Source organism: Passer domesticus, chromosome Z (genome assembly GCF_036417665.1).
Source record: "Passer domesticus isolate bPasDom1 chromosome Z, bPasDom1.hap1, whole genome shotgun sequence".
Classification (NCBI taxonomy): domain Eukaryota; kingdom Metazoa; phylum Chordata; class Aves; order Passeriformes; family Passeridae; genus Passer; species Passer domesticus.
Window position 1 is genome coordinate 47,158,970 of NC_087512.1, and position 142,041 is coordinate 47,301,010.

The 142,041-nt window shown below is 41.2% G+C and overlaps 4 protein-coding genes and 1 long non-coding RNA gene across 9 annotated transcripts in view; 2 read left to right on the top strand and 3 right to left on the bottom strand.

Annotated features, from left to right (window-relative positions):
* LOC135291422 (uncharacterized) overlaps positions 1 to 7,357 on the bottom strand; it is a 22,726-nt gene extending 15,369 nt beyond the window's left edge. The window contains exons 1-4 of the long non-coding RNA XR_010354220.1: positions 7,238 to 7,357; positions 5,110 to 5,172; positions 3,300 to 3,430; positions 2,648 to 2,751 (exon numbers count right to left, since the gene is read on the bottom strand). This is a non-coding gene — a long non-coding RNA (uncharacterized LOC135291422). The remainder of the gene's footprint in view (positions 1 to 2,647; positions 2,752 to 3,299; positions 3,431 to 5,109; positions 5,173 to 7,237) is intronic.
* Positions 7,358 to 61,765: 54,408 nt separating this feature from the next.
* On the top strand, positions 61,766 to 96,096 carry GNE (glucosamine (UDP-N-acetyl)-2-epimerase/N-acetylmannosamine kinase). 3 transcript variants are annotated; one of them, XM_064403736.1, is made up of 12 exons: positions 61,766 to 61,955; positions 74,660 to 74,868; positions 77,251 to 77,702; positions 78,554 to 78,706; positions 79,157 to 79,369; positions 79,633 to 79,720; positions 86,559 to 86,769; positions 89,165 to 89,294; positions 91,053 to 91,274; positions 92,187 to 92,369; positions 92,954 to 93,070; positions 93,759 to 96,096. In XM_064403736.1, the coding sequence occupies exons 1-12, from the start codon at positions 61,905 to 61,907 to the stop codon at positions 93,992 to 93,994; spliced, it is 2,265 nt and encodes a 754-aa protein (XP_064259806.1). In that variant the 5' UTR covers positions 61,766 to 61,904; the 3' UTR covers positions 93,995 to 96,096. The 3 variants fall into 3 exon arrangements, with proteins under 3 accessions (XP_064259806.1, XP_064259808.1, XP_064259807.1); XM_064403738.1 differs by lacking the exon at positions 61,766 to 61,955 and adding an exon at positions 70,694 to 70,771; XM_064403737.1 differs by lacking the exon at positions 61,766 to 61,955 and adding an exon at positions 70,953 to 70,972.
* Positions 96,097 to 99,757: 3,661 nt separating this feature from the next.
* CLTA (clathrin light chain A) lies at positions 99,758 to 114,124 on the bottom strand. 3 transcript variants are annotated; one of them, XM_064403741.1, is made up of 7 exons: positions 113,853 to 114,124; positions 107,400 to 107,437; positions 105,410 to 105,527; positions 103,941 to 104,052; positions 102,455 to 102,508; positions 101,248 to 101,283; positions 99,758 to 100,201 (listed from the first exon to the last, which is right to left on the bottom strand). In XM_064403741.1, the coding sequence occupies exons 1-7, from the start codon at positions 114,058 to 114,060 to the stop codon at positions 100,030 to 100,032; spliced, it is 738 nt and encodes a 245-aa protein (XP_064259811.1). In that variant the 5' UTR covers positions 114,061 to 114,124; the 3' UTR covers positions 99,758 to 100,029. The 3 variants fall into 3 exon arrangements, with proteins under 3 accessions (XP_064259811.1, XP_064259812.1, XP_064259813.1); XM_064403742.1 differs by lacking the exon at positions 101,248 to 101,283; XM_064403743.1 differs by lacking the exons at positions 101,248 to 101,283; positions 102,455 to 102,508 and having other exon boundaries at positions 113,853 to 114,123.
* Positions 114,125 to 126,523: 12,399 nt separating this feature from the next.
* Positions 126,524 to 135,826, top strand: NANS (N-acetylneuraminate synthase). The gene is made up of 6 exons (XM_064403740.1): positions 126,524 to 126,714; positions 128,066 to 128,281; positions 131,355 to 131,454; positions 131,706 to 131,860; positions 132,741 to 133,007; positions 134,084 to 135,826. Exons 1-6 carry the CDS (start codon positions 126,583 to 126,585, stop codon positions 134,291 to 134,293), a joined length of 1,080 nt encoding a protein of 359 aa, XP_064259810.1. The 5' UTR covers positions 126,524 to 126,582; the 3' UTR covers positions 134,294 to 135,826.
* A 551-nt stretch (positions 135,827 to 136,377) lies between these two features.
* TRIM14 (tripartite motif containing 14) overlaps positions 136,378 to 142,041 on the bottom strand; it is a 9,412-nt gene continuing 3,748 nt past the window's right edge. The window contains exons 3-6 of the mRNA XM_064403739.1: positions 140,937 to 141,170; positions 139,743 to 139,905; positions 138,613 to 138,705; positions 136,378 to 137,530 (exon numbers count right to left, since the gene is read on the bottom strand). Of these exons, the coding sequence (XP_064259809.1) occupies positions 136,995 to 137,530; positions 138,613 to 138,705; positions 139,743 to 139,905; positions 140,937 to 141,170 (1,026 nt within the window). The 3' untranslated portion in view covers positions 136,378 to 136,994. The remainder of the gene's footprint in view (positions 137,531 to 138,612; positions 138,706 to 139,742; positions 139,906 to 140,936; positions 141,171 to 142,041) is intronic.

A 142,041-nucleotide genomic window follows, 5' to 3' on the forward strand; every position in this document is an offset into this window, starting at 1 on the left:
GCAGCCTGCAAAAATAGGCAGTCCTCGGCTACACTGCCCTAGGAACAAGGGCATATGGCAAGGACATAAGGTCCCATTTGCCATTGGGCCCTACTCTGCTGCCTGCCACCTCAAGTAGAATTAGCCTGGAATGCTGTACCATCTCCCAACATTTAATCAAGATTCTAAACACGTATGGTTTTATTTGCTGGTGAATATGCCTCAGGTGTGTTTTCTAGCTTTGATCTTCTCTTGGACTGAGATGGAGAACAAGAGCCAAACTTCAGCAGAAGTCAAGACTGACATTATGAATAAGACATTGGCAAGAAAGAAAAGAGATTTTTTTCTTCCTTCATTCCCTGCTCTTCATTTCATCTACTCTGATAACTCATCAGTTATTACTAGCAGCATGTATTTATATTTTCTCTTTTGGAGGGAAGTAAAAAATACCTAAGTTAAAGGTTCCTTATAGATTTGGTGGCTCATCACACGAACACTGTATATTTGCTTTCATTACTGTCCAATAAATATTTTATGCTTTTCTGACCTAGCAAGCAGTTTTCCAGAGCACACAGTAGGCAATGCTAGTCAATTTTGTAAAGCTGTGAAACATCTGGTATGGCTGTAACATGTTGGCAGTGCTATCAATGCTACTCAGCTCTCAATGAGAATTTTTTTTCCCCATGTGCCAAACTGAAGTTGCTGTGAGCTTTGGGAAGACTGAAGCTTTCCCTAGCAGATCATGAAATGAGTCATCAAGCCTGAATGAATCTTTGTATTACATGGATCACATGTTTAGTAGTCTCACTGAATACATTTTCACATCCAGGAAGAAAAAAGCAAGGATAACATTTTGATGATTCTGCTTGCCACAGCCATGATTTTGCTTGGATTCAGCCTCACCTGAAGTAGTCCTCCCCTCTCCCTGAATAGATCCCATTCCTCCCTGGCAGAAAGAATACATATAAATTAATCTCTGTCTGCGGCACTTAGCCCCTTGCAATCTTATGATCCCTGTGCTTCACACAGCCAGACCCCACACACAAGTCGCACTGTAGTTTCTCACTTGCATTCCAAGTGTCTGCATCAAATGAGATCTAAGGATGTGGGCAGCAACATCCAGCCACAGAACAGGAGAAAATACAAGACTTTGCAAAGCATTTAGAGCCTTCTTGGTTTCCTGTGACAGTGCCACTGTTTGGTGTCAAAATAAAAAGACCTTTTTCCAGGCCTCTTGAGAGCTTACCTAATCTTTCCAACAACTCAAAGCCTGGAAACATAAAAGAATCACAGGCTTTCAGCAACATGAGGAGCCAGAAGACAGCAGCCTTCTCATCTTCAATAGAATGCCACACTTTAGAAGAATTTGCAAAGCAAAAGCTTTGAGAAGGCTAGCTCTGTAAAGAGCAGCAGCAGATTCATTAAGTCTTTGGCCCTTTCCAGTTCACCACCAAGCAGATCTTGGGCAGAGAGAGCACGTATGAGAAGGACAGTTTATTTAAGCACCACCTCTGCTAATACTTGATGTTTTCAAGCCCAGTAATGTCTGCTGCTACAAATAAGTGCTGCTACAACTCAGTGCTGAATAGCAAAGGCTTAAAAAGGAGTAAAAGCTTGGGGACAAATATCATCACTGTCTTGTTCATTGCAAACTGGTAGGGAAAAGTCTACCTTATGAATCCAGTGAGCTGTTTCTTCCTTATATTGCCCTGTCTCTGTCACTAGTAACATGCAGGTGTTTTCAGCACTGCTGGACTAGCCAAGACAGACAGGAGATGAAAAGAGTACCATGTGTCTCTTACTGTCTAATCAGTAAGACAAAAGTTAGGAACAGCACATGTCACCTGATTCCAACTGCCCTTACCTCCTTGATTTTCTGTGACCTGTGACTTTTACTTGTTTCTATTATTTTGTCAGACAAATGATTTAATTTCTCCCACTCTGGAAGTGGGGCTGGGATGGGAGAATATGACTTCCTTAAGGAAAGGTGATAGGTCAGACCTAGATTTAAAAGTCTGCTCTGCGTCCACCTACTTCTTGTGCTTTAGTAAGGTCACTGCCCTTAAATCGCGTAGCACCCAGCCTCTCAGCCAGACTCCTGACAAAGGAGAAAACATCCCAAATAACAAGCATCAAGCATTTTATCCCACTCTTCCAGAGCCTTAGCTATTTCCCAGGCCAGAAAAATTAATCTGCAGTAGAGATCATTGCCCAGCATTCTGCTCTGCTTTACTGCCAATTTCCACCCAGGCAGTTTCCATTAACACTGGTGCTCACTGCCCATCCAGCAAACTTGGACACAAGCAGGCCAGCCTCCACTGTCAAACATGTAGCCAGGCTCTCCTCTGCTATGTCTGAGCCTGTTTAGACCAGTATCTGGCCGATTGCAGTCATAATCTATGTACCCCCAAGTCACTCGACAGCCACCACACAGAAAATTACAGACTAAAACCGCATTTAGGCACAAATCCTTGGGCTTTTCCCAAATGCTTCTCACCTACTTCTTATCTGGCCCAAGTGTAAATTGGAAAACAGGCACTGAGACTATCCCAGTCGTGTTATAAAGCTCTTTCTATTACATAGAGATGCTTTTGGTGTTTCTAATATTTATTAGCTGTCCCCAGAGCACTACCTTTATGCACAGCACCCCAGACAAAGCTATACTTACTGCCATTTCTCAAAGGATTCTGTAGGCTTACTTTAATTCTCTCCTCTAGCTTTAGACCTATTAACACACAGTTTCAGCCTTCACACCTGTGTGTTAGCATGTTCCTATGGAGTCAAAGCAAAAGAGGAAAATAGATGTTAAACCATCAATACCCAGTGGTTAACTTAACTTGAATTCAGATGTAAGAAATTACATTTTAGGCTGAAAAAAATGGATCCATGGGCTTTTCCTAAATACATCACATAATTTTCTAGCTTAAGAAAATCGCATTAACTCTTATTTTAAAAGTGTAGAAGACTGCTAACATGAACCGGTTGTGAATTAATTTGCCAAGGCCAGGGAGCAAATATAAAGTTAGGTCTGCAAGTATGAAGTTTAGTACAAGTCTGTGTGGAATTTGTGGACAAATCTCCTGCAACACAAAGCCCTTTTACAAATTTGAGCTGGACTCACACTCTTCTTTATATTTTAAAACAGAATTTCCCAAAGCATTTTCTTAAACTATAGTTTGTATTTAATCTTGAAAGGTACCTCTTTATTCCTGAAAAAAAAAATTCTTTTAAATAGATGCCATGGACAATTCAGTCTGAATTTGTAACTCCCATTTTATTTACCAAAAAAGTAAAATGCTTTGGAAATGTGAGACACTTACCCAAATTTGTCTCACCCAGCAATTTTGTTTCCATTTCCTCATCATTTTACTCAGCTGGAGCTTGCCATTTTCTTCTGTAGGGATAAAAGTTCACCCTGCTTCCTGCAGCTACCTGTATTGACTGTTGTTTGCTAGCAGGCAGAAAAACAGAAGGACAGTCTGAAAAATAGGTTCTCCCTCATCAGTCTAACCCCATAAGGCTTAGCACTGTTTACTTCCACAAAGGAATTAAGTGTTTCTAACAACTGCATAAATAACAGAAAGGTGCAAGATAAGAGCCACATCCTCTGCATTTTTAGTCTTCCAGGAATAATTCAGCAGGAAGGAGATATTCCCCCTGTCATTTCTAGCAAGAAAAGGGGGCTCATTGGCAGAGCTTGGTGCAGATTTGGAGCAAACCCCAGCTCAACCCTCAAACCACAAGGCTTTAGAGTTGATGAGGGCAGTCCTCATGCTTTCTGAAACCTCAGAAAGGGATAATGGCTCTTCAGAGTTAGTAAAGGAGAAGGATCTGCCTCTCCTTTGGGTAGTGGGTACAATAAATGAGTTAAATGTACAGTAAGAGGATTTCATGGAAGATTAGCTGTAAAAACAAAGTCACATGTTTGTCTTAAGGAAAGAAGTACCTGAAGGGGTAAATATTTGTCTTTTTGTGTCTCTCTTCCTCTGTCTAGATTTTTATCTTACATAAATGAGCACTATATACACAAAATACTTAGTGAATAATGTTTATAAACAACCTCTGAAGATATAGGGGAGGTAGAAATGCCAAGATCAGTCTTCAGGTCAGCCAGCATCACAGGTGCAAGCCTCTGCTCCTGGTGGTGTACAGCTTGACCAGCATCTGCGTATGAAAACTGCAGTTCTCTGCCAGGTCACCTCAGAATGACACGTGGCATCAGAGAATCAAACCAGGATTTGAACTGGCTGGATTGTCTCCATTTTCCCATCCCTAGTCTGGGCCTCAGTGGAGGTGTCTGACATAAAGGCATACCTAGTAAATGACCAATAGGGTGTGAAGCAGTAGAAATAACCAGTAAGATAGGCTTTCTTCTCTGGTAACCTTCCTTACCTATCTTTAAAAAGGGTGATTTGACTACCTTCAGTGCAGCTGCAGGAGCATGAAATACCATTAATCTTTTCATGACTGATTTTCTTTATTCTCACAGCTGTTTTGATATTATAGAACAAATAATGAGATTCTTTAAGAGGGGCTTTCAGAACACAGCACTAAAAAGAGTAAGAATTTGTTCTTGTGTCAATGGAAAGCAGGGTAAAAAGGCATTTCTTGTAGCATATTACTTTGAATGTATTGAGTTTGGTTTATCCAAAATAAAACCCTATTCAAATGTTGCTTTAATTTCTTGAAATTATATTTTTCCCAAGTGGTTATAAAGAGAATCATGGCATTATATAAACCTGCATGAAATGCAGAGATTCAAAAATCCCTCCCACCAGAAAGCAGATTATTCTAAACTTTTCTCATCTTCTATAAATAGCTAATTCTTTACAGTGTTTTTTGCCTATAAATCTGAAAGAACATCTATAAACATTAGACCCTATTCTCAGCCAGGTGACATTTGTCAATTCATTGAATGTAGTGCAATAACATGACAGCTGCAGAAGTTTACTAAATTGTCTATGTACAAAGTGGTAAGTACCTTATTATCTGCTCTCCTTATTGAGGCATCATCAGGACCTCTCTCTGGTAAGAAGTAATTCATCAAGATCTAAGCCATCAATACAAAAAACACAGTACAAATGCCTAGGTGCTGAAGACCACCCATCCAAATGTTTCTTAGAGCTTTACCTAAATGTTTTACACAGCAGCAGTCACTCCCCATGAAATATGCCTCAAGAGTTTACATGTTCTCTGCAAAAAAAAAATTCTTATTTAGGCAATTCTTCCTGGTAATTACTTCCAGCAATTATGTAAATACATAGGGACACGGATATAAAAAGAATCACATGTGATGTCAGCTTCCCATATATTTAGAGTTTCACTTTTCTTCTCAAGAAAGGAGAGGTAAATAAGTAGTCCAGCAAAAACTACCAAGGGATCATTAAGTATAACATATCAAATATAATGAACACAGCACAACACAGCTGAGGCAGCTGTATGTTTGAAAATACAAGCCATCCAAATGGAAAACAACATGGCTATATAAATTCTCTTTAACTACCTTTACTTCTGTTTTTCTCAGTTATATCAAGTCACGGCTTGGAGCTTTAACAAAAAAAAAAGGTTTAATCAGCCTGTTTCTGATGTAGGGAGTAGGTTGAAGTAATGATAGCAGACTGGAAAGATGTCTTCTGTTGCCTAGCATTGTTGTGCCAAATATAGATACCATGTGTTACATTCCAGCCCAAGTGATCCCAAGCATCTTCTTTCTTCCATAAAGTCCCTTTTACTTTGGAGAGGCAACACCTAAACACACAGCCAACTGAGAGAGAATAGAATTTCAATTCCATTGCATATAGTGAATAACTGCCTACCTAAATCATTCTTCTCTGAAAGAAGTCTGTTGAGAAAAGGAAGTGTACACAGTGTTGGAAAGTTAAAAAAAAATTAATTGTTTTTGTCTTTCAAAAGAAAAAATCCTACATTTATTTTTAAAAGCCAGAAACAAAATGTCACTTCATTTTTCACTCAAATATAAAATAAATAACAGCTTGGTAATAAGCTCTCAGAGGATGAAAACATTTTCACTGAAATGGTTACTAGCATAGGGAGTGAAATTTTTATTTAACTGATAATGTAGGAACAGTATGCTCCTGGAAAGTTCAAAGAATATACCAGTCAACAAGAGGTGGTAGTTTGTTTCTGAACTCATAAAGAAGCATTCGCACATATGAACAAGCTTGGAAAGATACTGGAGGCTGTCTGTCCCTCAGTAACTGCTCCCTGATTTTGAATAACTGCAGGTCCATATTCATGTTCCCATAAGTCTGTATGGAATCTTCAAAGAGTAAAATGCTTTTGTTATTCAAAATAGAGTGCAATAGAACATGAAGAAGCATTATTTTTAATTTAGTAGTTCACAAGACAGTTTTTACAGATGTCTTTAATACTTTTCAGTGCAAAAGATATTTTGGGGTGCATTTAAAAAACTGATATCTCTGTCTTTCCTTGGATTGTATTTAACTGACAAAGCCCAGACACTGAGCCTGATTTTGACGAGAAATAATACAAATTAACAGGAGAAGGCTTGGGTAGGCTTAATACAATACTTGTAAACATCTACAAAATTTACAGAGATTCTCATTTTTGATGGAACAAAGTTCAAATCAACTCCCTGGTAACTTCTGGGGTGGAAGATAAGAGGGAGAGAAGGCAAAACCAAAACTGAGATCCCCTTAAAACTGAAAACACATTAAAACAAACAAAAAGCTTTTTTGTTTTTAAAATGCTTACAAAATGCTCATTTGATGCACAAATCCAATTTCAGAATCCTCCCAAACTATTCCAAAATGGACCTGATTCTTCCACCCCCATCTGATCTACAATTAGTCAATCACAGGATCAGGAAACTTTACATGTTTTTAGCTACCTTGTAACACAGACATCTCTCTGGCTTGTTACACAGATATCTCTCTGGCTTGTTACACTTGAAATTTAGGGTGAAATTTGTCTCTAAAAAAAAATACTGAGTTTTAGCTCCCAGGCAGGACAAATTGATAAAACTTTTCATGTCAATCCATTGATTTTTTTCCCCACAAGAGCTGATGCTTACCTTCTACCTCTGTCATATGCAGCAGAACAGAGAAGTCAAAATATCCCAAACATGCTCACATCCTTTCCATTATTAGCTTTTGGTGCAACAATATAGGCAGGTACAGAACAAACGCAGCCCTGCTACTCCAGACTTATCCAAATGCAGGCAAAGAGATCAGAGGATTTACAATTGCTTTATTAAGAACTAATCACATCATCTTACCTGGAAGGAGGCAATAGCTGATAAAATTCCTGCATCACAGGAATCATTTTCTTGAGTCAGGTACATGGGATACTTTGGTTACCATAACACTCCAGCATTGTTCCTGTGCTTCTATCTGACTGTACAGGGCATTAGCCTGGGCTCCAGGAGGTTGCAGGGCAGTTCTGTCCTGCTGGTGACCTCACAGAGGTCACTTACTCTGTGTTGCTATTTTGCCACAGTGATAAGGCAATAAAAGAGTCCCATTTTTTTGTAAATTTTATTTAGATTTAGAGGCATGGAGTTCTATTCAGCATATAGGGATTATTCTCATTCATACAACAGGCTTGGCTTCTGAAGTGGTAAACAAGCTTCACAGCCAAGGTAAAGATATTTCCTGCTCTCTTTTGGTCTCCTTCTGGTGTGTTTTATGTTGTAATTGTAAAAAATGTAAAATAAGCCTACAAGGTACTATTTTTTAAGTTTAATCATAATTATTACAAGACAAGTTAGATTATACCTGGACAAAGGACACAAAATCATTTCTTCTTGCTAGCAGGATGAAACTTGAAAATTCTAGTTCTGTAGTTAAAAGATGGAACTTATTTCAGGATGAGATAAGAATTAGCAGCATCTAGAGCATTAATAGGGCACACACTCCTATTTCTTTCATGCACATATCTTCAAGGCAGCTGGCATTTCCTGAGATATTTTAAGAGATCATGAAAGCACATTGTTTTTCTTACTGTGACAGCAAAGCACTGTTCACAGGCTTTATTTGATCTGGAAGCAGGGGCAGAAAAAACACAATTCAATCTCTAAGCCTAGAATTACTTTTAAAGGTGGAGGACCCAACAAGTCCCCAGTCCCCAAGTGTCCAGCAAGTGACATGATCCTCTGGTCACGCTGCTTCTGTGGGAGTTTGGGTATCACATTAGGGTTTACATCAATTTCTGGTGCTGGCTATTCTCCGACCAGTGGCTTAACCCTATGCAGCAATCAATCTATCAAAGGGCAATAAGAACAAAAGAAGGGTTGTACAACAGAACCAGATTTATGAAAAGCTCTACCATGTATAACACCAGGAAAAACAATAATGCCAGTCTGCAGCAGTCAAAAATAAGCTGTGGTGACTATTGTCTCAACGACAATAAAAAACAATGTAATCAATGAGACAGAAATCCCTTCTCTGAAAAGCCATAAACACTACAGTTAGTCCTATCAGTAGGAAAATAGTTTGTTTACTCAGGAAAACCTGTTGAGATTCATAACAGGTGAAAGTCTGTAATAATAACAGATAACCTGTTGTATTTCAGAACATGTTCCAAAAAAAGATATGTGCCTTCTCTAAACAGTAATTCTTTCTGTATGGTGTATGTGGTAGAGGCACCAATCATGTTAATGCAGCTTATTCATGTGGTTTCCTAGCATGATAAATAGGCTGGGATTGCAGTATGAAATCCAATTTCTTGGCTAGAGAGGTGAGCTCTTTCATAGAGGAGCACAGCAGCAATATGAAAATATGTACCTGCTTAATCTCCACTCAAATCATCACCAGTATCTCAGCATACCCTTGATCTTCCGTGCTGGAATGCTGGGATGAGTGCCAGGTGCCTGAGCCAGGGACTTTGGCAAAAGCAATGTGAATATGACCAACATTCCAAGGCATCAAGGCTAAATCCTGAACATGTTGCTTGCAAAGTAATCCCACTGATAGAGGGAGTCTGCTTATACAGAAGAAGCACTTCTTTCTCTTTTTATAGATATTTCTGCAATTTTGTCTTGACATCCAAAAAGCAGAGGACAGTCTTTTGTCTTCATTCAGAGACTGAAATCCTTTCATGATGTTGAGCTACCATTACAATAACAATGGCATGATATAAAAATACATGTACTTTTTTTTCCAGTGGAGAATATCTCTTGAGCACTCCAGGATATTAAATGGCATACCAAATCTTGCTGAACTAAGAATTGCTCTGACTTCTTTGGAAAAATCTGTTTTCTTCTGGAATCTTATACCTCTGTTCCAACCATGGATTCAACCCCATAGATATTTCAAGTATCTCCTGGGACACCATAGGTATATTTTTTTCCTACAGCTACTAACGAAAGGAACAGAACCAGCAAACACAAAGAATTTTCTCCCCAAATTGTCAGTTCTCTCTCAGTTTGAGGCCTCTGCCTCACATCACACTCTATCTACAGGTGGTTATTTCCAGTTCTTAGACACATAATGCAAATAATTTTGTAGGGACAAGACTCTACTTGCTGTTCAGGTTTGGGGATTGGGTTTTTTTGTTCCCTTAGGAGATATCCATGCTATATTCTGGCTCTTATCCTTCCTCCTTAGCAGCAAATTTGCGCTCTGTGACAAGAGGTGGCTTGAGATGAGCAGACACCCCTGGAGACTGAAAGCTTTCACATCTCCCAGGCTATACTGCACCTTACTGCCTGGAGCTCCTGGCAGTGAGTCTGACATATGGTGTAACCACCATTTGAGGGAGAAGGAATCACACTGTCAGTAAGAGAAAAGCCAGCTGGCTGGCTAGCAATGGAGTCATGGACATTGGACCTCAGCAAAAAAGCTGTCCTGCTGTTAAAACACTGAAATTTAAGGGGAAATGTTCTTTCTGCATCATGTAAAATTTAACTCTTTAATTTATTGATAGCTCTTGAGAGTGATCTGTCTTGAAGACATTCTGGATAGTCACTGAATAGAAGAAAGACACAAGACATAGTACTGATCTGTTCACATTTCACTCTTAACTGTTGGATTTCCTTACTTTATGATTCAATTCTGCTGTTTGTATTATTCAAATAGATTTGATGGATTACTTTGACAAGCCTATCATTGGAACATATTATTGCTGATTACCTTCGCTGTTTTACATCAGAACCCTCCATGTTCTACAATGAAAGGTTTGAGTGGTACAACTCTATACCAACATCTTCCTCAAACAAAACAGAAAAGCAGGTGAAGTAGGAGAGAAAGTAATGTCCCACATTTATGCTCAAAGTATGGACTGTAGTTCAGACCCTTCCAGCCTCATCTGACCTTGCATTCTCCCACAGGAAAACAGACTGAGCAGAAAGCTAAAGATCTAATGTTTTATGGGAAGCACAGGAATATAATAAAGAAAGTAAACAACACCTGCTGCAATCAATGGGAGCTTCTCCAACTACTTCAGTGAGGTCTGGAAAGGGTTAGGCCAAGAGGACAAAGAGTAGAAACTGAGGCACAGAAAGTTCTACCCAAATAAAAGGAAGACAGAATAAGGAAGAACTTCATTACAGTGCAGGTGGTTGCCCAGAGAGGGATTGTCCAGAGAGGTTGTGGAGTCTCCCTCACTGGAGATATTCAAGGACTGTCTGGATGAAATCCTGTGCCATGTGCTTACCCAGGGAGATTGGACCAGATGACCCACTGTGGTCCCTTCCAACCTGACCCATTCTGTAGTTCAGTTAACTCAAACTGAAAGATCTGCTATATTCCCTCTGGCACCAGGGAAGAAACACACAGTCTGCTGCTTCCTAAACCCTCATTTTCTGCACTACATGGGCTTACTATGTTTACACTTTTGTTGTCTCAGAAATGTCAAGCTCATCAAGAATTTGTAAAGCTTCATCACCTGGATGTGTGTGATCACATGGGAAACTCAGCTCACCCAGCTTCTAGACAACACAACAGCAAGAACAAAATACAGCTCAAAAGCCAGCCAGCCTCACATTACTAATATTGACATCTACACTGGTTGGGCTTGATGATCTGAAAAGTCTTTTACAACTAGTAGATTCTGTGATTCCGTGATAGAAACTTAAAGCCTCTACACTTACATTTGAATCCTGTCATTAAACAGGTCAGTGTCTGTGTGAGGGTCTGAAGGGCACCACTGGGCCTGTCTGATGTTGCCTGGCTCCCCAGGGCTCCTCCTGCCTGCCCATGAGTACTGATGGTGTTGTTCCCATCAGGACCCAGCCCTACAGCCCCTGAGGGCTGTAGGGCTGGGTCCTGATGGGAACAACACCATGCCCAAACAATCTGCACAGGTAGGCAGAATGACTGTCTCCTTGCTCTACCAGTCTGGCACTTGTGACACCTGAATTCTGTGCTGACCCAGCTCCTGGGCAGCCTGTGACATGCCCCTGCATGGAGGAAAATGGAGGAAAACAGCCTGGCCACCTAATCTCCTCTCCAAAATGTTCCAAATTTTCTGTCAGGAAAAGACAGGCATTAATTATTACCAGCTCTCTCCTCTGGAACAGACAGAACAAACTGCTCTTATCTTGCAACTGTGAGTCACCCCTTTGGATGGTGGCAAAGGGAAGATGGGGTGATGATGTAATTCCTAACTCTTTCAGGTTCCCCATCTGCCAAGGAGGAAAAAGCAGACTGTACTGCCAGGCAAAGCTTACAGACCATTTGTTCAGGAAGGTATCACGAGGGCAATGGGCACAGATCTGGGGCTGAGCAGCCAAGAAAGTAGAAGACAGATGAACATTGAGAGAGCAGACAGACCTAGAGCTCTCCCATGATGTACTGGGGATACAACAGCAATCTCTGCCTGCTTAAGGTAAGGCACTCAAATATCATCCCAACTCTTCTTTCTCACCAGTTTCTTCAACACCAGAAAGGACATAAATAAATCAGGCGCACATTCTTCCCTGAAAATCCTTTCAAGGGGTATCTTCTCTTCCAGACACAGAGAAGAAAAAATATAATTGTAAAAAGGTGAGCTTTTACTGTTTTCATAAGCTGTGTTTAAAGGCCTAAGTCCCTTGAACATCCCACTCCCATTACTGGCAGCTGAAGGCCAGTATCTGTCAAGTATATCATGATGTTCCCAGCATGTTTTTCTAGATATGCACTTTTGTAGACCTGTGAGATGAGAAGACAGTCTGTCCAAGGAATTCAGGGATTTCTTTGAAGTTCTTGCCATTCCTGCTCCAGTGCCCTAACTTAACTAACCTCTTTGGCTAGGAACATGATAGTGAAATCAGAAGAACAAAAGAAATCACTCTTCCCAGCAACTTGGATTTCTCTTCCAAAATAATAAATCTGTACTTGCAACAGAACCCTCATAGTTTACACATTCAATAGATAACTGAAGTAAATAATTATTTGAACTTTTAAAAGTAATTTATTTAAATAGTCCATCTATTCAAAGAGCCCATCTGTTATTTAAATTATCTACAACCATTTGTTATTTTAAAAAATTGAACATATGTGGCTTTAATTTTTGTTTGGGATATAATCAACCCTCCCAACCTTGTCAAGAGTATTTTAAATAAAACTTTTTGTAAATACAGATTTTAATGAAGTATGACTGGCTGTCTGTATAATTCTTTTAATAATCAGAGACAGGGTTATGTGTTACAACTTCAGAAAAGCTAGACAAAAATTGGTCTAAATTACTCTTCAAAGCAGCCCTGAAATATCTTCAAAATCTGCTAAGCATATCTGAGTTCATTTCAGGAAGATGCCAAGGTAGTCTGTGTAGTGAAAAGAATAATGAAACTGACAGATCAAAATACAAGATGGAGAAAAAATTGTGCCTGAATGCTGTCTTTGTCCTGAGCCCAACATCACTAATCAGAATAATAGGCCATTAATTGGAAACCCTTTTCCCTCACCCACATTTCAGAGCCAGACATGGGAAGCAGACAGTGCTCCTCTGGGAAATAGCACTGTAGGAGACACAATGGTACCTAGTTTTATACTTCTGCCTTGTTTCCCAGGCAAAATGTCCTGGAGCTTCACAAGCCAGGTGGTCAGCTCTTTCCACACCATGTCACCAGGCCATGCTCTGAAGTGCTTTTTGCTGCTGTATTTCACATGGGGATTTCCAGTCCTATCACTTCTGTCCAGACTTAGGAACACATTATCCTGTACAGCTTGCTGTGTCCTACCAACTTGTTTTATGGTGCTGGCACTTCCACTTATCTTTCTTTCTACCTGACTCTGCTCACATTGAAAGAGACTCTCAGATCCAAATGCTGTCACGCATCCATGAGTCCAAGTGGTGGATCTGCATTCAAGACTCAGAAGACATTTTACTATGGTACACAGTGCTCTTAACCCTTCCCAAGCTGTAAATGCTGGTATCTGCAGCTTTATTCTCATTCTTATCTCCTTGTACTGTTCTAGTTTTTATTACAATAGGCTTGAGGAATCCAAGTGACTCCCCTCTCCCCTTGCACATTGGGAAAATTCCTGGCAATATATTTTATGGGATCAGGGGATCAGTTAACCAAAGAAGGTTGTGTGAACCTCTCAATACATGAGTCACCTACAGAGCTTGAGTTTTCTGCTTACTTCTAGAGGGTTGAAACCCTCTGATTGTTGCTGCCCTTCTGCTACTATTGCACTTCCCCAGCCATATCAAACCATAGAGTACTCTGTTGTGCAGCAAGTCAGCCTCTCAGTGGAGTTTCAAAGCTGAGAGGTCTAGGTACATTTTAGAACTTTGGGTAGTAGGTACACAGCTCTACCAAAAGGCTATGCTTCACTATGCTACTGCTGGGACACCATTACCTAAATATATTGTACAGTCTACAGTGCATAGGAGTAATACTATACCATAAAATGTCGATCTTCAGACACTTTAGGTACCTTTAAGTCACTCATATGGGCCCAGGAGACCTGACAAAGGACTAAGGGCGACAATCATCTTTCTAGATCTTCAAGGACACACGTTCCCTAAAGCACCACTAGATGCTTGTTTTGAAGGGACAGAACCCTATACAAACAGACTCAGAGCTGTGTTTCTTCAATGACATGCGATTCAAGTCCCAGTCTTGAGTGCTAGAATCAAAATTAGACAAGAATGCCCTACTGTGATGAAATCCTGTATTGTCTAGTTTCTATTATTAATCCACGAGAACCCCCATGTGAGCCCCTCCTGAACAAACCTTCCTGGTAATCCTACTGTCTGTTTGCAGCTGCTTTTGTGTGAGAGTGGCTGCAGTAGCTCCCAGTTCCTGAATATTCTCTGCTGATCCACCAAGCCTTCTTGGTGCTTGGCTATTCAAGCTCTATTCAAATACCATCATACTTTATGCCACTTGACTTGCCTCGTTTTTTTCTGACATACATTCAGTCTGTTTTTCATCCCCTTCATTTTCTTCATTGTCAGGTTAAGTGTGACTTTTGACCACACTGGTTACAGGCATCGCAAATAATCCCTGTATTTTCTATTCTGAATGTCTCACACAACTTTGTTCAGAAAGGCTGTGCTATAATCAACTGAACAATGCCACTACCTCTGTGTCCTGTTCTGTGCAGTAGCAAAAAGCAGGTGACTATGTAAGAATAGAAGAATAGACCAGGCCCTGTAAATTACTGCCCTTCAGTAGTTCTCTAGTTTCCAACAGTTCATAGACCAGACAAATCATAAAATACAGCCAATGATTACTAAATAACCCTCTAAAGATTTGTCTTCCTTAATCTGCCCAATACCCTTCTTGAAACCACATACATTTCCTGCATTCTTGACATCCTACAGAACGGATGTCCACACCCAACTGCAAGCTAAATGGAGAACCATCTGCTTCATTTGTCTTAGAGCTGCTAGCGAATACTTTCATATCATTACCCTGGATTCTGCGCTAGAAAAGACAGTGAGCAGTCAACTCCTATTCATCTTCTGTAGGCAACCATTTATTGCTTTCCCCTAGTTTCATCTAATATTTCAACAAAATCTTAGTACAATTTTCATTTAGTTAGGTCATTGCAGTTTCTGGGGTTTTACTATTTTTCCCCACTTCTTGTCACTGTCTGTGAAGTACACTTGAAGTAGAATGCATAGAATCAGAGCAAAAATGTAAAGTTAATACCATAGAATAGTTATCAACAACCCAAACCATGCTAACACACAGATATGATCTTCAGCATTAAATGCTGCATATGCAAAGAGGAACAGAAAATATTAGAAATTTTCTTTCTGCACAGCTGTTCCAGGCTGTGGATGGACAGTCTGAATTCTGATTCTCTGAAATCCTAATCCCCTGTGACCAATGTCATCTATAGTTAGTATTAAAACTGGGGCCAGACCTCATCTACTGCTGGAAAAGGGCATGCCTGAAATATGGTGTGCCTGTATCCCTAAGTTTCTTGCGAAGCACTAGCAAAGATGAATGAGTTTCTAGCTGTCACATAACAGACGATGTTAGCGAAACAAAGAAAATGAAAGCTGTTGAGGAATTTTCTGAAGTAGGCAGAGGGCATCAGGCTTTGAAAGCAAAGTGTCTTCAGTTCCTCAACAATTTGCCTCAAAGGGACTTGTTTAACATGGGGCAGCCAGAATACTTGAACTATTTTCCTATGTTCTTTTCCCTACATATGAACTGCATTTCATAAGAAAAGTGAAAGACTGCAGTGGTCACTCTCTAAGCTTTTGAACTCATGTATAGGATTTAAGTTCCAGCTCCCACCAATATACCAGACTAGTAATTTAAATACACTGCTTAGTAGGTTACTTAAATGACATTTGCACTGAAAAGACACCATTACATCCTCATTACAACCTTATTCTTCAAGTTATTAATAGTTAGCAAAGAGGCAGAGCATGTAGTTATGGAAAACCTTTCAAAGCTGAGGAAATAATGTCACTTTTCAGTAATAAAATTAATAGAATTATAAAATTAGACTTGTGCATTATTCAGGTTATTCCTAATATAACTTGGTCATTTTTAGCCACCTGTAAAAAGAGAGGGCTGAAGCTTAATTGGAAAGCTTTCTCCTTCTATTTTTCTCTTTGTGTATTTGCAGTGTGTGCAAATGTGCTCTACTAAACAGAGATTAAACCTACTTTTAGTCATGGCAAAATACAAAAGTATGAAATTACTACTTGCTTTATATTTTATGCCACACTAGAAAATTCCCTTCTCAGGACCATAAGGAAGGGAGTGAGAAGAAAACAATTCTTCAATTGCTTGAATAATTGAGCAAGTTGAGAAACTCAAGTGGAGAGAAATCTGCCCATCCAAGAACAGAAATATTTATTATTAAGTGGGAAAAACAGCACAAGAAATTACACCCAGAGAAAAGAGCTTGGAGAGGGGGAAAGAAGCCCAGTGAAATGATATATGCAATCCCAAACAAGCACTGACTGCTCAGAGTAACGCTCAGCAGCTCAAGAGGTGTTTCCCAGTTACTTACAGGAGTGATGGTGGAAGAAGACCTGCACAAACCAAATGTTTTAATCACTGTAGCACTCACATGTTTTTGACTCAGCCCTTAAGGTCTTCTACCCATCTGGAGGCCACCAAAGTAACACAGAAATTTATCTGACTCCTTTTGTTTCTCAGATTTGGAGAAACAGGTTCAGATATACAGAAAGAAAAATGCTCACCTGATGCAGTGTCACAAAGCCAGAGTGGTGATTTGAGCTAGCAGGTACATTGAGGAAGACACATGAGCCTAGCAGCTGCTAACATGCTGGGATCTCGTGTGAAGCTGTCGAAGTGCTCACAAAACATCTGGCATCACAAAACATCCTGGCATCTTTAAAGACTGAATAAACAAATTATGGTCAGCACACTTTTTTCACTGTGCCTCACAGGATCAAGCAATTACTCCTCCTTTAAAGAAGAGAATTTTCTACAGTGCATAGATCCCAAACAGTTTCTACACTGACAGAAGCTTGTGTTAAAAAATAGAAATTGAGCCACCCTTTCTTCCCTTTTGCAATTCCTTAATCTTTTCAGAAAAATTCAACCCACTAAAAGAAACAACTAAGGTACACTTACATGGCAGATGTCCTGATTCCTTAAGCAGACAAGAATTCACCCAGCTGTCTATCTGAGATTATTTCAGCCATGGGCAAATCCAATATAAAAAATTTCTACAGGTTTCTTGAAAATAACTAGCTTTTTGGGGACTTGAAAATTAGAGCTCCCATTGCTGTAAAACCAGAGGCATAATTCTAGGAATTTTTTTGTTCTGTGAGTCAACGCACCAACCTGTGTTGGTTTGCCAGCCAGACAGGACAACAGGAGCTTCCACTATCCCTGGAGAACAGAAAAGATCATTCTTGCTCTCAGTAAAAACAATAAATCACACTGGCATAGAAGGTTAGATGTCTCTCATGTTAAAGACCTAGAAGGGAAGGAAAGATGTGCGACTAATTGGAAAATGGCAATCAGAAGCCTGAGCTCACTGATACATTCTGCAATCTCTTGCTATCAAGTGGTTTAGCTGCCTGCATAAAAAACCAGCTCTGCCATGGTACAGGCTTTTTACTTGGGCCTGATGGGTAGAAGCTGGATGAAAAGGGCTGTGACAAGCCTCATATGGTATTTCCAGCTACACAGCCTTCACCCCTTGGCTTGGGAGCTACACTGATCCTTGCCTCAGCTGCTTGGCAGGTGTGCTTGTGCCCTGACCATTTATCTGGCTGGCCTGACCATGTAATCTGGCTAGACTTGAGACCTACCTAACCACTGTGAATTTGTCTGCCCAGCGACGGGTTCTTGTTAGAGTCTAGCTACTCTCTCCTTCTTCAGGTGCTCCCTGTCAGGGAGATCCCTGTCTGCACTGTGCTCACCCTTAGCTCCTGGATTTCCTTTCCTTGTGAAATCATCCCCCTCTTAATGCTCTTTTGACAATAAGAGAGCAAGAGGCATCATGAAAATTTCCCCTTTTCACTTAATTTATAATTTCATTTCACCAATGAAAAGAAAGGTCTTTTGAAAGGTGGAAATGTGTCTCATATCCTCCTCACATCAGTCTCTCTGTTTTTTTTCAATATTTGCCTGAAGCATATTAGTCTTTTTATGTTTACATAGTAGAAAATTTATTCACTTGAAAAACCTTAATGTCCATAGAAATACAGAATAAAATGGGGAAAACAACACTGCTTTTATGATGTTTACAGATGAAATCACAAGTTGGGTGTAAGTAGGGTTCATTGCTCTAAGGATTCCGTGAGTCCAAAAAGTTGACATATGTTTATTTAAAGGAAGAATAGTTAGGTATTTTCCTGAGACTAAATGCAAAAACTCCATCACGTCCATGGACTTTCCTGAGAAAAAAATAGCAGGAAGTTCTCAAGACAAAAAATCAGATATTTGGTCACCTTTGCTCAGCTTTGTACATGATTAGAGACAGGCTGCTCATCTATGGGGGGCCTTCATCTATGGTAGCAGTGATAACACCTATGTTCCTATATTATTATACTTAGATTTGCAACTGAGAAATTGAATTGGTCTGCAGAGAGAAGACACATCTAGTTGAACTAAATGAATTACAGTCAAAAGAAGAACAAAACAAAACAATTTTTTGTGCTAAATCAGTATTGCAGTGGAACAATTGTGATCAGTTTTAACAGCTTGAAGACACATCAGCAGACAGCAACCACAGCTTAGCAACTGTGATCAAAATGCTTGTCTTTGAGCTTCCCCCTGAGGATAAAAAAGTATGTAAATAAGACCAAGTTATTAGTCATGGCTAAATTACATAAACTGTTATTAGACTACCCCATTGTCCCTTCTAGGAAGAGAGTAATTCCTGTTAAACTGAAAAACCTGTAGAAGTAGTAGGAACACAATGGAAGGCAGAATATCACTCTATCACCAGTTCTCTTTGTCACTGGCAAACTGAATTGGCCCTTGCTATCCTGATATAAGCCTGAGGCTCCAATACCACTGCTCCCTGCAGTCTGAGCATCTAATATAGACCTGCAATTAAGAGCAATATGAAGATTCAAAAGAATAATAGTTTAGCCTCCAACTGTCATGTAGTGTCCCTTTTTCACAACTGAGTTTCATTTCTAATGTATCTCAGTCACACTCACAAAAGCTCATGGAAAAACACAGTGGTCACATAATTATTTGCAGTACTCCCATTTGGGTTCATCATAACTCTCCTTAGCAGCAGGTGGAGCATTATGACAGGTCACCCTACTAGGAATTCCTGAGTGGGTGCTGGTCCTGGACAAGGTCCCAGCTGGGGGACTAAAACTGCAGACAGTTTGCAGAGCATTCACTGAAGTCTCCCAGCAGCAAGAGTTGCTCCCCAACACTGAGTCCAGCTCTATTCTGCTAAGCAACATTTCTCTTTCTGGCCCTGCTTCAAGGTCACTTGAAAGTCAAGCTGGGCAACAGATCCCATGGTGGCACCTCCTGCTTTGCCTTGTCCGTGTCCCCAAGATCTGCTCCACCTTACTGAGTCCAAACAATATTAAAAAGAATACAACATCCAGCCTGGATTAGTTCCCTGGAGAAAGCAGACAAAAAACAAGATTAAGTGTTTTGAGACAGGTAGCAAGACTAAAAAGCACAGTTTAAAAGTCTAAGAGTTTAATACATCTTATCCTCTTGGATTCATCTTCAAAAAAATAAGTATGGTAGTAAACTAAATCACAGTGGCAACTTCTATGTCACTGAAGGACAAAGGAGAAAATTGTCCACAGTTCTCCCAAACTGAATTAGTTATTAGTTAATAACTAACACTTGCTGCTTATTGCATAAAAGTGTTAGGAAATCCTCTCTGCTATAGGCTCAGGGATGACACTGTGTCATAGAGAACAACTTTCTAATGGATGGCTCTTTTTTAGTTACCATGCAGGACAAAGGAGCAGAACAGCAATTTCCATATGAAAACCAATTGTATTCACTTGCACTCACTAGCTGAATGACTTCACTTTCTAAACTGATCTTTTAGAAAGTAGCATGGGTATATGTGTGAGTGTGCTTGAGTGTGCGTATACCAATACACACCTAATGGAAAAGCTGCGAGAACACAGGATTCAGTAGGTGGCTGCACACATGCTCAGCTAACTTATCAGCACACGTAAATTTTCAGAGGAAAGCTCTTTCTTTTACATACCCCCACTGCATTGCTAACAATGCAAATGTTGTGGGTTAGAGCCCCATGTGGGCCATTCACTTAAGAGTTCAACTCAATGTTCTTTGTGGGTCCCTTTGAACTCAAAATATTAGTGGGATATAACATTACTTTCTTACAAGAAAACAATTTTATTGGTAAAAGCTGTTCTCATGAGAACTTCTTACTGCTCTGCTGAAGGCACGGCCATCCAGGTGTAGCCATCACTGGTGTTGCAGCTGCAATGAGCTGGCTGAATTTATCCTGCAGCCAAGGGACTGTGCAGCACAACATATTTGCTCAGGTTAGCTGTATCACTACCTCCACAACATGCAGTGGGCCTCTGGACCAATACATCCCGCCCCTTGCCTCAGATACAGACCTCCTTTCTCAAAGATTTCCTGAATTATGGATTATGTTAGCAATCTGCTCAGCTAGTAGTTTCCTGACAGGCTCAGACCTGTGTCACAGCACCTCACACACCCCCAGTGCAGCACTGGGCCTTGCCGCAGGTTCCCATGCAGCAGCTCCTCAGCCTGGCATGTGGTCACTCATTCCTGAAGGCCAGGGCCAAATGGGCAGACACAGCCTGTTCCAGATCACTAACTCATCAGACACAATGCCTTTTGTGGGGTTCCAAACATACCACTAATCTCTATCTTCAGCTCTCCAGGTTCATCTGCCTTCCTACCCTGACACACTTCCCTACTCCCAGTCCATGACAGATGGTTACAAAATTAAATTGCAACATTATGTTCCTTGCTCTAATCAAGCCTACCTGTCCAATATCAAATAAAGTCACATCACTGGATCTTTTGCTTATTAGAAATATCTTCATTTTTAGCCTCTATAGAGACATCAATGTCACTCAGTTGTCCTGCTTTAAAACCCCTGAAAATATCTTGATTTCTAATCTCAGATGAAGGCAAACCCATTTTCTGGGGTTATTTTCTCTTCACAGAATACGACAATCTAAGATATTCTTGGTGACCCTTTCTTCCTTTCTTCCTTTGTTTGAAAGGGCTGGAGCAATCAGTGGAATAGATCTATCTGATGCTAAGACTGACCCATATTCATCCAGTTTGCCTCTGACCTCACCCATCCCCAGACAATTTTCCCTCTGTTAGCCCTTCACTACAGGTTCCAACACAGCACTGCCATATGGCAGTGGACCCTGCAGCATTATCAAGCAATGACACTTGGAAGCATTTTCCTGCCTACTATATTCTCCAAGTTTCTTTCTAGTGGGACCTGGGAATCTAAACAGGAGCTAAACTCCTACATATACTCCTCAGTGCTCCTAGGACTTTTTCTCACTGGCCGTGTTCTCTCTTCAGTCAGCAGCCTGGAGAAACATGTGCTTTGCTAAACAAAAGCAGAAACAATACAACTAAAGAATCTGACTCCAGATACCAAGGGATTGTCTTTGCCAAATCAGGATTCTGAGGCACCTGCAAGTGGCCTTGACTACAGCAGTGATGGAAGTCTTTCTATAAGGTCTTATAACACACTTTCTTTTTTAATTATTAAACTATTTTATTGTGATTGTGATTGTGATCAAAACCCAACAGAAACAAAATCCCTAAATGATTCAGAGTGGGAAGACAACCCAAACAAAACAAAACAAACCTAAACCCAAAATACCCTATCACATAAACAAAAACAACACACACACACACATACACAGAAAGGACTAATTCTGTGTGCTGCAGCTGCACCATGGTAGAGCTTTTACTAGACTTGGGGAAGGATTTTCTAATGGCAATAACAATGACAGCCAAACACTGCCTGCCTGATAAAGGATGATTCCTATTAGAAAAGGTAGAAAGAGAACATTAAACAAACAGCTGTCAGCACTGCTCTAAAAAGAATCAATTCTGCCTTGGAAAGCTACAGGCTAAATCAGCTCTTGTCAGAACTTATAGACCAAATATCAGTCATCCCATCCACATGCCTTTTGACATCATAAGGTAGACCAGGAGCTGCATTTCACACTGGGATGGCTGCCTGACAAAATCTTAGTGTTTGTAAGCATGTTCTGTGTATGCACACGCAGGAACCAAATGCTTTCACAGCAGACCAGCCCAGCCAATAAAGCTCTGATGCAGCCTCATCTTGTGGCACTGTGGGACTACAGCTTGATTTGCATGGCCAGCATCAAGCCAGACCCTCTCAGGCTTCCCTTCACAGTGCTTGCCTTACCTATGTGTCGAACTCAGAGGGCAGAGCACATGGTTGTGATATCTCCACTGTCAGCCCCATTCCCCATCTCTTATCAACCCATGCCTGTAGTCCTCCTCTTCACAACATCCTCTGTCTGCATCCCCCAAGGGTTCTGCTGTCCTACCAATATGGTTTTCCCTACACTAGATCATTATGTTCGTGATTAAACCACACAAACCTAAGAAAAAGTAAAAAAAATTAGCATCTGGTAAAGCAGAAAAATTTCTGTTACAACTGAATTGAGTGATATAAACTGCAGGCAGACCTCTTTAAGTTGAGGTGAAGTAAGCCTGACTGTAACTTACTACCAAAGGCTAGTAGCAATGGCAATATCAGGTTACAGGACTACACAGTAAAGGAGTACAATATAATAGCTCAATACACCTCTTCAATCAGAAGGTCATCTCTTCCAGGATCTTGTCCCAGGATCTCATCTCTTAAGATGGCCAGAAATGGGTATCTGCAGAGCAGTTCAAAACCAAAGGAAATAAGAAGCCATCCTTTTCCAGAATATTCTTTCCATCTTCTAAATTGTATGTGCCTGGGCTTCCAGCAAGAAAATCTACATTTTATACCCAGTAATAAAATCTACATGTCCTAAGGCTGCTGGCAAGAACTTCCTCTTTCAGTGGAGAGAAGATAATAGCTAAGGAGCGGTCTCAAATTTGGGACTTATATTTCTTTTAGGAGCAGAAAATAATAACAGCTGTGTCACTTTCCTGTGTCAGGGAGCTCATCAAAAGAGGACCTATTTGTAGTTCTTCTACCACTTTTTCTTTGTTTTTATATATATATGTATGTGTGTGTGTGTGTATATATACCTAGACAGTGCCAGGAACAACACAGGCTCTTTGCTGGATTTAACCCATGTGCAATTTGAGGGCAGAGTGCTCCCAACAGGCAGCAACACCTCAGCAGAGAAGACAAGCAGAAATAGCCAAGGCCTATATTTCACTGTCAATCTGCAGGTGTTTGAGACAGAATAACCAAAGTCTTTGAAGATCCCAAGCTGCTGAAGTCCCAATCTCCTCCTCTTTTTTCAAAGCACATTCTATGCTTCAAAATTTGCTTTCAGAAGGAATTGCTCTGTGTGACTCAAATCACAAATGACCTGAATGTCTCTCATTTTGTAACTTTGTTCTCAGGCAACAAATTATGTCCTGGGAGGAACACAACTTTTAGTTCTTATAAAAGCAGCTTGATACAGTCCATGAATGAAGTGGTTTATATCCAAAGGAGTTTTATATATCAACCCAAGTATCAAAAATCACAACCATAGCAGGATCTTAATGTCCTCAATATAAAAATACAATAAGGTGTGGTGGTTGTCATGGTGACTTTCTATCACACTGGGCACTTACAGCAACTTGAGAATAATGATTCAGAAGTTTAAATGTAAGGTGCTGTTTCAGAGGAAGATATTGTTATAAACCACTTTTTCTTTGTGTTAAATAAATTCCTTTTTTTCAGATTGTCTATTCTGATTTACTATTGTGGCTTAAAGTAATAGAATGAATGCACTCGAATCCCAATCCCTTTTATTTTGTAAAGAAGAAAATCCCCTCTTTATGTTTCCTGCCAACAGATCTCATCTTCCTGAGTCTATGAGTTTTCACAAAGTTTGCCTTGTGAAAAGACTTCAGGGACCTCTTGTATTTCTTGCCCACAACATAAAAATGTATTACAAAGTTCAGTTGAAGAATACTAAAGCATAACAAATAATAGTTCTTTTTTGAAAGAATTGTCATGATTTTTTGAGTTGGAAAAGTAGGAGGGACCTGGGGACAATCTATTCTTTCCCTTCAGAAAAAAGACAGGGATTCATGTACAGTGGTGTTAGGAATCAATCATACCAGTTTCAACTGTACTATAAGGATGAGCTTAGAACTAATCCAGATTTCTGTAATGATGCATCTCCTTGAAAAACTCACTGTTGTGATGTCCTCTAAACAATTTCACTGAAGATGTGTGTATTTCTGTGTTACCAGACTCTCTAAGGTGTTCTTTGTTCCCTGACTGGACACTGCAGGATGACCAAAGCTAATGTTGCAGGAGAAGCTCCTGCCAAATACAAGTTTGTACAGCTATGGCTGTAACAGCTGCATGTTTCTCTGACATTCACCAGCATGGGTGAGGCTGCTATCAAGAACACAAATGCAGCATAGAAATCTCTCACTGAATGTCGGATTTATGATCATTATTTGCAAGCTTTTGAGAAACATATTTCGTGTAGGTAGCTCGGGATACAGCTGCAGTGGAAGATGCAGGTTGAACTCTGGGTGGGAGACTGAGGCAAGAGGCCAGGAATTGCCAACCCTTGGCACAACAAATGGCACAGGGACCTGGGGCACCAGCCAGGAAATCGTACACTGAGGCACTGCAGGAGCTGAGGACTCAGTAGGAAGATGGCAGGCTTTCACATACACAGACTGTGAGGTATAAAAGCTCAGGGTTTCCTTTGTTCAGGTCCCTCCTTGGAGGCACCAGTTTGAGCTGTGATTATTTTGCTGCACAAGAATTTCCTTCACATGTAAATTTCAGAATCCAGAGGTCTGAGACTCCGCTGTGGGAAATGCAGGGTCAATCCAGTAAGGAAACCGTGTCCAGCTGTATGAGTGTATATCAGCCACCTATCATGTCACTGGAGCCACCAATTGCTCAACAGTTCAACGAGTGCCAGAGTGGTCAGTGGACGGTCAGACAGGGAGGTTTCCTTAAAAAAGCCAGTGGTAATCTGATGCTCTATGTCCCAACAGTTCTGTATAAAAAGGTAGCCTCTCCTGTGGTGTGGAGCAATGAGTGGGAAAAGGAAAGCCTCACCTTGTGCTGTTTCACCCAGTGCTGGGTGACCAGGGCAGAGATGAAATAAAAGATGAGGTTGAGTCCTTCACAGAGTTGTTACTCTGTTCCTGAAGACATCTTCAATACCCATGTCCTTTCCTGGCAGGGATGAACTCAGGGACATACAACAGGTTGTCAGCATGTGTGGGAGCAGCTGTTTCCCAAAATATCCTCAAACTGAAACATTCACACTTAAGTTGCCTTGGCACTTGACTTGTCAAGATGCGCTCATCGAGGGAGATTATTCAGGCTCCTCACAGGAAGGGGGAAATAAACCCCAGTTGCAAAGGGGAAGCTAAGGGAATCACCATCCCACAAACAAATATCTCACAGCAGCAAGAGTCAGATGGAAGGAAATGAGGCCGCCACACAGTTTCCATAGTGTTTTGAGATCTGGCTCAGACAACTGACTGTTTTACCAATAGTCAAGTCACAAACTGGTGTCAGGATTACAATTACTTGGGAAGTGATTTGCCAGGTCCAGCATTTTGCTCTGGCTAGTGCCTGGAGAAGTGTGGACAGAAGCCTGCCAGGAGCCAGCCTCAGTCAGATATCACAAGACCAGCACTGCAAAAAAAAAGCTCCCAATTCAGTAGGAATTACACAGTGGCCAGTACTACAGAATCACCAAGGCTGGAAGAAATCTTGAAGACTGTCCAATCATCAGCCTAGCACTACCATTATCATCCCAAGCCTTATTCAGATGCCAGAAGTGTCACATCCAGATGCCACTTGAACACTTACAGAGAAAGTAGCACCACCACCTCCCTGGGCAATCTATTCCAACACCTAACCACCTTTTCCGTGAAAAAAAAAAAAATCTAGTATCTAATCTGAACCTCCTCTGGTGCCACTTAAAACCATTTCCTCTTGCCCTTTCACTTGAGACTTGGCAGAAGAGACAGACACCCTTGCTGCAACCTCTTTTCAGATAGTTGTAGAGAGCAATAAAGTCTCCCCTCAGCCTCTTTCAGGCTTAACACTCTCAGATCCCTCAGCCACTCTTCATTAAATATTGAGGGTGGCCTGGGTTAATGTCTGGACAACTACTTCAGCTTTGTGTCCCAGCCTATACCAGCTTAATATGTTTATGAAATCACAGCCAATATCTCAATGTTTTATCTCATACAACAAAAGTCTGTACAAGAAAGACAGGGAAAAAAGACAGAATTAGAGTGTCTACAATAGCTAGATTTTAGAAGGTCAATTCACTTCCACAAATTCAAGTGCCAATTTCAGACAACTCTAAGTTCAAAGCTGTGTGAGGAAGCACAAATCTGATCAAGGCTATCACAAAGGCAGTGAATGTCCCCTAAACAATTACATAGATCATCACCAAGATTCCCAATCTGCTGCGTTCAGCTAATTTAAACTCTACCTTCACAAGTAAAGTGACAGCAAGGGATCATACAACAAAGATTTTGATAAACTCTTCATTTGACTTCATAAATTTTGATAACTCTTTATTCATGTAAACTATACGCAGCAGTTCTAACCATGCACCCTTAACCTCTACTAATAAGTTTACCCTAGTTCATAAACGAGTTTCAACAGACTGGTTTTTTTGCTTTTTCAGATAGTCTATACTAAAGACAGAGATTTTTTTTCTTCTCAAAGTCCATTTTGTATGGCAATTTTCATGAAACAACTTAATTCAGCTGTATCATTGTGCTCCTGAGAATCCCTTGCTTGCTGGGAATTTGCTCTTTAATGCAGGTAGTTTGACTGAAATAGTTGTTTCTGACTTTCCTGTGGGTTTAAAATATCTGTGAGGAGTGGCTTCATTACACTGCACTTAGACAGGAAGAATACATGAGGAGAAAAAAAAATCTTTAATTAGACCACAGTACTGCAGAAAAGGGAAGGTTTTTGGGATCTTCCCTTCCTAAGCCCTTCTTCACATTACGACAGTCATTTCAGGAGACGGAACATGATCGAGACAAGAAAGGGAGAGACAGAGAGGGGCAAGGGGTGTGGTAAGAAGGGAAAGAGAATGGAAAGATGAGGGGCCAAAGCATCTGTGATAGGCTGACAGAGGAAGACAGAAACACTGGTTAGGAAGAGTGAAAAAGTGAAGAGAGAGAGACAGGCTGCAAAGGAAGAGAAAGACTGACAGCAGACAGAGATCCAGGCTAGAGAGAGGGTGAGACAGAAAATTAATACACTGAAGCAAATACTTTGGTGTTCCCTTTTTATCAAGTAATATAATCTCTGTAATTTGCCCACATTCCTTCAAAAATGCTGAGAGTTTATTTATTATTCTAATTATTTCTCTATACCTCAGCAATTTTCTACAACACATTTTGTGTAAACCTATTAAAGTTCAACTTATTTTTTCCATAAATACTCCTGATCAGCCTACAAACTCCATTTGTGGAGATTTATTTTTACTCCTATATGTAATGATCTATTTTTAGATCTCTTTCTTTTCAGAGATCAAGCATGCGTATCATCTGAAATTCTCATAAACTCTATTCACTATTTCAGTCACCCAAGAAAAAACTCAAATATTCCTATTGGGCCTTCAGGACTGATCAAAGAGGACTGTGAATATCTACAGTGAATCAAGATTAGGTACAGAAAATTCAGGAGCACATGCCAAAATAATGAGGTTTTCATTATCACTTCACAGACAATTCATAAACTAGAGTGGGAGGAGGGAATGAGTTTACTTTATTATATAGATTGTGCACTATAAATAGTTAGTTACTCATATCGGGAAAACACAGTTCTGGCAGGGAGAAATGACAGGCAGATATTAAAGAGCGTTAGAAGGAATATCAGCTCCCTCTATGGAGCATAGCCAATAATTCAGAGTAAATATTATAGTGGATGAAATTTATTTTCTTTCTCTGTTTGCAAATTGCTTCATACAGCTTATAGATTATTACAGTTAAAGGCATGTTCTGCCCATCTAGCCTAATCATAGTAATGGTTTTTAGGCCTGAGATTTTTCTTCTTTTTCATTTTTCCACAGTAAACAGAGATATTGAGGAATTTGGTTGTGGTCTGGCTTTTTTTCAAAATATAATCTTAGGATATTTTTTTAACTATTTTAGGCTGCAAAACCTAAATATTTGAGAAATATTTTAATCTGCCAGGGTGACTAGCCTGAAGCATGTCAGGAGTGACCACAGACCTTTGAGGCAAGAGTCAAGAGATATCTTTGTAAACAGACGTGCCAGCTTAGTGAGGAGTGCTTTAAAGCAGCTGGGGCTAGGAGGGTTAACCTGAAGGGAGGAGGGGGCACAAGGGACTGACAAATGGGTGGGGGGCAGCATGACAGGGGAGCTCTCTGACTTTTCCACTGTAAAAGCAGTGTGACTTGCAGCGTTATCACAAATGCTTTTACACTAATGCATGAAGCATGAAGCAAGGGGAATTAGAAGTCTGTGAACATAGCATGGTGCTAATAATGCCAATGTTGTCGGTTTGATCCCTGTACAGGCCTGTCACTAAAGAGTTGGACTTGATTCTTGTGGGTCCCTTCCAGCTGAGAATATTCAATGATTCTGTGAAATCAGCAAGTGTGATATTGTAGTAGGTGTCTGCTATCACTTATCAGGAAAAGGAGACCTTATTTAGGCAGTTCAAGAAAGTTTCACCATCAAAGATTCTTGATACCAATGGATGACTTTAACCTCCTTGATGTGGGCTTAAACAGCAATACAGCTGGTGGTAAAAAACCACAATATATACAGGATGTGCTGAAGACAATTTCTGATGCATGTGGCTGATGATCTGATGGTGAAAAAATGCCCTGTTCAACCTTAAACTTCCAAACAAGGTTAAACAAGCTACAGGTAATGAGTTTGAGGGCAATCTTAGGCTGCAGCATACAAGGTCCTAAGAGAAATGAACAAGATAAAGAGCAGAATCACAATCCTGGACATCAGAAAAACAAAATTTGTGCTATTCAGAGACCTACTTGGAAGAATCCCAAAGGAAGTTGCCCTGGAGGTTAAAGGAGCCTGGGAGAACTGTTTGAGATTTGCTTCCAGGAAGGCCTTTGGCCAAAAGTACCTCCCAGCATCTCAGCCCTTTCTCTTCCTCCTTCTGGTATTCACTCAGAATGGGTAAGGATGGAAGGGACCACAGTGAGTCATCTGGTCCAACCTCCCTGCTCAAGGCTCAAGCAGGGTCATCGTAAAGGACATTGCACAGGATTTCATCCAAACAGTTCTTGAATATTTCCAGTGAGGGAGGCTCCACAACCCCTCTGGGAAGCCTAGTTCCAGTCACCTGCACAACTCCTTGCTCATGTTCAAGTGGATCAGTTTCTGCCTGCTGCCTCTTATGCTATTGCTTGGCACCACTCAGAAGAGCCTGGCTCCACCCTCATGGCACCCTCCCTTCAGATACTGATAGACATTGAGGAGATCCTCTCTCAGTCATCTTTCCTGGAGGCTGAACAGGCCCAGCTCCCTCAGCCTTTCCATCACAAGAGAGATGCTCCAGTCACTTAATCATCTTTGTTACCGTCTGCTGGGCCCACTCCAGGAATTTCATGTCCTCTTGTACTGAGGAGCCCAAAACTGGACACAGACTGAAGATGAACATTTATTGTGCTTAAGATCTGTCTAATGACTCTGTGGCTCTGTGTAGAAATACAGATGAACAAATATAATTTTCCTTATCATTTAAGTGAAAACAAGAACAAAGAAACAAGTTTCCCTGTTGCTTCTGTACACCAATAAGTGATAAACTATTTCTTGTTCCTTGTAATATAAAACCAGAAGAAAATGTCATCTCGCCCCTAAAGACCATTTATGCCCGAGGCAGGAAACAGCCTGGGAATCAGCAACAAAATATTTGTAGATAGCAGGTTTCAGCAGCTGAGGTATCAGTATACCACCAGCTTCAACAGTGTTAAAAGCATTCATTTCAGCTTCCTCTCAAGCAGCGAGAAACTCATCTCTGAGGATGACTAGGAACAAGAGAAATTGTGACCAAAGAAGATACATATGCAACATGATTATGCAGGGGTGGGAATAGAAAAGCCAAAGACTCTGGAGTTGAATTTGAGGGGAACAAGATGGGATTATGCAAGTATGTAAATGACAGAAAGACAATGTGGGCTTGCCACTAGATGGAGCAGAGATTATGGTACAAAAGAAAAACGGCAAGGTACACAAAGCCTCTCTTGCCTCAGCTTTTCCTGGTAAAACCAGCACTCAGGAATCCTCAGATTTCTGAGACCAGAAAGAAAATTTGAGCAGGGAAGACTCTAGGAAACAGACAAACTGGACATGCAGCAGTCTGTGAGACCTGACAGCTTGCACCCACAAATTCTGAGGGAAGCTGGAGATATTGAAAGACCACACTTTGTTGTCTCTGGAGGGCAGATGGGACAATTTCTGAGGATTGGCAGAGAAAAAATGTTAATCCTATCTTCAAGAAGGGAGAGAAGAATGAGTTAGAGAAACCCAGGCCAGACCAGTTCACCTCAGTCCATGGAAGGTGATGGAAACCATCTCTAGACACATGAAGGATGAAAAGGTAATTAGGAGTAGTCTGACTTAGAAAGCAGACTAGCAAGTTTACTTATAACTGACTTACAAGGTGGAAGTCAATTTTAACTAATTTGGTAGGCTTCTCTAACAAATTGCATAGCTTGGTGGATGAGGGGAGCATAGTAAATATTGTTTATCTTGTCTTAGGCTGGCTTTTGACACAGTCTCCCACAACATTCTAAAAGAGAAACTAGAGAAAAAGCAACCAGGATAAATAAGTGGGTACTGAAGAAGATTAAACTCTGGTCAAAGAGCTGGCCCAGAGGGTTGTGGACAAAGGCTATCTGGATGCTGATCACCAGTCATGTATCCTGTGAGGGATGTAAAATTGCTGGGCCAATACTGTTCAATGACTTCATTACTACTCTAGATTTAGGTAGACTGCACCTGCATGAAATTTGCAGAGCAGACAAAAGTATGAGAAGTAGCTAATACATCAGATGGCTTTGCTGCCATTCAGAAGGACACAGAGAAACCAGAGAAACTGGAGAGCAAAAAACTCATGAAGCTCAACAGAGGAAAATGTGAGATTCTGCATCAGACATGAGTAACCCTGGGCACCTGAGCATGTGGAAGCAGGTGATTCTTCCAGCCCTACTTAGCACTGGTGATGCCACACCTGGACTACTATATCCTTCTCTGGACTACACAGTATGAGACAGCCATGGACATACTAGAAAGAGTCAAAAAAGGTCCACTAAGGCAATTTAGGAACTGGGTCATGTGTCATGTGAGGGAAGTCTGAACAAGCTGTGACTGTTTACCCTGGAGAAGACAAGGTTTGAGGATCCTATCACTGTGAATAAATACCTCATAGGGGACTAGAGATGACAGACCAAAGCTCTATTCAGTGATGCTGATGGGACAAAAAAACAACAGACACAATTTAAAACACATTATATTTTACTGAAAACAAGAGCATAATTTTTAGCTGTGAGGTGGCTCAGCCACTGGGACAGGTTGTCCAGAAAAGTTTGGAGCTTCAGGCCCAAACTGAAGCTCTTCAAAATCTCACTGGACACAGTCCTGGAAAACCTGCTTCAATTGACGTTGCTTAGGCAGAGGTGTTGGAGTGGAAGTGGTGTGTGACAGCACAACAGTTCCTTGAACAGGTGTAGACTAGAGAAAGTGCACAGCCAGCTTAGACTGTAATTTTGTAGAAAAGTGTTCTCCTTCTTGGACGTAACAATTTTCTCAAAATGAAAAGGGATAAAATCTACTGATGATCAGACAATTTGGGGTTAAATACTTGCCTGCTAATGCAAGGATAAGTTGGTCTGTACAGAGCATAGTGTAACTCCTGTCCTCCTCAAGGTTTGCCAAAATGTTCTGGGCAGCTCTGTGGTACATTGCTACAAATTGTCACCATTTCAATCTTTTGCTTCGTGCTGGGGATTATAAACTGTGCACAGGCAGTTTAGAGGAGTCACTTCCTTTGCACACACCCTGTTGCTCAGATCTGACCCTTCATCTTCCAGAGATGTTTTGTTCTCATATAGCCTACAGCAGGCACTTGATTCCACAGTTCCCAGGGGACCAAAGAAATTTGTTTCTCACAGTGTTTCTTCAATAGCTGAGAGAGATGACAAGGAGCTGAAGGAGTTTGGAGAGCTTGTGAGTGTCATGTTACTGCATCCTGTATTTAATGTACCTGCAAATTCACCAAGGGCAGGAAGGCAGGAAGACAAAGATGGAATTCACCTGGGAAATGTTTTCCGAATTTATTTAATGGCCACCTGGTGTCACTGCTACTCCACCAGAGATGATTGCCCGCACAGTAGCCAGAATCGGTAATTCCAGCCTGGAAATTCAGCCGTGCTGATGTTGTCACTGTCAAAGAGAACAAGAAACTGGCTGTTCAGGGACTTCTGCACCTGCTGAAAGCAGATACTGCGGCATATCTGTACACAAAACACAGTCCCCACACAGTGATAAGGCCAGAAACATTTTTTAGAAAAGCATCTATTTTTTATAATATTTTTACCATCAGATTAAAATAACATGCCTCTAGACAGCCAATAGAATAAATTATTCAAGCATCAGACCATTTCCTACAAAACAAGCATTTTGTTATAGGTTATTGCAAGCTACTGTGGTTCTGTTATATTTTAGAAACTTTGTTACATCTTTTCTCCTGCTCAGTGGAATAAGCTTCCTTTATTTAATCAAGCAGTCCTTGCTCTTCTCTTACTAAGCCCTCTTTGTTTTCTCACCCAATGTATCCCCCTTTTTTATTTGTTAATGGTTGTAAAGCCATTACAGTCTGTGGATGCATTAGCATTACTTGCTTTACGTTTTGATTGATAAGCCACTGAATATAATGAAAGATACATGGCAAACACAGCATAATCACCAAAAGAGCTATGGGTCCCATTATTCCTATGGCAACTACACGTTTAACCTAAGGTCTAAAATTAAAACTTCCCAGCCAAGAAAACAAGCCAAAAGGATCCCATCTCTGTTTTTTCTGCTGTTCTCCAGACAGTTCCATCAGTTTCTGGATACTTTTGTGAATTAATTCAGATTGATCACTCAGGTTCACACAGCACATTCCCTCTAAGCCCATCTGTGTCCTTGGGCTAACAATAATAAGTATTACTGCTCTGTTTTCCAGTGTTTCATGATGTACAGAATCAACATCTGTTAACAATCCTGTTAAAGCATTACTAGTAGCTTTACTCTCCTTTGCAAGCCAACAACATATTTTATTAATTGTGTTCAAGGCATGCCAACAGAGCCAACTAAAGAACTAAAAAATCTTTTTTGTAGGATTCCAGAATTTGGCCTCAGAGTAGAGTCAGGGCTAAATGACTCAGCGTCACGTTTATTTCACCTATGTTGTAGTGTCCAATTAGATTTTCAAGACTGGGATAAAACATGGTTAAATGACCGAAAGAACATGGACATCCCATTGCTTTTCCTGGAATGCCTTTCCATGCTCTGTCACCACATAATAGAAATATGTTATCTGGCAGACTTATTGCATTGATTTTTGTCGTGACATGTGAGGGAGCAGTAAGACTACACCAGGCAGAGGCATTATGGTAAATGCCAGTGCCATTTATATCACCTTCTGTGTTGTCCGTGTTTGGACTGCTAGCATAATTGAGATAAAAACATAAAGGAGCTTTTATAGAGCCTACTGCATCCAGCTCTTGAGGCTGCAGGGAGAGGGCAGGAAAGTTACTTGCTCTTCTCATGCCTCCATCAGTATTTCCCATATACCATTCCACAGACTGGTCAGCATTAGACTGCTATGATCCCAAATATCATGATGATCTACACTTACCTGGAGTTGTACAGTCATGCGGAACTGTTTGATTGTATACTTTGTTCCATTTGTCCTCCAACATGATGCTAAAGCATCATGGGAAAACCTTTATTCACTTACTGTTTTGTTATCAAATCTGGAAACATGTAAGAAATTTAAAACAAATGTTGCTTTGTTCAATTGTTCCCGAGGTGTTATACCAAGGGGATCCCCCCTTTTGTCTTTAAGAAGCATATTCTTTAAAAAGGCATATGTTTGTTCCACAACAGCTTGACCTGTTGAGGAATGAAGTATACCAGTTAAGTGATGTACACAGCAACCATGAAAAAAGGTTTTCACTGGTTGTGAAGCATATGCTGCACCATTATCAGTTTGTGCTACTTTAAGGACTTTTAAAGTAGCACTAGTTTGCCACATGTGCTAATGACATCTCTTGCCTTTTTCTCTTTATGAGTGGCGGCAACAAAAATTTGGAATATGTGTTAACTGATACATGCACATATTTTAAGGTGCTAAAAGAGGAAATATGTGTAAACATCCATCTGTCAAATTTCATTGGCACCTAATTTTTTTGGACTTGTACTTATTGTAGTAGGTAAAGGTGATAAGCTAAACAATCTGGGCAAGAATGAACAATTTGTTTAGCTTGAAAAAAACTAAAATTGTTTACCTAAAATTCTGGCATTCTGGTGATAAAAGTCATGTGACAGCTTTGCTGTAATTTGATTTGGAACTGTTGCCATCATCATCAGAGCATCAGCAGCCGCATTGCCTTTCACCAGAGATCCAGGCAATGATGTGTGAGAGCTGGGATGCATAACATAAAAACAGTGAGATCAGCATCAAACAAAATCAAAGTAGATAACAATATAAAAACATTTATGTTGTGTACTTATTTTAGAAAGGAATGTTCTATTCGGTTTAAAATATCAACTACAGATAAGGAATTTGATATTAAGTGGAAGGGCTCATATTTGAACAATCTAAAGGCCTCTACAGCAGTTGCTAATTCGACAAGCTGTTTTAATCCTGGCTGAAAAATCACAGAGTTTCCCCAATTCCCTGCTGAATCTTTCCTGGCAACAGCTGCTTTCTGGGTTTTCTCAGAACCATCAATGAAAACTGTCTTTACATCAGGCAGTGGCTGTGACAATCTTAAAAAACAAGGCTGTAAAGAAAGATCTTTTAAAGATTGCAGAATTTTATTTTTAGATAAAGAATTAACAATGTTTCCCAAGAATTCTGTCAGGGCTGTCTGTAAAGATAATGATTCTTGGAACATATCCTGAAAAATGCTGGCAAAGGAACGTGAATGTGAAAAGGATCTTCCCCACTTAGGGTCTGGTATAATTTTCATCCTGTGGAAACAAGACTAACAATCATGTCAAGCAATGTAGTTACTGTTTTTGAAAATGTGTGAGGTTAAAATACCCACTCTTATTATGCACAATTGTTGTGTATACACCACTGTGCTATTAGTGCTTATAGTTGGAATTCAGCCTGGATAAGAAAAAGCCTGAGTGCTAACTCTGCTTGTCACCTGGATACAAAAAAGGTCTGAATTTCATTCAGAGTCGCAATTCTTCACGAGCTTCTGCATCCAGCTTGTGAGGAGAGGAGATATTAAATCCGTGCCTCCCTTAAGTAAATTAAACAAGGCTGACAGTTCCTCAGTGGAGATACCAAGGGTAAGGGGCTGAACCAATCAATAGTTCTTAATAATTTTTGCAAAACATTTAATGTTTTAATAGAGCTCCACAGCACAATGAACTGAGGAACAATTTTCCATTCAAATAATAAATACCCTAGGTATTTCCATGGTGGGACAGTTTGAACCTTGTCTGCTGCAATACAAAGACCATATTTATCAAGAGAAAAACACAAAGGGGCAAAACAATTCTGCAGTGCTACAGGGTCATCTGCTGCTAGCAGTACATCATCCATACCACGATACAGCAAAACCTTTCAAAAGTGCTGTTGCACCAGTTGTAAAGCACTTGCTACCACAAACTGACATATTATAGGATAAACTGACATATTATAGGACTGTTTTTCTTTCCTTATGCTAACACAATCCAGTGACACCTTTGCACACATTCACTGTTTTTCAAGGATGGTAATGAAAAAGCAAACGAGGTGCAGCATCAGGGTGTAATGCAATTGTGAGGAAAAAATCTTTTAGGACAATGATTAACAATTCCCATGTTTTAGGAATCATTGCTGGATTAGGAATTCCAGGTTGCTGAGCACCCATCAGGGCTATTAGTGCACCGATAGCCATATGTTTTAAGAGTCTTCATTTGCCAGTCTTTTTTTGGGATCACAAATATTGGGGTGTTCCACAGGCTTGTAGAAGCAACTATATTTTCCAGATCAAATCATTCTTTAACCAGTTTTTGTGCGTGTTGCAGCTGTTCCCCTTTGAGGGGCCACTGATGCACCCACAGAGGGGTTAGTGCTCCATGTGAGTTTAAGTCTCAGCTGCACAACAGAGGCTTCTTTTAAAAATCTGTTGTCAGTGTCTGTCCCCACAGTTTAGCTGTGCTTGTTTCCCTTCTGGCCCATATACCATGAGTTCTTTAGCTGACTGCTGTGGCATCTGCTGACCTCCGATGCCTCTGACGATCGCTGATGGAGTTGACAAGGGCCAGGTAGGCGGCCATTCACAGTCACTGATGATGGTTTTGTCAGCTCTGGTATCTATTAGTCCTGTAGAAGACTTCCCATCTACAGCACAGGTTAGAAAAGGTTGTTGCGCTGAAATAAGTTTAGGCCAGTAAACATGAGGAGTGCCTGCACGCCAAAAACATCCAGTGCCTCTGTCAGCATTGACAGATGGTATCAATTCTGTATCTGGCAATACAGGAAATGGGATGAGTTGAGCAATGCATGATCTTGCTGGAATAGTACAAGGTGGGTTAGGAGTCCAAGCCATGGTTTTTATTTCACCCCAGAATCAGAGTCGATGATTCCTGGTAAAATAAAATAAAAAAAAAAAAATCACTTTTAGATGATGGTGATCTCCCAAGTAACAATGCATGACATTTAAAAGGAAGGGGTCCATTTAAACCTGTAGGTATAAAGTTGTAAGAGAACCAATGTCTCATTTATTGTGGTTTTGGTGGAAACTGCCAAGTCCAAGCCGGCAACTGCCTGGGGTTCATCTGATATAGCTTGAGCTGTGGGGAATAGCTGTGGCTGGGTCTTTTTTAGTTGAGGACCTCAGGTTCCCAAGCCCCTTGTCAAGTTTCCCTGCTTTGGCAGGGATCTTCCATCTTGGTCAAATTTAGAATGGCACTGGCTATACCAGTGGTAGCTTTTATTGCATCTGGGGCATGGCCTGCTAGGCTTTTTATTCCTTTGCTCATTCTTCAGGCACTGCTTTCTTACATGACCTTCCTCTCCACAGTCAAAGCATTTAATTGTTGCTCAAGCCACTTGTAGCTGTTGAGCCAAAGCAGTTGCCAACAAATCTGCTCTGTATTGTTCTGCACCCATATGTGCACACGTTTTGACTAAGTCAGTTATAGTAATATCAGGTTTGTTTCTGTTTGGATCAATTGCCTTTTGACAGCCAGTATTAACATTTTCATAGGCTAAAGATTTCAATAAAGCTTCTGCTGTAGCTGGTAACTTAACTTGCCTGTTCACAGCTGTTTGCAAATGATCAATAAAGGTGTTGTAAGGCTCTCAGAGTCCTTGCCTTGTGGCGAAAAAGCCAGGCTCAGTCTTATAAACATCCAACACTCTTCTCAGAGCTTTCAAAACCAGCCCCCTCACTTGGTTAAATGTTTCAGGGGGCATTCTTAATTGATCCTTTATAGATGCCTGAGCTTCCATCCCTGCCAGATGATCCCTTGTTACTTCAGCATTACGAGTTTTAATATTTGCCAGTGCCTGTTCTTGACATACATCTTGCTATTCAGACCACACACAATTGAATACTGTCCTGGTGTCATAACCAATTTAAATAAAGTTTTCCAATCAGCAGGTAACAATATACAGCTTTCTACAATAGATTCTGTAAGTTCCATCATACGGGAAGATTGCAAACCTATTTCACTCAAAGAGTTTTTTAACTCCTTAGCCATATCATAAGAAATTTCTTCATGACCAGGACGCTTGTTGTGATAAGTTACAGGCATAGCAGTGAGCAGTTCCACATCCCCTTGACCGATCATTTGTTTTTAGCTAGTATCTAAAAAGTTTTGGCTCAGAGGGCAGCAAAGCTTCATTATCAGTCACATAGGGCAGAGGCTTTAATTGCTGTTTTAGCAGCTTCGTGTCACTAGATGGTGCTGCAGCCATAGCTTCCATTGGCTGTGGTTTTACAGTAGCTGTAAATTGTAGTCTTTAATTTATGGCATCGCCGTCCGGTTCCTCCTCATTAATTCCCTCCTTCATTTGCAAAACTCATGACACGAAAATGGTGGTGTTGACTCAGAAAAAGTATCTGCCAACAGAACTACTGTGGGCCAATCAATTTCACCCAAATCATGAAAAGATTGTAGTGCAAAATAAAGAATTTGCCGTGTAATAAATTCATCAATATTAACCTCATGGTTCTCTGACTGATGAGTCTTTAAAGGATCACCCACTTGCTTCCAATTTTCATGGTTATACAATTCCTTTACTTCATACTACAGACAGCTAGCCTTCACCCACATAAGCTTTCTTGAATTCCATAACCTTGCTCCCTTGTGATACAAAATAAACATTCTGTATGAAGGGTTTCTATTTGAAAGGGTATCTAATAATGAAGGTTTACTTATATTATTCCCCACCCTATATATATAATTTTTTATATGTATATCAGAGAGAGAGAGAGAGAAAGTTTTGTTTGTTTTCTTGCTTGTTTGGGGTTTTTTGTTAATCTATAAAATTTAATTTTTCCTCAACTGCTCACAGGGCTGACCTGCAATTGTTCCTTAGCCCACAAGAACAAGGAGTCCTCAACAATCCCCTAAATCCTCCCTTCAGTTCAGTTGGGAATACACCAGAGGTCCAGAATAGTCTCAGAGAATTCAGATCCCTGTTAAGTAAACACCATTTTGTGGCATATCAGCACACAAAACACGGTCCCCAGACAGTGATAAGGCCAGAAATATTTATTGTAAAGTATACACTTTTTATAATATTTTTACCATCACATTAAAATAACATGCCTCTAGACAGCCAATAGAATAAAATATTCAAGCATCAGACCATTGCTTTCAGAGGTGTTTTGTTTTAGTTTACTGCAAATTACTGAGGTTCTATCTGTTACATTTTTGAAACTTTGTTACATCTTTCCCCCGGCTTCTTTTATTTAATCAAGCAGTCTTTGTTCTTCTTTTACTAAGCCTCCTTTGTTTTCTCACCCTACAAGATAAAAGTGCTGTGACAGCTTGATGAGAAGTGAAGGTGAATTGGAAAGGAATAAGCCCTTCCAAGGAAAGAGATCTCCTTATGAAATAGGAATGGGCTAGAGGGGTTTCCAGAGAGTGCTGGATTTCAAGGTGGAGTAAATGTTAACCCTAGTTTAGAGAATGGGGTTTTCAAGCAGGTCATCAGCAGATAAGCTGGAAAGCCAGACACACGGATTAGGAGACTGTAGCCTTGCTGTCAGCACTGCTCAGTGCCGTGTGTGTGCGAGCACCTCCCGCACAGGCTGTGCTGTCTCTCACCCAGACAGGCTGCAGCCATGCCCTCACTCAGGCTGGCCTCTTCCTCACAGGGACACAGGCTGCGTCTCCTCAAGCCAGATCTAGCCACTGTAGCAGCCTGTCTAGGCCATAGAGCAGAATTTCCAACTTGCTGCCCACAATCTTGGCATTTCAAGTGACTCTTGCTGAAGGCCTCACAAGGTGCATCTGACACTGTAAATCCACCATTCCTTGCCCATGACCTACCATCTTCTTTCAATATATCTTTCTTTAACTGTAAAACATCGCCTCATGTCGAGTATGATAACAAGGGTTCCCAGAACCCTTCCATATTCATGGGAATGAATGAGTTGCAACATTCTAGAGATGCCTATCACTCAGATGAGAGCAACGCTCTGACAAATTAAGTATAATGGTATGCAGGGCAGCATCCTTGCAATCATAACTGCTATTTGTACCAAGGAGATCCCAAAATGGCATTCAGTTAGAGTGAGATGGTAGAATTTGTGTCTGTGGTGAATGATCACAAGCCTGAACACAAGCTGTTTCTGGACTCTGTTATGTGAGAAGCTAAAGGTGGCTGGCACTGGTATGTAGAGTGGATTCTCTTTTCCTGACAACAGTTTAGTTCCACAGCTGTAAACCTTATTTTGTAGACCAAAGGCCATGGGAGATCAGAGGTGACTACTGTACTAAATAACAAAGCATAAGGAGGCAGAAGAACCCAAAATATAAGACTGACATTCTTGATGGAACACATAGATCCAAATTGTCACCTAACAGGATCCAGTCTTGCTTCAGTTTTACAAGTTTGGATCAGCTCAGCCTTTCACTCCAGAGTTTTATTTACCCACAGCCTCTGTCAGTAGATGTTTGCCTTGTATAACTGAAGTACCTTGCTAAAGCCTAGAGCTTTGACAAGTACTTCCATTAGAAGTAGAAGGGATGTGGAGAGGAAGGTAACTCAATTTCCAAAGGAGACACAAAGAATGCATAAAATAAGAAATGGGAGTGTTAGGCAAAACCACTCACATCAGCCAGCTCTTAAACCATATCTCTCTGTTTCTTCTTGGTTCACCTCCCCCACCCTTTACACCTCTCAAGTCAGGACACCATGCACAGTTCCACCTTTCCCACAGCCTGGGCTGTGGGTGAGAATGTGTCCCTGTCTAGAATGGATGACACTTTTGTTCCAGTTTTCTGACTCCATCAGGGAGTGTGGCTGTCAGAAGGGTGGTGACCAGAAATGCCTGAAGCCCAGTCTAGCCATTACGTGGTTTGTTAAAGGCCATGGTCCAAGTAATGTCCAGGGCAGATCTTCAGGATGCTGGGAGGATGAAGGTCTCCTGTCCAGACCCTTTTTTTCATCCACCTCCTCTACAACAGCAGGAAACCGAAAGAAGGGGATAATTCTGAACTGGCCTGAGCTGTCTGGTTTCTGTACCCGCTTTGTCTCGGCACACTGTTTTGTTGCACTTCCCCAGAGCTGGTGAAAGGTGAACCTGCCTGCTTCTCTTGGCTGCAGAAATGAGGATTACTTGCTTGCTCTTTCTGGTTGCAAGCCAAATGAGACATCCTTAGACTCGGAATGTCAAGGGAGGATTCCAACTCACAGGAATTGAGTGAGTCTTACTTTTCCTTCACTGTCTGAAGCGCCTTACACCTCTCCCAGTGTTCCATAAGCTGCTCTGTCACACTCATGAGTCTCTTCTCTACATTCTAAAAGTCATCAACAGACATTTCCTGTGGCTCCCCACCCTAGCTCCCTAATCCTGGTGTTGTTTAATGCTTTCAAATACCTAACATTTGAAAGGAACAGAAACCTTTCCCCACCACAGAACTAAGACATATACACAAACAGTCCCCTAAAACAACAACATTCATCTGTCTGCAAGTGGTTTCACAAATAATGTGAATTTTTAAGAAAATCTCGAGTCTAATTGGGAGAAAACTCTGTTTTCTCAAAAAAAAAAAAAGTAAATAAAACAGACAAGATTTGTCACAGCTGACAGTGAAGAGAAAGTTTCTGAGACATCAGAATTAGGTGGGCTCAAGATTCTTTGAAAGGCTGAGGTGGAAGGAACTACAAGTTGTCAGCTGGGCAGGAAGTCAGCTTTCCCAAAACAAATAGAAAGTTTCATTATTATCAAAACCAAAAAATATCTTGACTCATAGCAACAAACCAAAAAGGACAAAAGCAAATTTGCAATCAAACTGTCCCATTTTGCTAGAATTAACCTTCAAAATATTTTAAGTTCAGTTTATGCACATTTCAACAACCTTCTTAAAGCAAGGAGCAAAGAAATCTCTGAAAATGCTCTCTCTTCCTCTAGTTTACAATACAGAGGTTTGCTGACAGCAACTCCCCAGAAGTCTAGCATTGCTCAGATCGAAACCACGGCAAACTGATGAATCCCCTCAACTTTCAAGGTCTTTGGCACTGAACAAGGTCCTTCTATCCCTCATCTGTCCCCATGACGTGGGTTTGTGTATGGGCCCATGATGATAGTGTGGCCAAAATGAGCACCACTCCCTCTAAACCACACCCCAACAACATCAGAAAACCAGAGCAGCATTCAGGCACTTATGCAATTTCTCCATGCTTGCTAAACTGAAGTAGGTTTAGATCCCCTCTGACCACCACACCCCCAATGCCTTTCACCCGTAGAGAAGCATTGTGTGAGCAGTAACCCCCATCTCCGGTGGCACCAGCAAGGTTAAAAAAGACTGACACTGGGTTCAGAGAGTGGCACAGCAAGAAACTCTCTTATTGTCTAGTCATCACTGTTTTTTCCTTTCTCCTTGTGTAGGAACATTCAGATAGTACACAGGCTTCCACAGGTCTGCTTCCCTACAGTCACTCTCTTATTTTCATTAGATTAGAAGGGGTTGATGGTATTGATAAAGCCTAATATTTACACTGGGCTCTCGTAGACCAGTTGAACCAGTTTAATTACAATGACAGCGCAGTGCATGTGATACTGCCATACTCTCTGCACACACCTCATGCTTTTATCTTTGTTAAGGCATGCACAAATATTTGAGACATTTTCTGCAATATTGAGTACAATTTCATGCTACCTCTGGCCTAAAAAACCACCCCCAAATTTCAGTCACATTTCTCAAGCAAATCTATAATAGCAAACAGAATTGTCTGCTGAGTAGGAGAAATAAACTACAGGAAGCAAAGAAGTAAAAAAATATCACTGAAAATAAGACAAAGAAAAATAAAATCATTACCTAATTTTGAACATATCTTCTATTTTAAATATCAGTATTTCATGGCACCAGTTTATAAAAAAAGTTTAGGTGACAAAGGAGAACAGATGCTCTGAAAGAATCCCATACTCTGTGCAAAAAGAGGAATAAGATTAAATTCAATGAAAGTTCAGAGATTTCACACTCTCAAGACCCCTCAAAAGACTTCAGGTGGTACCTACTGAGTAGGTTGAAATTGTAATGTGACAAGATAACTGTCCATCAAAAGGAGAAATGAGCCTTGTCTGTTTTTCTCACTGGTCCATCTGGATAAAAGCAGGTGTTCTGCCTACAAAGGTTAGCTTTTCTCTGGGCCTGCTCCAGACAACCAAATATTTTCCTTTGCAACTTCTGCCTTGATTAGGTATATGAGAAATAAGATGCTTTTCTTGGAAAAAAAAGGAGGAAAATGAATGCTTTTTGGCCCATACACAGCCAACTCAGTTTGTGTACCTGAAAATTATTTATGCATAAGAAGGTGTGGGCTATCAGCCACCATTCCCTGCTATTCACCGAAGAACATCAACAGCAGGTTCCCAATCAATCCCCTTGCACAGCCTGAAGTCTGATGCCCATGATGTGACGTTATCTCTACTGGGTTTAATTTGATCTTCAACCTTTGGACTTTTGTAATCACTTGAAGAAGCCTGCAAGCTCTAGCTTCAATATACAGGTGGCAAACATCAGAAAAAGCTCTCCTAGGTCCATGTGTGACTATCCAGGACTCATGGTTGTCAGGATCACCCTCAAAGATTATCCCAGTGTCACTTGAGAAGTACTACCCAGGCTCTACAAGCTTGACAGACCCATCATGTTTGCATCACTGCCATCATTGTCTAGCCTACCTGCTTTCAGCTGAAGAAGATAACCAATGGCAGCCTAATTTTCTACAGGAATTGTAAATATTATGCTGTGTGCTACTGCACAATATTGTGAACGGACTTTGGCAAAAAAAAAGAAAATATTAGATGCTGTGGACACAGCATAGAAAGAAGTAAAGAAAGAAAAATCAAGCCTTCCTTGAATGCTTCTCTCCTTACTCAAAGGACTTAGCCTTTCAGGGCTTAAAAATTAATTCTGTGCTAAGTATGTCTTGCAACATGAGACAGTTGTTGCAACCTTGCTGTTATTCTAAGAGCTGTATGATGAAGTGTTCCACTGGGCCTTCTTTTCTAGGAAACCAAATGAATTTTCAGGGTACACTGCTATACTGACTCAGAGCTACAACAAAAAGAAAACCCATGGGAATTGCCTGACGTTTCATATTTCATATTTATATATTCATCTCAAATAGAGATAAAATACATATTTTAGAAACCCAATTTATGTTTTTAGTTTCTATGAATTCTAAGCGCTTTTCTACAACACTTACTCACTTACTCTTATTTCTTCAACTGAATTTGAATATTAAATAAAACTGAGTCACATGAAAAAACACAGCTTTTAGGATCAATTTTTATTTATATTTGGGGTTTCTTTTCAACTAAGTTTTATTGAAACTACTCAAATTTAGTGGATCATTTTACCTCCCTAAAAATTTTATTTCTCAGAAGGTATTACTCCAATGGAAATTTTCTATGAAGTTCTGCTCTGTGGTCTATCAGTAGAAAAAAAGGCCACCAACAAAGGTATCTCACTTCCTACATAGTGAACATGGTGACATTTCACTGGAAACCTAGGCCACCAGACATACCAATTTGACTTAGGAACATAACACATTACTTGAGGTGCATGTGATTATAGTGGCTGCACATCCCAGTTATTATTGTTATAACATCCAGTAAAATGATGACATATTTCTGTTACAAGCTTTCAAAAAAACACACTGCAGCACTGGAGACATTAAAAACTCACATTTATGTTTCACTGGACTTGTCTGCAAATTTCTCACACACACAGGTTGCAAAACATTTTGGAGGGAATCCCACTTATCTTCCTGAGAATGGCCTGTTCCCACTCCCTCTAAACTGAGTTTAGGATGAATGAGGTTGTCACTGAAGAATGTAGTAGGAATGGAAGACTGAAGTAAATATCAAAGAGCCTAATCCTTCTCCTATAACATCACAAGTCTCTGTCTACCATCCCTACTATATCTGCAACAACATAGTAACGGGGGATGATAACAGAGGAATTGCAGGAATGAGACTCAAATTAGAGGAATGGATTCCTCCCTCAGATGGGGTGAAAATTAGCAATAGAAAGTTGACGCTGTTCTCCAATTCCCCTGCAGATTAATAACAAGGTCAATTCAGCTTTTTCTTTGGTGCTGGGACTGGGTCAGGGTTTGGTTGGTTTTTACCACAACCAAACAGGAATGTCTCCATGTATAAAAAAATGTATAAAATGCTCCATGTATAAAAAGGAGTGCTCCATGCAGTGTTGCTTGATTTGTGATTTATACAACCAACCTCTGAGGCACATCTCCTTCTGAGCAGATAACTCAGGCCATTCCAGGAGACTGATGTGGAGCCTCAAACACATTTGATACAATTTGAAGACGGAGGATTCAATTAACTATACTGGCAAGTACTGTGGTTTTGCCTTGAGTCCCAGCTAGTCCAGTCATATTATCTGTCTTCCTCCTTATTAATAAAAAAATTAAGATTCTGGTCTTCAGAGTAGCAGAGAAAATCTTGAAGAACACGGGCATACAAAAGACTCAAACACAAAAAAAAGACAGTAAGAAGGCAAAATATATTGATTTATGGTTTTAAGTAAATGTCAATAGCTTTTCAATGTAAAAAACTGGAAATACTTTTCAAAGAAAAGAATTTAACACTACTTCTCAAAACAACCGATGCTTTCTGAACTCTTGGAGATTAGAGATACACAGTTTTGCCCAATTTCTTTAGTAGGAACTGAAAGTTATCTTCCACCAGGAAACTCTGTAAGCTGACTCTTAGTTTATTGATAAAGGTTTCTAGGCCAAATTTTGTGATACCCTTTGAACAGAACATGATAATAAAGCACAGTTTAAATGCCCTTTTTGGAGTGTTTGAAAAGTTTTCCCTCTTCTGAATGACAGACTACAACAGACCCATTCACAAACTCTGAACAATACAGTATTTTGTGGCACATGCTTTCTGGGTTAATACCTCTAGTGAAAGTTCTTGGAGCATCTGACACACAAACAAAACACTAAAGGATCACAAACTACACTGACACTCTCGAGTTAAAATACCCCAGAATGTAAAAAAACTCTCAAGATAAGATTCCTATTAGACTTGAAGAAATGGGAATTTGGGAGAATGCTGATACTGATACAGTGCTTCAGGTTATAAAGGTGTGCTGTTTAGCCAGCACTTGCAGGACTGGCTTCTGACATTGTCACAAGACTGTGCATCTCCTGCAGAATTTCCACTGCAGGAGCAAGAAGCACTTCTTGAAGGAATACCAAGGTGCTTTCTGCACTTTTTCTTAGACACAGAAATAAGAGTGGAGATTCTTTGTGTCTTTGGCACTGCCTCCTTCGTCCTGCTACTCATTCCTTCAATCCATCAGACCATTCCCCCTCTGGAGCAATTACAATGAGCCAAGCCATTGTGGTTCACCTAGAAATAAAAAGCCCAGTGTTGTACACATCTATTTTCCCTCAACAATGCCTGGTTGCTAAATATGAAACTGTAAGAGTGCTTAGTCAGGATTTGACTACAGGAAGAGGAAAGTCCCATGGGTGTATCCTTGCCCTGTAATAATGTATAATTTTTCCAGAGAGTCTCAACCACTGGAATTTTCTCTGACCTCCCACTGTCTCACTTGGTAGCTTAGTGTCTTGAACAGCAAATCATATGAAATAACTGCATAGATTTGTTTGGGTTGATTACACATTATTCTTTTCATTGTTGAGAGACAGCTTTTTATATCATATCACCATCCCTGAATTTACAGAGACTAGAACATAGTTCAACAAGACACACTTAGATTTGCCATGTCAGGCAGGATTTTAGCAGCTGTTCCCAGAAGGACCTTGTGAATGTTTTCCTGAAGCCCCATCTGAAAAGTCAAATGAAACAAAAATGTCTGACTTATTTTTTCCCTTCCTGAGAAAGGAAAAAAAAAGATTGTTTGTACAAATGCAAATCTATATGTTCTACAAGAAAGAAGTTTTTGTTTTTTCTCCAAGATGTTAAAAAAAAAAAATCCATTTTCAGGACTCATTGCTTTAGTTCAGCTGACTATTTAACTAACAAAAAAGTTCAGCTGACTATTTAACTAACAAAAAAGGAGAGCCATGCTGTGCTTTTGACTGTGCTTTGTCCCAGAAGAAAACTCTTAATGGAAATTGGCTGCTAGCAAGACAGAAATTTTTCTTTGGTCCATGAGGTGTCAGTCAACATAAAATAGAAACATCTACCAGCTTGGCTGGTATATCAAAATAAAAATCTCTGTTGAGTTTTGAGGATGAGTAATCAGTTCACTATGAAGTACTCCATTTCTAGTGAAGTTCACCAATCCCAGGTCAGCTGTGGTGGGTTGTATACAAGTCTGCAAGCTAGAAGTAAATTTCTTGCTCTGGAATCAGGATTCCAACCTGCTAATTCCCAGAAATACTATGGGAACCTCAAAGGACCTGTAGTGACTACAGTGAGAATACAAGTTTGAAAAGACAGTCTGAATAAAAAATGTCATTAAATGGCAAATCAACCATACAGGAATAGAAGAAATAGGTGGAAAGAGAAAATACATGCACTGGAGCTTTAATGATGTAGCTTCAGCCAGCTCTGAATACCTCACCAAGATGTAATTCAGCCAACATGGCAAACAAGAAACATTCAACGTTTCTGTCTTTAGACACGACATGCCAACCAGAATGTTCCGCAGGCAGAGCCAGCCTGCTGATGCATATGACCCTTATCTCTACTCTACTTGGCATGAGAGAGGAGCTGCTGTCCTCCTAAGCACACGTACAGGATGTGAGAGGGAACTGCTGCCTGCAGGCTGGCACAGCTGCGGTTCTGCTGAGTGCATAACACAGGCCTGGCACTGCCTCATCTCTCTGTGCAGACAGGAAGGAGATGACAAAGAGCCAGGTTCTGGTCCAGAAATTACAGTTAAACTTTAACACAAATATTTGCACAGAAATAATGACCTATAAAGATCAGATAAGTCTGTCTTGCATAGAAAATTTTCATGAGTGACTTGAGAAAAACCTTTTAGTTGGCTTGTTTAAAACAGATGGTGCTCTCAGAACTACTGCAACATGTTTATTTTTAACTAAAGGAGTTCAATAATTGACTGCTCTAAAGCGAAGGATAGCAGAGTGGAAAGATTCCCACAGTCACAGTAGCCTCAATAGCTGAACACTGCTCAGGCAGGAATGAATGTGCAAAACATAGCATTTTGGAACCCTATCACACTCTTTCTAAACAACCAACGGTTGTCCATATGGCCTCCTGCCAACGTCCATATGTTATTTCATTCTCTTCTCTCCACCTCACATCTGTCGTATCCCTATGATAATAGCACTAATACTGAATATGATTGCTGTCCGAGGTAGGAACGGGCCCTGAATTTCCTGTCAGTAGCCTGCCCCACAGGACACCATCATCATCATCTTCAGAAAGATGAGACTAGTAAAATCCAGACTGGAAAACAAGTATAGCTCTACACTTAGAAGTGAGATCAACTAATCAATACAAAAAAATGTAGTGATAAAGGAACACCTGAAAACACCAAGAAAAACAAATTTTTGGAGGAGAAAACCATTTTTTGCCTTGATGTATTAGAGTTTTAGCATGTGCTAAGACTGCATATGTCTCCACAGGCTTAGATGGAGATTTTTGTATGAAGCATTCTGCTTTCTTAGACAGACGAGTGGCAGATCCTGTTTGCAAATCTAAGTTCCTTATGAGTGCTGAATTTATCACTTACATACACAGCTCCATCACTGCTTTGCTCATTAACTGTACTGGAAACAGAAGAAAGGTACTGAAGAAAGAATACCTAGCCCATACGTTCCAAGACACATTGTTTCACACTGAAGTGCCCTCCAAGCCTTGAAGTAGTATCACTGAAGTTTTCCTGTTAAGCATTGCTTGCAGCTGGAGTTGGAACAAAATCTTGGACTGGCAGATGAAAGGAGCAGTGGTAAAGTGTTTGAGTTAGTCATCTCTCAGTATGCAAGCCCCATAACAAGCTGCTTGTCTCAGCATACTAAGCTATGAGTCTCACTATTCTGTCAGTGAACAGTTGTACACCTGAAGTACATGACGGGTATACACCAGCGATCCAAAGTCCAGCACACGGATTCCAATTTTGTCTTGAAGGCTAGCATTTGCTTCACTCGGGACTGGAATGTGTGGGCAGGAAATGAGGATTAGTCACCCAGGGATGCAAACAGAATACGGTCACAGAAATGCCAATTCCTGTCAGATTGACTTTTAGCTTTTAAAATTATTTTGAGTCTTTTTAGGTCTTACCTTCAGAGAAAATTTCTCAAATCCCAGGCCCAAGAACTATAAATTCATGTAGACACTCTTGAAGTCCAAATTCAGATCGAGTACCAGGGACTGGCATTTAGACCTCTAGCACAGACAACACCATACTTCTTGGCACCTCTCCTCCTCACCTAACCCAACCCAAATTTCTCAAATGTGAAAGACTCAGCTTGATTCAGGTAAAACTGACTACAGCCTCCCTTGCTACCTGGCTTTCTGTCCATAACCTGTCCTCTGATCTTCTGAGGAGGCCATGCTTACTTAGGTGTGTCATGATATCCTTGTTGGTTTCAAATGCTGTCCTCATCACAGGGAGACCCAGTACCTGCGGTGAACTCTTCCAAGATGACTGCATTGGCCTGCACTGATCTGTGCTCAACCATGTCAAGAAAGATGTACCCAATTTAAAGGGTTTTTGGCTTTCTCTACGTAAAGTCATTTCTTCCTGGTCCCTTCACTGCTATTGTAGATGAATTCTGGACTCTTGTCTACAGCACTCCTCAGTGATGTATTAGAGTTTTAGCATGTGCTAAGACTGCATATGTCTCCACAGGCTTAGATGGAGATTTTTGTATGAAGCATTCTGCTTTCTTAGACAGACGAGTGGCAGATCCTGTTTGCAAATCTAAGTTCCTTATGAGTGCTGAATTTATCACTTACATACACAGCTCCAAAATAGCTTTGCCTTGACTTCTTACACCCTAGCACAATTTACTTGGTAAGACCTGAATAAATCACACCATGAAGCTTCAGAGAGACACCTCAATGACCAGCACAAGTACCTCCCCTGCTGATTTGCACCAGTTGTAGTCCACAAAATCAGTTGTTTTGACTAGTTCAGAATATTTCATTCTGACAGGGAAGTCCCCACCTTAAGTTATCAAACAGCATTTCTCAGAGCAATCTTTTCTGCAAAAGGCCATGGTAAAGTGTCCATGGCCTTCCTCACTGTCTTTAAGCTTAGCTGATTAGAAATCACTGAAGGACTCCCTTGCTCTTGCAAATGTAGGCATGCAGACTCCCAAGATACAGCACAGGTTTTGATAGTCTGCTTAGGTCATAGGGTCCTCACAACCTCAGGAAATTTACTTTCCAAAAAAGAACAAAGCACAAATGAACTGAATGAGAGCAGTGGAAGCTGGAGAGAGAGGAGAGTCCAAATTACTTTATTTTTATTGTCTTACTCACTAAAAAGACAATGGAAGATTTTGATGCCATGTTTTTCAGATTTTCTTACTTTGATCTGCTCCCTCCTGAATGTTTGAGGCACGCTCTGTAAGCTATTTTTGACTTGTTCTTATCTGTATTTTCAAGAAGGCAAAGACTGGTCTACGCCAGGTATAATATACCACAGATTTTAGCTAAATACTGGCAATGTTGAGTTGTTTAGTTGTATATATGCCATTCTCACATATATATTAGAGCTTTCCTTCCCTGACAGCAGACTTTTACCATACAGCTTATTCTTTGCTGCTTCTTCACTGAGAGAACTGGGTGCTCTTGAGTTCTGTGGCTTAAACAGAGACCTAGGAAAAGCCAGTCACACGCTGGAAGCAAAAGCACAAATAGACATTTTTATTCCAAGCCATTAGACTGGCTGCAGAACACTCTGCAACAGTTTGCTAAGAGAGTACTCCTGTGGGACTCCATGCTCCAGAGGGTGGAGTTGTGGCTTGGAGTGAGAACTGTACCACTTTGTTAAAACAACTATGTGACCTAAAGGGAACAAGGAATCAGAAAACATGCTGTTCACCATGCTCTGCCTCCTGCTGTGCCATCATTGGCACCCCTGGAAGTCCTCTGACACAAAAGAAGAGGCAAGAGCCCACACAGGTGGTGCCAAGTCTCAAAGTCTGGTCAGGCATCCTGCAGGTTTGCTAATACTTTCCCTACCTTCAGCCAGGGATGAAGTCAAGAATGATTGCACTCTTAGTTTCTTAATGGCCTCAGAAATGATGTTTCGGGACATCACTTCTGTTCCAGGAAAAAACTGGACACCACACTGTCAGCTTCTCAAAAACACTGAGGTCCAAATATGAATGGAGAAAAGTGTTGGTTGAGTTAGATCCATACTGGAGGGAAAGGGAGTTCTGAATCTTATCCCCTTCCAATGCATATTCAAAATTTCCAGTGATGTCTTCATACATTTTAAGTGCCAAAGTACCTTTAAAAAGTTGACCTTCCTCAATTAAAATCCAGTAAGCCCTGCCTGCCAAAAATGGCTTTCAAATTAGGCTGAGAAGAATCCAGCTAGGCCTTTTACAATTTTCAGGACCTCTGACTTTATTGTACATAACTTCCTCAAACAAAATCTCTTTCAGCCTGCAAATTTGCAATCTACTTTCTCGGAGCTGATTTATTTTCCTGATTTATGAGGAATTTCAGTTTGGCATTTTGGGGGTAATTGATATAGAACAATCAGAACAGAACATTTTCAAAAACCTTTCAGATACCAGCAAGCCAATATACAGACAATTGCAACACATATGAAGCACTAAAACTTTCAATAGGTTTAATGCTAGGAATTCTCTAAACTTGTGCACTCTACACATGCTTTCTTGTGCTTTCTAGAAGCATGTGTGACATTTATGAAGATGGACAACCTGAAGCACTGGGAAAAGATTCTGCTTTGAAGGCTTAGATGGGAATTTACCTTAAGACTCTCTGTGCAGAGGGTCTGTACAGGAGTGAATGTCACTGCAGAATTTGTGAAAGAGATATCACTTGTACGCTAAAACTTTGTTTCCTAAACTCTCCCTCTATAGTAGGTTGCTGGCCTCACTCAAACAAAGTAATCTGCTAGGATCCTCACTTAGAGTAAAAACCCAGTTAAGACAAAATATAAGCTACAATGTCTTCCAGAGCCTTCCTGTCTCTCTTTTGCTCTTAGAGTAAAAGGATAAAAGTGTATGGCACATTGTCTCACAGAACTGCACTGATGCCAAAGCACTTTGCTGGTACATAGAGCATCTCATAATTTGGATGAGCAAAGTGCTGATGTAAGTAGGGATCTCCCTTATTCATCAGGTAAACGAAAAAAAACTAGCCTCAGTATGTAAGCAGGGTTCGTATTTTCTTTGCAGCAGACTTCCAGCTGAACAGCTCATTACAAATACATTTGGCAAGAACAAAAAGTCCTGCGCTGTCCTCTGTTCATCTCAAAGTATGAACTCACCTTCATGGCTGCTCTCACACAGTACAATCTCTGTTGCTCCCCTTGCATTTAGCAAGAATAGTATCTTGCAAGAAGATGTCTCTCTCTTTCTGCCTTCCAAGGAAAACTTGCTTAATAAATACTCCTTCGAGTGTGGGTCTATATATTCCCTTCTGTGTGATGCCCACAAATATTTCTACTTTATTCTTTATATAGAGGAAATCTGCATAATTTACAGCTTGTTTTCCTACCCTGGATTTTCAATGATCTGTTGCAGTTGTGAATCCAGCACATTTCAGACAATCCAGCATATTTCAGATCCTCATTTAAACACATGTCAGAATTTGGCCTTTTGGTTTTGGGACAATAAAAATGGTCACATAAGCAAGGATGTCCTGTCAACATAGTTTGCACCAGGAAAAAAAGGCAAATCAAACAGAGATCTATATTTCTTCAAGAGAAGAACCCAGTAAAATGGTATCTGAAGTAACTTTCTGTGATAATTTATCTTACAGTCAGAAACAGGCAGGATAAGATGGCAGGTGATCTGGGATGGAAAACTAGCATGCCTGTTGGCAGCAGCAGTACAATCCTGAAAATTTTCTGTCATTGGTAAAAGGGTTTTTTCTTGCTACCCAAATGCCAGCTGGACTCTAAGCCTAGATTCTCAGCTGAAGGACAGCAGTGACCAACCCTGATTTCAACTCTTCTGTCAAAATCTCCTGATGCAGACGTGTCTAAAAGCATGAAGTCCCAAATCCCAAGCACTTGGCTCAGGGCCACCCAGACTGTATTCTCCACCTCTGAAGTATCAAGCAGCAAGGTTCAGATCTGTAAGGGTACTCAGACTCCCAGACCCTTGCTACCTTGATAAGTGTCCCTTGCCACTACAAATCTAAGCACATATCTGGTCTGACAAGGATACAAAACAGTAAAATCAAAAACTGACCCAAAAAAAATCAACTGTAAAAGTTCATTCCTGGTGGAAAAAAATACAGGAATGTCTGTAATGCATCATTTCACACACCAAACAAGCCAACACCTTTAAGACAAATATGCTCTTCCTCTTCAACAGGATCCACATCCTGCTCCTGCCCATCCAAAATACAACATTGAAGGGAACGTGTTTGCTCTGTGTACAAGTTACTGCCAAGTCACTAAGGAGTAACTCAGGCATCTGATGTAATTTAGAGACCTTTAAGCAACCCCTAGTTATCAGTACACAACCTGTAGGAACTTTTACATGTTCAATATTTTATGACGTCTATCACAGAACCTTAGAATGGCTGAGGTTGGAAGCAATCTCTGGAGTTCATCTGGTCCAACCACCCTACTGAAACAAGACCTGCTGGTTGCCAGGACTATTCCCAGATGACCTCTGAAGATCCCCAAAGCTGGAGAATCCACCACCTTGATCACTCACACAGTAAAAAAGTCTTACCTGATGTTACAGAAAAAATCAAGAATTTGAGTTTGTGCCCCTAATCTGTCACTGGGCATCATCAAAAAGAGTCTAGCTCCTTTTTCTTTTTGCTCTTCTTTCAGATTTTGGAACATACTGATGAGATTTCACTCTGAGCCTTCTCTGAGAAAGTGTACCAGCTCTCTTGGACTTTCTTCACATGAAAGATGCTCCAGGCCCTTAATCATCGTTGGTGCCCTTCTGAACTCTCCCAGCAGCTCCATATCTCTGCTGTACTGGGAAGCCCAGAGCTCACCACAGCATTCCAGGTGTGGCCTTACCAGTACTGAAGAGAAATATCACTCTCTCAGCTTGCTGGTAACACTCTTCCTAATGTAGCTCAGAGTACTGTTCAACTGCATTGGCACAAGGACATGTTGATGGCTCTTGTTCAACTTGCTGCCCACCAGGACTTTAGGTCCTTTTCCACAAAGCTGTTTTGGCCAATTGACCTCCAACAAGTACCAGTGCATCTATCTGTTCCTCCCCAGATGCAGGACTTTGCACTTGCCTTGACTGAACTGTATGATGTCAAAGTCCCACTAAAGAGCAGAACAAATCTCTGGTGTATGAGCCACTCCTCCCAGTTTGGTGTCATCAGTGAACTTGCTGTGGGTGCACTCTGTTCCATCATCCAGATCATTAACGAAGGTGTTTAAAGAGTGTTGGGCTCAGTATCGACCCCTGGGGTACACTACTGGCCTCAAACTTCATGCCATTGAACACTACCCTCTGGGCCCAGCCATTCAACCAGTTTGCAATCGACCATACCATCTGCTCATCAAACCCATGTGACAGCAGCTTATCCATTAATTTTATGGGAGTATCCAAAGCCTTACTGAAGTCAAGGTAGGCAGTACCTACTGCTATTCCCTCGTATATCAAATGAGTAATTTCATCATTGAAGGTTATTGACTTCATTAAGCAGGACTTCCTCTTTGTATACCCAGGCTGAATAATCCAAATCACCTTCTTTCTAGGAATCAACAGTTTCCAGAAAGTTGTTTCACTATCATGTCAGGCGACGGAGAACCACAGAAAGGGCTGAAAGGGACACTAAGTATAATCTATTTCCAACCTCCTTGCCATGGGCAGGGACAATTTCCACTACACAGACTGGTCAAAGCCTGATCCACACTGGCGTGGAACATGGCCAGGGATTGGGCATCAACAGCTTCTTTGGGCAACCTGTTCCAGTGCCTCACCACTCTGAATTTGTTCCTAACATGTAATCTAAACCTACTCTCTAACAATTTGAAGCCATTCTCTGTTGTCCTGTCATTACATGCCCTTGTAAAAAGTCCCTTTCTGTCTTTCTTGTAGGCTCCCTTCAGGTGCCGTAAGGGCACAGTTAGGTCATCCCAAAGCCTTCTCTTTTCCAGGCTGAACAATCCCAGTTTTCTCAGCCTTTCCTTATAGAAGAGGTTTTCCCTCCCCCTAGTCATCTTGGGGGTCTCCTCTGGACTCACTCCTACAGTTCCATGTCCTCCCTGTGCTGGGACCCCAGAGGTGGGTGCAGGGTTCCAGGTGGGCTCTCAGCAGAGCAGAGCAGAGGGGCAGAATCCCCTCCCTCCCCTGCTGCCCAAGCTGCTTTGGATGCAGCCCAGGACACGTTTGGCTTTCTGGGCTGGGAATGCCCATGGCTGGGTCATGTCCAGCCTCTCACCCACCAGCACCCCAAGTCCTTCTCTCAGCGCTGCTCTCCATCTGTTCATCCCCAGCCTGTGCTGTTAGTGGGGACTGCCCTGACCCAGGTGCAGCACCTTGAACTTGGTCTTGTTAAACCTGATGAGATTCCTATGGGCCCACTTCTTGACCTTGTCCAGGCTCCTCTGGATGATATCCCATACTTTTAGGACTGTCAACAGCACCACTCAGCTTGATGTCATCAGAGGGTGCACTCTATCCCTCCTACTAATGAGTCAGGACAGGGGTAACTGACCTGTAGTTGCCTGCATAAGGTTTCTTGTCCTCCTTGCAGACATGAAAGACAGGAGTGAAAGACAGGAACCTCCCCCAATCACTATGATCAGTCTAAGATAATTCAGAGTGGCCTCACAATTATATCTGCCAGCTCCTTCTGCACTCATGGGTACACACCATCAGGGCCCATGGCCCTAGGTATTAATTTAGTTAAGAATTCCCTAATTTGAATCTCTTCCAACAAAAAGAGCACTAAATCCTCTTCCCTTCAGACTTTCCCCCAATCTCACTGACATTTAAACAAATTAATTCCTACAGTGCTTGACAAGCAAGCAGTCATATTGTGGCCAAACCACTCCTTGTAAACCATGCCATTGTTTACTGATACAGACCAAGGCAGGTAAGGTACAGAGGTGTTTTCTAAGTGTTGGCAATGCAAGAATGGTGTCTTCAGTCTCCTGTGTCAAATTCTGAGCTCCATGATTTGTTATTTGCACCCAAGTGAAACAGTTTTTATTGTTTCCAAATGCGGGAGGTTGAACAAATGCACTAGCATCAATAACACAATTAAACAGCAATAGGAAAATAGAAAAGGTTGTTTCTTATGTATGCCCATGTTTACTCAGCATGACTTTCCAGATGGGGCTAGGACAAGGCTTGTTGCTGAGATGACCATTCTTTAGAGACGGGGTCCATGTATGGACATGGATCACTGTTATTTCTGATGGGAGTGTGTTTTTTCTCTTGTCTATCTGCTACCAACCAAAAACCTCTATATTTTGATCCTTAGCTGTCCTCTCTTGCTCAGATAATTTAAGCTGTGGAAGAAAATCTTATGATTCCCCTGCTCTGACCAAAGACAAAGAGTGAGCAGTTGTCAGGGTTATACCAGAACAGCTGGTTAAATCTCCCCAGATCAGCTTTCAAGCATATGATGACACATCTCAGAGTGGGAACAGAAGCACTCAGTGCCTCTCACTGCTCTGTCAGGGAAGACATGCCAGGCAGCTCTGAGAACACCAGCCAGAGCTCTCTCGTGCTTCGACACCTGACAACAGTGCATCCTTCATAAACAGCCAGCTCTGTGAAGAACCAGGGTTTATTGGAAAGTGCTGAATCTCAGCTGGTGCCCCAGTACATCTCATCACAGCCCTGAGGTAGAAGGCAGGTAAAGATATTTTCCCAACATTTGGTTAAGGGCAGAGGCTGTCTAAGGACCATCCAAAGACAGATATGTTCTGTCCAAAATAAGCAAGTGCTCTTTTCAGTCAAAAGTCAGATCTGACCTGGCCTAACAGTCTCCATAGATCTGTTTCCTTAATTAGATCTCATGACTCCTGCATAATGGTCACAGGCCTCCTTAAAAAATTCTAAGATACACATGACTTTCCTGGAGATAATCACTCACCTTCCTCAAAATATTTTTGCTCTCTTTCCCTTATGGAGCACCAAAACAAGCATCAATCTAAGTAACCAAAGGATCTGAAATCTTCACAGGTAAAAACCTGTAAGTAAAATGTCACCTTCTTTAAATACAGGACACCAGACAGGCCTTTCTTGTTTTCTAGGTAAACACTCCATACCATCTTCAATGAATCCTTCCTTCAGCCTGCTTCTATATATACTTAGCTATATAAATCTAGTGCTTCCAGACTCCTGCTTCAATAAAATGTAGCAGGGATTGCAGTTTATTTGCCTGAACAGTCAGCAGATGATCACCATACAAATACTTCACTGTACTCCATCTGTGGAGGATCCTGCAGAGCTTGAAGCTTTTGAAATTAGAGAAGCAGGGGTAAATATTTTCCACTAACACCACGTGTGTACTGCGCTTGTGTACTAAACCTTTACTCTGAGAACCTTGTTACATACAGCCACATTATTGGGATACAGCAGAGGACTTAGCCAAAAATTGGCTAAGGAGTAAGATCTGAATTCATTGAGTGTTGTAACAGACTCTGAACATGTAACAAATGTGATATTTCTACTTCTAGCAGAAAGATGCTATTATACTGTGGAGGCCACTGATTTTATTTTAATGAGTTGTGTTCAACTAAATATATTAACCATTCACCATACTGTATGTTGCTAGCTATAAAAACTCTAGGGCTTTTACCACATTAACACACTTGAACTTTTATGAAGTACTGGTCTTTTTGTTAAATATCAGTAAAGTCTTTTCATCATCATCTGTTTGAATCTGTGTAAAATACTGGGTCTTTCTAAGTCTGCAAACCTGGGGATTTTCCACACAGAGCTTTTCCATTCACCTCCCTCTTGACGCAGAGTCTCTGCTGTTGTGGGTCCAGGATCCACATTCCACTTCTTTCAGACAGTCTGGTCAGACACTCATGCAGTGGATGAAAAGGGCAGGGGAAGACCCCAGCTCATCTGCCTTATCCACAGTCCCTCGTGGCAGTGGCTGGTAGAAATCACCTTTATTTCTGTCATTCTGGAAGTTTAGACCTTCCTTTCTCCTTCAGCAACTTTACTGTGCTAATTGTTGTACCAAATTCCTCAAGTTGATTGTGGTGACATTTTCAGCTGAGCCTGCATGAACTACAAAACAATAGTCTGCTCTTTTCTTAGTGGACATGCTTTTCTACAGGAACAGGCTGGAGGCAAATAAAGGAGGATAGAGCAAGAAAATGTAGTAAAACAAGGTTAATTGTTTAATCAGAGATTACTTGAAAAATTCCCTCTGTCCCTCCTTGCCCTAAAGCAGAGAGAAGTAAATATATCCTAGAAGGGGTCAGAGGACTTAACATTTACTCTCAGCTTCCTGTAACACCAGCTCAGTGCACTGAATGCCCACAAAAGATCAGAAAAAACCTTCTACAAATAATCCATGTCCACACTTCAGCTTCCTCCACACCTCATACCTCATTACTTGGGCAGGGCATAAATCTCCAGACTGTATAAACTGCCAAGAGATCAAGTGAACCTGTAACATGTTGTTGAAAGCCCAGGCAATACTAGCAGGAAAAGGTTGATGCTACCTCCCTTTCAATAGGAAAGGTCAGTGAAGATGTGTGGAAAACAGATATGGCTGTGTGAAGTCATATGTGTATGTCTTATATATGACTATACTCATTTTAATATGACATACACTTTACAAAGACAAAGCCTTTTTTATTTCCCTTTCACTGTCAAGCAGCCAGGCTGCTGTCAGCAACGTCAGCTGCCCTAGCTGGCCAGTAGAAGGCAATGCAAGCAGCTCAATTTGAGTTCCCTGTGCAGTTCCCTCTTCCTCAGAACACCCTGTTCAATGGGGTTATTGGTATTTGCAAGTTACTGGTCTCATCAAAGCAGGGGAAGAGAGGGAGAAATAGAAACTTCTGCCAAAATGATAAAAATTTACCAATATGTTATTTAAAATGCAATATTTATTTTAGACTGTAGACAGAGTTGACATTGGGCAACAGCATTTTACCAAGACTTGTTCCTTAAAGGAGAGGCCAGAAGACAAGATAAGGCACTTGAAGGTCTGGTTTTGTGTGAGAAGGCAGGTGCTCAGTTAGGTCCAAGTAGCTTGCACAACCTCAGGTGTCTCACACGCCTATGGAAGATTAAGGAGAACACAACCCTCTCCACTTGTCCTGTGTGCAGAGAAGGAGTTGGTGGACTGTCGTGGTTTAACCCCCGTTGGCAATGAAGCACCACACAGCTGCTCATTCAGTCCACCCTCTCATCCAGAAGGGGCAGAGAATCAGCAGACTCAGACTTCTGGCTTTACATAAGGACAGTTTAATGGGGACAGAGAGAACATATTAGTAATGATTGTGGTGATGATTAATAACAACAACAACAATGCTAATAATAGTTAGAATATATAAAACGGTGAGTGATGCACAAAGAAATTGCTCATTGTCTGCTCACTGATTTTGCCACTTCCCAAGCAGCAGGCCCCAGAGAGCTTTCCTCCCCAGTTCATATATTAAGCATGACATCATAGGGTATGGAATATCCCTTTAGCTGTCCTGGCTGTGTCCTCTCCCAGCTTCTTGTGTCCTGCCAGCCTTCTTGATGGCAGGGCAGGAGAGGCTGAAAATTCTCTCACTTAGTGTAGATACTACTATAAATTTAGTAACAACTGAAAATGTAAGTCTGTTATCAACATTATTCTCATACTAAATCCAGAACACAACACTATACCACCTACTTGGTCCCATGCCAAACAAATTATCAGTGACATTTGAAGAAGCAGGATGACAAATGTTTGCAAAAATGGAAAAGTACAGTAAGAAAGGAATGCTGAAAAGCCCAAGGGAATTTGGGCTTTTCTTTTTAGGCTCGTCCTAGAGGAAAAAAAAATAGAGCCTCAAGTTCTAAATCTAAGGTTCTCTTTTTGTCAACAGCAAAAAAAATTTTAGAAACCAAGTATCTTTCCAACAAAAGGAAATTTCAGTACAGATTGTTTTCTCCCACAACCAGCAAATATGTTTAAAACTTATACACCTACATATATATTTATGTGTATGCCTACACATATTCACCGGTGTAATGCAGCCCTGAGGGAAGAAAATCTGTTAATTGGATGTTTCAATTCTGAGAAGAAATAAGAGCTGAAAATACATATGTGCAGGATGAGACTTCAGTAGAACACAGTGTAACACTGTTGGGTTTCAGATTAGACTAGAGACAGAAAAAAATTATGTCTATTTCTGAGACAAAGAAAGAAGAGAACAGGAAAAAAACTCACAATGAAAATATATCATAAAGAGAATCACACAGATCTGCATGCTGTATAAAATGGGGGGGAAATGCAATGTACAGTTCACAGCAAACTAAGAAAATACCTCCTTCTGCAATTTTACAAATGCCCACCTTTTTAGAGTCTTTTGTGCTGCTTTATTGCCCTTCCTTTTGTTCTGATGTTTTATTTAGTAAATTACCTTGTAGATATTTAACAGGATAAAATGAGCGGCTAGGAAAACATTGTGATAACAGAATGAAAAAAAAAATTATAACATGCCAATTATAAACTGCCATGGCTATACGGGAGGAATCAAAACAGATACCAGTAGAGCACACTGATGCAATTTAACAGACTATCGCAGCAATAGTCATGGCCACTGCTGTTGAATTGTTTGTGTACACATGTAAATCTGGTCACAGAGAAAAAGCCAGTCAGTAAAATTTACAGGTGTTGTATGCTGACCTGCTTATTGGAGTAAAGTGCTATAAATTTATGTATATATATATAAATTTACTTTGAACATCTGTGTTCCAGGAAAAACAAGCAGGAAAAGAGAGAATGGCTGGAGACAAGTAATTTCTCTGCAAACACTAAGGCATACATCTCAAAAATCAAAAGACATTCACAAAAAAACTGCAAGCACCCCAAGATGACCCAGAAATTTGTGGTCACACAGGTGTCTAGAGCAGCTTGGGGCTCTGCATGAGAAGGGCAACTCCAGGGCTCCCTTGGGACAGGGTGGACACATGCAGGCCCCAGGATTCCCAAGGGGCCAGAGGTACAGCTACAAGACACAGCATGTCACAGCCTTTAAACATTGTCTTGGGACAAGAAGAAACTGGAATCAGGCTTGTGAAGCTCTGGCTGCTGCTATCTTCCAAACCTGTGTTTGGGAAAGACTCACTTGAGAGGTTCCTTGCCTTGAGACAGCTGCAGATTCCTGTTGTTCTGACCGGAATCTGGGTAGTCTTGGGGATGTTAGCACACACTAGGTGTCACGGATATTAGCGGGTAATATCCACAGAGATGCTTGGCAGCAGTACAGCTGTCTGCATTTCCTCGCCGCTGTGAGTGCTCTGAGGGTACCCAGCCGGGGAATGGCTCCCCGAGGCACGGCGGAGCGCTAGGAGGCGATACCGGGGGATACCCGGAGTAGGACCCCGCTTCCCACGCTGCCCTGCGGGGATACCGCACGGCCTTAGCGCACGCAGTGCTGCAGCCTCGGACTCCTGGATCACGCCGGAACCAGCGAGCAGGGCGCACAGCCCCCACAGCCGGAGCCTCCGGCGCCTTCCAGCGCTCCCCTCCCGGCGGCGGGCGGAGGGCGGCGCTTGCGGGGCGGGCCCGGCGCGGCCCCGGCCCCGGCCCCGGCCGCGGGTGTCTCTCGGCTTGGCAGCGGCAGAGCCGGCCCGGGAAAGCGGCGGGGACCGGCGGCCGCCATGGGGACGAACGCGCCGCCGCGCCGGGAGCCGCTGGCCCGCGGCCCCCACGTAAGTCAGGGCTGGGCGCGGGGGGCCGCGGGCGGGCCGGGGGCGCTGCGGGGCCGTGCCGCGGCTGAGCCCCGCGGGGAGGCAGCGCTCCGCCGAGCCCTGCGCCGAGCTGGCTCCCGGCACGGGGGGATGCACCCGGCAGGGAGCTGCCCTGCCCGCTCGGCGAGGATGTCACGGCCGGCGCCGTCTTCAGGGCCGTCGCGGGACCCGCCTCTGTATCTCCGTGTCTCCTCCGGGCACACGGGATTTGGGGCCGTGCCGGCTGATGTTCTGGGCGTTTAGAAGTTCTCGTGAGACCTGTGCTGAATGGTTGCCCATTTGTGCCCTTTCTGTCTGGATTCTTTTTCATTACCCAGTACATAGGAAGCTGTGGGGAGCCAGTGACCTTCCCAAAGCTAGCACACTGTTCCTTGTGACTATCTTTGTATTATTTGGGAGATGAGAAATTAGATTCACCCACATTAGGTTCACCCACCATGGAGGGTGGTCTCGGCAGGGGTATAGAATAATATTCAGTTTTATTTTGTTGATGTACCTGTGGCAATGATGAATAGCCCCAACATTCCAGGTGCTATACAAGTACAAGGAAGAAAGACATGCATGCTCCAAGGATTCACTTTCAAGCAGGATGTGGACAGGATTCGGGAGAAGAGACATGAATACAGGCGGGATAACAAGGGGACTTGAGCTCTGTGGGCTAATTTTTGTGGTAGGTTTTCCCAGAAGGCATTCAGCCAATAGATGTAGTCAACACAACACTGAGGAGAAGGCAGAGGAGAGGCGTGCAGCAGGGAGGACAGCAAGTGCAGAAAGGCTGGGAAGCTGGCACTGGAGTGGGGGCCAAGACTCATGGAAGGGTGGGGTCCAGAACCCTTGCTCTTTGACCAGCAGTGCCACTGCAGGAAGTAGTCCTGCTGATGCTGCTGCCCCAGGCCATTGACTTTGCCACCTGTAGAGCAGGTTTCGTGGCTGACTGACAGCTGGTTTGAACTACCAGCAGCTATAGCTGTCTGCATGCCTGAAGGGTGTGGAACAGATATCAGAGGTGACGTCTGCCAAAATACAAAACAAAAGGTGTGTCCCTATCATGCAAGGAAGGCCTGTTCCATTTCAATCTGAATGTCCTACCATGTCAGTTGTTTCTCTGAAGCTTTTCTTTACCTATCCTCCCTTTCCTCTTGTGTTCCAGCCAGCTTTGACTTCCGATTTGGCACCAGGTCTCCCTGAGATCTGGAGGTGTTGAGAAATATTCACCAGTGAAGGTATCCATCTAGGACTCAGATACAGGCTTTAAAGAAACTGATTTCCAAAAAGCACTGAAGATACTTCTGTTGTATTTATTTTAAAGTAAGAAATTAATTGACTTTTTTTGCCATCAAGTAGCAGTGCTTTCCTATGGTGATCTGAGTCCAAATCTGAAACCACCATGTCAGCACATCAGATACTGAAGAGTAAACCAACTCAGGGACAAAACTGAAAATTAACAAAGCTCCCGATTCATATTAAGGAAATCAAGGGTGCTGATGGAAATTATACAATGTTTGCATATCCCCCAAGATTTTAAATGAGAATGTCAGTACACAGGAACTATGTGGACTGTCTGACTTGGGAGCACTCTTCTACCAGAAGATTTCTCACCTCTACTGCATTGCTCTTTAAGCATATCACACTTAACAAGTCTACCTGCAGGCTGGAGGTTTTTAACTAGTAAGAAGGTTGGCGACCCACACTCTGGGCAAGGCAGATTTTTATGGGCAAAGTAAAACTGACACTAGAGCAGAGTCAAGGACATCCATAATATTTTCTGTAAATAAGCATGATTTCATGTGGTAGAAGCCAATCATAGGGATTTTTCCACTAAGTACTTAGCTTTGAAAATACAGGATTGTCCTTTTCAAAATCATGTTCAAATTTTATGCTTTTTCTTACAACTTTAATCAAATTTTAATTCTAATCAAAATATTGAGATGGATCATTGGATCTTTGTATGAGAAAATACAGGCATGAGAGCATGACATGCAATGCCAGTATTTCTTAACTGTCTTTCAGAGACACACAAGGTTTCAAAAAGCACAGGAAAAGTAAGAGGGAGAGCCTTTCACAACCTGGAGTCTCATTGTCAGATACATTCAGACTGAGTTTTTTATAAATACTGCCACAGCAGCCAGACCAGTCAGAAAGTGATCTGTGCCCACATGATTCTAAGTAACATCCTGCACCCTGGCAGACAGAAGGCCTAGGGAAAATAGGCTACTATTCTCTTAATAGTGTATGGTCTTTCCCAGAGGGACTTGGCACAGCCTAAGGACATGGGTATCTGTTAGAGCATCTGTTGTAGAGTTGCTCTTCCTGCATAAATCAGGGAATATTTTAGCAGTTACTTATATGTCTCTGTAATTCTGGACAATTTTTCATTAAAACATCTGGTACTAAATCAAAGCTTTAATAAAAGAACATGGATAGCAAATCCAGCTGAGAAAAATCAGACTATTCTAGAATAACAGCTGGCTCAGATGCTCTTCATGTGACTTTTTTTCCCAGATTAGTATCTAAAAGCTGGAAGGAAATAAGTAAATGGCAATTTAGCATGTGGGCCTTTGTGGGGTTTTTTCTAAATGTCATCCTGAAAGATGTACTCTTCATCATCAAGATCTTGATTTACTGTCCAAGCAAAGCAAATTTACTGAAGTTATGTTGGTTGAAGCCTTTAGAAACAGAAGCTCTTTTTAAAATTGTGCGCTTGTTTTTACTTTTCCTTGACATCTATTTGTTGTTTGTAAAAACCAAACTTTTTCTGGACATTTCTGGTAATGCACATAAGGCCTACAGATACTTCAAAAAACAAGGAGATTTTATTCTTGACCCAGAATAAAAAACACAGATATTGTGGCATACCTGATACCGCTGTGCTTCTGACTGGCACTTAAGCTTTCTATTGCATCTCTACAAGCTTCTTCAAATGGAAAATCTGAAATAGTTTCAGGGAATTATAGTAGCCATGTAATAGATTAAGATTTAAGATTCCTCTGAGAGTCACATGATTAGAGGAGCCACTTGAATAACTCACTCAATAATACCTAGTGTGTTAAAAGACGGGAAAATCTAGACTTAGTGAAGGGTAGCTGCTGCTACACTTCTTGTATATTTCATATATAAAATATATATTTTTATATATATATATATATTATATATATAAATATAAAATTTCCTCACCTGTCTTAGTAAATGTAAACTGACTACTTGCTTTGTACTCTAACTTTACAATCTCATTTGCTTCTTTCATCACATTTTTGTCTTAGTTAATAGCCAAAATCTACAATACACATAAAAGAAATTACTTTAATATGGCATAAAGGGTGGAAATACATGTTTACTATTATAATTCTTTAATCCTGGTAATGGATCTCTTCTTAATGGATTTTTTTTTTGTAATTATTTAGTAGAATTAGTACTCCTTAAAATTAGAAAAGAGCAATTACCAGAGAGGACACAATATTTCAAATATTTGCAATCTGATAGTCACATTGAAAAACACAGTTGCATTCAAGTAGGATGCCAGAGAGCCTCAAAAGGATTAGGAGAGATGAAAAAAAAGAACAAACCAGTTGGACAGGAACAGCAAAGAGGAATCTGTAAACCAATGTGCAACACGGGAGGTATATATTAACAGTGAGAAGTGGCCAGAGTTTGATTCCTCCTTCCTGCCAGACTTTTAAATTTCTTTTCAGTACTTCATGCCAATTTGAAATGGAAAAAGTAGGCAGTCTTAACGTCAGAACTAGGAAAACTTAACAGAACTTTCTTTCCAGACTTTCACAAATGAGAGACATTTGCACCATTGGCTGTTGCAGTGTTGGCTCTTTCTTCTGTATGGTTTCTTTGACCAAGTTTATATATATAGATATATATATATTCATATATAACAAATAATACTCCCACCTGTACCTGAGGTGGAAATTAAGATCTTGTATTTGGCAAAGTTACCCACTGTCTTACCTAGTGATGACAGCTTCCAATCAAATTAATTCCGCGCTGGATCACATACAAATACTCTGAGTATGTACAGCAACTCTACTTATTCCATTTTGAACATACCCCAAGTTGTTTTAAGTGAACCACCTTGTCTACTGATCAAGGGGTGTAGATACACAGCACAGTAAGAGGAAGAATTACACCACAAGAACCACCCCAGCCTAAGCTGCCATCATTGCTCAAGACCAACTTTGAAGCCAGCTTGGGTATGTTGAACGGCATCAGATTTCCCAGTGGATGTCTAATGTGTGTCAAAAAATCATCAGCAGCAATCATTCCAGCAGGACTGAACAAGAAGTAGAGCTTCAGAAGAAGCTGTAACCTTATAGCATTGGTTACAAGTGAAGAAAACAGACCCTTTTGAAGAATTAAACTGATCACATAAGCAGAGTTAGTCACATGATGATAGCAAAAAGTGGGTCAGTTCCACTATTTTTAGATAGAGTGGGAAGGAAAAGTTTTGTGGCTTAGTGGTTTTTTTAGCAAAAATTAAGATAAAGGCTCAAGACATTGAATGAACTGGGAAGAAAAGAAAAAACAAAACCAAAAAAACCAAACAACTGCTGAGGATTCCAGGACTCTTTCCAGTGCTTTGCATGGGTTTCAGATGGATGTTATCCTAGCATACGCACACACCCCTAAACAAGGAATTCTCTACAACAGAGGTTGCTTTTTATGCCATGTATCAATCACATTCTACAACTCTAGCTAGTTACAATAAACTTAACTCACATTTTATAGTGTATGTGCAAATGCCATTATTTCATAATACACCAGACACCAGAACATGCCATCTTTCCAATAAGGAAAAAAAGGGACTGTAATCTATTAAAGAACATTGGAAACTTTGGAAAAAAAGTATAGGATATTCTTTACCTAATTACATCAATGAGATTCACAGTTCTGCTTGTTACTTAGGTTTTTGAAGCACCTAATTTTAACACCAAATGGAATGGAATACTTAGATTGGAAAAGAACCTTAAGCAGAGTCCAACTGTTAATATCGCACTGCCAAATCCAACATTAAATCATGTTCCTAAGTGCCACATCTATGTGCCTTTTAAATAATTCTAGGGATGGTAACTCCAGTACTTCCTTGGGCAGTTGCTTAAAATGCTTGATAACCCTTCCAGTGAATAAATATTTCTGAATATCCAAGAATAAACCTCCATTGGCACACCCTGAGGTCATTTCCTCTTGTCTATCACTTGTTACTTGGGAGAAGAAACTGATCCCCACCTTCCTACTCATAAGATAGCTCCCGCACCAGCTTCATTGATTTCTTTGGATGGTATCTTTCCAGAGACAAATTTTCATATAGTTATTGATTTCTTCTCCCTTAGCTGGGAATTCTGTGTCATACAGTCTTAGCTACGTGTAAATGCCCATTAGCATAAGACACTGTGCAAAAATGTAAGAGATCTGTGTTGTGATGAGAAGAGAATAAATCCCCAAATTTCCCTCCTCATAGCATCTATGGCATTGTCTTATCCGTGATCTCTTCCCCTTCTCTGGAACATCAGATATGAACTGTGATGTGGTTGCCCACAATTGCTATTAACTGCACACCTCACCTGGTAGTTTTAACCAGGAAGAACAAACAGAAGAATGCAGGAAGGTAAAATTTGTTAGGCTTTCCCTACTGTGTACAATTGTTTATATTCTCCTTATATCATGTAGTACATGGTACTTGGTCTCTTCCTACAAGGAATATTTGTAGTGGAGTGCATTCACAGCTGAACACTACTGTGCCAGAATCTTCAGAAGTTATCAGTTTAGCTGTGTCAGAAAGGCCTGCTTTTCTGAAAGCCTCGATCTTTAAATTTCAAGTTGCTTTCAGGTGTTTTAGGCTGGACAGTACAGAATTGATATGGACAGCTGCTTTTGAAAACCTTAGTGGAAGTTTTCTTACTCTCAGCATGTGCCTTTGTCATAAATAAAATGGATGTAAATGAAAAAATAAGGAGAAGTAATAAAAGATGCTGAAAAATATGTAGATGTTGAAAGTCATAATGCTCTGCTTTCAGAAGGAAATAAGCAACATACAGTGCTTAGCACCAGTGCAGAAGATCAGAGTGCTACTGATTCTGTCTGTCCACACTATCCATCTCCTGGGCAGTATGCACCAACCATCCCAGTCAAGCACCTTTCACCTTTTCCAGGATGGGTTTCCAATGAGTCCAAACCAGCTGCAAACCAAACCCTGATCTCGGTTCTTCTGTTCAGATCTTAAGCAACATGACCTCTCCCAAAATTAGTAAGCTCCTCATCTCCAACATTTCCCAACACTTTGACATTAATGACCATTTAGTCTCTGCAGAGCCTATTGCTGCAAAGCTTTCTGATGAGGGAAGTGCCAATGAATTTTCTAGATACTGAGAGCCTGCTCCTCTAATGAACCCCTTCACAGCCACAGGCCTTGTCAAGGCACTCTTCACAGTGTCACTGGAGATTTTGAGCAGCAAAGCACAAAACCGACTGGAGCAGGCAGACTGTGGGCTGAGGCTTCTCCTCCCATCTCATCTCTCTGCACAGCATTTGTCTCTCTGCTCGGAAACCTTGAGGCAGGGCTCACTCAGTAACAAGAAAAATTTAATCTTGTTTCTGTAATATGTGAGGTCTGTGAAAAATAACCAAAAGGAGCATAAACTTTCTTATTTCTTCTGCACCTTTTACTGCAACATGCTGAAACACCATTAGAATATTTACAGAAAAATAAATCACATGAAGAGATGCACTGATGCATCTGTACATCTGCAATTACTGTAAGAGTAATTAAATGTAGTTGCTTCTAGCTGTGTTAGTACTAGTATAAACCAGAGTCTGTCCGTATGTTCACACTTCCATACACTCATGCTCAAATATGATTCAGGCTCTTCTTCAGTATTTCAGTGAAACCAAACATAGATATGCTGGCAAGCTTATCATAACCTGAAAGCATTTACAGGAGATAATTCAAATTTATTTAATATGGCATTTCCAGAATGTTCATGGGTTTTTAAGGAATGTGCATAAAGTAAATTTAGTGATGCAGAGAACAATGAAAATAACTTGAATTGGACATGAATTGAACCTAAGGTTCCTTTCAGGTGGTATTAGTGGATGTGGTCAGTATTGCAAGCAAAGATGCCTGGTAACTTCAGAAGTGGGTGTGCTGCAATATTCTCAAAACACTGAGTCTTAGCAGAGCTATGACTCATGGAACCACAGCTGTCGGAGGACTTTCTGAACGTCAGCATAGGATAAGATCCTTTCTACCTCTCTTGGGAAACAATCAAATCATCAGTTTAAATTCCCAAGAGCAAGTCTTAAAGATTTTTACTTTAATAATCACTATTGAAGATATTATTTCTTCTAGCTGAGGACTTCAGTAATTGTTTCTTAAAGTCTTTTTAAACAAATATTTGTAACTGCTAGGAAAGTCAACCTTCTTCTCCCTGGTAAAGGCCAGAAATGCAACTATCTCATTCCTTGCACCTACATTCTTTTAGGATGTCAGACAGAAGTCACTCTTATGGCTAATTTTTCTAAGAATTAAAGGACAAAATTAGAAGGGATTTGAGACCCCTCAGGTATTATATGGATGAACAAAGATACAATCTGGACTGAAAAGCTGTGGCAAAGTTCAGGTACCAAATAGCTGAATGTTATACAGGCTTGTTCAGATGTGTGGCCCTACCACACTGGACTCAGGTTTCAGCAACAGAAATGTGAAATCAGAGAGATAAAAATGGGCGAAGAATTGTCCTTTTACTAGGACTGTGTGACGCCATTTCAGCTACTGAAATGTTTTAGGTAGTTGTTTTCATAGCAGAGTATAGTGGGCACAGGTTGCTGTTACACCTGGTGCCTCAGGTATTGAGCTAGGATCCAAGTCATAGTCACTTCACTAATGTGAGACTTGACCTCAAAATGCCTCCAGCCTGAGAAAACAAACTACATCTCTTTTACAGTCAGCGGGAACACAGACGACAGCAACACCTGGTAGTTGGTTTAACAGCTTTTTGGATTGTGCTGCATGCCAATGAAGTTGTCATTTGGTGACGCTCTGGACTGAATTAATGCCAAAATTAAAAAATTCTGCATCACACCCAGGCACTCTTCATGAGCTACTGGCAGGTGCTCTGACTGGAGGGCTGCAGTCCCTCACAGCCTGCATGATCAGGCCTCTTACTGCCTTATTCTTCCATACATCCGTGTTGGCTGTTTTTCCCAACTGTGCATCTCCTACAGCAGCCCCACAGGCCCTAGTTCGCTGCAGCCCTCACTTTAAAAGCTCTTAACATGATGGCAGTCGCCACTGAAGCTGTGAGATCATCCAGCAGTTTTAACTAGCTACTTCAGATGTGTATATACGGAGTATTCAGTATCTAAACTGACAAGAAGATACTGTCCCACCTCAACGATATGGTTCCTCTTTGGCAAGAATTTCTTCACAGAAAGGCTGATTAGACATTGGAACGGGCTGCCATCGCAATGGAGTCACCGTCCCGGGCGGTGTTTAACTGGATGCGGCACTCAGTGCCATGGTCTGGTTGACAGGGAGCTGTTGGGTCCTAAGTTGGACTCGATGACCCCAGAGGTCTTTTCCAACCTAACAGGTTCTGTGTCTCTGTGCTGGCAGCCCTGCATGCGGCCCTACGGGGGCTGCCCGGACGGCCGTGTCCGGCGGGGCGCGGCTGGGGCAGCGCCCTGCTCCGCGCTCACTTCCTGCCAGGGCGGGGCCTGCTGCCGGCGGATGCGAGCGGTGCGGCGCCGCCGCCGCGGTCCTGGCGCAGGGCAAGGTGACTGCGGGGCGGCCGCGCAGAGCCCGGGCCCGGGCCGCAGATGTGCGGGAGGCGGCGGGGCGGGGGCGGCAGCGCGGCCGTGCCTGGGGGCGGCGCGGGCCGGGGCGCGTCCCCGCGAAACGCCGGGATCCAGAGCCCCGGAGATGCGGGCGCGGGTCCCCGAGAAAAGCGGGGATCCAGAGCCCCCGCAGGGGAAAGGTGCGCTCGGGGACACTGTCCAGAGGAGCAGAGAGAGCGGCGGGCCGCAGGCGTGGCTTGTCGCGGGATGTGCGGAAGCGGGGGAGTACCGGGGCAGACGTGTAACAAGTGAATGGCCTGGAGTGCCAGGGCGGGTTTAGGCTGGGTATCAGAAAAAGGCGCTTCACCAGAGGGTGGCTGGGACGGGTCCCTAGGGTCACAGCACCAGCCTGACAGGGTTCACGAAGCGTTTGGACAGTGCTCTAGGGCACATGGATGCTTGAGGTGTCCTGTGCAGAAATAAGAGTTGGATTCAGTGTGGTTCCCTTCCAGTTCAGCATGGGAGTAGTCATATTCTGTGGTTCTTGGTGTATCAATGTTTGGAGAAGCACAGGGATTGATTCTTGGTACCAGGAAGGGGCCTGGTGAAGACGTCAGCCACATTAATGGGGGAAATGGTGGGGAGCATTTCTTGCCCTGAAACATGGGCAGGGAGATGGATGCTTTTCAACCCTCACAGAGGTGTTTGAGGTGTCGTTGGTGTTTGGTCGCCTGCACTGGGCTCTAGGAAGAGGCCCTGGGTGTGTGCACACACAGGCAATGTAGAACCGATGGCTCAGCGGATGAGTGGAGAAGCGTGATGGGAATACCCATCCTGATACAGGGTGTGGGAAGAGTTCAGGCAGAATAACATGTATGCCACGCAGCAAAGCAATTGGGAAGATGAAATTACCCTCAACACACGGGCTTACACAGAGTGGAGAAACAGGGTCTTTGATTTTATAACCCAGTGTTTCAGAGGTGTGAATGTAGAGTATAGAGTATACAGGTGGTGTCATTTGTTTGTGAAACGGTGATCAAGGGGTGCCTCATGCTCTGGGGACTCCTAAGAGAAGCAGTAGCTGTATGGCTGCTGTAAAGTCTGGCCCAGAATTTCCCAGTCTTAAAAAGTCCTTGAATCTGTAATAATCTAAAAGCCTTAGGATGGGATATGGAAGAGTGATAGACCAAAGCACATGGAGATTATGTATTTCAGGTAGTCCTTCATTGAAGACTGTTTTATTTGTTCTCCCTTCTGCTAAAGATTGCTAGTCCCTGCAAGGTGGAAGAGATAGACCTTGGAACAGGAAGATCCCCCAGCTAGAGAGTTCTGTGTAGATCAAACTCAGTATATCATCACACACCTAGAAACTAAGAGGCAAATGTTAGTGATTTGTTATTTCAGATAATTCTGGTGAACAGTCCTGAAAAGAGATGACTTGCCTGCAAAAGCTGATGATAAAGTCTAAAACCACAGAGGTAACAAAATTTTGTAGCTAGGGTGTCACAGCTCTGCTTGAAGGAATTTGCTGTTAATGGCCGAAGGGACTTGGCCATTCCTTTTTGACAATGGATACTGTCTGAAAATACAGAATTATTTTTGCATTTAGGCTCAGAAAAGTTTGGAGTCAGGATAGAATAATGTCTGTTATTAAATTATGATGTAGCAATACATCAGATGTTTCTTTAGGAAACATCCAAGTTATCCTAGAAAACAATAAACCAATTTAATTAGTGGCAAATTTCCACATGCAGTTGATAATTATATTACATTGTTACCTATCTTATGTTAGGGTAAATATTTTGGTCCTTCATATAAGCAGGTGTTTAAAATTGACAGCAATAGAAAACCTGTCTGCACCAAGGCCAGTATGTAGCTCATTTGGCATCTTTTTTAAACTACTGTGTTACAGAGTTTTAAGGCAGTACTGGAAATAATTCTGCTTTGAAATGTAATGTTAACAGAAGTTGAAATGGAGAAATACCAGGAATTGCCTTTGATTCTAGTAGATTCAGACAGATCTACGTCTAAAAGTATTTCAAGGGACCATCATTACAGCCAAATACTAACTGTAATTAAATGTGATCTGCATGGCTGGAAAGATGTGTGGGCCAGTGATTCAGTTCTGTAGTTATGGTGAAAAAAGAGCTTTTATTTTTTCTCAACTTACAGACCTTCTGTTTTAGGAGATGGTATGTTCTGTGTCTGAATGGAAGGAATTAGAAGGAAGGAAGGAATTAGATGGAAGGAATTAGAATTTTAGACAATGGTTGAAGAAAAAAGGAGGACAGAAAAATATTCTGCTTCTTAAAAGACTGCTTTGCATAAATGAAAAAAACTGCTTTGTCAGAGGGGTCATGGTGGTCCTAGCTCAGACAGGTAACTTGGAGTTAGCAAACTTCAGTTAAGTTTGCTTTATCACTTCCTTGTTTTGCAGTTTTTTACTTTAGCTTCTTGTTTTATGTAATATAGAATATGTATGCAGCGGTGGCCAACTTGAAGAGTTTTGTGAGAGGTTTGCATCTGGTTATGCTAATATTGTTCATGCAGTTTCAAAGGCAAGCTTATAGGTGTGTCAGAAGTTGCATTCGATCTTGATCACCATTTTATTTGACTTAGTGGCTGGTTTTACATAAATAATGACAGGATGTCCTGCTGAGAACCACCTCCAAAGAGAGGTTGTTTAGAAATGAGGAAAAACAGTGGGGTCTGTTAGGTCTGAGCCTGGCTGGTGTCACTGCCAGTGATTGTCACTCATGATTTTTACTGATAATTTTCACTGATAGTTTTGCAGAGCTGTAATGGATTGCAGGTGGACTAGAGATACCACTTTACCTTTGACAACTTGGCATAGATGCCTGTCACCCTAATGTTGCTATTACACCAAAGCATTGTTTTGTCACGATGAAACCTAAACTAATGTCTTAAAAATTGGGAAATCTTGAAAGGTTGATGAATTTTGTAAGTTTCATAAGAGTGGTGTCACAGTAGCCTTTCTTTTAGAACTTTACTGAAAAAATTCGGAAGCAGTCTAAAAGGAGCATGGAATTGCTCCTGTTAATATTATCATGTACTGTCATGCTTTTCTAGCTGGCAAAATCAGTAGAGAGATTGATACTACTTTGAGTCAAGGATAAGCAAGCCTTGTTATTAATCCAGGTAAAGTTCCATCTGTAGAGTGGAGCAAAAATCTGACATAACATTAGATTTATACCAAAAGGATGGTACTTACTTAAACTCTTGCTAACATCTTAGTAATTTCTGTTTGGGAGGTGACGAAATTTGGGTTATTTTGATGTTTTGTATTATTGATTTTCTTAATGTACTTTGGCCTACAAAAGCGTATGTACGGCTTTAGAAATAAATGTTTAACTTGCTTTACCTCACCAAAATGTGTTTAATGGAGATACATAAACTATCTTAGTCAAAAACTTTTTGTTTACAGAGTCTGTCAGTGGAAGCATCTGAGCAATTTGTTCCATTCTTTTATTTGGAATATGAGATTTTCTTTCTTTCATTTACCAAGGCAGAATAGTTTTTCTACTTATACAGAGATTTCCATCAGAACAGGAAAAGTAATTTTAGTATTTAATTACAGTTGAACTTCATAATACTTAAATATTGTTTATACAGAATTTTTATATATTATTTGTAGAAATAGAAGTATTAATGCAGTTTTAACTGGAAAAAAGAAATTTCTAGGCTAAATTTTGGAAACAGAACTGTTCTGTTCTGTTAGGTACTAGGTGTCCATTATAAATGGAGTAGTCACTGTGTGTCCACCATTGGGGCTGCGCTTGTGTGTACTGTTCATGAAGCAATTACCATTTGATGTAAGTAAATTATTATTATTAATGACATATTTCTTGTTTTCTCTTTTATGTCAGGAGGTGTACTTCAAGAATCTTTCAAAACAGAAACAAAAGGAAGTCATGGAGAAGAATGGAAACAACCACAAACTTCGTGTTTGTGTTGCTACTTGCAACCGTGCTGATTATTCAAAATTAGCTCCCATTATGTTTGGTATTAAGGCAGAACCACAGTTTTTTGAGCTTGATGTCGTAGTGCTTGGTTCCCACCTGATTGATGATTATGGGTAAGGTGAATTTTTATCTACCAGTGTGTTTCTGAGGTGTTAGCAATGGCAGTATGAGCATTAGATAAAATGAACTCTTGGCATCATCAGTCAACATCAACACAACAAATGTGGCATCAACACAACAAAGTTTTACTTATTTTTTCCAGAATTTTATTTTGCAGCTCCTTATGAGATTGCATATTTCATGCAATCATTTTTTTCAGCCAATCTTGGAATTCTAGAAAGTTTTGTGCAAATGCTGTAATTGAGACACCAAAAAGGATCACATACTGTATGAAGTGAGAAACTCATGTCCTGCATTTTTCCCTGAAACCTGGTGATTGTCAACTGTGCTACAGTTTTTTTAGTTTCATAGAGAAAATAGCCTCCTCAGTCATTTTAAATTGCAGCTCTTCTGTTTTACAGTTATTGGAGAAAGTACTTAGATATTGCATATCCCAGGAGAACACTGTTAGTTACAACTTCTGGTATTGTAGAGGCAGGAAAGTATGGCCATATATTTCTGACAAAATGAATAACAAAATGATAGAAATATGGTTATCTGGGTGATATATATAGGTAGGTGGGGGAGAATAGAATCCCTGTCCATAGCTCTCCTTAAGTAAGCAGTCACATCACCCACTCAGGAGGATGAGATGTCTTGGTCCAAATCCCTTCCCTTGGAAGGACTTCCCACATCCCAGGTGGTTATTCTCTTGGTTGTTGGGGAAAAGATAGAAGAAACAGCATGGATAGCCTTTCTGGGGTTGTGGTTGATTTTCCTCAGCTGCATTTACCGGATTGGACCCAGTAAGTCCAGTAAGTAAGAAATAGATATGAAATGCATATTCTGGGAAACAAAATCAGACTTCAGCTTAGGTCTGCAGTGTATTGGCATTATCAGACTTCCAGAAATGTATAAGTGTGTCTTCAAGTAGAGGTACTTTTTGGACTTTGCAATGAGAAATATTGTCATTTTATAAGCCAGGACAGGAGGAAGTTGTATCATTTCAAACTACTAAGACAGGGTGTTCCACTACTGACTGTTCTCTTTCTGCACATTATACAGCGCTCTGTTCCTTGCTTTGTACTGGATGTTTTCATCCAGTAACATGGCAAGGTGAATTCAACATCACAAAACTAACCTGATTCAAAACAAAACCAGACCAAAAAAAAAAAAAAAAAAAAAAACCCAAACTAAAAGTACAAACAAGTTGAACTTCTTGACAGGTTAGTATGTTGAATTGCTCCCTGTCTGATTGGAGAAATAAAGTTATGCCATTTCATTTGCTAAAAATGACAAACATGGTCCTGATTTCTCCATAGCACATACCCTTGGCTGTCTGCAAGATTTGTGCAAAGTAATACAAAATACTACTTTTCCAGTTCCAAGGTGTTTAACACTTGTCTCTGTATTGTGATTTATTTGTAATGCACAAAGCAAACCATAGAGATTTTGATCTGGCAAATGTTTTTGCTGTTAGTTACTTCGTGTTAAGTATTCTAAAACCCAGGTACTTCTTGGGGTTTTTTCAGGGTCTAGCCCTGCATCCCTTAATCTGGGTCATCCTAGGAAATGAGTGGGTCCTTGGAACATATATGTTCTACTGATATGAACGAGGTAATCAACAGTAACAGAAGTCAGATGACAGTGATCCTGTGAAGTGACTGTTACTGAAATGCTTGGAGGATCATAAAAGAAACAAAACCACCAGAAATGCACAGTCTTGTTTGTCCCCTAGGTTTTCACCTTTCAAAATGCAAAGAATACAGAAACAAAGAGGAAGCAGGTTTTCTTAGAGGAATGTACACAATCAGGAAGGTGGTAGGTCTGTGAAGGATATTTGTAAATGGAGTTGGAAATTTAATGAAGTTTATGCTATATAAATGTGAGCCCCTTTACTCAATAAAATAAACAAGATTTGCCTTAAAAAATACAGAATCTGAAATAATACATGCTACCTGCAGGATGTTTTCTTTAAACATACAGGCCTCAGCTTTGCATCATATGGGTTGTTGTATTTATGGAGATGTCCACAGAAAAATCAATAAACATACCCTTTCTGACAGGAAATCAAGCAACGTCTATTCTCTGAAAGTCTCAGTGGACACATGAACAAAGGGTTTGCTTTCTGAGGATTTCCTCAGTATGTTCACCACAGTTCCTCCTTAAAGGTGTCTAGAGAAACTGGATGTTCGGAATATTAGGGAGGATCTTCATATGGATGAGAATATTCTGTTAAAATCTTAAAAGCTACTTTCCTCAATGAAGAAGATGTGGAAAGCAGATCTTTTTTTAACCCTGGTACAGCTGTTGTAATTTGTTTTTATTTTGTGAAGCAGTATTGCTGAAAAATCAAGTTGTATTTCCTCTAATAACCCTTTTTCTCTGACCTTCAGTAATACTTACCGTATGATTGAACAAGATGACTTTGATATTCATACAAGATTACACACCATCGTGAGAGGGGAGGATGAGGCAGCTATGGTGGAGTCGGTGGGCCTTGCATTAGTCAAGTTACCCGATGTCCTCAACCGCCTGAAACCTGACATAATGATAGTTCATGGGGACAGGTTCGATGCTTTGGCCCTGGCCACGTCTGCAGCCCTGATGAACATTCGGATTCTTCACATTGAAGGCGGGGAAGTCAGCGGGACCATCGATGACTCCATCAGACATGCCATAACCAAACTGGCCCATTACCACGTGTGCTGCACGAGGAGTGCAGAGCAGCACTTGATAGCCATGTGTGAAGACCACGACCGCATCCTCTTAGCAGGCTGTCCCTCATATGACAAGCTTCTCTCTGCCAAAAACAAGGACTACATGAGTATTATTAGAATGTGGCTAGGTAAGCGGGCCACTTCTTATGTTTTTCTCACATGCCTTTCAACACTAGAAGAGCTTAGTAAGTAGGCTATCAGTCAAAAAGTAATATATATTTTTAATACTACCTTTCTTTCTACACTTGCTTTCATTCTGTATTCTGCCACGTACAATTGAAAAGCTACAAATCTATTTACTGCACACTTACGGACCTTCTGCCAAGTCAAAAAATAACTCTTAAATGGGTAAATTCTCTGAGCTGAAACAGGCAACATGCACCAAAGGCTTTTGGTGTTTAATACTCACTGACGTAGAAATAATTCCTGTAAACAGTGGAGTTTTATGTTTGCTTTATTATCTTTGACAAAGCAGTGTCCTGTATGGCTGCCATTTGTAGAAGCTGGAGTCTTTTCCAGTCAGTATGTTTTGCAGATAAATGTTTATCAAGTGTACTAAGACAAGTATGACTAACTGTTTTAAAGCAGTGGAAAGGAAGTCTGTGCTTGAGAATGGGCAACTGACAGAAAATCAGAGCAGCTTCAGGAGTTATTCCAGATTTATAGTGGTGTGAGAACAGTCTCTTGATGCTGGTATAGTCTTGGAAAGCTTCAGAAGTAAGCTTGCAAGTTAAGTTTTTAGCCATTTAGGTAGTGGTCTCTAAAGTTAGGAGATGTGCTTAGAGAGGCAAATAACAAGCTAGGCTACCCTGTAAGTCCCTTGATTTTTATTCTAGTATTGATCCCTATGTGTTAGATATAACCCATTCAGTGCCTTGAATTTTCAGGGTTTCACATCTGTAATTCCAAAAGTATGTCCTTCCTTCCTATTGCTATTCTACACCAATAAAAAAACTTTTCTTGCCCTCTGTTTGGACAGGTGAAGATGTCAAAACCAGAGATTATATAGTTGCTCTGCAGCATCCTGTAACCACAGATATTAAACATTCCATAAAGATGTTTGAGCTGACACTAGATGCACTCATATCCTTCAACAAGAGAACGCTTGTTCTGTTCCCGAATGTGGATGCAGGTGAGTAGAATACCTTCATGACAAAGTGGCACATAACAGATTGTCTTCAAAAGAGTGCTTTTATCCCAGGTTGTCCAGCCAGATAGAAATAGCTGGATTGTATCAGCCTTGTCGGTGCATCTGCAGCAGGAGCTCTGTGTTCGCATTACTGGAGCATGTTTCAGTTTTTCAGTGTGGGAAGGAAAATGAGAAACCATGTGACATAAGAGCAATATTAGTGCCTCTTAAATTAGCTTAAAACTACAAAGATACTTTTGCAGTGAATTCTTGTATCAAACTTTGGCATATGTGCTGAGCTAAATGCTTTACAGTGTAAGGATAAAAAGAGAGCAGAAACGTCTTCAGAGCTGGAATTAACTCAGTGAATGGCTGTCTACTATATTCTTTGTGCCTGGACTTTGATTTTAAAAGTAGAGCTTAAATAATTTATTCTACTTTGGTTTTCTGTAGGAAGCAAAGAAATGGTTCGTGTGATGAGGAAGAAGGGCATTGAACACCATCCCAATTTTCGGGCAGTAAAGCATGTGCCATTTGACCAGTTCATTCAGCTAGTTGCTCACGCTGGTTGTATGATTGGTAACAGCAGTTGTGGTGTCAGAGAGGTGGGAGCGTTTGGCACACCTGTCATCAACCTGGGGACACGTCAGACGGGAAGAGAAACAGGTACATGTTTGCTTAACTAGTGTTTTGTAATGCAGGACAGAGATGTATCAGAGATGTCATTGTTGCTTTACTGGAAGCAAGGGGAGGCACAGAACTGATGAAGAGTGATGTCAATCTGATGGGCATCTTGCCCTCATAGAGGAAATAAAAACTTTTTTTTTTTCATTTCTAAAGCAGCTCATACTCTAATGCAAGTTGAGCATCTGGCCTGTCCTATTATGTTGCATCTGACCTGTCCTATTATGTTAATTTTTGTTGTCTAGGTGAAAATGTTCTTCATGTTCGTGATGCTGACACACAGGATAAGATTCTTCATGCTCTACAGCTGCAGTTTGGGAAGCAATATCCATGGTGAGTACACTCATCTTAATTCATTGAGGGGGATGTTAAAGCAGTAGAGTAAAAGGCATTTAGTCCTAAGGTGTTTCATCATATTTGATTGGAGTGCTTTTAATGCACTGATCTGAGGTTACAAATGATTTTTCATTTCAGAACCATAATGTGATGTCTGGTATGCAGTAGTATTTATAGCACAAAATGTTACTTTGTTCCAATACAAATAGTCATTTAACATCCAACAGAAAGTCAAGAAGACAAAATTCATATTAACCTAGACAATGTGATTAAGAGAGCGCGTTCTTTAGGGGCAGCTTGGGGGAGAACATCCTGTCTGCCTACTAAGGAGGCTTTTTTGTGTGGGTACAAATGATACTAAGAGCCAAAAAAGTGGCCAGGATCAAGGAAGACTATAAAGCTCTGGTGAGGCACATGAAAAACATCTCTGCCCAAGTCACCTCCTCATGTGTCCTCCCTGTTAGAGAAATCAGGACAGCCTGAGGCAGACAAATTTTGCAGATCAATGTCTGGGTTTGTGGCTGGTGCTATCAAGAAGTTTTTGGCTTTTATATAACAGTGAGTTATGTTTTTGTGATTTTTCCCCTGTGTGCTACAGGGGAATGGGATCCCCTGACTAAAAAGGGCAGAGAGTCTTTGGCAGCAGGCTGGTGAGATGGACTTTAAACCGAAGGGAGGTTAGGACTTTAAACTAGGAGTCAGGGTGCAAATGGCAACAATTGTGCCATTTCTTCCTCTTGGGGAGCAGGTGATAGCAACCACTGCAGAGTCAGGTGTTCTTTGGTTGCAGCTCAGATTGAAGATCTGTCTTGTCTTGAGGCAATTTAAAGAGATGGGCACTCTGAAATGAGTAACCACCCCCTTGATTCCAACCACAATAAGGAGCAACACACAAGTAGATGCAAGTGAAAAAATAACAGTTTATTAGTGAACAGGATGCCAACAGGCAGTGGTGGGTGGGGGGGATCATAATAGATACCAAGCTGCTAAATCTCACAACCCCACGGGAACAAGAGAGACCAATTATTTCCAAAATGCTGGAAATAATTGTTCCTGAAGTGATGCCTGCCAGAGGCAACTTTATGGCTGAAGAACAAAGGGAAGGTGCCATCTCAACCTTCTCTTCCAAGATGGTGCCTCCCAGGTGACCACACGTTTGCAGGAACAAAGAGGCAAAATGGTGAGAATGCCCACTGGGAAGGCAGGAGTCTGCAGAGCAGTTCTGGAGGCAGATGGAAACTTGCTGGTTCGAGTGGCTGCTGCCACTTCCTCCTGCTGTCCGTGGGCTCTGCCAGCGCTGCTGCTGTGCTCTGGACCATGGTTCTGGGATGGGCTGGTGCGGAAGGAGCAGTCCATCTACATTCGCACAGGGTGCCCAACCCCAGGAACTCACTGGCTTTTTTGCCACCAACAGACATTGCAAAGTTCACTTTAAAATCGTTTCTAGCTGCAAAATGCGGCTTTTAGAATGGCAAACCCAAGGCTGCGACAAAAGGGAGAGGCTCTAGTCCCACAGAAGACTCCAGTCTTCTCTCATAAGTGGTGCAGACTGAGGCAGGGCCAGCCCCTCCCTGCAGCAGCAGGAGGGCACATATGGACTTTGCCCCGAGACAGCTCAGAAACACCAACTGGAGTCCCTCTGAGGCAAGGGAGAAGGGGAGGAAATGAAAAAAGAACCCAAAAAGAGAAGGGGAAGAAAACTTCTGCCAAAACAAAGATGAAACAGCTCTCAAAGCAAACACTATGTAGCAAAAGGCAGGAAACTACCTGGGCAAGGTGATTTTAAAAATGGCTGTGGTCACCACCCACCTGCCACACACACACAAGGTGTGTGAAGAGACAGTAATGATTTTTTGGCACAGATAGCTATGGAATACAGTGATATTATAGATGACTCCAAGACAGGATCATAGGGCAAAATACGTCCAGGGTTTTTATGACTATGGTGTTCATGACTCTCACAGCCCTTCAAGCAACCTGGTAGTTTGATGTTCTGTGAAGTGCCTGTATACCAATGCACTCAGCAAGTGTTATAAACAAGGTAATCTAATAAAGTAGAAATCTATGTGAGGTTGCAGAGCCATGATCTCATAGGAATTATGGCAACATACCTGGCATGGATGGCTGTAAATGTTGTCATGGATGGCTGTAAGTGTTGTCATGGATGGCTATATCTAGAGAGAACAGGTCAGAGAAGCAAGAGTTTTTCTTCATGTGAGAGCAATTGAGGCTCTACTCAGGGACAGATGAACAATGTTGAGAGTTTATGGATGAGAATTAAGCAACAAGCTAATATGGGTGACACTGCTGTGGGTATTTACTGGAGGCCACCTGATGAAGAGGGGGAAGTTGATTAGGTTTTATTTGGGCAACTGAAATAGCGTTGCAGGCCCTAGTTCTCCTGGGAGATTTGTATCTGATATTTGTTAAGAGTGACAACACAACTTGGAACACAGTTCAGGAAGTTCTTGTAGATCAGTGAAGTTAATTTAGATGCAGTGGTGGAGGAGCCAGTGAGGAAAGGTGTGTTCTGGACCTTTTACTAACAAACCAAGAGGCAGTGGTTGAAGATGTGGAGGCTGGGGACAGCACTGGCTGCAGTGACCATTAGAAACTCAGAATCCTGCACTGGGGAAGCAAAATAGCAAGCAGGATTAGAACCCTAAACTTGAACAGAGCTAACTTTGACCTCTTCAAGGGCCTATTTGGAGGAATCTGGTGGGTTAGGACTCCAGAGGAGGAGAGTGTCCAAAGAGCTGGCCAGTATTCAAGCATTTACTTCCTCTGACCTCAAGACCAGTGCATCCCTATGATCCAGAAGTCAGGCAAAGAGGACTCGATCCCAAAACAGATGAGATTCTAGTAAAATTGAAACAGAAGAAAGAAGTCTATGGGATGTGAAAAAAGGGACAGGCCATGTGGGAGGAACATTGTCAGAATATGCAGGGATGTGAGAAGGAAGGCCAAAGGCCACTTGGAACTCAGTCTGACTAGGGATATAAAGGACAACAAGAAGGATTTCTACAAATTCATCAGCAGCAACAGGAAGAATAGGGTAGATGTGTGGCTGCTGCTGAATCAGATGGGTGTCTGGGTGTTGGAAGACACTGAGAAAGCAGAATTACTGAATGCCTTCTTTGCTTCAGTCTTCATTGTTCAGAACAGCCCTCAGGAATCCCAGACCTCATGTAAGAGGAAAAGGTTGGAGAATGGAAGACTTATTTGTAGAGGGTTGGGTTGGAGATGAGCTAGGCAGATTAAACATCCATAAATCTACAGGCCTGATGGGATGCACTCATGTGCGCTGAAGGAGCTAGCAGATGTTGCTAAGCCAGTCTCCATTATCTTTGAAAAAGCACAGAGTGGGAGAGATGCCTAATAACTGGGGGAAAGCCAGTGATACTCCCACCTTCCAAAAGTGTAACAGAGAAGGGCTGGTGGGAGATGTGGTGGTTGGGGGCCATTTGGGACACAGTGATCATGAAATAATAGAATTCTCAATAATTGGTGAAACAAGGAGGGACACCAACAAAACTGGACTTCCAGAGGGCAGACTTTGGCCTATTCAAGAAGGTGATTCAGAAGGATCCTTAGGAAGCTGCCCTTAAAAAAAAAAGGGGGTCCAGGAAGGATAGACATACTTCAGAAAGTAATCTTGAAGGCACCAGAGCAGGCTGTCCCTATGTGCCAAAAGACAAGCTGTTGTAGAAGATGACTGGCCTGGATGAAAAAAGAACTTCTGAAGGAACTAAGGGAAAAAAAGATTATGACCTTTGGAAAAAGGGGCCGGTAATTCAGGAAATATTTAAGGATATGGCTAGGTCATGTAGGAAAAAAAAATATAGGGAGGAAAAAGCCCAATTAAAGCTTTATCTGGCCATTTCTGTGAAGAATAATAAAAAATATTTTTATAAATACATTATTAGCAAAAGGAGAGGCAAGGATCTCTATTCTTTATAATATAGGGAACGAAATTTAGTAACTAAAGATGATGAAAAGGTAGATATACTTAACACCTTCTTTGTCTCAATTTTCAACAGAAAGGTTGTCCTCAGGACGGCTGTCCTCCTGGGCTTGTAGATGGGGACAGGGAGCAGAATGTCCTCCCCTGTTATCCAGGAGGAGGCAGTCAGAGACCTGCTGAGACACTTACATGCTCACAAGTCTATGGGCCCAGATGGGCCATCCCAGGGAAATGAAGGAGCTCGCAGATGAGCTTGTGAGGCCACTCTCCATCATTTTCCAGCAGTCCTGGCTCACTGGTGAGGTTCCAGATGACTGGAAGCTGGCCAATGTGACACCCATCCACAAAAAGGGCAGGAAGGAAGATACAGGACACTACAGATCTGTCAGCCTGACCTCAGTGCCTGGCAGGATTATGGCACAGACCATCCTGAGTGTGGTCACATGGCACCTACAGGATGGCCCAGGGCTCAGACACAGCCAGCATGGATTTAGGAGGGAAGGTCCTGCCTGACCAACCTGATCTCCTTTTATAAGCAGGTGGCCCACCTGGTGGATGAGGGGAAGGCTGTGGTTTGTCTACCTGACCTTCAGCAACGCCTTTGACACTGTCTCCCACAGCACTCTCCTGGAAGAGCTGGCAGCCTATGGCTTGGACAGGAGAACTCTTTGCTGGGTTAGAAACTGGCTGGATGGCCAGGCCCAGAGAGTGGAGGTGAATGGTGTCACATCCAGCTGGGGGCTGGTCACCAGTGGTGTCCCTCAGGGATCTGTGCTGGGTCCAGTCCTGTTTAATATCTTCACTGAGGATCTGGATGCAGGGATCAAGTCCACCATCAGTAAGTTTGCAGATGACACCAAGCTGGGAGCGAGTATTGATCTCTTAGAGGGTAGGAGGGCTCTGCAGAGGGACCTGCATAGGCTGGATAGATGGGCCAAGTCCTACAATATGAGGTTGAACAAGTCCAAGTCCCAGGTCCTAGACTTGAGTCACAGCAAGCCCCTGCAGCACCTCAGGCTGGGGCAGAGTGGCTGGACAGTGCCCAGGCAGAAAGGGACCTGGGGGTGCTGGTCAACAGGTGATTGTACATGAGCCAGCAGTGTGCCCAGGGGGCCAAGAAGGCCAATGGCATCCTGGCCTGGATCAGGAATAGTGTGGCCAGCAGGAGCAGGGAGGTCATCCTTAGACAGATGCAGTGCCGCCTCTCCCCCATCGCTACGTCTAGGCGGGATTCTGACTCGGAGGCGTTCAGTCATAAGCCCACAGTTCTTCCCCTGTACTCAGCACTGGTTAAGCCTCTCCTTGAGTGCTGTGTCCAATTCCTCAGTTTAGTAAGGACATTGAGATGCCTGAATTCATGCAGAGAAGAGCAACAGGGCTGGTGAAGGGCCTGGAATACAGATCCTATGAGGAATGGCTGAGGGAGCTGGGGTTGTTTAGCCTGGAAAAAAGGAGGCTCAAGGAGACCTTATCACTCTGTACAAATCCCTGACAAGCGGCTGTAACCAGATGGAAGTTTAGGCTAGATATTAGAAAGAATTCTTCACAGAAAGAGTGGTTTGGCATTGGAATGGGTTACCCAGGGAGGTGGTTGAGTTGCTGTCCCTGGAGGTGTTTAAAAAAAAGACTTGATGAGGCACTCAGTGCCATGGTTTAGCTGATAATGTTAGGTAACAGGTTGGACTCAATTATGTCAAAGGTCTTTTCCAGCCTAGTTTATTCTGTTACTCTGTTATTTGGGATCTGGAGCATCTCTCTTAAGAGAAGAGAGAGAATGTGGAAGCCTGCCCTGTCTAGACAAGACAAGACACAACTGAGGGGTGGGATCTCTTCAATACATAAAAATATCTCCAAGGTGGGTGCCCAGAGGATGGTGCCAGACTCTTCTCAGTGGTTCCCAGCAACAGGACAAGGAGTAATGGGCATAAACCAAAACACAAGTTACATCTCCACTTGAAGAAGAGCTTTACACTGAGGGTGGCAGACCACACACAAAGACTGCCCAGTTATGATGGGGAGTCTCCCTCCCTGGAGACATTAAAATCCGACCTGGATGAGTTCCTGTGTCACCTGCTCAACGTGACCTGCCTTGGGGAGGATGTTTGCCTAGATGATCTCAAGGGGTCACTTCCAACTCAAGCTGTTTTATGCTTCTGTGACACAATTCTCGATAGCTGATTAGACCTCATGATGCATTGAGTCCTGAGTGCAAGCTTCCAGGGAAGCTGCAGAATTCTGGCAAGGTGCTTTTCCTTATTCGTCAGCCCTAATGAGTATTTACTCTCATTCCTTTAACACGTAGGTTCTTACAAAGTTTGATAGATCCTTGTTCAACTAAGGACAAGGATAAAAAGAGTACTTCTTAAGAATCTAAACTGAACAATAAAACTGAATTATTTAATACCAAGTATCTGATGCCATGTATGATATTTTAGAAACAGACATGTTGAAAACTGACATGAATGTACATTTTATTATTACATAGTTGGCATCTGTGAGATAAGTACATCTTATTTGATTTGTAGCACATACATAAACTGTCCATATTTTTATTTCTGCTTCATGGTGTGGGTCCCTTTACTAAACTTAATTTTACAAGGGTTTTGGTATAATTAGTTTCCAGTTTTCTATATTCCAGTTTCATATTCCAAAATGGAGCTAATGCCAGACTTCAAAGATTTGTGTGTGTTCTTTAAACTACTGTCACTATGTACCATGTCTCATGACAGTCTGTCATAGTGCGAGCTGCAGTACTGGCAGAGTAGCCAGATCATAATATTGTAGTGACACTGTTACACTCTTCTGTCATACAAAGAACTTCATCATTTCCAGTGTTATTTCCAATTGCATGAATTCTTTTTTATGTTATAGCTCAAAAATATATGGAGATGGTAATGCCGTTCCAAGGATTTTGAAGTTCCTTAAATCTATTGACCTCAAAGAACCATTGCAAAAGAAATTCTGTTTTCCTCCTGTCAAAGATAATATCTCTCAAGATATTGACCATATTCTAGAGACACAGAGTGCTCTGGCAGTGGATCTAGGCGGAACAAATCTCCGAGTAGCAATCGTCAGTATGAAGGTAAATATTCTGTTGTGCTTCTAGATATTCTGCAAAGTCCACTGGGCTTTGTGGATATGGGCTTGTGATGCCAAAGAGCTCCAAAACAAAGCAGTCTATTGACTTTTGTTGAGGGACAAAGAAGATTTCTCACCTTCTTTCTTGCCTCTCATACAGTCCTGATACAACTTTCTTACTGCTTTGGTCTTGTAAGACTGATGTTAAACTAGCAATGCCCATTTGGTGGTGCAAGGTTTTAGATGCTTCTTTGTGAGTTGACTACAGACTCTGAATAATAGAACAGCTTTCATATGTGTTGGTTCTCCTCAAAAGGTGACTCGGTTCAACCTGCAAGTTTTTGTATGTCAAGCAAAATGTGGAGGACTCCATTAGTGGACTTTTTGCTTCCTCACTGCCTTACACTTCCATGTAATTGACACACAAGACCATTCTGAGCAACAACCAGCATCTAGCAAATCAATTTACTGGACACTACAGCATTTCAAAGATGTGAATAAAATTCATGATGAGAAGTCTTTCGCCTTTGTCCTCAATAGTATTGGACAATTACGCCTACAGTTACACTCCTCTAGATAACTGATCTAGTTATCTGCAGTTGTATTTGCAGATAACTAGATCAGTTCAATAATAGTTGCCCAGAAAGCAGAATAAGATGCCTGAAGCATGAAGGGTTATGTAAAGTGACCTGATACGGTCCAGAATTTTCACATTCATTTAAGAAATGTCTGACAGATCTTCAAGGTCTTAAAGACAGCTTTTAAAAGTGTAATATTTTTAGAAGCAAAATTGACACCACATTTTTTTCTATGAGTCAACACAGACTGGAAAAAAAGAATGTAAAAAAATTCTGCCCACTTTACAGAGCTTAAAGTGACATTTGTGAAAATCAAAATGCTAGCAAATCAGAGTGAAAACAATCAGACTTTCATAATAAAATTTACACAACAGATGAAAGCATTTAATAGCCAGTGGCAGAATATGAGATGTAATTTTATTTTCACAAAAAAAGGAGATATAAAAATTCCTTTTAGAAGCCCTTATGTCTTCTGATAATATTTGCTGCAGCCTTGTCTTCCAAAACAAGTTCTCTGATGCGCCTTCAAAACTAAAAGTGAAGAAGAAACTAAGCATCCAAAATCCACAAACTCTACCACTCATGTGATACTGAGATGTTGGGACCCAGTACTCAAAGCCATTATCAATTTGGAATTTTCCAAGTTCTTTGGCAACGTTGCCCATAGACTGTTTTGTTACTCCTCTTTGCTGAGTTGCATTAATTCAGTGCAGTTCACTGAGATACATGGTATGGGAGATTTAATATTACACAGGATACCTTCAGCAGTCTCCTGGCTTAATCCCGCAATGTAAACATTGAATTAAGATCAGTTCCTTAGCACACATAGATTCCAAGCAGGCGTCATGAATACTTTCATTACAGAGCATTACTAGGGTTGAAATCATCTTCACGGCCCCTCCCTACCCTCTCCAAAGTATTTACAAGGGCACATAATGACAGGAAAAGAGGGAATGCATTCAGCCTGAAAGAGGGTGGATTTAGTTAGATATTAGGAAGAAATTCTTTACTGTGAGGGTGGGGAAGCACTAGAACAGGTTGTCTAGAGGAGTCTGGGATGCCACATCCCTGGAAGTGTTCAAGGCCATGTTGGATTGAGCTCTGAGCAACATGGTTTGGTTCAGTGTCCATTTCCATGGTAGGGAGTTGGAACTGCATCATCTTTGAGGTCCCTTTGAACCCAGACAATTCTATGATGTATGACACTTGATGGTACTCCAGAGATATTGCAAGTGACTCAGAAGTGTAATTGCTTAGAAGATATTTCTGAAAGTACAGTCAATTTTACCTTGAAATTTCTAGCATTTCTGTCTGTCTGATTCTGCTTTTTTTTTTTCTGAAATGGCATTGTCTTAGACACCACAGAAACCTTTCATGCAGTCAGATTGGAAAGATTTTATTTATTTTTAAAGCACTGTGGGTTTTCTGTCATTTTTAGCATTTGTTACTCTATTTTTTTAACACTTCAGTGTTGGGCCTAAGTACATTGCTGTATCATGGTTTATGCCTAACGACAGTTCCAGCAGCTCTGGTGATACTTCCTCACATGAGCTATGTGTTCCTTAAAATGTGTATTTAATTTCAGATGGGAGGTTGATTACAGAAGCACAATGCAATGCCTAATCTTACCAACTTATCCCCAAGAGCTGTCAAGAATGCTGCCCGCACGCCCAAAAATGAAAGTATTGCATCTGCGTGGTTTTTTTTTTAAGAGATGAGTTATGGCTCTCTACTTTCAAATTGACCTGTAATTTATGTGGAAGAGAAATTTCACCATGACATGCATTTCTCTGGGCATGTTTTGTTGTTTTTAATTTCTAGGGTGAAATAGTTAAGAAGTATACCCAGCTCAACCCTAAAACCTATGAAGACAGACTAGCATTAATTCTAAAGATGTGTGTAGAGGCTGCATCAGAGGCAGTAAATGTGAACTGCAGAATTTTGGGAGTAGGTAAGTTAACAAATACTTTTTACATCTGTGTTTTTCAAAATGAAATTAAATCACTACTCATTAACATAAATGCCTCTGTAAAATGGATCTCATGTACTTTAAGTTCTTATATATACTTAACAAACAAATGTTTCTAAATGGCTGAAAATGAGAAGCTGACTATAAAGACTGAAGTTTCTACAGTTTGTAACAACCATTAAACAATCTGTTAAGTTATGGTAAACTATATCTAAAATGTGTTTTTGTAGTAATCTGGATTTTGAAGCTCTCTGCTGTCTTGGCCTTGTGAATTAGATGCTCAGTGTTTATCAAAACAGCTCTTTGCTGTCTGTAAGCCTTTCTTTAGGGCTAGGATCAGCTCTGCAGCAGAATTTTCAGATACACCAAGGCAAACTAAAAAGGTCAGAATGTTAGGAGTAAATTTGTAGTTAACAGAGACAACAGCAGCTCTTCTGCTGACTTCTAGTTCACTTGCAGTACAGTTCTGTGTTAAACTGTGCTTATATCAGACAGGACTTGTTCAGTTTAATGGTGACCAGGAAATTTGGCCTTAAATATCAGTTATTTATGAAGATGTTGATTGATGTGTCCTGGATTTTTAAGAAGGATATAGAATATTCATTTTAGCTGAGAAATGTTCCTAAAGGAAAGTAGTTTGTTCCAGATGAAAACTTACCTGAATCACTCACTACAAAGAAAAGTTAACTTGAACATGTATTCTTTAAAAACAACGTTAAGTACACAAAGCCATAAGGAGTAAATGTTAGCCCTTCAAATCTTTCTTACACTTTTAATGTTCAATTCAGCTGCTTGTTTTGGAGCTTTTATGGCTGCTTTCCATTACAGCATTAACCCTGGAGCCATCTTCATATGTGACTCAGTTATATAAGCTCTGTACAAGAAAATGTTCAAACTTTATCGTCTAGAGCTAAATATCTCCATTACAGAGACTTGTTTTTCAGTGGTCCTGAGAGACTCCACCAACTGTGGAAGCTGCTTCAGCTAGGGAAAACTAGGAACAGAGCCTATTACTGGCCTGTTCTGTTCAGTAGGCAAATCTCTGGACACAGTTTTGATCTTTCACAAAAACAGTGTGTTTTTAAGGAAAAATCACTCCTCTAGGTCTAGTAATTATTTTTAGTCATTCTAAGTCTTGAGAGTTACAGCAGACTTCTGGACACTAATAGTGTTCCAGGGTTTGAATAATTTATTTTTGCTGTTATGTCTTTTGTTCACCACTAACAAGAAACGGAGCTCTTCACTGATTTGCTGCTATGTTGCCTGAAGTAGGAACATTAACTCTCTGACTAACACTAACCACTACCCATCTCGTTACTCATAAGACACTTGGTGCATTGTGATTAGAGGTGTGGCATGAACTTTTACTTTGAGGGTGACTGAGCACTGAAACACACTGCCTGGAGAGGTTGTGGAGTTGTCTTCTCTGGAGATATGCAGAACCCACACAGACAGAATCCTGTGCCACCTGCTGTAGGTGAACCTGCCTTAGGAGGAAGTTGGACTAAAGAATCTCCAGCAGTCCCTTTCAACTAGAACCGTTCAATGATTTTGTGATCTTTACATGTCAAAAGTTGAACTGCCAGTAATACTTCAAAAATGCTTACTTTCATGCTCTGTTTCAAAGCGTAGTATTAGGGGAAAAAACCTTGTCATTAGAGAAAGAAAAATAGATTTTTACTTAAAGTCTTTTACACAGATTTAGTTTTCCTTTTTCTTTCCTCTGTTTCTGGGACGCAGGTATTTCCACAGGTGGACGGGTAAACCCTCGAGAAGGAATTGTGCTTCACTCTACAAAACTCATTCAGGAGTGGAGCTCTGTGGATCTCAGAACGCCTATATCTGATGCATTGCACCTGCCAGTCTGGGTGGACAATGATGGAAACTGTGCTGCTCTAGCAGAGAGGAAATTTGGTCATGGAAAAGGAATAGAAAATTTTGTAACACTGATTACTGGTACAGGTGGGTATGTTGTAGTTCAATGACACCCAAAGTCCAGCACCATCACTTAGAGGCTCAGGTGTTCTACAGGCATAAGCATTACCACTATGCCTGGAAAACCAAAAACTATTCTGCTATACTATTTGTTTGGTTGAGGGTGCTTTTTTATTTATTCAGGCAAATAAAACCACTTCCATAGTTTAGACTTTTCGATGAAAGAAATTCTTCTGGTACTGCTGCACAGGCAAGTAAGGAAAATCTGAGGAACTTCAACTGGAATAATTTTGCATTTTGCAGCTTTATAGCTTAATTCTCTTTCAACTTTAGAAATACAGAATATGTATCTAGAAGATAAGCAACTGAATATAAGAAAGTATGCTTAAGTCTCAAATGCAAATGTGGAGTAACTTTTCTCTTTGTTAAGAGAAAAGTATATATATTTGAAAAGAATATATATTTGTTAAGTATATAATTCTTTATATGGTGGCAGTAAGAACTAGCTGATGAATCTACACCCAGTTTGGGAAGGGCGGCCTGTACATTTATATGTCCTGGCCCTTTAACACACCAATTTAACTGTCTAAATAGTTTCAGAACTTCTCTTCTGAATTGCAGAATTTTAAGGCCACTTGGATAGTTTTCTGCATAAAGAGCATAACTGACAAGCTTAAAAGATCTGTCACAGTTCACTACCATCCATAGGTTTAAAAAAAAATAAAAGCATTACATACCGTTTTGATCCATACATGAATAAGAGGCAGCTATGAGCTCGTGTAATAGGTGTGTCAAATCACTGAATCAAATTACTTTATCTAGTCTGTATCAAAATAAGCAAGTATCAGTGTCTTGTAGAACTGGGGCCTTTAAAAATTGTTGGGGAGCAGGGGGTGTTTGTCTTTTTTTTAAACAAATGAAGTCTTCATATCTTTGCAGGAATTGGAGGTGGAATTGTTCATCAACACGAATTGATCCATGGCAGTTCTTTTTGTGCTGCTGAGCTTGGGCACATTGTTGTGTCCTTGGATGGACCAGAGTGCCTGTGTGGCAGCCAAGGATGTATAGAAGCATATGCCTCGGGAATAGCGTTACAGAGAGAAGCCAAGAAACTGCATGATGGTATCTATTTACTCTGGGTTTGAAAACACAGTTACTAAACTGCAGTATAGGAAGACATTTTAAAAGAAGGTATTAATAAAAAATTAATCTGCCTTCTTTTTCTAAGAGGAGACAAGTATAGGTACACAGGCAGCCTACATAATACAGATATTTTTCAGTAGCAAGGAGCATTTGGAACCACTGGTCTCAGAACTCTTAGAAGCACACAGTAGAGCTGGTCTTTTCTTTTTAAGCTTGCTGTAAACTAATCTGACAGGCATTCTGTGACATTTAGTTTCTTAGTTATTGTCTTTCAGCAAAAGCTTCTAAGTCTTAAATAAGTTTGAGAATATTTATATTTTATTTATTTTTGGGTCCAACAAGACTAGTGAATTGCCACACTAACTTTGAGTTTGATTCCCTACTTCTGCAAGTAGTATCCTGAATAATATGGATATGATTATTTCAGTTAAACTCAGGGTTGAAAAGATTTTTCAGGATTCAGTATACAAGTAAAAGAGATGGAAAGATTTTAAGTGCCTGGTTTTTCACCCTCTGACTTGCCACATTATCATGTTTTCCTCTCGGCTTTCTCTCATTTTCAGATGATCTGCTTTTAGTCGAAGGAATGTCAATGAAGGAGGAGGAGATTGTTAGTGCTGCACACCTTATTCAAGCAGCTAAACTTGGGAACACAAAAGCAGAGAGCATTCTCAGAACAGGTGAGAACATAGCCTAGAGGGTGAAACACTTCCATGATTGTATTTTAGGGGATACAGAAATGGTAGTGCACAGTAGCACTAAAAGCAGCCTGTACATGTTGAGGCCCTCTCAATATAGAAATGGCAAATGGTAATTAGATTTTGAATATAAATGTTGGAGAAAATGTCAGCAGAAGTGTTAAAAGTATCTGTTCCACAAAAAAAACCAAAAAATTAAAAGGCTCTGCAAAGATGGAAAATGCTGGGACTTTTCATTGTAGGCAAGTGAATGGCTGGTCTGAGGTAGGAAGGGCAGTTTATGTTATGTGCTACTTTACATGGTGGATTTTACTGATTTTCTAGTTTTAAGCACAGCCCTCCCTCATACATAGTGGTTAACACTAAGGTGGTAGAGAGATGCTTTCCTATTTTCTTCTTGCTTACAAGCATGCCTAATGCCTTGTTTTGTCTTTTCACATCCATAATGTTGAATAATGCAATATTGTGCAAAAAAAAATTTGCCTTTTCTTTTTTACTTTTGAAAGAAAATTTAATAGCAGACACATATTACCTGATAACATAAAACTCTGTGGAACAAAACACTTTACTGACTTTCCAGCTTTACTTGCTGTTAACAGAACTGTTTCAACTACTGATGCCAGAACAGCTCTGAGTATTCTACTCAATTTCTTTTTACTTCATCTTTCAGCTGGGACCGCATTGGGCCTTGGCGTTGTGAACATTCTACACACCGTGAACCCGTCTCTTGTGATCCTTTCTGGAGTTCTAGCTAACCACTATGTTAATGCTGTCAAAGATGTGATAAATCGACAGGCACTGTCTTCTGTTAAAACAGTGGATGTGGTGGTTTCAAATCTAGCAGATCCTGCTCTTCTTGGAGCTGCTAGCCTGGTACTGGATTATACTACCCGTAGAATATACTAAAAAATTACAGAAGAATTACAGAATTGGACTATTCAAATTCCTAATGGGTGGAGGGAATACTTTGCCCTAAACTTTTCTCTGATGAGAGCAGCTAATGAATCAAAGTAGTGTTCTGAGTAGTTAGTGACTACTTTATCATTTCCTAATTGAGGTATTATCTTTTTGTATTTTTCCTAAATTTCAGCTGACTTCACTGGAAGTAATGTGCAATTCTGGTTTTTTAAGCACCTCTTGTTGTTAAGCCTATACATTACTTTTGAGTGTGGCTGAATTATTTATGATCATCTCTTGCTGTATGGGGATATTGTGTATGGTGTGTAAAATTATTATAACTCTTTGGGGATCCATATCTCATTTCCCACTTATGTGAAATGAGACGTTTACCAGCTTTTGTTTCCAGGATTCCACCCACAAAGTAAATGTGATGTAATCACCAGTAGGAGGTAGTCATTTCAGTGGGTGGAAACAAGGGCCTCTAGAATTAAAAAAAGGCTACACTTAAAATTCCTTTTCATGAAGGACTTGGTAGAGGCTACCAAGTTTGTTTATTAGATCATCTCTAAAGGCCAGAGTCCTACTTTAGAAGCTTTGCATATGAAGGAAAAAAATTACTGTTTAATGAGCTTACAGCCTGCCGAGGAGTCCAGACAAACTGATAAGTAGTTGCAGTGATGCAGTGAGCATCTTTGTCTTCTGGCGATGGCCAGTAGTAAATTGTTTGAATTTTAATCTTGAGGGATTTCTCAAGAGACTTAATCTACTACTTTCAGTGAGGGGGGGTTGCTTATTCTTTGGTAGCCAGTTAGCTGAAATTCAGCCACAGCTGATCATAGAGAATCTACCTTTCATTGCAGAATGACACAGTGCATGCCCTCAGCCATTCGGGTGGCTGCAGATGCACTGTTCTTGTCCTGCTTTCACCATCTTTCCTGCTTTCAGGATGGAAAGTCAAATCTGACCCTTATCCTTGCCTTCAGAGCATTCAGAGGCCTAGGAGAAAAGTATGGCAAGTACCAGTGAGGGCTTGCCCAAGTAAACTGTGGTTTGTATTTCTCTAATGAGTCCTTGATAGACAGTGCTGTCTTTATCCAGCTGCTTTTTTAGCATACTTTCAAGATGCTGGAGAATTTGAAAAACCAACCCATCTATCAGCTAATCCAGAAAGATAGCTCTGGAGGAACAGTCACAAGACTTTTCTGTCCTGAATTTAATGACCTATTTTGACATCTAACTCAACCACTGATACTCTCAGAAGTCCAGTAATGTGTTAGTACAGGGGCTATTTCCACACTTGAACTTCTCCTCCAATCAAAATGAAACAATCTTCTGCAATCATCTGCTATACAATGAACTTGAACTGAACAGTTCACTCGCTAATTCTGGGATATAATCTATACAGATTGTCTTTATTTCACCCTGTCTTCAACAAGGAATGCTTACTGGTAACTCACATATTCAGAGCAGATTTCAGAAACACTGGCAGATCTCCCTCCTGATGTCTCCAGAAACAATCATGCAGCCTCTATACCATTGGCAAATAACTGGTTCTTAACTGTTTGCCATGTTATACTAGGCTTTATGTAATCAAGTTTAGTTTTAGTTCCTTTTCCTACAAGTCTTGGTTTACTTGATGATTCCCATTACCTCAATTACCAGAGCATTAGCTCTATGAGCAGGTCAAGGAGAAACTGGCATTTCTCTGCAGTGACAGTAGCTCAGATCAGAAGTATTGAGGTTCTAACAGTGAGGAGGTCTGTCATTTGATCTTTCCATCCTCTGCTATAACAAGGAATGCCTGGCTGGAATGCCTGGCAAAAGATGGGACCAGGCTTTTGCTTTCCAGACCCTCTGAAGCTCTCTATTTCTGGTATCTCAGACTCAACATGTTTTTTCGTAGCAGCTGAAGGGAGAGTGCAGGCACAGAAAAAACACAATAGACTAAAACACAGTTGAAAAGTTTTACACCTTTAACATCATGTTAAGAAAACAATTCTTCAAATGCTTTTGAAAATGCTTTTTTTCTGTCAACTGGTCAAGAACTTGCTGTATATGTACAAGCAGGTTATAAAATCAGAAAGAATAAAAAATCATGTTTAATAGCATAATTAGTGGTTTTCTTTGTCTCTCCTTCTTTCCCTGTTTAGAGGCATCCTTTGAACTTCAGGTACTTTAATGTGGACCAAAGATTTTATGGATATTAGCCCCCTGTTGTATGCAGTCCCAGGAGCAAACATCAGATGTTCACAGAATATCTGCAGTGATGTGCTCTGGCCCAGTGTCCTTTAGAATAGCCCATACCATCAAGTTTAGTTATTCAGTATTTTGAATCTTTGATATGCCACCCAGAGACTTGAAAATAACAAATTCATTTGTTTTCTGGTGGTCTTGAAGCACTGTCTTTCCTCAATTTAATTGTAACAAAATTATCAAAAACTTGCACCTATTATCAATGGAGGCAATGGCAATTTTGTATTAAAACACAACACAGAGTAAGGTGCAGACAGAATTTACACTTGGATTCAGAGAAAACTGATCACTGTGTCAATTTCAAATGCCATGGAGATACCATAGGCTTTAGTAAGTATAAAACACATGGGCTGTACACCCTTTGAACCATTCCAGGTAATTGTATATGGATTAGAACTAGTGCCACAGGACATGGTTCTGCAAAGGAACATGCCTGCGTGACAAGTACTGCTGGAGGAATCCTCTAGGCAAGGACTATAGACACCCATGTTATCCATTCTGAAATACAAGCCAGTAATCTATGTTTGCCTCTTAACTGGTTGCTCAGGAAAAAAAAAAAAAAAAAAAAACACAAAACAAACAAAAAAAAAAAAAAAACTAAACATGAGCAAGAAAGATAACACCATGGGTTTTTTTATGGCTGTTTAAAACTTAACCATGTTCCACAGGCTACGAGAATGAATGCACAGTGCTGTTGTTTTCAGCTTTTCCCTGCTTTCCAATGAACCCATGACCTCTCCATCCCCCTTCTTCTTTACAAATGCTCATTGTAATTTCAGACTGCCTGGCTGCTGGCTGCCACCTGATCAGAAGATAAACAAAGCAAGTTCTATACCAGGACGTATTCAGCAAGAGTCCACAGCTTCCCTCTCAATACTGCATGAGATCTTCACGCGCATGCAGCTGGGATTATATCTGAAGGACAGGAAGCATCCAAGTATTTTGCCAGATTCCACTGACTAATGCTAGGAAGATAAGCAACAGTGGGAAGTTAAAGCCAGTAAACAGGAGGCCAGAAGTGTAGCACAATACTGCCACATGAAGTTACAAAACAAAGTGAGATAGTGACCTCTGAAAAAAACAAGTCAATGTTTAGAAACACAGACAAGGGAATTGATTTTCCCAAACAAACCTGAGAATTCTTTTGCTCTGTCACAAGGTCTAAGTACCTAAAACAATTCTCAGACACAGAAAGGAGTGCTGTGTCTGTTTCTAAGTCCCCCAGTACACGAGAGACATAACCACACCAGAGAGAGCTCAACAAAGAGCCACAAAGATTATAAAGCAACTACAGGTTTCTTCTGTGAGGAAGGGCCAAGAGCTGGAACTGTTCAACCTGGAAATGAGAAGGCTTAGGGGAATCTTACCAGTGTATATAATACCTGAAGCAAGAGTGCAAAGAAAATGGGCTTCTTTAATTTCTGCTATGACAGGAGACACTGGGCACAGACTGAAGCACAGGAGGCTCCATCTGAACATCAGAAACACTTCTTTACTGTACAGGTATCCAAGCACTGGCAAAGGTTGCCCAGAGAGGAAGTAGAATTTCACTTCTTGGAGATCATGAGAAGCTGTCTGGACATGGTCATGGGCAACAGGCTCAATGTGGTTCTGCTTGAGCAGAAGAGCTGAACCACATGACCTCTAGAGGTCCCTTCCAACCACAGCCAGTCTATGACTCTGTGACAGCACTGATAAAGGAGGCAGAGAGCTAGCATACTTGAATGCAAAATTAAGGCAGAAGAGGTAATTGCAAAATCTCTGCACCAGAGTTAGTGGAGGTAATCAGAACCCACAGAGCTGCATTTTAAGTGTTCCAGCAGGATAAAATATGTCAAAAATCTGCAAACATATTCTTAACCTCTGCAAACTCAGCATATAAAATACTGCTTTAACTTCTGTAACATTGCTTTGGCCTTGAATTCGAGTCTTTGCCCATTTTCTTGGATTGCAGCTCTAACCCACATCCATAGCCAGATAAAACATTTGGTAAGACAGGAAAATGTAGTGGTCAATAAATACCATAATTCAGTGTGCAGGAACACCTCTATCTTGTTGATCTTTCAAATTCCCTTAAATTCATATTAACACTTTAGACTGTATATTTAATGTAGTGGACTTTAATAAATTATGAGCTCATTTTGAACAGCTTTGTTTTCAGAGCTTTTGAGTGTGCAGCAAAAAGTAAATTTTCGGTCAAGGGGAATGCATAACTAGTCAAGGCTAGGAATGAGTATCAGTATTGTATGGACTTCCTCTGTGCTTCAATCCTGTTGGACTCACCTGCCATACCCTTGTGCAGTTCAGAAGATATCTTCTTGCCTTGATCTTCCAGGGAATCAAGCTTTCAGACTAGTAATCTACTATCATTCTCATGACCACCCATCAGTAGTGTGTGAATACACTTGCAAAGAGGAGAGTAGGTCCAGTCGTTACAGACAACAGTAAGGTACAGCTTAGCAGCTTAACAGTTAAGGTACAGCTTAACTCTGCAGCCCAACTGGAAACCATTTATTGACTACCTTACCCACCAAAGGGAGCAGTTGCTAGTAAGACAACTGCAGTGCAGTAACATCCTGAGTCTTGGTCCATCATAGTCTGCATCTGCAACCCCTTCCAAACTGCCTGGAGTAACCTTCCAGCTTGTATATAAAAGGTATTAAAGCAATTTTGCTATATACTAGTTAAGATACTGTGTCTTTGATAAACATGGTGGAATAACATAGGAGATTGAACAGATTACTTTAGGAAGACAGACAGCTAAGGTAAGGTTTAACAGAGCAAGGCTAGAATACAGCTCCTGTGACTGCTGGGTGAGCAAAGGAAGCAGAACAGAGATTTTTCTAGATCAGTTTATTTCAGATTCAACAACCTTGGCAGACAGAGCTCCATCCAAGAGATGGGCAGCAGTAAGAAGGAGAGTAAGAGAAGGGAAGACTTGCTCTAACTCTCCAGTTCACCACCCTAGCATGAGGAAGTGTCTGCAAAGATCAGTGAGGACAAGTGCACACAGTTCAAAAACATCCAAACAGCCTCTACAACACAGATCTTTGCATATGAAGACAGCATTGAAAATCTAGCGGAACACAATAAGCAGTAGAATACCAAAGGTCTTAACTGTGCGGTGCCCTCTCCTGTGTGTTGAGCCTCAAACAGGCAGCCAGAGTGACAGCAGAAAATTACACAGAACTACTTACCTGCAGGAGGCAGCAACCTCAGTCCCACTGGAAGCAAGATAAGCTGAACAAGCCTGCTGTTTAAGTTTTCTTGAGCTGCTGTCTAGTGTGATAAATTGGATAGGGGAGAAGTTTTTAAACTAAAGCTCTCAAGAGCTTTAAGAAAGCTTAAAGAAACAAGGAGGACAGCCTTGCAGAGACCAGAAGCACTGCTGGCTGGACATTCCACCAGCAAGGTGAAATCACTACCAATCAAGAGAAATGTTTACTCACACTTAATTCAAACTCCCTCTGCCAAAAGGAAGCAGGAGACTTTCTCAATTCATCCAAAGTCAACACATTTTGCTGTTTAACAGATCTTTAATATCAGTAATGTAGGAAGTGACACCTCAGTGCACAACAGCACGGAGACTACAGTTTTGGAGGTTCTCCCATTTCAGACACAGAAAGGAAACATCAGGAAGAACATGCAATCAAACGATGATCAGCTCTAGATACATCATGATGTGGTCCAAAAATACACATTGAAACAATTAATCAAATTACTGCAAACATAGCTTCTCTGAGTAAGGTTAAGATATTGCATTTGTAGTGTCTCCATCGACCTTTGTTTCAGCGAACCAGGGGAGCCTGCTTGAGCGAGATGAGGACTGAACGCATGCGGGACACATCTTTTGCCTGCTTACTAGACTTGGGGTTAAAGTCACAGAGCTGAGCCACACGTTCCCACTCAGTGCCGGGAAAAACTTCTTCTGCATCATTCACAAAGGCTTCTTCAGCTGCCCTAAAAGCAATGCAATGCACCTTGTGTTAATGCCCAGCATATAAGGCACTCCTTCCCTCTTACAGGATGCAGTTTCTTTCAGCATGTTTCATAAGAAATGTGACCTGACAGCTGCTTGTGGACATTATGGCCACATAAGCTCCCACTGCCCCAGTCCTGGAGATGAAAGTAGATTGCAGTAGTACGCTATGCACAAGCAGTGCAGAGGATCGCAGAGGATTGTGTAAAATGTTGGAATACAGGTGTTTGGTTTTAAGAATATTTATTGAGTCTTTGCCTAAGGAGTCGCCACACAAGCTTCCAGGAAGTAAGGTACTTCTATGTAGGCATTTTATTTATGGAGAAATGCCCAGGTCTTAACCAGTTAAGCCTCTTCCACTTGAAGGCTTATACTGGACATTTGCCAACTGGAAATTTACAACTGCCTGCAAGCATGTCTTAAACAAATTCCATTTGAGGATTTAAATCAGCCCCAAGGCCTACAGGCCATCATAAAACTATCTGCTGATGATTCCCAATGCTGTAATGAAGCAGCACGAATCATAAGGAATTTTATTCAGGAATCCCATGCTTGTGAGTGCAATAGACTACAGCGTATATTGGCAGAGGAGATGACTTGTTTGAGGCCACCTCACAGAACAAACAGATCTCCCCTGCTCTCACCCTAAGGAGACTCTAAGAAGGCTTTGTACATTATGCACTGGATAGTGCCAGTGGCTTCCCAGCTGTATTATTTTGGCTTTTCTATGCTGCCAATAGCATTGCTTCAATGCAGGGATAACACTTCAGCATCTAGTTTACATGAACTGTGGGCCCTGGTAGCTGCCTGAGTGCAGAAGCAGTAAGCATCAAGAGATCAAACCAAATCCATCTACTCCAACAAGCAGTACAGAGAAAGCAGTGACAATGACTCTCCCATGAGGGTTCAGCACTATTCACAGGGATGATAAGATTACAGACACCACTGAAGACAAGGATCACTACAACACTGCTACTTTATGTGACATGACACTTTTAAGGGGCAGTGAAGATTTTTTTTACTTAACTGTTCTAGGCTGTAGCAAGGATGATTTATGTTTGTGCTTAAAGGTGAAGAGAAGAAAAGAAACAAGGAGAGAAAGTTTAAGTCAGATATAGAAAATGAGAATGAGTTTAATGCAGATGATTAGCTGGCTGAACATGCACTAGTAGCTTAGCCTACATTCAGGAAACAGGCAGCCAGTTTTATTATGCAGCACTTACACTGCACATTTGCATTGGACATATAACAATAAGGATTTTATTGAAAAAAAATCTAACAAAACCAACTCCAGGAGATTTCAGAAAAGTTAAACACCACCTGTAAATCCATCATTTCACAAGTCTTGGTTTGCATCCACCTACAGTTAGCTGTGAATTTCACACTAAACCTTCAGTATTAATGCACTCAAAGCCACAACACGGCTCACCAGTACACCTGCTAAAGGTGTCACCTTAGAATCTGTGACATGGCCATCTTTCAATTCAAGTCTACAAATTAAGGGAAGAAATTAAAATACATGAACAAGCCAACAAACATTGCAATCCTTCTACCCCTCAGAAACTAGCACACTCACTGGGGCTTGAAAGTCACAGCTCTGTTTTCACTGACCTATTAGGCTGGCAAAACATCTCACTGCTCCTAAATGTCTTCCCAGCAGTTTACACTGATTTCCCAATGCCACCATCTTGTACTTTCCATCTGCTCTCTAACAGCCTCCTATATCTACATGCATGCACATTTTCTGCCCTGATTCATGTCAGGCAATTCCTTTCTATCTTCCCTAGCTTTCTTGTGAACCTTTATGTGCAAGCATTGCTTGAATGTTTTTCTGATATATAGGCAAAGCAGGTGGTCATTGCCTATTACAGAGTTAAACACTGCTTCTCTGTGGAAGGGCAAATACAGCATCCATGTGAAACTACAGGCACTAACCCACATCCCCAGCAAAGCATCTTGCTAATGTTCACTGGCCTGGAAACAACTGTAAACCCTTAGGTCTAAAGAGTACTGAAGTCATTACCATAATTCCAGTGCTACATACGTTAACATGACTTAATCTGAAAGTGCTATCGTTTGTGCAGTGCACACAGGAGAACTGCACTTAATACTGCAGACCAGAAGTGGTCCAAAAAGTAAATACTCAGAAGGCACCTTCAGACATTCAGCACTATTTCTGATCCTGCTTATTATCATGTTAACTGGCAAACAGAATTAGTAGTTAAGCAACATACACATAACCAATCACGTCAGCGAAGGGTTGTTTGTAGAAAGCTTCATCTGCCACCCTAGGTAGCAAGTAGTCCAACAGGCAGGCAAGCAGGCAGGAGAAAAGAGAGAAGGATGAGAAGTACGGAACACAGCTGGAGGCAGTTTTAACATGCACGTTAACCTTGCATCACCTAGACTTAGTGTAACATGAAAGCAGTTACCACATGGAATGGATCAATTAAGCCATTGGTCAGAGGGGAACACAGAAATTCTTCTACATCCTAGAAGTTTGGATCAGCTAGCTGAGGCCTAGAGCCCCAATGTTATCATGAGACTACTCCCACAGGACAGAAACTACCATCAGGCAAGAGATCTCACCAGGGTGATGAGAATGCCAAGCACTTCTGTGCAACACCTGTTTAACGAGCCCTGCTCCAAACTCCATATCCTGCACTCAAACTCTGGCCATAATAAAGCTTCCATGAACTCTGGCCACCAACTAGGACAGTACTAATCCTGTTTCCCTTTCTTCACTCAACCAAACAGTAGTGAATTCCTCAGTGAATGTTAAGGAAGTGGCAAATCCATAATTCTGAAGGCAGTGTAGGCCTTCTTTCTTCCTTTAGAAAGGAGAGTAGTCTACCTAGCACTTTATTTATTAAAGACAAACCTGATGGCCATTTTGATAAGAAAAGTGCTATTTCAAAAAAACTAACTAACAAAAAAACAACAACAGAATGAACAAAACAGCAGTCCATCTTGAACCCTGTGAGTTCCCAAAATATAAAGCCATCTTGATGACTACCTGCATAGAATGAAGTAGAGATTTAAGAGGCATTAAGTCAGTCCTATCACTTTTACCTTCATGTAGCTTAAGTCAAAATTCCACACGGAACTTCTAAGAAAGTTTAAGAGTTTACTATTCCAGCAACCAAATCATCACTTTCTATCACAGGACCCATAATCAGACAATTCAAACCACTACAGATACAGTCAGCACTTAGTTTTTCACTAGTAGAACTGAGTTCTACTATTAGAACTCAGTAGAACTGAGTCATGTTATTTCTGAACTGCTTCCAAAAAGAGCAGCAGAAGATTATAAGATATTTAATGAAATTATCTGCAGCAAAGATTAACTAGAATGCCACTTCCATATGTTCTAAAGTAAGCAAGTAAGATTGCTAGTCTCAGGGTAGGTAACTGCAGACACTGAAGGTCTGTGCAGCTGGGAGCATGACAAGAAGTGGGTAGAGGAAACTATTTTCTGGCCATGTTCAAGCTTCGTGTGCTAAGGAGTCTTCAGTAATACTTCATCATCATTATCTTAATGCTTCCTGGATATTTAATCTACATTATCAAAGAAAACTTAAAAAGTTAGGTAGTAGGAGTGTTTACTTTAATGATCTGAAGGACTATTGCCTTAGGACACAGAAAAAGTATTCTCACCTCCCTTCGCAATTATTTTCATAACTACAACCATAACTCTCCTGATGGCAGGAAAAACTTTACCTGTTACTGGCTTTTGTTTTCTCGAGCTTTTCATCTTGCCTTGCATACCACTCTTCCAATTCTTTAATTGCTTTCTCTTTCCATTCTGCTTCCTGCTTTCGTGAGTTTGCATCTGAAGATTTAAGAATTGCTTTGTCAGTCACGTTTGTATTCAAATGCATCCTGCAAACATTTCAACTGATGGTTCAGGGTGCACTCTAGTGCAGACAGTTGCTTCACCAGGTAAGGTTAGGAGATTTCCTGATTTAGACTTATGAGAACTCTAAATACTACAAACATTCAGAGGATTAGCTGAACAGAACTCCTGTGCTGCATAACTGGGACAGTCCACTTCAGTTTAGGACAGCCATTTTGCAGAGTAGTTCAGATTCAGTAAATCTATTGGTCTGCAAACTGCTCAAACCAGAAATAGTCATCTTGCTATGCCAGTGCTAGAACAAAGTTTAGGAAAGCCTCCATACTTAGGCAAAGTAAAAGAACCTGGCACTCCACATACTTTTACACACAGCCTACAATTCAGGACAACCTCATCTGCTGTAACTAGTAAAAAAGAGGAGTAAAATGGTCAGTTCTATCCAGAACTACATTTTACAGAAGGTTCTGTCCTAACCATTTCAAGCAAAGGCTCCTCCACCATATAAGTGGGAAGCACACCAGTTTGTAGTCTCTTAGACATTGTCCATGGGTAGGTACCACTGCATTTGATAGCTGTATTTAGTTTAGTTAATAATCCATTATTTTCTTAATTTAGTTATTAGATTAAGATCCATGTGACAACAGACGGCCTCAGCAATTACAAAATGAATAGTCTTTATCCTTTGACGTACTAATGCCTGCAGTATTTATTATCATCAAAGCTTACAAAAGCTTTTCATTTTCTGTCAGGTCATCTAAGTAAAGGTTTTTCCTAAGTAAAGGCTCAGAGAGCCATTTCCTTGCTGACTCCCACATCAGTCTTAAGTCTGCTTACTAGAAGACTCATCCAGACTTGCTCCTTGAACTCAGGAAGTATATTAAGACTCTGAAAAGGCAGTGCCATGGTTCAGAATTGTACTGCTTAAGAATCATAGAATGGCTTGAGTTGGAAGAGACCTTTAAGATCACCTAGTTCCACCTGCCCTGCTGTGGGCAGAGACATCCTTCATTAGACCGCTCAAAAACCCCATTCAGCCTGGGATGGGGCATCCACAGCTTCTCTGGGCAGCCTGTGCCAGTGCCTCACCACCCTCACTATAAAGAATTTTTTCCTAATGACTAATCCAAATCGACCCTCTTTCTGTTTAAAGCCATCACCTCTTGTAAACTACACACCCTTGTAAAAATTCCCCCTCCAATTCTTCTGTAGGTCCCCTTTAGGTACTGGAAGGCTGCTCTAAGGTCAGCCAGAAGCCTTCTCCAGGTAGAACACCCCCACCTCTCCCAGTCTGAGAGAAGCTGACAATAGGTTACTCAACAAATACCATGCTTACCAAGTTGCTCCAAGCGCTCCTTTTGCTCCTCTCTCCACTTACGAATACTTTCTGGTTCTGACTGCAGTCGATCTACTTGGGAGATGGCAGCATAGCAGTCTGTGGGACCATTACTCCCCTTGGAGGAAAGGAATAGGGAAGTCATTTGTGCAGTACAAGTGATTTCAGATAACTGCCCGCCAGCTATATAAAATTAGACTCTATTTGAACTGAGCCAATAACACATTCATTTGATGTTATAACACATTTCCACCATTAAAAACATCTTGCTACAAATTACAAAAGAATCAAAGGAAATTAACACAGGACTTCCTCCAGAAATCAGGTATCAAACAAAAATTCGAGACAACTAGAAATACAAGTGCCACAAACACTTAGTGCCAGAGCACTAAGCCTGCAGAACGCAGAAGACAATGCCTAGCTCCTCACTACAGAGCTGTAGGCCAGAGTTCATCTCACCTCAAATATTTTCTGTGAAATACTTTTCTCTATGGTTTTGTGCACAGGAGTACAAAACATTCTTTGCAGTTTATTTGTCTACTTCAAGAGACACTTGCATACCACATTACAAAATTTGGATTGCTGTATGCAGCTTATAAAACAAGAGGCATTTCAATATTTAATCATCAGAACAATGAGAGTACTAGCATCCTTTTCACAATGTAACATCTCAAAGACTTGAAATGAATAGGGCTAACATTAATACACAAGGTTTCAAAACTAATGAATATTGCGGTATTTGCTACACAAGATACTCCAAGTTTAACAACTTTCATTGCTCCATCCTACCCCTAAGAGAGTTAAGAAATGCCAGTCCTAAGAGTACCGGGTCAATTGCAGCTGAGCACATATTTGGCTGTACCTTGCCCCTCTCTGGCCATCCCATAGCCTTCAATGAAGGAATAATGCAAAGAGAAGATGCTAGGGTGGTGTAACACCACTAGGCTTCACATTTCATCCAAAGCAAAATAACATGGCCAGCTGCAGGGCCATCTAGTTACAGGGAGCTAAAACTTAAGTTATGTACAGCCCATTCAGAGTCTTCTTTCTGATTAAGAGAAAGCTCCATCAACCAAAGCAACTGATCTCTCAGAATTCCAAATACAAAATCAAGGTATCTAAAGAGGGAAATCCACCTTCTGTTGTTCAAGGTAGTGCAAAAGGCCTGTAAAATACAGGTTGTCCCATCAACCTCACAGTAATGCTGAGGGTATAAGAATGTCAGCAGCAGTGAAAGCTGCTTGTGTCTCCACAAAGCTCAGCATTCACTCAAAACTCTGAGGACAAGCTCACGTGTTGCTTCCTTCCCAAGCATTCATTTAATCAGGCTAACAAGCCAACTGTGACACCAGGCAATGACCATGCCGGGGACAAATTGATGTGAAATTCAGTTACAACAAAGCAATTGTTTTAGCGTGCCTCATTCCTCCCTGACACCAATAAAGCAGGTATCTCCTCCTTTTCTCATCACCATGGCTGTCTAACATGCTTTCATACTGTGATTGAGCTCATACTGTGATTTTTAGCCATCAGCTTAATTTCATACATCTTCATGTCACTAAGAAATGTATAATGTTTTCAGTAAGACTATCTTGATAAGACAACCAGGATGCATGAATTATCTTTAAAGAGCAAGCAAATCTGAAAACTCTTCTTTAAACTAGGTAATCAGAGCACACTTTCAGCTTAGCAGCCAATGCAAATCAATCTAAAGTTGTATCACAGAGCCTAACAGTCTGCTTTACAGTGCTTAGCTACTGTTAAGCCATATTTCAAAACGAACGCTGCTTTAAGTGGCCTCTAAGTTCAGAGGATGGGCATAATTAAGAAGACTGACAACTCCATGAGATGAGCTACCAGTACAGAAGACCCTCCTCAGACATGAGACAAAATTACTATAAAGACAAGAAACAGGAAGTATTATTCTATATTAAGGTAAAGTTCTCAGAGTAGAACAGCACATTCTAAGTACAGAATACTTCTATCTTACCTGATAGACATTCCCGTTAACCACTCCACCAACGGCATCTGTAAAGAGGTGACTTGTTTAGTCATTTGAGAAAGACAGAACAGCCAGATTTACTGATTGCTGTAACTTCTATGGAAAGCTTTACTAAAGTAGGTAACATGGGAACTGTGAAAGTGAATGTAACTCGATACCCTGCAGGGACACTTCCTTCTCCCTGCACTTTTCCAGACAGGCATGAAAAACCAAGTGAGCCACCATTCTGCGGAACCAGAAATACAAGGTCATTTCTTCATTGTGAGATCCTGCTTTTAACAACACAAAGAGCAGAGCTGATACTGCTGAGGAGCTGCTACAGACTGTGTTCTAAAGCTACTCCCACTCTGTCCTCCCTCTCTTAGAAGCTGACAACTATACAACTGTTCTGAAGTTAAGAAGGATGACTACCAGTTTTTTAGTGTCTACCTGGAAGATTACCAATGCTGCAGGCAACAATTGGTAATTCTTATCCTATTGTTGTTATCTCCTAATTAGCTCAAAGAGACAGCTAACATTCCTAGCAAAGTCACCTTTCTGCTACCATCTGTGATGACATGCCTGATAGCTCCTACTTCAATTGCAGCATTATTATCTCTGAAGTGACAGTGGCCATTCAGCCATAGGGAACTAATACCAGTTGTGAGTGAAACTTTTAAGTTTTTGAAACTATTTAAATCTCTGAACTATGCAAAATACACCAAGATTTTTAGGAACTGCTAAATTTCAGCAGAGCATCTCCCTGGAGCATCACCACCTCACATCTGTCTGTGTGATATGCCAAGTACTCGTGTTACTCATACCACCGTGGTAATCACACAAAAGTGTGTCCACCATAATACACCCCTCAGTGAAAGAAGTGACTGTACCAAACAGTAAGCAGAAAAATCACTTTATTTTGCACCAGATTTTTTTTTGTTAAAAACAGATAGCTGACTGACCTAAAACTAAGCAGGTTATGCTGCTGTATCCTCTTGTTTGTGGCTATATACTCACCAGTTTCATAATTCTAGTGAATGGCACACAGGAAGTTCTTCATATTCCTTTATCAGTGAACTAGGCAAGTGTTTTAAGTATTTATCTCTGAGCCCTGAAGAGCAATCATTAACTGTGTTATGCAGAGGACTGTAAATTCACCAGTTCAAGAATGGCAGTTAAGTTGGAGAATAGTAGTCCCCAAGAACATAGTTACTAACTTTTGCAGGGGAAAACTCAAATTAAGAAAAAATAGCTTTTCAGTTATGAGAAACTGGTATTTTATAACTAGACTCCCACAACTGAAAGATATTGCTACTTTGTCGGATTCCTACTCCTCTGCAAAGTACAGGAGGCCTTTAAAAAGACTGAAGTCATCAGCTGGGTGAGAGGGCTGATGGAAGTGTCGTCATAAATCTTGAGGATACTTCCAAGAACAGTGATAATATGTTTTTCTTGTCACACCAAAAAACATTAATTATGGTCTTCACTACTCAGGCTGGCAGGTAAAAGAAACAACATCATTGTTTAAGGCTGTGCCTGAAATGAAACACACAGCTTTGTCTAAGGGCCATTTTTGTTCTGCATAGAAACAGCCACTGAATTAAGTTTCCAGAGGGCACCCAGGTTAGAAGCATTAGCAGTGTTAGAACAAATTTCCCATCTGGTCTGAGCTCCCTAGAACTTGCAATTAAGCTGCAGAGTCAGCATGCTGACTGAGCTTATCACAAGCAGAAGAGGAAACAGAACTGTACCAGCATGCTGTCGTATGCCAATGCAATTGTGCTAATTGGAACAAGACCAACAGTCAAACATTCCTTCATTTCAGCTCTCCAGTCTTCACACTTGCATAATTAAGTATGAAGTATAGAAAAACTGACTGCCAGCCTTCATATCAGTAATCAATGCTAGTCGCGTATCAGATGTTTCTGTTCACACAAACATGTAATTTCATAAGCTTCCCACAGAAAAAGCCTAAATACTGCTAGTACTGTCCTAACATTTTCAGCAGCTATGAACAGCGAGACTCCTCTACTGCATTCAGAGTCCATCCAATTCTATCGTAATACTGTATCTCCTGAAGTCAAAATCCACATTATTTAGAACCATCTCAGTTAGCAATGATCCATACTCCTTGTTGTTTGCTTCTGAACTTAAAATAAACTCTTATTTTTAAGGGCACTGTTGCAGTGAACACATATAAAAATCTACAGTTCTGCAACACATGCTGACAATATGGTAATAATGAACATTCATACAGCAACACAGACACCTTTTAGAGTCTGGAGAGGATAAGTCGTATCAGCTGCCTTGCATGCACAGGAGATACAACACCCAAGCTTGCCAGAAACAGAAAGCAAGCATTAATGCCCTCCACATTTACTACAGTTACAAAATAAAAGACTGGGCAGTTTGAAGATAAATACAAAAACCATTTTGTTACTTCAGTCCTAGAAGTCAATATATGGCCTCAGAGATTTATCACCATGATGATCAACTATTCTGAAGGCTGCTACTATAATTATTAGCATTCAGTATCACTTGGCTTAAAAGGAAGTTAGTTTAGCCTTGTTTCCCAGCCTCTCCAAAGTCTTATTCTCAATGCAAAAGAGGATTGTTACCTGAAACATCAGAAGCAGGGCTTTGCAGTACACTGAAACATTTTTAATACTCTTTTAAAATAGAAGTATTTTTTATGAGTTACCTTCAGCATCTCTTGTAAACAATAAGCATTCAAAGTGCTGCTACTTTCAACTAGTTAGCAGCTCCAGTTAAAGCAACAGAAGAACATAAAGTTTAATATATTCTGACATAAGGTTAAGTAACTTCACCACTCAAGGCCTAGTTTACCATCCTTTCTCTTTTAGGCACAGTCATGCTTTCCTTTTACCCACCTCTAACCCATAACATGATAAGAAAGAAGAATCTTGTACAAAACTTTTCATTACATAGTTATGCAAAAACCTGCGGAAGAAGTAATTTTTCTAGACATAATTCATTCTCATGCCTGTGCGCAAAATAAATGCAAGCAGTTCAGGAAGAGTGCTTCTTTCCAGTGTTTTAGTTTAATCTGCTGTCCTATCAAAACCCATGAGTTCCCTCATTTTCAACATAATCAATAGGCTAGAATTAAAATACACCTGCAATAACACTGTGCCATAACAGCTTCTATAATTTTCCAATGCAACAGCTTCTGTAACTTCCACCTTCTGTACATTTCCACTAGTACTCTCTTGGAAAAAAAATAAATTCTGTCCTGACTTCATAATAATGCAGCATCACTAAGACAAGCTAGACAGATACCATTCCATTATCATACCTTTATCAGTGCTGTCTTATGGGGCTCTGAAGCCTCAGATGCTGACTGCATAGCAAAACCCAGTCCAATGGCTGTTCAAACAATTAAGAAAAAAATCAACAGTCACAGACAAGAACTCTTTCTGTCTGTGGTGCTAACTACAGAGACAGGAGGAATCCATTTTTTCCTAAACAATTTTGAAGCAAATTGATACTCAGTTCCTGAAAGGCTATTCAATGAAATACCTAGACAAACCACCAGACACAATTTTCTTAATTGCTAGAGGCTCATGAAGATCTTTCGAAGATAGAGAAATATAATTCAGTCAAGTTTATATAAAACTTACAGAGCATGAAAATCTAAAAGCAATGTTTGGGACTAGTCAGCCTACATTAAACGTGTGTATTTGTACGATTGTTAACATATATAACTGCTTGTCTTTGAATGAAATTCCGCATAAGAAGCTACTTAACAAACTGCCACAATGGTTTGTATTGGCATACAGAATCTAGAAACCACACATTTCCCCTTGAACGCTTCCACTTTTGCTCAGCGAACATAGTAAGTGAACCTCAAGACATACTATTGTCAGAATCTCGCTGCAAATACATGGACATTGATTCATCACTGAGAAAGAAATGTCATAAGACATCACGTTACCCATACCTCAGCAACAGCATTGTATTACTTGATTTATACAGTACTCTCTGTTTTCTGGAGCAGGGATTATGCTTCACCTTCCAAGTGAAATAAGATTAGGCAGCTTGAATGGCATAGCTATTTACATAATGAATGGCCTACTGGATCAGACCTGGATCAGCATTCCAACCCTGATCGTGGCAACATGCAATGATGCTGTGTGAGACACACAAGCCTGGAAACATTCCACCATCCCTCTCATACTCACCCAGTATCCACCATTATGACAATTAACAGAATTCCCAATATTTATATTTTCAATTCATGAAAGCTCACTTCTGTCCATGTATTTGTCTAATCATTTACCAAGACACTGAAATTGAAAGACTGTTTGTTGATGAGAAACTATGATTCTTAAAAGTGTGTTTCAAGAAGCTGATGACTACTTGTGACTACATCTGAAGTTAAGATCTCCAAACTCCAGTTGAGAGCTGCCCAAGTATTTTTGGCCCAGTACTTAGAAAGACCTTATCCAACAGACCTGTAAATAAGGAGTTCAAGAAAGGTTACAGTTAAAAAAAGTAAATCCACAAATCCCTGGTCATGATGCTTTAAGGATTTACATAAGAACTTGCATTGTTTCAAGAAGAAATTTGCATTCACCTATTCAATTACAGAAGAGTTTAATGAGCTAATATGCCAGAGATTACAACTGTCTGATATTTATTAAGGTACTCACCAGATGATAAGAAATGCAACACAAGTGAAACAGAAGTCATTAGATCATTTGTCACCATGTCTGAACCAGTACATTTTGCATGACTGCAGCCTGTGCTTTTTAACATAGAGAGAGAGTGCACAGGCTCTGACAGTCAACAAAGATCAATGTTCTGTTAAAAAACAGGGTCACCACAAGTCCACAAGCATCACCTACCACACCTGTTTAACAGGCCAGAGCACAAATGCAATCCCAGGGCATAAAAGAAAGCAAGATGGCATACAGTTCCTGGCCTAGAGTTCCCAGATCCTTGGATCTTAATATCGTATTTATTATTTTATTAACTTCTTCCTAAAGTTCTCCAATAACCCTTTTGCACTTTGCGACAAGTCAACTTACATGACTTGAGAAAAGGTGTTTGAAAGGCAGTTTAAGAACTACTTCTAAATATCAAACCAATCTAGAAGCATTGAACAAATCAACTTTTTGACAAAGAAACACTTTGCAACAGTCATCACTACATGTATGCAGAAAACATACTCTTCTAGCTGTTCTAGTCCATTGTGGAAAGGTCAATGATAGATATTTTTTTTTTTTTCCCAACTAAATTAGTTTTCAAACAGCCGCTTTAATGCTCCAGTCTGTTTGGAACATAAAGCCCATGCAAGGCATGATGTTTGTCTAAGGCTGCTGAAAGTAAGAAGGGAAGTGACCATTGTGTCTGTTTCTGCACCATACATAGAATACGGAAGTCAAATTATGTATGGTACCAAAACAGGATGGTGTTCTGATAACAGTTATCCTCAAGTTCTTGTGCTGGAGCAAAATAGTCCCCAGTAAATACCTTTTTTTTCAGGAGCATGGAATGCATATGTTTTGGACCTTATGAGTGAGCTGATGTTAAGGGCAGTGCTACCTCTAAATAAGCACTGGAAGGTCTCCATTACCCATTTTACCTAGACAAACTTTACTGACGGAGACACTACAAACCTTCCCACCTCATACATAAGACACTTCAGTAATTTCTGATATCAGGTTGCAAAATGAAGACTTAATTCTAAAGATGTTCCAACAATGACCTGGGGAGCAGTTATTCAACTCAGTCTGATGGAGAGTGGCATCCTACTGCAGTGACAAAGGGATGTCACGTGAGAGCAAATATGTCCCTGTGGCCCTGGTGACAAGTAGAAGCAAAGTCTTCTGAGAGTGTTGCAATATCAACCCCTTTCCACTCAGGCTTCAGTTAAAACCTTTCATAAGGAGAAGTGTTTATTTTGGGCTGCTTTAGCCACCATTAGACCACAACCCATACTTATCAACACACTGTTCCCACCCTTCTCCAAGCGCGGGTTCTGCAGTCTCGGGTTTGCTCCATTCAGTACAAAGGTTACCAAGGAACAAAGGCTAAAGGTTTAGTAAAATTAAACATTAGCTTAACTGCTCTTATGCTTTAAGACTAAGATCACCCCCGCTGAAGACAGAAACTCAAGTGGCGGATTTACTCAGCTTTCAGAAGCCATCCTTCAGACGGGCTCCTGGATTAGACGAGATCAGCACCGCTCGCATTAGGACACGGGCACGCCTTAGGCACCTTCAGGGGATACAAACCACAACCGAGGGAGCAGGGAGGTAGCTGGCCCCGGGGCACAGCGCACCCAGGACGGCCCCGACCCACCCCGGGACCCCCGGGCAGCGGGCCCCGCTCGGGGCAGAGCGCCGGGGCCAGGGTCCCGCCGGCCCCGCCCCGCCCGGGGACAAGGGCACCCGCGACCCCTCAACCCAGCGCCACCGCCGCCCCCGCAGGGCGTACCCGCGCCGAGGCCCTCGGGATCCTGCAGCGCCTCGGGCACCTCGCCGTTCTCCAGGATGTCGTAGCCCCCGTTCTCTATGCCCGCGATCTCGTTCTCCTGCTGCGCCAGGAAAGCGGCGGCGGGATCCTCCTCGCCACCGTCGGGCATCCCGTTCCCGGCGGGCGGCTGCTGCGGCGGCTGGGCACTGAAGAGCTCCATGTCGGCCATGGGCGAAGGCGGACAGGCAGCTGCGGCTCCGCACCGCGCCTACGCCGGGCAGAAGCGCGGAAAGGGCGGGGCTGCTCCGCCTGCACCAATGAGTGGCGAGCACCGCCGGCTCTGCCCAATCAGCGAGCGGCCGTGGCAGGGACTGCGGAACGCGAGCCAATCAGTGCCCGGAGAGCAGCGGGCGGGGCGGAGCGCGGCCCCGCGCCCCGGGGTGGCAGCAGCGGGGTCCGCTCCGTCGGGATCCGCTCCGTCGGGATCCGCTCCCACTGGCTGCAGCGGAACCGGGGTGGCCTCTGCCAGCCTGCCAAAGCACAGGCGCTCCGCTGGGACAAGCCACGGGTTCGTCGGCAACTTGGAGACAAGTTCGAACCTGCAGAATACATCCAAAACATCGGTTGTGTCAAAACATCTCTCGTGATTTTGGGTGTCTTCTGTGACATAAGCAAGTTTAAGTCACAGAAACTCAGAAGGTGATCGTAGGGACCGCAGTGGGTCAAGTGGTTCAAGCTCCCTGCTTAAGCAGGGTCATCCCAGAGCGCTTGGCACGGGATTGTGTCTATATGGTTCTTGAATATCTCCAGTAAGGGAGACTTCACACCCTCTCTGGACAATCTGTTCCAATACTCAGTCACCCACACAGTAAAGCTCTTTCTCATGTTCAAGTGAAATCTACTGTGCATCAGTTTTTGACAGTTGTCTCGTGTCCTAGTGGTTGGCACCACCAAGAAGAGCCTGGCTCCATGCTCTTGACACCCCTGCCTTTAGACATTTATAGGCATTGATGAGGTCAAACCAGTGTAAATTTGGGAAGCTATTGACAAAATGTTCAGAAGGGCAGTGATTTCTGATACAATTTTTTGACAGTTAATTTGATCATGTTCCTGTAATCTGGCTTATAACAGGTGGAATCATAAAATTGTAGAATGTTAAGGGATTAGAACGGGCTAAAATATAATCTTGTCCCACCCCCTGCTGCCTTGGGTAGGGACACCTTCCACTAGAGAAACTTAAAGAATTTCTCCCTGATATCTAACCTAAATTTCTTCCGTTTCAGTGTGTACCCATTACCCCTTGCCCTGTCACTACAGTTCCTGACATTGACTCCCTCTCCCGTTTCCCTGTAGTGCCCTTAAGATAGTGGGAGGTTGCACAGCCTTCTCTTCTCCAGGATGAACAGACCCAGCTTCCTCAGTCTGTCTCTGTAGGGGTGGTGCTGCAGTCCTCTTTTAGCAACACCATGGCCTCCTCTGGACTTGCTCCAACAGTTCCATGTCTGTGTTATGCTGAGGGCATTGGAACTGTGTACAGTAGTCCAGGTGGGGTCTCATATGAGCAGCGAGAGGGACAATCACCTCCTTTGACCTGCTGGCCATGTATGTAGTTTATTGGCATAGCAGAGAGAAAGGGGAAAATATTTCTGCAAGAAAGGAGAAAATGACGCTGGCAGCCCTCAAGCTGTTGCAGTTGCCGCAAGAGGTACTTGTTTAATTCCACTTACATGTTGCCTGTAAGTCTGTGTGCACATTTCATGAAATATTAGAGGCAATGCCATCCAAGCTTATGTTATAGTCCCAAACAAGAGTTCAGACATATTTCAGAAGGAGGCCAAATTCAGAGAAAAATTTAAACTCTCTGAAAGACAATTGTTTCCCACATGAATTTAGTGGGTGAGATAAACCACATGTTCAGTTACACTTTTTCCCCCTATCAATATAATCTGCTAGAGAAAAAAAGCACAAGTAAATTCTTGTAGTATGACAGAGAGCTCCCTTCACCTAATTTAGTCACATAAAAGATGTACCTAGTTTTTCCTTTGAAAACTCAGAATCTGGTATGGCAGGAGGCTAGACTTTCCTGAATTTCATCCCTCATAGAAAACCAGCAAGGTTATTTATTTTAAGTAATCTCCAGCTGCCATGGGAAAGCTAAAGAATTAAAAACAATAGCAGTAAACAGGCCCATAACTCACAACACGAGATGATAAAAATTAAGTGAAGTGTATGCCATAGTCTAACAGAAACTTGCTGACTTTGTTCCACAAGTTCTTCTAAGAAGAGACTCCCACATTCATTTTCATCACTCTTCTTTCCTTATATGTAAATAAAGGAATATTGCACTGCTTCCCTTTAACTATGACTACTGAATTTTGGATGACTGTCTAGCTATTTCCTCTTTTTCTTCACCACTGTGCCTCTTAGACCTCTGGGGGGTTTCTGATGGCACAAACACAAGTAGGACATTGTGATTTAAAATGAAAAGCAAATCCGGTTACTTGCTTGTCTAAAAATTGCAGAATAGGGATTAAGGAATATGAAATATAAGCAGAATTGCAATTTTTCAAATGGCTCAAGAAAATTATTTTCTGTGTTCTATCAGAATGAGTAACTGAATGTTATTGCTTTAGATGAAAGGAAAAGTACAGCAAGCCATTAGAGCTGTTTTGATGATGAATTAAAAGATTTTTATGCCATCTATCATTCAGATGCACTATGAAGTATTCTTGCACTGACAAAGCTATTATTATTTTCCTGCTCTCTTACCCTGTATAAGAAGTCAAGATACCTCCTCTTCTAAAAGCAGGTGTTACTCCTTAGAGAGTAGTACAAAACATAAGAGTAGCATACTCTTTGTTATTTATCCATAGTGGTTTGTTGATGTGTCACACTGAGGAGAAGAGTTTATTACAGAAATGTTAGATGAATAAACCCTTATGGAAATATGAAAAGACACACTACAAAGGAGTGTCAGGATTGTTCTGTTTCTCCCCATTCTTTGAAAGATGATAAAATTTAATTCCAGTTTCTATATGCACTGAGATTTGGTGTAGAAGTAGTTTAAAAATATGGTTTTGAGCATTTATGAAAATATGGGTTTGCAACTCTGCACTTCCAACATTAAGAAAGGCATTGCAACAGAAAGGCATTGCAATCCCAGAATAGTGGGATTTCTCTGAATCTTTCACAATCTTTCACAAATCTTTCTGATTCAAGAAATTAAATAATTAGTAGAACTGGTATTTCTAGAGAAAAAAATTGAAATGCAAGCCCTTACAACACTCTGTAAGTATGCAAATGAGAAAGGCATTTCACAGCTGGCATGTGGACATGAATCACTTCTCAGGAAGCCTCTCTAACTAGAAGCTCCCTGCACACGAGCCCACAGTTGGCAGGAAGTCGAAGGTGTGAGCACACATTGACTAGGATTTGGTCCAGTTCCATTGAAACCGATTAAGAGGTTCCCTCAAACTGCTGATGGCTAGTGACTTTCAAGCTGTAGACAGACGTTAGAAAAACATCCCAGCTTTGCACTTATAAGAGCCTAGTATTTTATGACTAGAGTCCTGTATCAGAAAGATGGTGCCACTCCTTTGCAAGGTACAAAAACCAAAAGGAACTGGTTTGAGAGGCACATAAAGCTACCAGCATCAGTCTGCTCCACAACAGCTACCCTGCACATCACTTCACATCAATCTGGAAGCTCCCTCAAAGCAGATTTTTAAAGGTCACTGCACATACACTGACTTGGGCACTTACAGCTACAATTAACAGTTCTACTAAATGGGTTTATGAAGACTAAAGCCCACAAAGAAAACATTTGTATACGTCACTGCCATTCAGCTTAAGCCCATCTGCACTACAGAGTCATGCTGCAGCTGTTCACCTTGTTTTGATGGGGCTGGATTTAAAGCCAAGCCAGGGCCTATAACTTATATTGATAGTAGCAGCTTAAATAAGCCATCTGCCCACTCTGATACCTAGGAAGACCAAAGAGCAATTCTATTCAGACAATCAAATTCAGACAATCAAACTGGAGACATGTTTATTGCTACAATGTGCAAGAGAAGTCAGTCTTTAAATATATGTAGTTCTCATCCCCAGAAGAAAGGCAGTTTGTTTTCATGAGAGAGGCTCCTTGAGTGCATCAAGTCACCTGCAAGGCATGAGGATTTGAAGTGGCCCCCCTTATTTCACATGTGTATTGACAAGCGTGGCCTCTGCTACAAGACCTCCAGTACCACGGCAAGACACACTGCTTTCAGTTTGTCAAGCTTATTTGCTGCTGTGAGAACTTAATTAGATAGGGGCATGAAGAGACACTGTTGGTAGTGTCCACACTGTTAAACACAAACTTCCCAAGTTAAGAGGCACAGCTGCTTTCCAAGGAACAGCCAGTAGTCACTAAAATAAGGAACAAACCTACAACTAATAAACACGTGGCGCTGTGCTGCTTTTTTGTTGCTCCGACAGCTGTATGTAATCATCACAGCTGTGCATGGTATTCAAATAGAATCCGAGTAAGCAGAGAATAGACATTGTTCCCTACCTAAAGGAAACACAGAGCTGCACAAAGATGAGCAGAGTGGAGAGTTAGACTGCCAGAGCAGAACAGTAGTAAGTAAGTAATATGACAAGAATAATGTAAAGATGGTTTGCAAATACAGGGTCAAGATACTTGAAATTATATGAAAATGAATTATAGATTGAGCAATACCATGAAAGTAAAGTTTTGCCAACAGTTTGTATGGATATAGTAGGCCTCTCCTTAACACAAAAGTACTTCAGTCCTTTAATGATCTTTGTTGTCTTGCCCTGGACTCACTCCAGTATGTCCATGTCTTTCTTGTTCTGTGGGCTCAAAACCGGATTCAGCATTCCAGATGTGCTGAATCCAGAGGAAGGATCACTGTCTTTCAAATGGTGGCAGTGCTCTTCCTAGTGCAGCCCAGGATGCTGTTGGCCTTTTTCGTCATAAGGGCATATTGCTGGTAGATGATAAGCTTCTTGTTCCCAAAGACCCCGAGGCCCTTCATTGCCAAGCTATTCTCCAAACCCCAGAATGTACTGACGGCTGGAATTATTCTTATCCCAGCGTAAGATTTCATGTCTCCCACTGTTGAGCTCTATGAGATTCCCCTCTGCCTAATTCTCCAGCCTACCAAGGTCCCTCTCAGTGGTAGCACAACCCTCTGACGTAATAGTCACTCCTCCTGGTTTTATATAATATGTGAACTTGCTGTAGCAGCACTCTGCTCCACCATCCAGGTTGTTAATGAAGACCCTCAACAGTACTGGCTCCACTATCATGCCCTGAAGTATAATGCTGGTGAACTTGCTTCCAGCTTGATTTTGTGCCACATATCAGAACCTCTGGACCTGATTGTTCAGATAATCTTCAATTCACCTCACTATCCATTTATTTATCCCATACTTTGTCAGCTTGTCTTGTTCGAACATTGTGAAAGACAGCATTAAAACCCTATTACAGCCAAGGTAAACAATGTCTCATTGCTCTCCATTCATGCAGCAGGCAAGGCAACTCACTGTAGAAGATTATCAAGTTGGTTAAGCATGACTTTCCCTCCGTAAGTGCATGGTGGCTACTTCTGATGACTTTTTGTCCTTCCTGAGATTGGAAATGGTATCCAGGATTAGTTGCTCCGTCATCTTCCCAGAAGCTCACTTGAAGCTGGTTGGCCTGTTGTTGCTCTACTGATGTTCTTTTTTGACTTTCTAGAAGACAGGTGTGACACTTGCTCTCTTCCAGTCTTGAGGGACATTCCCAGTTGCCATGGCCTTTCAAAGACTGTCAAGGGTGGACTCCCAAAGACATCAGTCAGCTTTGTCATTGGTGGAGTATGTAAGACCTGTTTGTTTATATGCTCCTTAAACTGGTCCTTCTCCACCCAGGGAAAGTTTCTTTGCTCCAGACAATTTTTCTGGTTCAGCCTATTTGTCTGGTACAGAGTCTTGAGATTTTTGAAAGTTAGGGTTGTTTTATTTCAACAGACCTAATAAGGTGCTCCAAATTTACTCATAATCCAAGGTGGAGAGTTCGATTTAGGTGCATACAAATCCAATGTAGAGATAAGTGTCTTTCTGATAGTTGAAGCAGTAGTATGTGGCTCCCCATGGATCACTACTTCCTCAGAAACAAAACAGAAACTAGAGCTAGGTTTTTAATGCCTTACCATTAGTTTTCTTAAGAGCATTGGCTTTGCTAAAAGGAGCCAGAGGAAGTGCACAGGAAAAACTCTTACAGCATGTGGCATTTCCATAAAGATGGTGAAGTCAACATTTTTGTGGCGTTCTGAGAGGTGTATTAAATAAGGAAGAACGTGCTTGAAGGGTTCCTTTTAGTTCTTGGTACAAAACTCATTAATTGTCAGGAAGAAAAAGCCCTATGTAGGGGCAGAATTAAAAATACCTATTTGCAGGTATTTCTGGAACACATTTTCAAGCCAGGTCATTGATTCTCCTTTTCAGGATAAAGGCTTATTGCCAAAAACAAACAAACAAACAAACCAAAAAAACACCTCTAGTTACTATGTAGAACTGCTGAAGCCTGCAAAAAGCCTCAAATTCCTACATTATTAAATTTGCTTAATCTACACTTGTCTGGCATCCATGCCAGCAAAGTAGATGATTGATGTCATTGTGAGGCCACTCAATCATCTTTGAAATGCCATTTAGGAGGATTCCTTGAGCCTGAATAAGGGTAATTACCATTCATCTCTTAAAGAACAAGTTCACAGAAAAACATTTTGAATTCCTCACTAGTGAAAGATTAAACAGAATCTCTGATTCCATAAAGCAATGACATGTTTGTTTGACTTCACATTTTCTTATTGTTGTAGAATGTGCTGCAAGTGAAGTTCTTACATCCAAAGGAAGACTTGTCAGCCCACCTGACAGAACTATCCTGAGAGAAAAATTCATTTTCCACAGATGATAGCTTCCTAGCCTGTCTGACCAAACTGATTGCAACTATGTAGGCAATAAGCATCTTTCTGTCCAAGGTAAGGAAATTAAAAAGAAGGGAAAAGCCATTCTTTATTGACAGAGGGGTCTTTTTACCTTTTTGATTAATTTTTAGAAGAATTTTGAAAGGTAGTTTGACTATATGGAAAACTGGGAAGTCAAGAGCTTTTGAAGCTCTTTTGAAGCTCTTGGATCTGCCAAAATCTTCTCATTTCCCTCCGAAAACAGCAACAGGTTTAACACTGAATTTCATACAGAAGGTGAGCTATTGTACCACTTTCACCTGTTTAAGTGTGAATCTACATTCTGACAATCTACATGCCTTATCACAAAATGCATTAACTTGACTTTTTTCCCCTGGGTAATCAAGGCAGTAGAATCTATGTGAATGTTTATTTTTCCAGTCAGAGTTCAGTTTTCTTTCTAATACTGGGAAGTGTAAGAGATCTATTTCTTTGCAACAGCACACCTGGGCTCTGATCTGCTGGAGGAAAGCAACTGGATTCAGATGAAAGATGTGCCTCTTACAGTGGGAACTTGTGGCTAACACATACAAACCAGCTGAGAATGGGTTTGGCTATGACCTCAGCCCACAGACTGTAGTGATGAGCAGGTCAATGACGAGCAATGTCATCCAGGCAGGCCAGGAGGCTGAGATGTAGACTGGCACTCCTACAGCACCACTGAGGCAAGACTGACAGCCCCGAGCTAAGCTGACAAACAAACATTCTGTTTATTCTCACTGTTTTGTGTGTCACGGGTTTCTGCATCACACACTTTTCAACTGTTCCTCTGACAACAGATGTATTATTTCTGGCTTACGCCTTTTACAATTGCATGGAGGCTTCTTAAAGTAATAATTTACATTTACATACCTCCCAGAAAAGTGAGAGTATTAGTCCTCTCCCTCTCTGCTCTCAATGTACAGAGTGTATTCTCCTCCTCTGCTCCTGCAGAGTAGAACTGAAGTACAACCAGATTAGACTGGATGGTGTCTACTTATTCCAAATGTCAGTTCAGAGATGCCAAAGACCAGGTATTTTATACAGGTATTGTGGTAGTTCAGCACATTTCTCATACTGATTTGTAGCTGTAAGAATTCAACAGATCTGTAAACTAAACAATAATGCCTTGAATAAGCCAGCTATAAGAATTCAGATTGACAATTAGATATGAAAAGCTTATTTTAGTGATTAACCCAGTGTTGTGCAGCAATTTGATAGCAAAACCAGCAAACCAGAACTGGCTGATTTAAGGACCAGCTTTCTCTTCCCTAAAGCTTTGGTCACTGTTTCCCTGCTGTCTCGTAAAACACAAGATATATAGACTAGGACAGTCACCTCCAGTACATCTGGTACAGTCTGGGGCAAGATTGCTCTTGAGGGAGCTATTTTACTGACTGTTCAGTTCAATGTTTAAATATGCTGAAAGAGACAAAAATGATGACTGAAAAATCTTAGAACTAGCAGCCTCTGTCATCTGAGGGTTTTATAGCCCTAAACATGTGCTTTGTGTCATAGCCCTGATCATGTGTCTTGTCAAGTCAAAAACTGCAAGCCAGTGAACCCCAGTGATACACACAGGGTTGGAACATACAGATCTCTGTCCCTTCAGCTCAGGAAATAACTGAAGGAGAGAAGACAGCTGTGCAGAAGGAGGGAGGAAATATACTCTAGGTAGGTCTCTAGCTAAATTCTAAATCTTTACCAATTTTCAATATGTCCTAATGGATCATAGTCCTTTGCTAGTGATATTTAGGGGGGAAAAGATGATGTTTAACATCATCTGCCTTCTACTCATGCAGACCCCTTATTTATAGTCCCATTTGTCTCATATTACTCATAGCACTAGAAAAAGTGCTGATTTTCATGACTCAGTCCCCTCAGCTGCTATTTCCAGCAGCATTTCTCATGAAAGCAGTAGCCTTCAAGTTCCCCCATCTCCCAGCTTTCAGTCCAGCTTCTTATCCTCCTCAGATTTTTGGGCTTCACAGCATTCTCAGCGATCCAGTGGCCCAGTATCAACCAGTATCACTTTATTCTGTCACTCTTCCTTAGTTTCTCCTTATAGCTTTTCCCTTCTGAATCCCTTCCTGCCTCTGCAACCCTTAATCACTGTTTGTAAGAGTTGTCTCATTCACATCATCCCAGCTACCCCTCTCAAATATTGTATGCAATCTCCATTGCTCACTTCTTCCTGTGAAAGTTGTTTAAAATTACTTAAACTCCACAAGATCTGGTGAAAGGACAAGTCAATCCATTACTGTAATTTACTGAACTATTAGCACATCTGGACACATTTCCAGTACACAGGCCTGTTCTCAAAGTTGCATAAGAAAGTTGGTCAGAGCAAAAGGGAAACATGCTGGTTTTCTTAGCTTGTCAGAACTTGTGTGGAAACTAAAATTCAAATGCCAGGCTGAAATAAAGAAAATCTGCAGAAATCGACTACTTGCTGTCACCACAAGGAGTTGTACTGCCTGTCACCTGTGGCCTGGATAGCCTCATAAAAAAAATTATACTGTCATTGCTAGTAAGAAAATTGATGCTAGCATTGCAAAACCACAAGAACTGGTGGGCTGTTAGGTTTGTTATTAGTTTGAGTGAATTTACTCAGTGCAAACTGAAGTTGGGTACCAGGTGTCTTGTTATGATGTAGATTTTAAGTGTGGGGTAATATAAGAGACCTTGAAAATATGTGCACAGGCTAAAAACAGAGGCCATGAGGCTATAAACATCTCACTGGCAATCAGCTTCTGGTTCTTGACAATTATAACCTTAAGTGCTGAGAACACTTCTTTAGACATAACAAGGAGGATGAGGAAGCAATCAAACAACAAGCGCATGTAGTCTATACACTGTTTATGAATAAGAAAAATAGATTATGTGGCCATGTGAAGTTAACACCCCCAGAACTGCATAGTATACCCTCCAAGGAAATGAGGCCAGAGAATTAAAATCCACTAACAAAGTCAAGCTTTTTGGAAATGTACTAGATCTTGATTTGCTGCTGGCAAATGGTTGCCATCACTGGATTATCATGGAATTTTCTTCCTAAAAACTATATTAAAGCTGCAAGTGCCTAATCTGTTTCAAGGACAAAGGCTCTTCAAATACCTTTTATCATGCCAGTCAAGTTTTAAGTCTGTACAGAAGTCTGTGTCTGAGTACATAAACTACATGCACTCGTGGTCTCAAGCTCTGTAATTCCTGAATTAAGCATTACTGCATGTATATTCAGTGTGCCTTGTGTGATAACTATCAGTGTGACAACCATCACACTGACAAGCAGTCAGTGAAATGGTCAAGCAATTGCACTAAACAATCACTGTAGGTCCCTTCCAGCTGGAAGTATTCCATTGTATTCTCTGTATGCTTCTCATTATTGTCTCTAAATACATCCATCAAATCCTCAGCGTGACTTGGCTCTCCCACTGCAATAAAAGACAAACCTGCAGCAGAACTAGGGTTTTACACATCACACAGAAACAGCTTCACAGAATACAATGTTGGAAGTATTGTGGCCAGACTTTTATTAGGAAGTGTTAGGGAGTGTAAAACTGCCTGGGTTGGAATAGTTCACAATTTCTGTACTATTATTATTTGTTTCTTACTTTAGTGCTTTACATTAGAAATATTTATGTATGTGTATATATATCTCACTGCGTGTCATTTTACCTTCCATTGTACTGCTTTAATACTGAATAATTAAAACCACAGGGGCTCAGTCTTCTGTCATTTTTAGGCTATAATATGCAAAATGTTATTACGTCATTGCAAAATTATTCCGGAAGTTAATTACTTGTGTTCTGGAGGCATTTTTTTCCTGCTTCTTCACCTGATGACTGAACGAGGAACTTGCCCCAGGAAAGAAGGGTGTGTCTGTTCTGTGGAGCTGGTGGTAAATGTTTATGCAGGAAGAACCTAGAGCACCTAAGGAGCTACAAGAACAAACTGGGCTTTTGGCCTCAAGCCGTGTAGTTTAACTGCAGAAATATCTCATGGGATAGGTGATATATTACAGTGTAAACTAAATTTAAGTTAAACATAGTGCATTAGAAGCCTGCTTCAGGTACTACAATTAAGAAACACCTAAGGAGCTGGTTTTTCAATCAGCAAACTTTTGGGGTAAACTTCATTATAATTATTCTCAGTGTTTGTATGCATGCAGTATTAATGTTACATTCACAAATTGTTTTGCATAGCCAATACTGAGTGTCAGGTGCTTTCATAAACTGTTAATTTTTAGTATCCTAAAGTTCAGCAGACTACAGTATGGCTTTCAAGTCTGTGTAATTCCTGGAATTATGCTGCTTTAGCCCATATGGGGTACATCAGTAATATCTGCAGTATAGTTTTAACCTTCTATTTTTTTCTCTGGGAAATTTTCATAAAAACATAAAGTACGTATTACCCATTGCATAAATGCAATCTTTTTTATAGGGCCTGTATTTTACTCAGATCTCTTTCTGTAACAGTCATTCAGCACCCCTAAAAAAGCCTGCATTTGTATCCACCTGTGACTGTAGTCAATGTAATTGTGAAATACCAAGCTGTGTTTCGTGTCAGGTACATACAGGCAACGTGTGTATCTGTGATTGTGATATGTGTGGAAACTGACCATGGGACAGTTATAAAGACAATTCTAATAAATAACTGAGGAAGTAAAGCATGGAAGAAGGCCTTTGAACCTATCCTTTGTTTGCAATTAACCTTTATAGGTCTTAAGTTGATTTAGGAGCATTTGAATTAAAGCTTTAAGGATGTTGCTGTTTCACAGGAACTTTCTACTTCTAGCTAAGCCTTAAAGAGTTTTGCAATAATAACCTTTTGAAGAATAATTTTAGAATATTGCTTGTAGTAAGGATCTTTGAAACTATAGCTTTAGAATATATAAAAAGGAAACATGCTTATCTCGACGCCTTAACAAAACAATGAAAAGCGGCTTGAGAAAGGAAGATGAATATCAACTCAAGGATTGACAGTTTTGACCAAGGGAAACCTCACAGATAGGCCCAGAATGTCAGAAGTGTATCTGCATGTCAGTCAGAGAAGGATTTTGGAGTAAAATAATCTCGGAAGTGGCCTTGACCATTGCTTCACGTTTTACCACTTATTTCCATGTATCACGGGAATTCTGTTTGAACCAAGTCTCTATAACTCCTGAAAGGAGGGTGTACTGAGGTGGAGGTCGGTGTCTCCTGCCAGGCCTGCAGCGAGAAGCCAAGAGGAAATGGACTTACGGTGAGACAGGGGATACTCAGATTGGGTATTAGGAAAAAAAAAAAGTCACTGTCCGAGTGGTCAGGCACTGCAATAGATTTCCCGGGGGGGATGGAGTCACCATCCCTGTTAAATTTTAAGGGTCTCTTGGGTGGAGCACCAGCTGGTGCGTTTCCCGGGAAGCCGCTGCCGAGCGGCGCTGCCCGCGTCCCCGCGCAGGCCGGGAAGCGCTGAGGGCGCGGTGCCGCGCCGCCCCCTGCCGGCCGGCAGGCGTCCGTGCGGGAGGGAGAGTGCGCCCGCCGGCGGCGCCGATTGCCGCGGCGGGGAGAAGGCGCGGCCGGACCCGGAGTGGCGGCGCCGATTGCCGCGGCGGGGAGAAGGCGCGGCCGGACCGGGAGCGGCGGCGCCGATTGGTGCGGCTGGGAAGAGGCGCGGCAGCACCGGGAGCGGCGGCGCCGATTGGTGCGGCTGGGAGAAGGCGCGGCGGGGCCGGGAGCGGCGGCGCAGTCGCGGGCGGGCCGTGGGGCTGCCGCCATCTCGCCATGGCTCGCGAGTTCGAGCTGTGCCCCGGGCGGCGCGTCGGCGGCGACCAGCCCTGCTTCATCATCGCCGAGATCGGGCAGAACCACCAGGGCGACCTGGAGATCGCCAAGCGCATGATCCGCATGGTCAAGGTGCGCGCCGGGGGGGAGGCGGGTGAGCGAGAGCGCCGGGGCGCGGCCTGGGTTTATTCCAAGCACAGGTTGTCTGCAGGGAGACCCTTGCGTTTGACTTTGAAGGGTCTGAAGTGCTTGTCCACTGAGGAGCGGCCGAGGGAGCTGTGGTTGTTCAGCCTGGAGAAAAGGAGGCTCAGGCTATCATCACTCTCTGCAACTCCCTGAGAGGAGCTTGTGGCCGGGTGGGGGTCGGCCTCTTCTGCCAGGCAGCCAGTGACAGGATGAGAAGACGTGGCCTCAAGCTGTGCCACAGAGGTTAAGGCTAGACGTGAGGAGGAATTTCTTCACAGAAAGGCCGAACAGATATCGGAATGGGCTGCCCGGGGACGTGGTGGAGTCGCTGTCCGTGGAGGTATTTAAGGAAAGACTGGACGTGGCACTTGGTGCTGTGGTCTGTTTGACAAGGTGGTGTTCGGTCACCTGAAGGACTCAGTGATCTCAGAGGTCTTTTCCAACTAATTCATTCTGTGGTCTTGTGTCATGGCTGCAGCCCTGCAGCTGGGGCATGAGCTTACAGGGAATTTAGGAAGTATCAGGCAACTGCTGAACCATCTCTAATGAACCTCCAGTTTGACTTGGTTGACATCAAGGCTTTATTGCAGTAAAACTTGTGTAATCCAATAAGACAGCCAAACTGCTTTCAAATTTGATGTTATATCCATTAGATAGAAAACCACACATCATCACAGCTCAGGGCATGGTGTATTCAGTTTTGTGACTGGGGTGAAAGTGGAGACTGCTCTAATGAGAATTTGTCTTCGCTGTGTGACTTCAAATGAATTATTCCGTCAAATGAATTATTATTCCTGGAGGTGTTCAAGAGTGTCTGGTGCTAGTGATGTGATCTAGGGTAACTCTGGTGATGCCAGGTGGATGGTTGGACTGGATGGTCTTGAACGTTTCTTCCAGCCTTGATGATTCTATGAATTTCAGATTCATACTCCTTGTTCTACAGAATCCTGTGTTCTTTTATAAAGTAACATTATCAGGGACAGCTAATCTGGGAGAAACACCACAGAAGTCAACTCTTTGAATAAGCAACTTGCATAGCTAAGTAGTTTTATATGTTTAATGTGATTTCTCTGAACTGCTGCTCTACTAAGTGTATTGGGACTTTGAAATAAAAGGGTTCATGCATGTGTAGGTCCACAGTCACTCTGTGTTCATTACCCCTTCTCTGATTGCTGTGATGATAATGTGAAAACTGCACAACAGATGAGCCCATCAGTTACTCGCTCCTTGCATTCAGAGTTAGGTGAGTGCAGGTTCACTTGCACTTCCACTCAGTGTGCACCAGCTTGTTTTGCAGGACTGTGGAGCAGACTGTGCTAAGTTCCAGAAGAGTGAGCTGGAGTACAAATTCAACAAGAAAGCCTTAGAAAGGCCCTACACCTCTAAACACTCATGGGGAAAGACTTATGGGGAGCACAAGCGCCACTTGGAGTTCAGTCATGACCAATATAGAGAGCTAAAGAAGTATGCAGAGGAGATTGGCATTTTCTTCACAGCTTCTGGCATGGATGAGGTATGTAAGCCATACTGGAATGACAAGGGGAGTCTGGTTTTTATGTCTGTTGGGTATGACTTAGGTGTGATAGTTCTTACACAAAAAGAATATAAAATCAATTTCCAACTGAGAGACCTAGAGTAATTTTCCAGTTCACCTGTCTCTACAGTGGTTGGCTGAATATTTTGGAAGACATGCCACATGTATTGAGATACTTATACACAGTAAGTAATATTAGGGAGAAGGCTTCATTTTGACCTTCATAAACAATTGAGGCTTTGAGAGTGTAGATCAGGATGGCAATCAGACTGCTCTCCAGTGTTGTCTGGTGTGTTGGTTTCAAGCATATCAAACTTCCTTCTGTTTTTAAACCAGGTTCCTTTCTTGATCTAACCCCTATTATTTCCCTCTTTTTTTCTTTTACTAGACAGCTGTGGTGTTTCTAAGCAGCAGAAGTGTTTATGCCCCTATTTCTTTTACTAATTTCATGAAGGGGCTCAGCACCTTGTCCTGTTACTGCTGAATCATTTACTGATTTTTGCCAGTGGGCTCTTGAACAGTCAGTCGCCAGCTTCAGAACTCCACGAAACTCCTGCTGCTGTTCCCTCTTAAGGCATGTAGCTGTGGCATGTCACTTGCCTCAGAATAATGGTAGTGACAGTATTAACAAATGCAACATACAGTTGATACGTGTAAGCTGTAAAGGTCAAGTAGCACTTGAACTTCAATACAGATGAGAGATTACAGATTCATTTTTCTTTGTGGCCTGGAAAATACAGAGACCCAAATGGAAAGAGACCCTACCAGAAGTAAGATAGCCACTCTTGCATATGGCCAGCAGAGCAATGTCCGTGGCTTTCTGGAAGTAGACACATCCAGGATAGGACAAGGATGTGATTTACTTCATGTTTTAAGGCGATCTGTTCAGTGTCTCACTCTTGCAATCAGAGACAATTCCTGATATATCAGTGTTATTTTTTATAATTTGTTTTCCCTCTTCATCTGACGATAGACAAATATGTTGTATGTATATGGCAATAACTCAGTGCCACGGATTCAGAAATAGATCTGTGAAAAGAGAGTGTAGTGATGTTTTTTTACTGCTATCTTCACATCTAGAAAACCTGTTGAACAACATGCACTCCTTTAAGAAAGGAGTAAATGAACCCAGGAGTCTTGGACTTCTGTATCTGGGATCTTAAAATACCCACGTGCCTTTGGAGAGAAAAAAAAAAACCTACATTCCTTCTTTGATGTCAAAACCTCTGGCTTCTAAAGGCTGTAGTGCAACACAGAACACCTTTTATAGGCAGCAGCTAAGATAATTTTCTTCTGCTGGGATCCCTCTTTTTCTCTGCTGTGCTACTTTGTATGTGGCTTTATCGGTTAATTAACAGAAGTGATACATGTTTGTTCCTTCTTTTTGAGCAGTAATTACATTACACAGCTCCTAATATTGCTGGTGGTTTTTCTGCAGGACAGGGCTTTGGAACTTAAAATATTGCATAAACTGACATAAAAACTCTTTAAGAATACATTAACTTCTGAAAGTTTTTATACATTAACTTCTGTAAATTTAACATAATCTCTGGAAGTCCAGTTATGTCAAAGAGGTTAAATTGTGTGTTTAAGTATAAGAGGAAATCATTTAAGTGATGTGTGAAATAAATAAAAAAGTCTATGAATAACTTCTTTATCTGTTCTGTTCCAGTGTGTACTGGAGACAAAGCAGGATCTCATTGAACCACTCCCTTTAATGTCATTCTTCTTATTTGAAATTACTTCCTGGTTCTTGAATCTCTTAAAGAAGAGCTGCTAATTTTCAAGAGATATTTACCTAATGAAGAGTGGCCATAGATGCAAAGTCTACCTGTCATATTTAATTTTTTGCCATCTCCTGAGATAGGATCTGTGCCTTTTTAATATTGTCTTTACACACAATACATCTGAATAAACTATATTAAATAGTTTATATATTAAATATATAACAGGTACAAGAAATTTAATCGCCATCATACTGATGGTAGAACAATTAGACTGAATAAGATGTGATTATCTTCGTGGATATTAGCATTCTTTTTCTGGCCTTAAGGAAACAAGGAAAGAGCTGAAGAAATTAAAATGTTTGTGGGTGATTGACAGGGGCAAAGGTAACTATTTCATTTTTTTATTATTTTCCCCAGAGGTGAATGGAGGATTTAAATACCTCTTGCCTGTGATAGGTTTGGAATTTAAGTTTTCTTCCAATAAAGTACTAATTTTTAAAAGGTCACTTACTGATGTAATACCTGTTTTCAGGAAGCCTCTAATAATTCTTGATTTTGTCTTCATTATAGCACTCATATTTTTAGACAAAGGCAGAGTGTAATTAGCATTTAAATAACCAGTTTTATAGTCTTTACTTTGGTATATTTTATTGTCTAGTATCTCTCCTAAAAGCAAACTAATTTTGGATTTCCCTTTTTTGGGCACTTTTGGGTTTTTTTCCTGATGCTTATTTGATATGCCCATACAGGTTTTCAGTATGATGAATCTATTCTGCTGTCCGTAGTTTTAAACACTCTTGCTTAATATTTCTGACCTGCAGGACGTGTGTGGCAGGAAAACTCTGTACATGCTTGTATCACATTTCTTCTTCAACAGGCAGACTTCCATCTGCAGGTAGTTGCTCTCTCTGGTAGTGTTTAAAGAAAGAGGGGAAAAAAAAGCAAGAATGCTGTGATACACAGGTTCATTTTCAAGCTGAGGTGGAGCTCACTTGTACTAAGCAGCACACTGTACAGCTGGTGAGACCAGAAACTGCCTTGAGAGAGTGATCCCAGTTAAAACTTTGCACTAAAATAAGGGTATAAAAAAAGGTCATCATAATTATACTCCACCTGGAGGGAAATCAGAAACTAATATTATCAAGTCAGCAAATGTTACTTCAGGAGCAGTGTTCTTTATGTATAATACTGTGTATAATACCAACCTGTTCAATTAAGCTTGGAGTTTGATGTGTTAAAGGGTTGTTTATTTCCAAGCACAGTAGTTCTTTATCCCTTGATCCAGCTGAAGTGGAGTGTTAAAACATGATTTCTTTTCCTTGTAGATGGCTGTGGAATTTCTACATGAACTGGATGTTCCATTTTTTAAAGTAGGGTCAGGAGATACAAATAATTTTCCATATTTGGAAAAGACTGCAAAGAAAGGTAGGCATTTTCTTTGAGCTGTCTTGGTGAACCTCACAATTTCTCAGTAGCTTTGTTATTACATTTTTCCTTCAGTTGATTTTTGGGAAAAAATCTGAAGTTTCTTTAAATTTCAGACTTTGAAAAAAAAGTTTTACCCGGAGTTCTTTTCTAGTTTTACTGAATTAATTTACTTAAAAGAATTTAATTTAATCTTGGGTAGCTTTATTGTAGACCTAGGACAAAACTTATGCATATTTTCTAATGGCTAGGTCGCCCAATGGTGATTTCCAGTGGGATGCAGTCGATGAACACAATGCATCAGGTTTATCAGATTGTGAAGCCCATAAATCCAAACTTCTGCTTCCTGCAGTGCACCAGTGCATACCCGCTTGAGCCAGAGAACGTCAATCTCCGTGTTATATCGGTGAGCAAGTAACCCAGAGCGTGCTGTGGGTAGGGTAGCAGGGAAGGGCTCTGTCCTTTTACTGAGATACACTTCCAGGTCTTGTGCTGGAATTTGCTTCTGAGAAGTTACAAGGTGTGTCACATTCCTCTAATGCACACTGAAGTAAAAATATCCTCCTTTTTTAGGAGAACTCATCTTTGAGGAATATGGTAAAGGATATTGCTGGAGTATTCACAGTTCAACAGAGGAAAACATAACGTGGTTATCAGGTTAACCCTGAGCCATGTTCAACCCTTCTATAGTTTTCTTCATTTGAAATGTTACTTGGATATGCCAAATAGTGATGTAAGAAAGTTTTCCCAAACTGGCCAGTGTTCAAGCACTACCTTAGACCTATGCACACATAGTATATTATTTTTAATAGAATGACACTTGGCTGTGCTTAAGTGCCTTTAGGATGTGGTGACTGTTCGCTATGTGTGGATTAAAAAGTTGCTTCAGATTTTAAATACAATGTTGAACAAATGTGTTTTGGATACAGATTAAGTTTAACCAATCCACTGGGTTCTTGGATAAAAACAGGATACTATTACTATTGCTTACACTGATACAGGCTTTGAAGACCTTGAATAGTAGAACTGAATTAAAAGGAGAAAGGTATGTTGTAGAAGAGAACATGCTTCCTTTTTCTTGTCAGTATTGGTAATATTAATCAAATTTGGAATGTGGTGATCGGTAATGCAGTGTGACTTGTTGAATTTAAAAGGTTGCATTCTCTGCATAACCAACTGCTTGTTTTATGGCACAGTATTTGTCCACTGCAATTATCACTGTTAAATTTGCTTTGTTTTTGAAACTGCTACCTTGGTAATTCAGACCAACTCTATCATGATTTAAGGCATATCAGTCAGCTTTTCCTGATATCCCCATTGGCTATTCGGGGCATGAAACTGGCATAGCCATTTCAGTGGCAGCTGTTGCTATGGGTGCCAAAGTACTGGAACGCCACGTGACTCTTGACAAAACATGGAAAGGAAGCGACCACCAAGCATCTCTGGAGCCAAATGAACTGGCAGAGTTAGTGAAAGCCATCCGTACTGTGGAAAAAGCAATGGGCTCTCCAATCAAACAGCTCTTGCCCTGTGAAATGGCTTGCAATGAAAAGGTAACTTTTGATTTTGGTTTGTGTAAACCTGCAACTAATTTAGACCTATAGCTAATAATTCTGTATTCAGAAAAATAGTTTGCCAATTGTTTATTGCAGTAGTGTTTCTGCCTCTGCACTTAGAAAATTTCACACTGCATAATGTTGGCAATTTTGATTATAATAGAGTTCTACGTTTATCATCCAGTTGTTAACTAAGTTGAGTAACAGCATGGAATCATTTAGGTTGGAAAAGACCCATGAGGTCATTTAGTCCAACCTAACACTGCCAAGTCCAACCGCTAATGTATGTTCCTAAGTGCCATGTCTGCACATTTTAAATAACTCCGGGGATCATGTCTCAACTGCTTCCATGTTCTAGACTGTTTGAGTGCTTGATCACCCTTTTAGAGAAGAAATTTTTCCTAATATCTAATCTAACCCTCCCCTGGCACAGCTTGAGGCGATTTTCTCTTGTTCTGTCACTTGCTGCCTGGAAGAGGCCACTCCCCACCTGACTACCGCCTCCTTTCATGGAGTTGTAGACAGTGATAAGGTCCCCTCTGAGCTTCCTTTTCTCCAGGCTAAACACCCCCAGCTCCCTCAGCCACTTCTCATAGGACTTTTGCTCCAGACCTTTCACCAGCTTCGTGGCCCTTCTCTGGATTCACTCCAGCACTTCAGTGTCCTTGTAGTCAGGGGCCCAGAACTGGACACGGGATTCGAGGTGTGGCCTCACCAGTGCCAGGTACTTGGCAATAGTAATAGGAGTAATATCACTATGATTTTATATGAGCTGCTTTTATACTAAGCTAAAATACCAGTCATTCTAATCAGATTCCCTCCACTGTGATTTTAAAAAATTCCAGTGAACCACTGTCCAGTTTCAGAAAACATCTGCATGTTCCTCACAGCCTAGTTAGAATGAGAGTAACCATGCTAAATTAATCTTCATTTGGAATAAGTAATGGAGAAAGCAGTTCTATACAACCTGTTCTAAAATAACTGAAGAATATTTTTCATCATTTAATGTTATACTAAGCTAGCAATGTATTTAACTACAACATTGGTTTGTTTTGTTTTTTTTCTCCCTGTAGCTGGGAAAGTCGGTAGTGGCAAAAGTGGCAATTCCTGAAGGTGCAATATTGACACTTGACATGCTGACGGTGAAGGTGGGAGAGCCAAAGGGATTTCCCCCAGAATGCATCTTTGATCTGGTGGGCCAGAAGGTTAAAAAAAATATTGAAGAAGATGAAACCATCACTGAGCAAGTAGTGGAAAATCATGTAAAAAAAGTGAAGTGCTAAACTAAAGCACACCATTCCATATTTCTGAATGTCCTACCATGTATCTTGTTTGAGAATAGCAGCATGGTAGATTAGAAGAAAGGGGTGTAATTATGAGAGTGCAAAGAGATTAAAATTTTCAGGTTCTCATTAGCAGGAAATTTCAGAAGCAAGGGGATATAAATTATGACAATTTTATTAGAAACTGTATAGCATTGTGCCTAGGAAATGCCGTGATCTTCTCTTCTCCATTTCATTCAGCCTAGATTAATTTGGAGTTCTGCCAAATAAAAGACCACAGTCTGCTGCTTTCCAGCTTCCCTTTTCTGTTAAGAATGCAGTAAATTATGAGAATTTTGTCTACACTTTGAATTGTTCTAGCCCTGTGTCTTTTAATACACCTCTCTTTTCTGCCATTTGCCTCACCCCGTGATAGCAGGACTCTGGTTGGAGTTGAATACAGATAAGTGAAAGTTTACCCCAAACAGAAAGCTACAAATGCAAGCTGGATGTTTTGGTTTTTTTTTTCAGATGGAAGTCTTAAAAGTGTTATGATAAAGCAGTAGGTTGCAGGAATCTGTATTCCGTGGGCTTCTTGAGAAAGCTAAGTTCTCAAGAGACACTACCAGGAAAGGAAGCATAGGGATATTTAGAAAAGTCCCATTTAAGGGGCAAGAGAGCCTTTTGTGGACTGGAAGGCTAAAAGGCAAGCCAGAGAGATTGAGCAGGGAAGAAAAGTAGATCTGAGATGAATCAGTGGAAATAAGTTTAACTTATGCTTCAGAAATTCTGAAAAGCATCTATTGCAAATTGAGTGAAGTCTGGAATATTAAGTCAATTCTGCAGAGCATTTGGGTGCCTTTGTTGGACCTGGGGGACAACTTCTCAGGTAGGAAGCCAAATGCTGGTGAAGTTTGAGCAGTTTGGTTTTTTTTTTCTCTACTAACCAGCAAATCCTCTACACTGGGATTTTTCTCCTGGCACTGGTATGTGAGATGGCAGAGGCTGACTGCCTGACTACATCACACTATTATGCTTCAGCATGATGGCCAGAATATGATTTGTGTGGTCTGCTCTTGCATCCCAGCTTCTCACTTTTCAAGTGAGAAATGCAATGCCACTCCTGTCGCCTGCTCCTTTTCCCTTTGACCAGAAGGGAGACGTATAGCAGCCGCTGCAAACCATTCATTCTTCAACTGCCTTGTTTAGCCTAGAACTGCTTTGCAATAATTAATCTCCTTTTTTTCTGTGGTGGAATCATTTACTAGTGATGGTTACTTGGAACTTGCTACCTTGGTAAAGTATCTTGAATTTGGTGGTGAGTGGTTTTGTACCTGTAAACTGTTTACTTTCAAAATGTTTACCCTTGTGCAATTCTGAGGAAACTGTATCCATATCTTTAAATGGGGAAACAGAGGTTGAGTCATATACTTGACCAAATATGAGCTGTGACTGATGCAGTATGCTTGCCTTACATTAAAAAACTACTCAATTGTTAAAAGATTTTTTTTTTTTCATTTCAAATTTGAGAAATAAATTTAGCTTATAAAACAAGCTCTTGTTTCTGCATTTTAGCCTATGGTCAGACCTTGCCTTTGCCAGCACTGGTGATGCAGGGCCTTTAGTATTTGAATACTCTTAAGATTACCTGACCAGTTTCAAGTAGCAGTGGTTTTTCACTCTGGGCTGGTCCTGGAGATTGCTGTAAGCAAAAGCTCCAGAAATTTCCAGGACTTTACATTAATGTATTGGTGAGGAGAGAAATACCCTTATACAGAAAGTTGCAAGCTGTGTCCCCTAGTTTTATGTGAATGTTGAAAATTGGACACAAAGATAAATAGGCCACAAATGCACCTCTCGCCTGGTGTTTTTATTGCAGCTGTTAGCCCTGCAGGCATTTCATCCTGTGTTAGGGATTGTACCCAGCTTTTTCTCATGCTTCCATTCAATAGAAAGAATAGGGCCACGAATAAGTCCAGTTCAGAGTGTCTGTCACATGTAAGACCAGCTAGTGACTACTAAATGTGGCCACAGAAGCTCCAGTTTCAGAAGGGACCTTCCAAAAGTCAGTGACAGACTTTGATTTTTCCAAGATGACACTTAAATATGAGCTAATTCACTTAGTGCATTTATTATCCAAATTTGACCTTGTCAATGATAACAATATGCAGTATATAATCTTGAAGCTTGAACCAAACTAAACCTGTTGCCATACACAACTACAGCCTCTCCAGACCGATGAGAGGAGGGAGTTCATTTAAAAAAATTTCAAAAAGTGAATATCCATGATCCAGGCTGTAATATGTTTCTTTCAACTTGACTTCTTCCATTTTGCGAGTTGAAAAATACTACATACAGCACGTCAGGTGGTACAGCAACACCATTTGTAAGTCAAATCATCTTTCCCCATTGAAAAACATATACACATTAAAAAATACAGTTAGTTTTCTTGAACTTACTGTTACAAGTTGAAAAAAGTACAACAGTAGTACATACTGCACTTTGAGTGGTATATCAATATAATTTATAAAAGTCAGGTGACATTCCCTCATTGAAAAAAATACACATTAAAAATCACAGTTGGTTTTCCTAAATTTATGTTACCTTCTAAAAGCATCATAATTACAACTTTGATACAACAGAGATGAATTCATGTAGATAATTGCTGAAGTGGCATTAGTAGAAAAAGCATTAAATAGTAGGCTTTATTTTGCTTTGTTTCTTACGTTAGTTTGCATGTTCTAATGGTCCCTTCCCAGAGTCTCAGGGCTGGATAAACTGGTTCTGTGAACTTGCAGCAGAAGGTGTGCAAATGAGCCATGCCATCGCTAACATTGTAGAATGAAAGGATTCCTGCTTCATAATCTAGAAAAATGCCAATGCAATCAGGATCATCTTCTATCAGGATGGGGATTCTCTCTCCCTTGTGAAATGCCCAGTATTCAAAATCAAACTTCTTAAGGCACCAAGATGCTCTATTCCAGCCCAGTCGACAGGCTTCAGAGTCTCCTTTCCTGCCAATGGTAGGGTAGGCTGCGCCAATCCACCATCCTGCTCCAGCACGAAGCAGGTCAACTTCCCAGTAATGGCTCCCAGAAAGGAATGCGTCTCTGCTTAGCACTTGCCATAATTTATCAAATCTCTGGGGACTACAGGGGTAAAATATTTTCCTCCAGCTACAGCTTACTTCGAGACGGTCATCTGACAATTTCAGTCTTGGGTGAATGCTGTCGTATTCCCAGGTTGGTGATCTTGCATCTGCAGTAAAAGCCATAAACATACTTGCTACATTTCTCATGATCCTTGGAAGAAGTCAAAGTTATAAAACACCTGCAGAGGAGCCCACAGTTGGAAGTGTCTTGGGACAGTCAGAAAGCCTGCAGTCCTGGGAACACAGGCTGGAAAAGGCATGCCAGGGGGTCGCAGCAAGGCACTAACATTGCTGCCTCCACACCTTTGTGATCTGGGCCAGCCATGGTGATGGGGACCTCAGCCACAGCACCAAGGTTGCTTTACATTTAGAGGTAGGGCTCAGCCAGAAAGCCCACAAGTCCAAGGACACTAGGCCTGGAAAAGGCATACCAATCTGAGCAAGGCAGGGCCCCAACACTGCTGACTCTGTGTTAGATACGGATGGGATTGAGCTAGCCACAGAGCCTGCAGCTCTAGGGACACTGAGGCTGGAAAATGTGTGCCAAGTGCATAAAGCAGTGACCCAACATTGCTGACCCCACACCTTTCTAACATAGGGCACCAATGTGGTGGGCACCTCTGCCCCAGCACTAAGCTGCCATTTGGGCTAAGGTCCAGATTCAGAGAGCCACAGAGCCTACAGCTCCAGAGACACTGCAAAAGGCATGCGAAGGGAATCACAGCAGGGCACCCAACACTGACACCTCCACACATTTTTAATCTGAATCAGTCATGGTGATGGGATAAGAAGAAGCCATACACAGAGAGTTACAGTCCTGTGGTCTGTTCAGCCTGGAGGAGACTAAAGGGAGACATTGCAGTTTACAACTTCCTTGTGAGGGGCAGAGAAAGGGCAGGCACTGATCTCTTCTCTGTGGTGACAATGACAGGACCCAAGGGAATGGCCTGAAAGTTCTATGAAGCAAGGTTTAGGTTAGATATTAGAAAAAGGTCCCCCAGAGGGTATTTGGGCACTGAACAGACTCCCCAGGGAAGTGATCACAGCACCAACCCTGACAGAGTTCAAGAAGCGCTTGGACAACGCTCTGATACATGGTTCTGTGCAGGCCCAGGAATTCGACCCTAGTAATTGTTGTGGGTCCATTCCAGCTCAGGAGATTCTAGGACTCTAGCATAATCATACTTACGTTTTAAGAACAGCAACCGATCAACCCGAGTCTTGGTTTTCAGCACTGTCCCAGGCTCCTTCTTTGCAGTGGGATTGAGGCTACTGAAAACATCTGGGCAGATGAAAAGGGACAGCTTAGGGAGTCTGCCAGTTTTTCAACAATAATTTTCCAACTTCATGGACAAACTATGTTACTTTTTCTGAGGAGGACCTACTCACTCTGTATGCTTTCAGCGTTCTTTGTATAGCATGGAGATGCTGGACTAGTGCTGCCACAGAAATGCACAACTGAGCACAACACCAAGTAATCAGACCTGATTCCTTTAAAAGTAGCCCTTATCAGTTTAAAATAGGCAGCTGAAGATAGCTGCAGGTGCTTGCTGCAGAGCACCTGCATGATGCTCTCTAGCAGTCCTACACACATCCTGCAGTGGTCTTTCAGATATCATCTGACCATTTGCCCCAGCAACCTGCTACTGTCTTTTCAGTGGCAATTCTCTGATAAGGGATTAAAAGGCAGCTGGCTGAAATGTGATGGCCAATGTTGCCTGGTTACTCAAAGAGCAGTAGGATTTTCCCGTGGTTATTTAGCTTAGTGGCTCTGTGCCCCATTAGGAAAAACTCCTTGCCTTAATCATGCCAAAGGTCATTTAAGGATGGAATAACAGCTCAAAGACAAAAGGATTTCTAAATAGAACATGTCAGCTCAGCTTTGCAGTACTAAAAATCACCAATTTTTTTCAGACTGAGGCAGATCACCAGGTACATCAAACAAAAAAGCTTTCAAATTTTAAAGGTACACCAATGCCAGAGCACTTACACCCAATTGTAAGTAACTGAGAGAATAGATGCATTCCATAGGTGTGATGGTCTATATTAAATACCTGATGGAACTGGGAGGAAAAAAAAAAAAAAAAACAGCAGACAAACCAAAGATCATTTTCAGAGTTGGAAGAGAAACCTCTTATGTTCCTAAATCATCGCTGCTATAACAGCATTACATCCATGCTGTCAGAAAGCAGTACTCATGCCTGAAACACTGTTGTTTCTCCAGATGATTTGGTAAAAAGTCCTGTTCTTACTTAAAAAGTACACTTTATTTACAAAGAGAGCAGAAGAAAGCAAAATTCAGAGCACTCTCCCAAGTACCTTCTTTAAGCCGGGCTTCCAATGGTTTCTGTAGAATGGACTGAAGAGCTTTGATGAAGTGTTTATAATGGTTAAGTAAATGTTCAAACGAGAGCGGTATTGGATGCCACTTTTCTAACGGGTGCCTCGATTCCTTAATTTCCTTCTCAATTTCTGTGTACTTCTGAGGGCAGGAAGCCAAATGCTACAATTAGCATAAACTGTTACATGAAAGGACTCTTCCATCCCAGATCCCATTCACCACAGAGCAAGGACAGCTGCAACACTATGGGCCATAACAGGCAAACTTTGCTGAGATCAGCCTGCCCTTTAGCTCATTAATCTGCCCATTATCTCCTCCTGTCAGTGGAGCCACCTCAGACATGGAGAACCCAACAGCCACAGTTAAAGTGACCCCTCCAGGATGGAAATAAGTTTGGCCTGGCCAGGATCCTTTGTGGGAAATCCCATCAATAGCAAAATCAAACTATTAAGTTTTAAAAACAATCTGAAGAATTAAATCCAACCTCCCCAACAGAAAATCTCCATAAAATCACAAAGGACAGCTCCTGTGTGTAGGTATGTTGCTAGCACACACAGCAGAATGCCAGGGCCATATCACAGCAATGGAAACTCCAGTCTAACACATTGCAAGGATGCAAAAATGCTCCAGAGGCATCATCCTGTAAGAAACTGCATCTTTTGTCTTGTGTCAGGGCATAAGCACATGGCAACACAATCTTTCCATGGAAGGTGAAGATCATCATCTGTAGACAAAAAGAACAGCATTGCTCCCTCCAGTGAAGTGGAAGCTTATGGTGATTAGAATTTCTTGTAATTAAGGCAATTACAAATTTTAATTTCCCTCCTGAGATTTCCTGAGGGCTGGCTTTTCTCATATCTTCATATTACATTGGACAAGCAAAGACTTTATACAGCATTTGTCTTCAAGATTAAGAGATGTGTCTGTCTTTTCCATCTATGCTAAAAATTAACATGAATTTCATACAGACCTGAAATCAATGCCATAGCAGAAAGACCTAACAGCTCAAAAATCAGGAACCAAATTTGTTCACCAAAACACCAACACCAAGCAAATTAAAAAGCACTTAGGAAGATGCTGCTTACATACAGAAGGATCTATAGAAGACATCACTAGAGAAATTTACCAAGGACTGTCAGGGTAAGAGGTAGAAAGAGACCATACAATACCACCTCCAGCAAATGAATAGGATCACTGTCCTGTTGTATTTGTCTGATTCGATGTGTGAAGGTCTCGAGGGCTTCAAGCTGTTCTTGACAGGACCTCAAACGCTGATCATGTGTTCCCAGGGCTTGCTGAGTCTTTTCATCAATGAAGGTTTTTGCCAAACTCTCTTCTTCCCGAAGAAGTAACTGAAGCTCAGTCATTTTTTCTGACAGCTGCCGTTTGATCATGTCAGCATGTGCCTATGCATAAAGCAGAAGAATGTCTCCCCCCTGCTCAACAGACCATAAACATTTCAGACATTTCTCTTTCAGGCTTTCAGTGCTATGTTTTGGTTGAATTTACTGATTTTCTCCATCTCTTCAGAAACATGTCTCTCTCCCCTTAAGGGAGAAGAGACAAGATCTACCTGCTGATGTCTGGATGGAAAAGAGTGAGGGGAGATTCCAAGATGCCTACTTCTGTCAAAAAATCTGTTTTCAGCTGGAATTAACAGGGTACCAATTGCAACAAGAAGCAGACCTTGTCCTTTAGTAGCAAGACTTTGCTTGCTTTTAAAGCAAGCTAGAGACAAGTAACTGGTAGGAAGAGAAAGCCTCCAAAAGAAAGTGGCATCAGACAAAGTCTCTAAAGCCTCCTCAAGCTCTTACTGACATTTATGTGACAAAACTGCCTAGCAATGTTCCTTACAGCGGAAGTAATTTCATGCTCTATAAATGAGGTGCAGCTTAGCATACATTCCCATTTTTTAGACAGAATCAACATAACTGTTCTTGTGTTTACCCAACTCTGAATCCAGAAAATTCAATAATGCAGTTCAGTGCATATCATACAAGTTCAGTGCATATCATACAAGACACATACATATCATACAAGATACATATGTGTAGCCAGAATAACATAGGCACCTGGGGCTACCTACTATTCTTCTGCATAAAAATTTCACCCTTGGTCTTCCAGAGATGTTCAGCTGATCAAGGAATGAGGACCAGGTCTTTGGAGACTCTCTTCTCCCCTCTCTTTGGCAGTGTAATATATTGTGATGAATACAGGGAATACACTCTTCTCCTGAGAAGTGGAGTAACCACCCAATAGGTGGCTGGGTCTTTGAAT

Excerpts from the sequence above, each read along its gene's own strand:
- GNE (XM_064403736.1), top strand. The coding sequence starts at position 61,905 with ATGGGGACGAACGCGCCGCCGCGCCGGGAGCCGCTGGCCCGCGGCCCC. Across the intron at positions 79,370-79,632 it reads TCAGACGGGAAGAGAAACAG|GTGAAAATGTTCTTCATGTT; the intron begins GTACATGTTTGC and ends TTTGTTGTCTAG. Across the intron at positions 92,370-92,953 it reads AGCCAAGAAACTGCATGATG|ATGATCTGCTTTTAGTCGAA; the intron begins GTATCTATTTAC and ends TCTCATTTTCAG.
- CLTA (XM_064403741.1), bottom strand. The coding sequence starts at position 114,060 with ATGGCCGACATGGAGCTCTTCAGTGCCCAGCCGCCGCAGCAGCCGCCC. Across the intron at positions 102,509-103,940 it reads AAAACAAAAGCCAGTAACAG|GGTGGCAGATGAAGCTTTCT; the intron begins GTAAAGTTTTTC and ends CTTGCTACCTAG. Across the intron at positions 100,202-101,247 it reads CCTTGCTACAGCCTAGAACA|GGCAGCTGAAGAAGCCTTTG; the intron begins GTTAAGTAAAAA and ends CATTGCTTTTAG.
- NANS (XM_064403740.1), top strand. The coding sequence starts at position 126,583 with ATGGCTCGCGAGTTCGAGCTGTGCCCCGGGCGGCGCGTCGGCGGCGAC. Across the intron at positions 128,282-131,354 it reads CAGCTTCTGGCATGGATGAG|ATGGCTGTGGAATTTCTACA; the intron begins GTATGTAAGCCA and ends TTTTCCTTGTAG. Across the intron at positions 131,455-131,705 it reads GGAAAAGACTGCAAAGAAAG|GTCGCCCAATGGTGATTTCC; the intron begins GTAGGCATTTTC and ends TCTAATGGCTAG.